Source organism: Suncus etruscus, chromosome 6 (genome assembly GCF_024139225.1).
Source record: "Suncus etruscus isolate mSunEtr1 chromosome 6, mSunEtr1.pri.cur, whole genome shotgun sequence".
NCBI classification, from domain to species: Eukaryota; Metazoa; Chordata; class Mammalia; order Eulipotyphla; family Soricidae; genus Suncus; species Suncus etruscus.
In genome coordinates, this window is record NC_064853.1 from 119,979,602 (window position 1) to 120,089,558 (window position 109,957).

Here is a 109,957-nt window from a genome sequence, read left to right on the forward strand (position 1 = left end):
TTAAACACAAAAATTTGAGATAGGCTCTACAGCCCATGCTCTCTGTATGTACTATTTTTCTCCGTAAGAGACAGGATCCAAGAATCAGTAGTGGGGCTGGAGAAATAGCACAATGGTAGGTATGTACAGCCAATTTCAGAGTATCTGAATCTTAAGTCAGCTAAAATGACATATGTTCAGAGTTTAGGGCCTACTTACAACATATAAATTTTGGGGTTCCTATCCCTAACAGACAGGAACTCCCCTCTCATAAGATACCCACATTTAACTGGGTCTATGCAAAAGGGGAAAAATGATATTGCAGGGCCAAAGCAGTGGCACAAGTGGTAGGGCATCAGCCTTGTTTGCACTAACCTAGGATGGATCGTAGTTTGATCCCCCGGTGTCCCATATGGTACCCAGGCCAGGAGCGATTTCTGAGCGCAAAGCTCAGATCATCTTATCATCACTGGGTGTGGCCCAAAAAACAAAAAACAAAAACAAACAAACAAAAAAAAAACGAATATTGCCACAGGTATTATGGGGCACCAGAGGACTATGGTTAGGTAATAATCTTTCAGATGTCATACTCTATAATCCCTGATACACAGGTATAATAACAACAATGTTCCCCAGGAAATACACAAAATATGCATATTTTCTTTTTTGTGTGTGTGAATAAGTCCAAAGCAATGTTCCTCAATAAAGAAATACATATATTTCCCTTAATCTGTTCAGATCAAGTCCAGGATGGGTAGAATCTGCATTACTGCTTTAGCTAACTAGAATATATTGGTTGAGGTGAGTCAAGGAGGCAGTGGAAGTGTTCTGCAGTTGCTGGGAGGATCCATGGACTGTACAGTGAACCCTTACCCCAACTTCCCCTAACCTCTACTTTTGGTATGTAAAAGCCTACCTGGAATGCAGGACCACTCTCGGGCTCTGGCAGGGTGCCCCTTCCCACCCCACGAGGCTGATGCAAGGGTTGGTAAGGGTCTCTTCCAGTCCATAGTCTTTGAGACCAGACTTGGGAAAAGGAGGGAAGACTGCAAGCCACAAACCACTTGCAGGGAAGTATTGTCAGAGCAATAGGCTTCATTTATTGAAGGTAGGGGCATGGTTTTTAAAGGCAAACTTTAGGCGGGAAACAAAATGTGGGTAACATTGCTTAGGCATCACAGCAACCAGATGGTATTATGAAGACAACAGTCACAAGGTACATGGTATCATTAAATCAGATAGTATGCGAGGATAGTGGTTACAATGCTCATGGCATCATTAAATCAGATAGTATGTAAAGATAGCGGTTGCAATGCATATGGCACTATTAACCGAGATAGTTTGTAAGGACAGTTTATTTTGACCTGGATGACTTTCTCCTCAGTCCATCCTGCACTCAGAACAGCAGGGAACACAAGTCTCTGAACTGAGACATTCTTTTATATTCAAGGCCAGCTTAAAGAAATCCCCTTATTCCCCAGCTTCTTTCCTACAGACCATCCTGGGTAGTGGGGGTCTGGAGAGTAAAGAAAGAACTCTGGCCTTGGGGCTAGAGAGAGAAAGTACATGGCATAGGCAGCACAGGCAGTGAGAGCACAGGACAGATGGAAAAAAGCACATGGAGAAGAAAGGCCATGAGGAATAAAGCAAGCTGACTCCAATGAATACCTTTTCTGACTGCTTGGTGCATTATTTCTCCACAGCTACCCTGCTTCGCCCCACTGAAGGGTCAGAAACACAGCAGCCTCACCCAACTCGTGGGTTATTTTATATTTTTTAATTTTAATTTTGCAATGGGCCAAGATCATTCTGGTTTCAAGTGGCAGTCTATGGTGATGCAGGTTGAAAGGATAGGCAGGGAGGGGCTCAGAGTCAGGTGATAGTGGGGCGGTACTCCAGGGCACAAGGTGTGTTGATTTGTTTGTTTGTTTGTTTGTTTTTGCAGGGGCCACCCCCAACGGTGCTCAGGGGTTTCTCCTGGTTATCAGCTCAGAAATAGCTCCTGGCAGGCATGGGGAATCATATGGGATGCCGGGATTCGAACCAACCACCTTAGGTCCTGGATCGGCTGCTTGCAAGGCAAATGCCGCTGTGCTATCTCTCTGGCCCAGGTGTGTTGATTTGTAGGGATACAGAATTTAATAGGAAAAACAACAAATCTGGGATAGGCAAGCAAAGGGTAATAATATAAAAGGTTTTTGCTAAGAGACAGACAGACATTATGTACAACACATAAATAACAGTTGACTACAAACATAAAGGTGACCACCATACATTCACACATACATGTAGTTGATTGATCAATTTGTTACAGCTGTATAACTGACCCATCAAGGGTGATGCTGTTTTATATATTGAGACTGTTCACATGAGTTGGGAAGGTGATGGTGAGGCCTTTCTTGGTTCAACCCGGTACCTGCAACCCCTATGGCCTGGTGAGTCTGAAGGTTGCAGGGTGAGGCGGAGAAATTCCCAAAGCAGTCAGATGAAGTTCCAGGAGTCAGCCAGCTTTTTTCACAGTCCCTACCGCCATGTACATCTCCTCACATGGCTTCTATGCTAAGCCTTTTCCTAGCAGCTACTGCTCTGCTCCTTCTCTGGCTCTCTTTGGCTCTGTATCCCTTTCAGCTGCTCTCCACACTTCCCTGCTGATTGACTTCCCTTTACTGATTCTCCTTGATTCTCTCTTCTCTCTCTAACTTCCCTTCTTATTCTCTCTCTCCCCCCAAGCAGACTTCTCTTCCCACCCATTCCAGGTGTGGGCAGTTATAATCATTCAGGCGGGAGAAATAAGAAGTTGGGATGGAATCTCCACTTTTTTGTATTATTACAGAAGGACTATTGATAAGTCTAGGAACATCCAAGTTTCTTTTTATAAGCTTCTCTAAATAAAATCACAAGAACTTTTCTGCAGATAATACAATTTAAAAATAAGCTGCTATGTAAGATTGGGAAGCATTCACTAGGATAGCTGAGAACTTTCAAAACTCTAATTTACATTTCCCAGAATTGTGCAAACAAATATTAAAGCACTAAAGTTAAATACAAAATTTTCTGTTTGCAATAGGGCTTAGAATAAAACAAAAGATTCATACAGATAAAACACAATTTAGCCAGCAATATATTCGTGACTGATGAAAATAGGATCAAGAACGAAAAGGAGAAAGAAAAGAAGGAGATGGAGGAGAAGAGGCAGGAGAAACTGACCTTTGGAGAAGCCCTCTTCAATTCTTCACAACTGCTTGCAGATCAGCAATTCTAACCATGTTGTGGATCAGCAGTCTTTAACCCCCTACAGCACCCCACTCCCACCCAGGGGAAGGGTAAAACACTTTCTTGGGGATTGAAGACCAAAGTTCTAGAAGCTTGCTGAATCCTGAATCATGATTGCTGGGTGAAGAAAAAGCTGATCTCATTAGATATTCAAATTACTGACATTCAGAATCCCAAGGCTCACAGTGTTAGATCATATATTTTGAAAACCTGAAAGAAAGAAATGGGAAAGAAAGGAGGAAGGGAGGGAGGAAGATAGAAAGGAAAGAAAGAAGGAAAGAGGGGCCAGAGAGATAGCACAGCAATAGGGCATTTACTTTTACAATGTAACCAACCTGGGGTGGACACAGGTTCAATTCCTGGCATCCCATATGGTTCTTCATCCAAGCCTGCCAGGAATGATTTCTGAGTGCAGAGTCAAGAGTAACCCCTGAGCACTGATGGGTGTGGGTCAAAAAAACAAAGCAAAACAAAACAAAAAAAATGAAAGAAGGAAATAAGGGCCTGGAGATTCAGTGCTCAAGCTTTGTATGTAGTAGGCCTAGTCTCTATCTTAGCACCCTATAGCCCCTCTGTGCTAGGAGTAGCTCCTGAGCACTGTAGGGTGTGGTCCATCAAAACAAGAAAGAGTGGGGGGGATAAAAAAAACAAGAGAGAGAGAGAGAGAGATGCACCTCAGTGCCTTTTTTCTTTTATTTATTTACTTTTTTGGTTTTGGGCCATACCTGGTGGCACTCAGGAGTTACTCCTAGCTCTGTGCTTAGAAATCGCCCCTGGCAGGCATAGGGGACCATATGGGATGCCGGGAATTCAACCGGGTTCTGTCTTGGGTCGGCCTCGTGCAAGGCAAACACCTGACCTCTATGCTATCTCTTTGACCCCTCAGTGCCATTTTTAAACCACCCTCCACAGACACCCCCACAGACACATGGGGGGCAGACACTTCCATTTTTATCAGTCATCTCTTCTGAAATAGCAGTTTTGACAAGCATGGATGAGGCAACTACATGCAGAATTATGTTTTGGAAACTGGGTGCAGGTGAGGGCAGATCCCAGGGTAGAGTTCCTGAGAAAGCAGATGCATGTGGGAGCTCTGGCCCAGGCACCCCTCTCATCCACATACCCACTTGCATAGGGAAGGCCCACTGTCAACATTGGTCTCCTATGAGGCTGGGTGCCTGGCTCAGTCTGTGTGCAGCTGAGTTTGCAGGGAGTATCTCAAGGAACGTCTAGGCTCAGAGAAAGGGGCCTCCTTGTCTGTCAACTCAGGCAAGTCTGTAACCCCTCCCCAAAGCATGCTTTGGTACCCTGGACCCTGCCTTCCTAAGCTGTGGGGTGGTAACCTCATGTTAGGTTATGTAACTTTCTAAAAATTCATTTTTAGAGGCTAGAGCAATAATACAGTGGGGAAAGTGTTTGCCTTGCACAGGTTCAACCTGAGTCTGATCCCCAGCACCCCATAGGGTCCCTCTGAACATGACTAGGAGTGATCCCTGAATGCAGAGCCAGGAGTAGGCCCTGCCATCCACAATTGGGTGTGGCACAAAACAACAAAAGTAAATAAATAAAAATGTGTTTCTAAAATAAGTATATTCCAAGTCAGGATATAGTAGAGTAGGTAGTGGGTAAAGTGCTACATGCCCTAGCTGATTTGATTCCAGGCACCACCTGGGTTGAGCCCCTGAGCAAGATCTCCCAGGCAATATCATCTGAGGAGAAATGGAGGTATCTGCTTGCTCAAGAGAGGCTGATTTGGGGGATATGGCTCCTGGAAACCCATGGTTTCCACCCTTCTGAGCAAGGTGGGGCCTTAGAGAACAGTTGTATCCCCCCATTTATAACTCCCAGATTTGTTTTTCATTTTTGTCCACCCACCCTTAACAGAATTTCTTGGGCCTGCAGCTTGAGTGATAGCACAGAGGATAAAATTCTTGCCTTGCACGTGGCTGACCCAATTTTGATCCCTGGCACCTCATAAGGTCCCCTAAGCCTGCCAGAAATGATCCTGAGCACAGAGCCAGCTATGCCCCTTCTCAAGAACTGGAGGCCAGAGCATAGCACAGTGGGTAGGGTTTACCTTGCATGCAGCTGACCAGGATTTGACCTCCTGCATCCCTTATGATCCCCCAGCCTGCCAGCAGTGATTTCTGAGAGCAGAGCCAGGAGTAACTGAGTGCTGCTGTTTGTGACCCAAAAATCAAACCAAGCCAAACCAAACCCTCCAAAAATATCTGGACTTTTTTGGGGAGGGGGTTTGGGCCACACCTGTCAGCGCTCAAGGGGTTATTCCTAGCTCTGCATTCATAAATAGCCCCTGGTAGGCTGGAGGAGTGGGGTACCATATGGGATGCTGGGGATTTGAACCTTGGTTGACCCTACCCACTGTGCTATCGCTCTAGCCCCACTTCTAGACTTAGCTCAGTTGTGAGCCTGGCTCTACAAATAACAAGCTTTCTGGGCTCCATAGGGCGGCATGCTTGTCTTGGGCATGTCTTGGATCTCAATGAATACCCAGATCCTTTTTTCATGAAAAAAGAGTGCCTTTAAACACCAAATCAAAGCCAACGCCAACTGAATCGATACCCAATCTACAACAAGCTAGACACAGAGGGGACTGCTTATACTAGCAGCCCGGGGGGCAAAGAAGGGGGATATGGGATGCATGCTGGGAACAGGGTTGGAGGGAGGACAACATTGGTCGTGGCAATGCCCTTGATTCAGTGTCACTATGTACCTAAAATATTACTGTGAAAGATTTGTAATCCATTTTGGTCAAAATAAAAATAAATTTTTTTGGTTTTTGGGTCACACATGGCAGCGCTTAGGGTTTACTCCTGGCTCTACGCTCAGCAGTCGCTCCTGGCAGGCTCGGGGGACCCTATGGGATGCCGGGATTCGAACCACCCTCCTTCTGCATGCAAGGCAAACAAACGCCCTACCTCCATGCTATCTCTCCAGGCCCCCAAATAAAAAATTATTTTAAAAAAATAGAAAGAAAAAAGTGCTTTTGCACAAAAAAAGATTGAAAAACACTGGCTTAGAGGAACTAAGAAAGTGCACTTCCCGGGGTGGCCGGCCAGTGTGGCGCTCAGCGAGCGGGCTTGGGCCCTGGACCACTCTCAGGCCGCCGTTCGCCTGGCGAGTCAGGGATACAGGCCGAGGATGCTCGAGCCACGCCCAGGAGCGCCTGGGCCGCAGCCACTTCCGGCTCTTTGTGCGGCGGCGGCGGCGGCTGGGCGGGGCCGGGCGGGGCGAGGCTGGGCGTGACCAGCACCCGGGGCGTGGCTTCCAGTGGGCGTGGCCTGCGCGGGGGCGGGGCTCGGCAGCGGCGGCGGCGGCAGAGCCGAGCGAGCGGAGCCGAGCGCTGCGCCCGGGCCGAGCATCCCGCTCCCCTCCCGGCGCGCGCCCGCCGGGCCTCGCGACCCCTCGAGCCGGGGCTCGGACCTGCTGCCGATCCAGGTAGGCGGAGGAGGCGACGGCATCCAGCAGGCGCGAGGCCGAGGCAGCAGGTGCGCGGCCTGGGCCCGAGGCAGGCCACCCCCGGCGCAGGTGCTGCTTGCTTACCTAAGGCCGCCTCCTCCCGGGAGCCTGCAGCACCGGGGGTGTTTGGGGGATGCTCGCCTGCCCGCCTGCATGAGGAGACGCCTGGGGGGTTCGGGGCTTGCAAGGGAAGGAAGGGGCTCGGAGGAAGGCACTCCCCCAGAGACCCCCCTGGATGGTGAGGGGGCCAGCTTTCACTTCTGCCTGCCTGCCCACCCCGACCCAGCCACCCCTGCCTCCAGGCCAGGCCCCAAGGGGCCACCTCGCAGGTGTCCCTGGCCCTCCCTGGTGGCCTGGTTGGGAGGAGGCTGGGCCGCAAGGGCCTCTGCTCTAGGGAATGGAGCCTTCGTCCCCTTGAGGCCTGAAGCCCAGAATCAGACTGAAGTGGGGGCCCTTGGCAGTCTCCTGAGCACCCCCCCAACACCCCATCTGCACACTGGGCTCCTTTGGGAAAGCATTTCCCCATCACTTAGAGCAGGTGCCCAAGTTAGGCCCAGAGGCAGCCAGACAGAAGGAAACAAAGCTGCAGATAAAATACTGGCCCTCAACTGGTGTGGAGGGGGAAGTTAGGTACTGATTTTGGGGAATGGGTCTCCCCCCAAAAGGACATTCTCTAGCAGCTGTCAGCTGCGTGTGCTGCAAGGGTGGCCTGGCCCTCAGGGTAGAAACCTGAGATGGAGGGAATCGTGTGGTGTTGTGTGTTTGATTAGATGTCGGGTGTGTGTGAGAGAGTGGGGGAGCGTAAAAGGGATGGTGTGTGCAAATGCCTGCTTATGTATCAGTGTGTGTAAATGTGTGGTTATCTGTAAACTGTAAAGTATATGTGTGTATGTGTTTGGGTGTGAGTATATACCTGGGAGTCCACCTGGGACAGGGGGAGCTTTTCAGCATCTCTGGGCCCTGACAACCTTCTGCTGGGCTAGCTTTTCACCGTTAAGAGAGTGTATCCTTGCTTACAAAGCCGGGCCAGTATACCTCTGCTGACCACTCACTAAGCCGCTTTAGGGGCACCCCCCCTCCCCAGCTTGTTCCACCGGTTCAATCAGCATCGACCTTGCCCAGTGCAGTCCTGCTGGGAATGGAAAAGGCCCAGGTCACACTTTGGGCTGGAAGCCAAGATGGGGGTAACTTGGGGGCAGGTTTGAGGCAGGATTGGAGTTTCCTTCTTTCCGTCTGCCAGAACTGGCTAGGGGATGGACACAGCTGTGGGTCTAAAGCCTGGGCAGGAGCCCCCGGAACCCATGTCACAGTCCATAGCCATCTGTGACCCTGCCACCCTCAGGGGTCCCTAATAGGTGATGAGCAGTTGACAAACTGATGATCATGGGGATGGGGCCAGCGGCGGACTGCAGACCCCATGGAAAGGGCCGACCAGCTCTTGTGAACAGTTTTTTTTTTTTTTTTTTTTTTTTTTGACTACTGTTGGCTCCCAGCATCTCACAAAGTGGCCCTTTGTGGCTCCTTAGGCCACTGTGATAATGAGGCTTCTTCTTCCCTGGCACACATTCACGCTGCCCTTCAGCTGGGGGACCAGACTCTGATCACACCTCTGAGTCTGTTTGCAGTGCTTAGTATTGCCCTGAGAATCAAAGCCAAGTCTAGGGTGCAGAGGGCTGATAGGCCTGCAGCAGGGCGAGGTGGTGAAAATGCAGGGGACAATAAGGCCTCCTCCTGGGGAGCATGAAGGGCCCCCTTCTGTCCAGAACTTCTCTTTTCCTTTTTTGTTATTTTTGGGCCACACCTGGCAGTACTCAGGACTTATTCCTGGCTCTGCACTCAGGGATCTTTCTTGGCATGGGTTGGGAAACCATATGAGATGCTGGGGATTGAACCCAGGTTGATTATGTACATCTTCCCTGCTGTTCTCTCTCTCTCTCTCTCTCTCTCTCTCTCTCTCTCTCTCTCTCTCTCTCTCTCTCTCTCTCTCTCTCACTCCCCCCCTCTCTTTCCCCTTCCCTTCCTCCCCACTCCCACCTCAGCCTAGCACTTCTTGATCTTTTCAGTAGTGTGGGGTTCATGCAAGTCCAGCAGGGTGAAAAGACAAATCTTAGTTATGTGGTGCTGGGGATAAAACCTGGGTCCTTATGCATCAAGGCAAGTGCTCTGCAATGAGTTGCATTCCCAGCCTGCCTGTACAGTTCTCGTTATAATGTCAGTGACATATTGAGAATTGATCAGTGAAAATGGCCATTCCCACAGCCCTGACCCCTCAACCCCCTGCTTCTTCTAGTTACTCATTCCTGGGTTCTCTGCAGCAGCAACAAGAGAAGGTGCTGGTACAGATCAGGGAGCAGCAGAGCGGATCTCGGAAGGAAGGTGGGGATCTCAGGTGGTGGGGGAGCATGGGGGGAACCTGCCAGAGTCAAGGTTCATGTTTCAAACTCTCCAGGACCTGGGTGCACCTTCTATTTATTTTGTGTACTCAGCATGTGTGTTGGGGGCATGCACTGCCTGGCTCCCTTCCTGGGCAGCTGAGCGGAGCTCAGGTCACCTCCCAACCTTGCTGTCACCATTGGCCCCCTCCCCACACAGACTTAGGGAGACTAGGCCCAAAGGTGATATTGAAAGGAGAGGGCAGAGGGGAAGTGAAGGAAGCACTTGCTGTTCACGACAAAGGAGGACTTATTAGTGACACGTGAGCGTTACCCGAGGACCAGTGTGTGGCCTCCAGGTTAGTAAGAGGAGCTTCTGACCAGCCTAGCCATACACAGCCCCTTCCAGCCTGGCCCCTGACACCTTGTCCATACAGAGATGCTATAGGAGTCAATGCGGGGCTGGTGGGGGGATGACATCTGGCGGACTCTGTCACTGTTGGGGCTGTGTGGCATGCCTAAAGGGCCACCAGGGAGGCCAGGCTTCTTGCACCCTGACTCAACAGAGCAGAGGGTTGGTGTCACCCTAGGGGCTAAGTTTTTGTTTGCTTTGGAGCCACATTTAGCTAGTGCTCAGGGAGAACTCTTGGCAGGGCTCAGGTGAGCTGGGGATAGAACCTGTGTTGGTGGCCTGAAAGACAAATGCCTTAGTTGCTATGTTAATGTCTTCAGCTCTTGCCAAGTTGTTTTCAGAAGATGGATGGTGACTCCAGCACAGTTATTTCTAGGGTGTACCCTTGAGGAGAAGGGTCCCACCCCAGGACAAGAAGATGTATCTTAGAGATTTGGGGTTCAGCCAAGTTTCCCCCAGAGCCAATCTCAGTTTTGGTGTCATGTGAGACTCATCAATCCAATTGGACAGAGTATCTGTGAGGAAGTTTTGACTTTGTGTGTGTGGATGGGGAGGGACTGTTTTTGGGAAGGACAAATGAGCTTCAGACATGGTTTTATTTTATTTTATTTTATTTTATTTTATTTTATTTTATTTTATTTTGGGCTATCCCTGGCAGTGCTCAGGATCTACTTCTGGCTCTGCACTCAAGAATTACACTCGATGGGGTCAAGGAACCCTGTGGGATCCCAGATAGAGAACCTAGTTTGGCCATGTACAAGGCAAGTACCCTCCCTCTGACCCCATAGCTTTTGTTTTGGACATGGAGACCAGGAGACACAAGCTGGCTGAAAAGACTAGGACAGACTAAAGCTTGTTTTGTTAACCAAGTCATAAGAGTTGGGTATACCAACCATGATGGGAAAGTCTTTACTGTTCCCAGGACACACACAGCTTTGTACTCCTTGCTCGAGCTTATTCCATTACTCCAAATTAGATGACTAGCCCTGTCTGTTTCTTTGGGTTGTGGGCCACATCCGTCTCTGCTCAGACGTTACTCCTGGCTCTACACTCAGGAATTACTCCTGGTGGTGCTCAGGTCACTCTGGAAAACCAGAGATCAGATTCACATAGTCTGCATGCATGACAAACCTCCCCCTCCCTACCCCTAGCTGTCTTTTTGGATGAGCCAAAGAATTCATGGACTCAAAAGCTGTTGTTAGAGGACTGCAGAAAGGACTCTAGGATTCTAAAGCAGCTGATGGAGGGCCCACAGAATCAGGGGGTGGCGATTGCTGAGTCCTCTGCAGAGAACTTGCTTTTGGGGGGATGGTGTCCAGCTCTTTCAGTGGACAGAAATTGAATAAAAGCAGGGATGTATGTTGGCAGGTTTGGGGTGCTGGGATCCACATTGGCCCTATGGTCCTGCAGGCAGCCTTGACCATGGCCTTTTACTTTCAGGGTTAGGCTATGGCTCAGGCTCCGATTCTAGGCATTGTTAAAAAGTTTTTCACATGGACCCAATACAACCACCCTCTGCAATAAGCACCCTCCCCACCTCATCCCATTTCTCTGGTTCTAGCAGAGATGGGCAAGCAGGCAGGTAGGCCAGCATTCTGTCCCCTTGACTAAAGGAGCATATTTGGGCCAGAGGAATAGTACAGCAGGAAGGGTGCTTGCCTTGTATGTGGCTGACCTGAGTTCGATCGCCAGCATCTTATAGGGTACCCTGAGCCCAGCATGAATGATCCCTGAGCACCGCCAGGTATGGCCCCAAAACAGAACAAAACTTGGGACCAGAGCAATAGTACTGCAGTTAGGGTGTTTGCCTTGCATGTTGCCAACATGGGTTCAATCCCATATGATCCCCCAAGCAACATTAGTAGTAATTGATTTGTTGTTGTTGTTGTTATCATTTTATTTGTTTGGGGGCCACACCCAGCGGTGCTCAGGGGTTACTCCTGGCTCTATACTCAGAAATCACTCCTAGCATGCTCGGGGGACCATTTGGGATGCCGGGGATTAAATCCAGGTCCATCCTGGGCCGGCAGTTTGCAAGGCAAATGCTGTACTGCTCTGCTGTCATGCTGGTCCAGTAGTAATTTCTGAATACAGAGCTAGGAGTAACTCCTGAGCATCACTGAGTGTATGGGCCCTCCCTCACCACCACCACCACCCCCCCAGCAAAAAAAACCCCCACAAAACTGTAAACAAAAAATCAAATTATTGCCTCCAGCTTTTAAGAAATAGCTGGGAGGACCTGAGCTATGGTAATGCAGGGAGGGCACTTGCCTTCCCCATAACCAGTTGGTACCATCCTAGTATTCCATATTGAACCTGAGCAGGATCCCTGAGCACAGAACCAGGAATAAGCCCTGAGCATCCTCTGGTGTGGTCCCACTCAATATAAAGAATGTATTTGACATCACTCTGGACTGCCCCAGTATCGTGGGTGGGAACTCCCCACCCCTTCATTGTTGGGGTACACCCCCTTGTTGGGGGGAAACTGAAGCCTGTTTCTTCCCACCAGCTCCCTGGCTCAAAGTTCTCTACTGCCACTGCAGAAATGCTGCCTTTCTTGCTGAGAGTTATTGGGCCTCCAATGACATTACATTAGGGGTTCTCAGCAGGCTGCTTGTGGGGGGGGCAGGATTTGCCCCGCCCAGAAATGGATGGTGCCAACTGCCAGGGCCTGCACCTGACCACAGAGGAAGTGGTTGAACCAAGCACTAAAGGAGGCATCAACGCTTTTCTCTGGGGCCCGTTGGCTATAATTGGAGGGAATTGGGGCTAATCTGGGCTTATCCCCTCTGACGTCAGGCCCTGAAGCCGAGCAAGAGAGGCTGATTTAGCCATGACACCACAGCCCAGAGTGATCCTTGTGTCTGAGTGGTCGGACATGGGGCCCTAGGTGGTTATCTTTGGTTCCGGTTTTTGGAGCCACACAGCAGTGCTGGGGAGGTGATTTCCGGCAGTGCTCAGGGGACCTTGCAGTACTGGATGTGGACACCAGATTTCCTGCCTGTGATGTTTGCGCACCAGTTCACAGATTCAAGCCCTGGCTCTGAGTTGGTCTCAGTTTTGTATTTTATTTTGGGGCCATACCTAGCAGTGCCCAAGGCTGACCTCTGGCTCTGCACTCAGAGCTGCTCTCCTAGGGGTGCTCCAGATCAAACCCAGGTTAGCTGTGTGCAAGACAAACCTCTTCCCTGCTGGATGATAGCTCTGGATTGGGTTGGGGTCTCTGAGAGAATTACAAATGTGTGATCACAACCCAGCATCTCCTGCTAACAGCAGTCAGAAGGGGACGAAAGGCTCGTGAAACATGGCCGCCTCCCACTGATGGTCCTGCCTGTAGTCTGTGCTGTGCTGTGCTGTGCTGAGTGCTGCATGAGAAGCTGTCACTGCTGCCTTCTTTCAGTGTGCTTCCTGCAGCAAGGGAGTGAGATTTCACCCTTTCACACTACTTATTCCATCCTAGAGAGACACTCCCTTTTAACCCGAATAGTGTGGAAAACGCCTACGTTGTTCAGATGTTGCAAATGATGATCATGAGCAATAATGCCCTTTGATCATATTTTCTTTCACACAAGGAGGTATCTGATTGGTGGCCTGATTATCATCTCTCTTTCTTCCTCCCTCCTTCTCTCCCTCCCTCTCCCTCCCTCATCTCTCCCTCTTCCCTCCCCGCCCCCCAAGTTCTACCCTATTACTGTCAACACCACCATTGCCCTCCAGGAAATTCTTAGTTTTATTTTGTTTTGATGTTGGGCTACACCCAGCAGTACTCAGGGTTTACTTCTTGCTTTGCACTCAGGAATCATTCTTGGCAGTGCTTGTGACCATATGGGATGTGTGTGTGGGGTCAAACCTGAGTTTTCTACATGCAAGGAAAGTACCTTACCTACTGGACTATCATTCTTACCCAAGGTTACTCAGTTCTGATTTGAACTAGTCCTCTAAATTTACATCCAACCTTAGTTTCCCTGGGAAAGGACAGTTGGGCAGGAATTGGAGGTCCAGCCTGACCTTCTTGAACCTCAATTTTAGAAATCAGGAAGTGTGGTTTCTCCACCTGTGCTCATTTGCAGACTTCTGGTTTTCTCAGGTGGGTTCCTTTAAGTTCCCCATGAATTTGAACATTAGTTTCTTCTGAGAAGCCAATGTGGGGGTGGAGGAAGAGAGATCTAGAGATGCAGCTCTGAAAATCAATGTATTTATGATTGAATATGGGGCCATACCTCATAGTGCTCAGGCCTTACTAAGGATCACTTCATATGGGTATCAGTGATTAAACCTGGGCTGGCCATATGCCAGGCAAACTCCCTCCAGCCCTACATATCAATTTAGAGCATTATGATCTATGAACAATAAGATTTCTTTTGGTTTGTTTGTTTGTTTTAGGACCATACCCTACAGTGCTCAGGGGATATTCCTGGCTCTGTGCTCAGAAATTGCTCCTGGCATGCTCGGGGGAATATATGATATGATATGCTGGGAATTGAACTGGGTCAATCCCTGGTTGACCATGGGCAAGGCAAATGCCCTACCTGCTGTGCTATGCTCTGGCCCTGAAACATATATATGTATGTTTGTATGTATGTATGTATGTATGTATGTATGTATGTATGTATGTATTTTGGTTTTTGTGTAATACCTGGATTTTCTCAGGGGTTGCTCCTGGCTCTGCACTCAAAAATCACTCCTGGTTCACTAGGGGGACCATATGGGATGCCTGGCATCAAACTCTGGTCAGCCACATGGAAGACAGTTGCCTTACTGCTATACTATTGCTCAATGAACAATTCGATTTTTAAGCCTGCAGAAATGAGAATCTTTTAATTGATTTAGGGTTTTTTCCTTACTGTTTTTTTTTTTTTTTTTTCCTGCAACTATGTCTTCCCAGTTTTCACAGGTTTGGTTTTAGGTCATACCTAGTGGTGCTCAGGAGTTACTCCTGACTCTGCACTTAGAAATTACTTCTGAAGGGGCCGGCGAGGTGGCACTAGAGGTAAGGTGTCTGCCTTGCAAACGCTAGCCAAGGAAGGACTGCAGTTGGTTCCCCCAGCGTCCCATATGGTCCCCCCAAGCCAAGGGCAATTTCTAAGCACTTAGCCAGGAGTAACCCCTGAGCATCAAACAGGTGTGGCCCGAAAACAAACAAACAAACAAACAAAAAAAATTACTTCTGACAATCTTAGGACACAATATGGGATGCTGAGGATAGAACCCGGGTTGACAAGTGCAAGGCAAATGTTCTAATCACTGTGCTATCGCTCCAGCCCCAGGGTTCAGTGTTTATTTACTTACTTATTTATTGCTTTATTTAAAGAAAATGAATCACATGGTTAACCATAATACATTTGTTACCAGATAAATGAGAGCAAAGTTATTTTAAAAAGAATAAAAAGAGGCTTTTTTTAAATCTTTATTTAAGCACCATGATTACCAAAACGTGTTCTGCTCTCTCCTCATGAGATGGCCAGCTTTCTGCTGTGTGACCAGTATACCCATTAGTTTTCATGGCATGGTTTCTATCTCTTTTTGAGAAAAGTGTGAGTCTTTGGAGCTGGCCTGGGGTGAACATGACTGGGTTCGGTGTTTTTATTGATTATTGTTTTATTTCTTAAATTTTTTGGTGAGGGGGCATAGATGGTGATGCTCAGGGCTTTCTCCTATTTCTGTGCTCAGGGATTACTCCTGGCAGGGCTCAGGAGACCCTATGTGGTGCCTGGGAATACACCCAAATCAGCTGAATATAAGGCTCCCCACTGTATTATGCAGCCCTCCCCACTGTATTATAGCTCTGGTCCTGAAATTTATTTCTAAGCATTTTAGGGTTTTTTTTTGTGTGTGTTTGTTTTTGTTTTTGTGTCACACCTGGCAGCGCTCAGGTGTTACTCCTGGCTGTATGCTCAGAAGTCGCTCCTGGCAGGCTCGGGGGACCATATGGGATGCAGGGATTCAAACCACTGTCCTTCTGCATGCAAGGCAAATGCCCTACCCCCATTCTATCTCGCTGGCCCCTACGCATTTTAGTTTTAATGCTGCGAATCCCAGAGCTGACTCCTGCCCCTCTGTTTCTAGACTTACGAATTTACTTCTATTTACATTCATTCTCGTACATCCATAGATGTGTATGTACAAGATACACACTGGTGGGTATTTCACGCAGCAGGAGAACTTAGTATACAGGGAGGTGTATCCGACTCCTGGCATTCCTGCTGTCCCAGAGTGACCGCTACCCAGGAGGATAGGAGGGCAGTGAGAACGGAGGGTGGGTGAAGGAACCTTAACTAGGGTACAGAAGGAGCAATGGCAAGAGGAAAGAGTAGATGGCTTCCTGGCCTTGGCTGTGTGAGTGGATTTGAGGGTTTTCTCTTCTTGGGGACAGAGTGTCCTACTTAGGGAAGCAGCTGCAAGAACCACTGGCTGTGGGCGCTGCAAAGAGCTGGACTGGAGGCACGTCTGAGGGGTGAGAGCTGGTGCATGCTCAGATAATGACCATCCTCCCTTGTAGTGATATTCATCCTGCATCCAATATCAGTGGGGAACCCAACCCAACTTCTAGAAACCTAGTCTGCTGGGTTACTTCACATTCAATAGGGACTCTTTCTCTGGACATTAGTGCTCCCAGTAAATCTAGAGGTGAAAGAGAGGGGCTGTTTATCCTGATCCCCCATAGGCATGATGTCCTGGTGGGAGAATTCCTAGTGTCCAGGACAAGACCTTAGAGCTCAAAGTCCCCCATTGACCTCAACCTGGTTCTCTTTTTTTGAATAAGAACCACTCACCTTTTCCATTTTCTTTCTGAAAGTGCCATTAGAAATACCCAAGCAGAGCCAAAGTGATAGTCCAGTGTGGAGGATGCTTGTCTTACATGCAGACTACCTGGGTTTGATCCCCAGCATCTCAGAGGGTCTCCCAAGCCTGCCAGGAGTGATCTCTGAGCTCAGACAGGAGTAACTGCTGAGTACCACCAAAAAGAAAAGAACAGAAAAAATGTCCAAACGTAGCTCTTGGTTACGGAGACATGGGCTCTAAGGAGGAAAGCGCACCCTGCTCCAGGTTCTTCTGTGCCCTCCCATCTCCCCATCAGCCTCAGGGGTCTCAGATGTGTAAGCTCAGTACTGGTACAGGGCAGGCAGCCACTGGGTGGGGACTAGGCCTGAGTGACTACTGCCTTTGACTCAGCCCTGAATGCCTGCAGCTGTGTCTGGCTCTGGAGGCTCCGCACTGAAATGTCGCCTTCATACCTCCTGCAGAAACAGCCACATTCCGGGCCACAGAGAGAATATAAAGCATCATCTCCTGTGGATGCAAATTCGCTCATTCGTGAGCAAAAGACAGTGAGTGGGTCAGGAAGGACTTGTCTGCTTTTGTTGGTTGGTCCATCTTCCTGATAAGGTGCGAGTCCCCATTGCGGCCTTGACACTGGGTTCTTTCTCCTCTCCAGCTGCAGATCCAACAGAAGGGAGAGGGGCCTTTCTGCAGCCAGTGTGCCTATGTTAATGTCAACACCTTTGCAGGGTCTCATGTGCAGGACTGTTTGGCAAGGCTGAGCTGAGCTGGGGCCCTCTGGGGGAACCCTGGTGATGGGGTTCTCAGGATGTGCCAGTTTGCAGTTTACCAGCCCTATATTTTCTATAAGAATTGAAACCCATACAGAAATCAAGCACACAGAGCTGCACAACATCTCCTAATTTTTCAATGCTGACACCCCAGTGGGAATGCACTGAATTAGAAGCCACCCGAGGTCAACAAATAAAACCATTAACACTGAATGTTCAGCAGCAACAAACAGCTGAGTGAATTTTTCAGACTTAATGACCCCATTGCGAGTTACGACAATTTTCACAAGTTTCCTTTTACTGAAGTTTTTTGCAATAATTCCATTACCATTTAGTTGTAAGAAGCAATATAAGTAAACGTTTCTTTGCCTGCCAAAGGGGCAGCGTGGAAAACTGGAACAGTGGTGGAGGGAATGTTACACAGTTGACAGAATTGTCCTTAGAATCTAGAATGCCAGAAACAACTGTGTTGTGAGCAATTTTGTAAACTACAGTGTTTAAATAAAGTAATAAAATAAATTTGGGGCGTTTCACACCCGGCAGCGCTCAGGGGTTACTCTGGCTCTGTGCTCAAAAATCGCTCCTGGCAGGCACTGGACGGGGTGGGGGTGGGGGGACCACATGGGATGCTGGGATTCGAACCACTATCTGTCCTAGATTGACTGCGTGCAAGGCAAACGCCCTACTTCTGTGCTATCTCTCCAGCCCAATAAAATAAATTTTAAAAAGGAAATCAAGCCCTGGAGTTGGAGCAGTAGTATAGCAGGTAGGGCATTTGCTTTATATGTGGTTGACCCAGATTTGATCCCTTGCACCACATATGGTCCCTCAAACATCATCGATAATTCCTAAATACAGAGCTAAGAGTAAGCCCTGAACACTGCCACACAAAAAAGAAATCAAGCCCTGTTATTTATGGTTATCATCTATCTACAGAGAGTTGTGTACTAAACTGTATGGTGGTGATTACTCTAGTGTTAGAATACATTTGTACATCATCTATCTAATAGAGCATACAGTAAACTAATACTGATTACTCATATTATAACTTTTTTTTTTTTTTGGTTTTTGGGTCACACCCGGCAGCGCTCAGGGGTTACTCCTGGCTCTGCGCTCAGAAATCACTCCTGGCAAGCTCGGGGGTCCATATGGGATGCTGGGATTCGAACCACCGTCCTTCTGCATGCAAGGCAAACACTGTATCTCCATGCCATCTCTCCAGCCCTGTCATAGTATAATTTTTAATTGCCAGTAGGATTATAAAATAATCTGCTCCTGCTTATTAAATCTTTTGTCATTTATACAATTAAAAGTTAACCTCAGGGGGCTGAGATTGTTATGGAGCAAGTGGAAAGACTTCTGGGATGGGTGGCAAAGCTGAATTTCTTATCTAGGTTATAATTTACATGAGTTTGTCTATTTATTTATTTATTTATTTATTTATTTATTTATTCTTTGGATTTGAAGTCAAACACTGATTCTCAGGGTTTACTCCTGCCCCTATGCTCAGGGATCATTCCTGGTAAGCTCAGGGAACCATATGGGATCAAACCACGGTCAGCCATGTGTAAGGCAAGCACCCTTTCTCCCCATTGTCTGCCTTATTAAACTATATATTTTGTATGGTTTTTGGTGCCAATCTCTTAATAAATTGTTTTCATTTATTAAGTTAATAAATAATTTATTTAATAAGTTTTTCAATAAATTGTTTTAGATAAAAAAAAAAACGAAAGAAATCAAGCCCTATACTCAGTGACATGACAGTGACCACTGCTCCATCCTGCATCCCCTTTCATTCCCCACTAGGAAGCAGTCGGGGATTGGAAGCATTGTCGAGGGATAGAACATATGTGAGGCCTTGGGTTTTTGTTTGTTTATTTTGGGGCAGTGCTCTGGGCTTACCCCTGGATCTGTGCTCAGGAATCATTCCTGGCGTTGTGAAAGGCAAACTCCCTATCCAATTTACTATTGCTCTAGCCAGGGTATTATAGGTTCTATGTCTTCCATGTTGTTTTATTTGTTGTTGTTATTGTTTTTGGAAGGCCACACCCACCGGTGCTCAGGGCTGCTTCCTGGTTTGTGTTAAGGGATCACGCCTGGTGACTATTTTTGTTTTGTTTTACTTTTATTGTATGAAGACAAAGATGCAAAGAAAGAGGACAAAGTGAAGTGAAGTTACAGTGGGAAGACGATCACCCATAAACAGAATTCTCAGAAGAAATTCCCTTGCTGACACCTTAATTTTAAAATTTTAGCCAAAAAACATTAATAAAACAAAACACATGCACAATGACTTTGTCCCTCAAGTCCCCAGATTGTAGTACATTATAACATTTCTTAGCAGTACACAAAGCAACCTAATGGTGATTCTAGGGAGACAAGTGACAGGTTCAAACCTGAGCCTGATCAAACCAGTCACAGGGGTCTGAATGATAGTACAGCTCTTGCCTTGCTTGTGGCTGACACAGTCTTGATACCTGGTTGCCTATATGGTCCCTGTGCATCACCAAGAGTAATTCTGAAATACAGAGCCAGGAGTAGGCCCTGAGCATTGCCAGGTGAGCCCTCCTAGCCCCACAAAAATCCTGAATCACATACAAGTGTCTCTGCCTCTGTCCTGTCCCACCAGCCCACATGTTTTTCTATCTTTGTTTTGTTTTGGAGGCCACACCCAATGATGCTTAGGGGTTACTCCTGCTCTGCACTCAGGAATCATTCCTAGCAGTTCTCAGGGGGACTATATGGGGTGCTGGGGATTGAACCTCGGTCATCCGTGTGCAAGTCAAGTGCTCTCTCTGCTATACTGTCTTTTCTGCCTGTTATGTTTATCTTTAGGGAAGATAAGCTGTGTGGTACATCTCTGAAGCTGTATTGTAACTCCACCCTGGATTTAGGTGTACCTCTCTGAGACCCTCCCATTTCGGGGAGTGGTCTTGAAAGGTTATATAAGGCCTTTGACCCAGGGGATTAGGCTTTTTGCCTTTTGGTCTTTGGCCAGCATGGAGGTCAAAGGGAAGATGCTGACAGGAGTTAAGATGCAGGGCTAGTTAAGAATGGCTGAGTGCTTGAAAGGTTATGATACAGGCCACACTTGTGGTGGATAGGGTATGAATAAAGCTGATACTTCCTGATGCCTGTCTCTGGATGAGTTTGATTCCGCCGTTCACCTAAACCTGGGACCCACCAGCTGAATGGGGGTTGCGGAGCCACGTGGCCTGGGATGGGAGAGAAAAATCCCTCCATCCTTCACCATCCACCACCATCATTAATTATTGAATGCAACACTGTATCACCCAGGGTTGAATTCATGGAGGTACTTGTGTCCTTGGTTCCAGGGTGTGCCTGTCACCGTCCAGTATCCAGGCAAGACCCTGCTCTATGTAAGCTGGAGTTAGCATCTAAGATGACCTCTGCAGGAAAATTGGTGCCATCATCATTTTGAGCTCCATCTCCAATCCCCTTCCTGTGTTGTCAACGCAAAATCTCATCCTTGAAATGAGAGAGAACGCTATTTTAAGGACAAGCTTCCAGTGTCTGGGCATGGAGCCTGAGCAGAATCATGAAGAAGCCATGCACATGATTCTTTGCCACCAGAAGGCTAAAAACCCCTCATGTAGAAGGCAGAAACAGTAGGAGGAAGTGCAGATGAAGAGCTGGATATTCATTGATTCCTTCTTACCCTGCATTAGAGTTGGAGCTTCTTCATCTATAGCTTTCTGTAGGGACACCAGTCTGACCCAAACTCCAAGTATGCCGGTATTTGGACTGACATCTTTGGAGTGAATGCAGGCACCCTTTCCCTGCCTTCTTGTACCTCTGGAAGCCCTGGGAGCTGAATGCCCCACAAAAGCCTCAGTATCAGCAATAGTGCTTGGGATTTTTGGATTGCCTGACAATTCCAGTTTTTTTGTTGTTGTTTGTTTTTGTTTTTGGGTTACACCCAGCATTCAGGTGTGTGCACTCAGGGGTTACTCCTGGCTCTGTGCTCAGAAATTGCTCCTGGCTGGGGCCAGAGAGATAGCATGAAGGTAAGGCATGCATATGGTCCCCCGAGCCTGCCAAGAGTGATTTCTGAAGATAGACCCTGAGCGCTGCTGGGTGTGACTCAAAAACCAAAAAAAAAAAAAAAAAAAAAAAAAGAAATTGCTCCTGGAAGGCTCAGGGGACCATATGGGATGTCGGGATTTGAACCACTGTCTCCTGGCCTCATGCAAGGCAAACACCCTACCGCTGTCCTATCTCTCCGACCCCAATTCCAGTTTTTTAAATACAGTCATCCCTGTAGGAACACACCAATTTAGAGCCAATCGGAAGCCACCTAATGTTCAGAAACAAAAGAAGTAACAGAAATGTCAACTAGCAACAAGAGCTGAATAAACTTTCTGACAATGAAATTTTAAAAAATCTAGAGCTTGAGTGGGACTGGAGTGATAGTATAGAAGGCGCCATCTGGTGCTTGGGTAGTTCCAGCTTTGATTTTTTGTTGTTTATTGGGACCACACTGGCAGTGCTCGGAGTTTACTCCTGGCTCTGCACTCAGGAATCATTCCTTGCAGGGCTTCGGGGATTATTGGGATGCCAGGGACTGAACTTGGGTTGGCTGCATGCCAGGCAAGCACCTTCCCCGATGTGCTGTCTCTCCAGCCCCATCTTTGGCTTTCATTTGGGCTTTATTTCTTTGCGTGCTCATCTTAGCCTTCCCCACCTTGCATTTCTGTAGGTAAATATTTTTTTAGTCTGTGGTTCCATACAGATTTCAGTGTGGAAAACGGAGCTCACTCATTTCCAAGCTCTTGTTTTCACCTCTATGCCTTGGAGCTATTTGCTTCATGGTCTTTATAGATTCTAAATATCAACTGTGAAATACCCTTGACTGGGTTTGTTTTGGTGGGGTTGGGGTTGGGTCATAACCAGCAGTGTGAGAGGCTCAGGGGCTACTCTTGGCAGTGCTTGGAGGGGACCATTGCAGTACTGGGGGTGGGGGTAGACGGGGCATGCCACATGCCAGGCAACCATCTTAACTTTTGATACTACTTGATAAGAGGTTGTTTTGTTTTGTTTTTTTGATAAGAGTTTTTACCACTATTGCTAAGAATGTATTTTGGGCTGTGATCCAAATGGTATTTTTCCCCATTTCACACTCTGTGATCAGCGGATGTGACTTTGGGGAGACTGGGGGTGGTGGGGGCTTGTGGAAACTTGGTGGATGGCCCCCATTGCCATCCATCAATCTACATTTTTTTGGTATCTTGTTTGTGGTGCTCAGAGCTTATTCCTGACCCTGCACTCAGGGGTTATTCCAAGTGGTGCTCCTGGGATCAAACCTGGGCTAGCTGTGTGCAAGGCAAGCACCCAGCCCACTGTACTATCTTACCAGACCTCCATCAATCCATCTTGATCAACACTCCGCAATGGGAGCACCCTGTTAACTAGTGCAGTGCACCTCCACCTCACACAAGTCTGGTACCTAGTGGTATCAGGGCTCAGAAATGATATGTGTGCTCTGGGGTCCCTTCCCCAAACTGGGATCAGACTGGTGCATCTGCAGTAAGACTGGGTTTATAGAAGGTGGAACTGAGTTACCATGTGCAGCCTGGAATTCGGCTTTGCACTGATGTCTCAGCATGTACTGCCTGGCCAGTCACTGTTTGAGATTCTTGTATAGAATCGAATGGTGCAAACAGCAGCTGGGGACACTTTGAGACTGCCCCCCCCCCCAGCCTCAGGCAACTGCAGTGGTGGCAGCCTATGTCTGTCCCTCCTCTAAGCCTCATTTTTCCACCAGTCCTTCTGCCTGGTGTGTGTGTGTGTGTGTGTGTGTGTGTGTGTGTGTGTGTGTGTGTGTGTGTGTGTGTGTGTGTGTGTGTATTTTTGTTTTTATTTTTTGGGACGCACCTGGTGACACTTGGGTTACTCTTGGTTCTGCACTCAGAAATCACTCCTGGAAGGTGCTCTAGGAACCATATGGGATGGTGGGGATCAAACCCTGATGGGCCGCTGTTGTATCAAATAATTAACGATGGAGCTGGATGGAAGTGGATGCCATCCCAGGCCACGTGGCTCCGCAACCCCCATCCAGCCGGCCGGTCCCAGGCCCAGGTGAACAGAAGAATCAGACTCATGCAGAGACAGGCATCAGGAAGCATCAGCTTTATTCATGCCCTATTCACCACATGTGTGGCCAATATCATAACCAATTAAGCATTCAGCCATTCTAGGCTACCCTGCATCTTAATTCCTTTCAGCCATCTTCCCTTTGGGCTCCATGCCGCCCAAAGACCAAAAGAGGCCAAGACCCAAAAGCCAGAGAGCCCAGCAGGGCGGACCCTAATCCCCTGGCTCAAAGGCTTATCTACCTTTTTCAAGACCCCTCCCAGGAATGGGCGGGGTCTTGCAGGTAAGGTCATACATAATATCTGGTTCTCAAGACCCCTCCCAGAAATGGGTGGGTCTCAGGTAGCTACACCTAAATCCAGGGTGGAGTTACATTTCCCCCTTCTTTGAAATATAAAAAGAGCCTTTTGTAATTCTGACTCCACCTTTAGCCAAAGGTGGGTTAATATTTTCATGCAGCAACGTAATAAAGTGAAAAATAACATACCAGCCCTTTTCAAAAAACATAACATTTCTGCAAAATATACTATACACCTGTAACTTAAAATTTTCTTAATGCTTTTCTACCAAGCACTATTCCGGAACTTTCATGTTCCTATACTTTTAAACTATATTGGGGGGAACTTTCTGTTCCTATTAACCTTTCCTATACACAAGTACTACAGCATAAATGCATAACATACATTTTAAAAACAGGCTAAGTACATTAAAATACACACAGTAAAACATTTTGCAATTGAAAATATTAACTGGAAAACAAAACATTTAAATTATAAAGAAAATGACTAAAACAAGACAAAGATGCAGGCGGTTAGAAATCAGATCTTTAAATGGGCTAAGCTGTTATTACTACCTTTTTTATTTTATTTTATTTTTTTAAACCATTAACTAAAACTTATTCCATCACCAACTATGAGTAAAATATATGACTACCCATTTAGTCCCTACAGCTAAAATCATAAGTTCAGATGATTAATTTGTCCCACGCTGTTCTCACCACGTGGATTACTTCCATAGTTCCAGGCCCCGCAGATGGTTTACTTGCGCTGCTGTTGACCTTGTGGTCCCAGGTTCCGCAGCCGGATTGTGCTGTTTCACCTTTCTGATTTGGAGGGCGGATCCCAGGCTCGCCTTTTTTTTTGGAGCCGAGCAGAGCCGAGCCACCGCTTTTGGGTTGAATAGGAGCTTTTCGCTGCTTCTTTGCTGCTGGACGGGCTTCACCGCTGCCTTTTCTCCCCTCCGGGCGCACTTTGGAAGCAGCTTCTGGGCCACAGCTTCACAGGACGCTTTGGATGTCCAGAGTTCAAAGTGATTTAAACTAAAAGTTCAGTCCGAAATTTCCAAAGTCGAAATCCAAATTCAAGCCGAAGGTTGTTCTCAGAAAATCAGTCCACTTTAAATACAGTCTTTTTTCTACTCCGTTTCCAATCTAGGCTTTTAATCAGTGTTTGAGGAGGCCAAGGTTTTTGTTTCTTGTAACAAAGTTTCAGTCCTGGGCCTTGGATGGGAGTGATACAAGTTTTCAACTCCCTGGATTTAGGTGTAGCTACCTGAGACCCACCCATTTCTGGGAGGGGTCTTGGGAACCAGATATTATGTATGACCTTACCTGCAAGACCCCGCCCATTCCTGGGAGGGGTTTTGAAAAAGGTAGCTAAGCCTTTGAGCCAGGGGATTAGGGGCTTCTACCCTGCTGGGTGCTCTGGCTTTTGGGTCTTGGCCTCTTTTGGTCTTTGGGCAGCATGGAGCCCAAAGGAAAGATGGCTGAAAGGAATTAATATGCAGGGCTAAGAATAACTAGTGCTTGAAAGATTATGATGTAGGCCACACACATGTGGTGGATAGGGTATGAATAAAGCTGATGCTTCCTAATGCTTGTCTCTGAATAAGTCTGATTCCACCGTTCACCTGGGCCTGGGACCCGCGGATGGATAGGGGTTGCGGAGCCACGTGGCCTGGGACGGCATCCACTTCCATCCAGCCCCATCGTTAATTATTTGATTCAACAGGCCGCATGCAAGGCAAATGCCCTACCTTCTGTTCTATCACTCTGCCCTGTTTGGTCCTGTTTTGGGTTTTTTGGGCATCACATAAGTCAGACAAATGCTCCATCATTGGGGCCAGATGCTTGTCTTGCATGCAGCCAGCCCATCTGGTAACCCACATGGTTTCTCTGAGCACTGCCAGGAGTAATTCAAGAGAGCATCCAGGTGTGACCCCCAAATAAAACATCTTCACAAAAACTCTACCACTGAGGGATTCATATAGGGAATACATATAGGGGTGAAGGTTGGAGGGTGTTCTGTGAGCTGGTTCTCCATCCTGAATCCCCCTGTGGAAGGAATCCCTACTGTCAGAAGAGCACTCACCATCTGCCCCACACCCTGCCCACAGTGAGACCCCACACGCCGCCACCATGACCACCCACGTGACTCTGGAGGATGCTCTGTCCAATGTGGACCTACTTGAGGAACTGCCATTACCCGACCAGCAGCCATGCATCGAGCCACCTCCCTCGTCCATCATGTACCAGGTGAGTATGGGCTGGGACTGGGGAGACAACGGAAGTGGCCATGAACTTTGTTGTTGTTGTTGCTGTTGCTGTTGTTAATTTCTGGTGAGTCAGCTTTAGCAGCACCCACTGGTACCCATGGGCCCCAAATTCCAGAAGGATCCCCTCCACTTGCAGTGCCTTATTGGACTTGACTTTCTGAAGGTTCTTGGAATGTTTGGTGAGACTCAATAGAAGCACAAGAGTTTTGTTTGTTTTTTTGTTTGGGGGCTACACCTGGCTGTGCTCAGCCTCACTCCTAGTGGTGCTCAGGTGACCCTATTGGGTACCAGGGATCAAATACAGGTCACCTGAGTGCAAAGCATGTATTCTACTTGCTGTACTGACTCCTCATGAGATTTTTGTTTTTGTTTGGGGGCAATACCTGGTGATGCTCAAGGATCACTCTTAGCAGTGTTTGAGGGACCATATGAGATGCTGGGGCTAGAACCAGGTTACTGACATGCAAGGCAAACACCTTACCCACTGTACCATCACTCTAACCCCTCCTCATGAGATATTTTTAATTGCATACAGGGGCCAGATTTATTAAGCATATACTGAGTTTAGCTCACAAATGTGATCCAGTCACATTTTTTTAATCCCAGATTGAAAACTTCATTATGTCAGCATCTTTTTTAAGAGCTAACAAGCAGTATAAGAAAATATAATGACTTATTCCCTGAATGACTCATGTACGTATATATGTGTGTTATCTTTCTAATATTTGCTTGTGGATTTATGTATGTATATATTTCTTTATAAATAAAATATGGAACAAAGAAATGGACTAATAAATCAGAGTACTATAATAGATAGTATTCAAGTATAGGTTAAATAATGAATATGTTTTTACAAGAGGTACAGCATATAGACTACACTGCCCCTCTGATTTGACTGTGGCTCTTTTGTTGTAATTGTTTTTTGTTTGGGGGAGGTGGACCCACACCCAGAGGTGTTCAGGTGCTTCTTTTCATTTTGTTTTGAGGGTACTGGGAAAGGGAAGGGAAAGGATAAGAAAGAGCAGCATTCTTAAGAGAGAACATGGGCTTCTTCAAAAGTGAAGAGAGCCCTGGTACACAACCCAGCATGAAAGTAGGAAAGGTAGGAAACTTCACATCTCAAGAGGGGCGCCATGTCCCCAAGGAACACATGTGCAGTGCTCAGGTATTATCCCTGGTTTTGCTCTGAAGGTATCACTTTTTGTGGTTGTTGTTTAGTTTTTTGTTTTGGGGCCACTCCCAGGAGTGCTTGGGTTACTGCTGACTCTGCGTTCAGAAATTACTGCTGACATGCTGTGGGGGATCATAAGGTATGCTAGGGATACCCAGAATGGCCACATGCAAGGAAAATGCCTTACAATTATGCTATTATTTTGGCCCCTCGGATCACTCTTTTTTTGGTTTTTGGATCACACCCGGCAGCACTCGGGTAACTCCTGGCTCTACACTCAGGAATCGCTCCTGGCAGGCTCGGGGAGACCATATGGGATGCCTGGATTCAAACTACAGTCCTTTTGCATGCAAGGCAAATGCCTTACCTCCATGCTATCTCTCCAGCCCCAGGGATCACTCTTGAAGGAGCTCAGGAGACCATATAGTATGCCAAGGGATTGAACTCAACTGTGTGCAAGACCAGTGTTTTCTTGGGACCACTATCTATCTGGTCCCAATTTGACTTTCTTTTAACTTTTGATTTTTGGACTAGATATATAATTGAAAGGACCAGACTGTAGGTTTTGCACGCAGGAGCCCCAGTTTTGATCCCTGGCACTGCATAGCCCCTCAGTTCCATGCCCTGAGCTGGGAATACCTCCTGAGCACTGCCAGGGGTGTCTCCCAAAACAGACATGCTTGAGGCCAGAGAGATGGCACAGTGGGTAAGGCATTTGCCTTGTATGCAGCCAACCCACATTAATCCCTGAAATCCCATAAGGTCCCCCAAGCCTGCTACAAATGAATCCTGATTGTACCAGCCAGGAGTAACCTCTGAGCAAACAAACCAAAACTAAAAACAGACACTCTCAGGTACATTTTTCCCTGTTGAGGCCCTCATCCTGCATTGCTCCGTATGTTTCTCCCCTAGCCCTACCTATGGAGTGGGGTGCACATTAATTTCTTTATTCTTTTTTTTTTTAAATATGGAACGCTTCATGAATTTGCGTGTCATCCTTGCGCAGGGGCCATGCTAATCTCTGTATCGTTCCAATTTTAGTATATGTGCTGCCGAAGCGAGCACTAATTTCTTTATTCTTATTTTTTTGTTTGGGGGCCATATTCAGCTGTGCTCAGGGCTTATTCCTGACTCAGGAGTTCCTGCTCAGGAATCACTTCTGGTCGACCTCAGAGACCCTAGTATCAAACCTGGGTTGGTAGTGTGCATGGCAAGCACCTTCTTGCTGTACTATCTTCCTTACTCACAGTTTATTTTTTTTTTTTTGGTTGGGTTTTTTGGGGAATGGTGGTGGACAGGTTTGGGCTACAGCCAGCTGTGCTCAAGGCTTACTCGTGGCAGTGCTCTGGGGACCATAAGCTTTGCCAAGAATCAAATTCTAATTGGCAGCATGCAAAGCAAAAGTGCCTTACTCTCTGTATTATCTCTCTAGCCCCCATATTCTTTTTGTTTGTTTGCTTCTGTTTTGGGCGTGCAGCCTTTGATTTTCAAGGGCTACTCCTGACTACACTTAAGGGACGATAGGGGATGCTGGGGATCAAACCCCTGGTTGGCTGGCTGCATGCAAAGCAAGTGACCTACCCACTGAATTATCCACTCTGGCTCCAAATTCATTTCTTCAGCCTTTTACTGCTCCCTGTATTGGGCAGTTTTTTTTTTTTGTTTTTTTTTTTTCAGGGCTTTGGGTGGATTCTCAACTTTCCTGTCACTTGATCTCTGAACCTGCAACCTCACATGGGTGCTTTTGCAGTTGGGAGGACATGCACAAAGCAGTTTTCAGCAGTGAGGGAAGCCAGCATGGCCTCATCATCTACTCTCAAGTGACCTTCCAGCTGGGTCACTCTGATTTTCTTGCACAGGAACAGATGAAGTGGGGGGAGGCCCATTGCAATTCAGAGTGAAGTATGTGAGGGAGATGTGGAGAAAGAGGTCCCCGCGTCTCTTCACCTGCAATACCCCCTCTTGCATTCTGCAGGCTAACTTTGACACCAACTTCGAGGACAGGAATGCATTTGTCACTGGCATTGCAAGGTACATTGAACAGGCCACCGTCCACTCCAGCATGGTGAGTGTGTCAGAGGCCCCGTGCCCTGACCTCCAGCTCCTACTCCTACTGCTTCTCCCCTCTCCTAGCTTTGCAAACCCTTTTCACCTCTGCGTCCCACTTTACGTCTGTCACATGTGGGGCGGATCCATATGAGTTTCAGTCTTCTGCGTCTTATGCATTGTTGGTTCTGGGGATTTGGTCTCTTCAGCAAAGATTTTCGTTGTTATGTGCCACACTCAAGAGTGCTCAGGACCTACTCTTGGTTCTGCACTTAGGACCATATGGGTGCCAGGGATTGAACCCAGGTCAGCTGTACGCAAGGCAAGCACCCTCCCTTCTGTGCTATTGCTCCAGTTAACTCTTTGGAGACAAATGACCATGTGTAACTATGTATACAGTCCCATTTCACTCTCCGAGACTTCTGAGGTCACTTCCATCACCATTGTCACCTACCTGGTGACTTGGGGAGCAGTGTGTGATTAGGTGATTTGCTGGAGACCACAAAGCTCCCAGAGCTGGGAGGTGGCCATGAGTCAGCTTTTGCGTTCAGATCCAGCACTGGAGCTGTGGTGGGGCTTGATCATCTGCTGTGGATTATTTTTAAATGTGGGTCTTGATCATTCATCTGCTATTGAGAGAGTGCCATGGGTTCCTCCCAGAAGTAGTGCTCTCTAGTATTGTGTGATTTGCTGAGTGAAAGCCTCTCCTTAGTGAGTCCTGAGCTACTGCCTTGCCCACCAAAATAATATGCCAGCATAGACTGCCATAACCACCATCTTCCTGAGTTCTTTCTTGTGTGGGGGTCACACTGGATGATGCTCAGGGCTGATTCCTGGTGGTGCTCAGGGATCCTTTGGGATGTCAGGGATCGTACTTGAATCAGCTGCCTACATGGCAAGCACTTTCCCTGCTCTACAGTTGCTCCTGTCCTACGATAGTTTCTTGCTACAATGGACAAGGGCAACTTTTGCCTTTGGAGTACACATATTTGACCCTTTTTCTCAGGTAGTTTTCCTATGTGTGGGCACTGTGCCTGGTGAGTGGACAGTGCTGGCCACTGGATTACCTGGTAAGGTTTGTTTTTTTTTCGGGGGTAGATTCAATTGCAGATTATGATTTAAGACCTGGCCATGGAGCCCAGAGCTCCCATTTTATTTATTTATTTTGTATTTTGGTCCATACCTGGTGGTGCTCCAGAGTTACTTTGGGCTTTGCACTCAGAAATCACTCCTGCCAGGCTCAGGGGACCTTATGGGATACGTGGGATTATACCTGGGTCAGCCGTGTGCAAGGAAAATATCCTACCCAATGTACTATCTTTTGGGCCCCCAGAGTCCCCGTTTTATATACCTTCCTCAGTTCTGTGTTTCCAGTTTTGCTTGTCTCCAGACTACATGTGATTTGGGGGTCTGGGTGGGAGTAAGAATTCCTGGTACGAAGTGCTTCTCTTTATAGAACGAGATGCTGGAAGAGGGGCAGGAATATGCGGTGATGCTGTATACCTGGCGGAGCTGCTCCCGGGCCATTCCCCAGGTGAGACTGTCCCCCAGGGGTCCCGTCATCCTCCACCCTGATCCCTAGCCCCAAACTGACTCATCCCATGGTAGAACAGAGAGGAAATGGAAAGTGCATTAGTATGTTCCCTCAAATGACATTCCAAAGTATGATACCACTGATTTTATTCCTGAAACAACAGATACTAAAGCCTCTAAAACACAGTGGAAGGGTATGAAGTCTCTCTCTCTCTCTGTCTCTTCTCTCTCTCTCTCTCTCTCTCTCTCTCTCTCTCTCTCCTTTCTCTCTCTGTCTCTCTCTTCTCTTTCTGTCTCTCTCTCCTCTCTCTTCTTTCTCTCTCTTTCTCTCTCTCTCCCCCTCTTTCTCTCTCTCTCTCCCCTCCCCACCCCATACTTTGGGTCTTTGCCCTGGAACAATGAATGATACTTAGTCCATCCCATCACCACCACCACCACTGTGGTCCCTTCTCTAGGCAGTTCCCACCCAATTTTCTGTCTCATTCCTTGTCGACTCTGTGCATGTCAGCACCCATATACTATTTTTACCATCCTTGTCACTGTCTTGATTCCTTGCTGTCCTTGTACCATGAACCACAGGTGTGTAAACAGGACTGTTTTCTTGGATCTTCTATTTTTTTAATTTTTTAATTTTTATTTTTTGGTTTTTGGGCGACACCTGGTGACACTCAGGAGTTACTCCTGGCTATGCGCTCAGAAATCACTCCTGGCTTGGAGAACCATATGGGACTCTGGGGGATCGAACCTCGGTCCGTCCTAGTTTAGCGAGGGCAAGGCAGACGCCTTACCACCACTTGCACCACCGCTCTGGCCCCTTCCTCGGGTCTTTTAACCCTTGACCCAGAGGTACTAGCTCCTAGAAGTCTGCTGGTCTTGCAGGTTCCCCATGTCTGCACACTGGGTGAGCATACTCACAAAAGTCAATGTTGGGTTTTTTTTCTGTAAACCCCAGCTCCAGAGGATTGTGTTTCACAGCTGTTTGCCTTGAGACATCTGCGAGTCCCATGGAGATATTTCAGGATGAAGCAGTTTCTGGTGCCTTTGGGCTCATGGGCTGTGGGAAGGCGTTCATCTGGTTTCTTTTCAGCTGTTTTAGCCAGGAGAATGGAGAAGAGATGGATTCCCCATTCCTTAACTACCAGCGGGCAAAAAAGCTTTTTGCTGGTGAACTCTTGTGGGCCATTAATGGCTTGCCTGTGTGGCTAGGGCACTTAATGTGAATGAACACTGTTTCTGCTTGGAAATTAGATGTACCTATGCCTGCTTCGAATTTAGGATACCTATGCCTGGCAGGTACAGGTCGAGGTACAGGGCAGCGGTGGGAAAGGGGACCTTCCTGCAGTACATGCCTAGGAAGCACATCCATCTCACCCGGTCCCCACCTTAGAGAGTACAGGTGGGCTAGCGGATGAGAAACAGAACTCAGCACATCTGATCCACTGCAGGTCAAGTGCAATGAGCAGCCCAATCGTGTGGAGATCTATGAGAAAACAGTGGAAGTGCTGGAACCAGAGGTGACCAAGCTCATGAAGTTCATGTACTTCCAGGTGAGGGCATGGCATGGCCTAGACTAGAGGGTGTGGTCTAGGGCAGAACTGGGTAGGACCTGGCTTTGGGCTAAATCCTACTGAAAAGAGGATTTGGCCTCACGCCTTGACAATATACATAGGCTCTGTCTGTCCCCACCACCCCAAGTTCCAGAGCCAGACACCCGCAAGTTACCCACTTCCCATTCAACCCCTTCCTCTCCCGGATTATACCCCATTTTGCACAGGGTCTAAGGATGATTTTAGGTATATTTTTCCAGATCATTATTTGCTGCTCCATCTCCCTGTGTTGGTTGAAGCCATGGGGAAGAACAGTACCCTCAGATTTCCATGTTTGGTTTGGGAAGCCAGTTTCCCAAGTGTACCCCCACCCCCACCCCAGGAGCCAAGGCAGAGTGGTCCCTCCCTGCATATGAGCTTCTCCCTGGGGCTCAGGAAACAGTGGGTGGGTCTGGGCGCAGAGGGTGTTTGCACACTCGCCCCATGGTGCACCCCTCTTGTGGCGGCAGCGCAAGGCCATCGAGCGCTTCTGCAGCGAGGTGAAACGGCTGTGCCATGCGGAGCGCAGAAAGGACTTTGTGTCTGAGGCCTACTTGCTGACGCTGGGCAAGTTCATCAACATGTTTGCAGTGCTAGACGAGCTCAAGAACATGAAGTGCAGCGTGAAGAACGACCATTCGGCCTACAAGAGGTCAGTCTGGGACTCACTTTGCGGCCCGGCTCCCGCATCTCTGTCCTTTCTCCCCAAACTTGTGGGGGATCCTCTACACACATGAGCTGGGACTCCACTTCCTGGGAGCAACTCAGAGGAGGAAGCAAGTGTATATTTAGGGGTTTGGGGGAAGTCTGTCCCAGATGCTTCTCACTTGGGGGTAGGGGTCATGGGGCCCATGGGGATCAGACTCTGCTGAGCTGTACCCCCACCTTGCAGGGCAGCACAGTTCCTGAGGAAGATGGCAGACCCCCAGTCCATTCAGGAGTCCCAGAACCTGTCCATGTTCCTGGCCAACCACAACAGGATCACCCAGGTAATTACCAGCTCCGTGGCCTCGTGTCTGTGCCCACACACTACTCTCCACAGACACCCCGTCTCCGGACACCCCCACTACCTGAGGCCTCATCCATCTCTGCTTTCTGAATACCCTGCCACTCTGATTGCCTCTGTGCTCCCAACAGTCTGGATCCATGTCCCTGATCCTGGGAAGGCCCCAGGAAAGCATGAGTCTCAGATTTTTTGTTTTTATTTTGGTTTTGGGGTCACACCCAGCAGCACTCAGGGGTTACTCCTGACTCTATGCTCAAAAATCGCCCCTGGTAAGCATGGGGGACCATATGGGATGCTGGGATTTGAACCACCGTCCTTCTGCATGCAAGGCAAATGCCTTATCTCCATGCTATCTCTCCAGCCCATGAGCCTCAGTTTTAACCACTGTGAAATGGGTCATTGTGTGTAGGGGCCAGAGGTTGTCACAGCTGCAGTGGCCCTCATCCCCCTGTGTCTGGTGCTGTCTTGCACTCCAGCTCAGCCCACGTAAGTCCTAGCAGGGTCTCCCCTGGCCCCAACCAAACACAAACATCCCCCAAAATTTCAGTCAGGCCCCTGCCCTGCTCAGAGCTTCCCCAGCCTCTAATCTGGAGCAGTTACTCCAGGCGCCTTCCCAGACCTTCTGAGCATGGGGCTCACCCATTCTGCATAAGCACTGGGTCCCACCTTGGTAGGATTCTAGAGATCCTTGTAGAGGTCTGGAAACCCTCGAATTTCTTCCTGCAAAGGAATAGTAGTGGCATTCCCAACCCATAAAAAGAACCCGCCCAATCCTACCTCGATGGAAGGCTAAATTTGTGGCAAGTAGGGAAACCTAAATTCAGCAAATTTCCCTTTGGGGACAGAAGCCTGTCTGTACTGCTGAGTCCTGCCTGAAGGGGTGCTGACCCTCCCTGGATCTTCCCATGGTCCCCTCAGTCCTTCCATGCTGAAGACTCACCCAGATCAGTACTTTCTGGTTTTTTTTTTGTTTGTTTGTTTGTTTGTTTTCATTTGTTTTTGTTTTTGGGTCATACCCCGCAGCGCTCAGGGGTCACTCCTGGCTCTGTGCTCAGAAATCACCCCTGGCAGGCTCAGGGGACCATATGGGATGCCGGGATTTGAACTGTTGTCCTTCCTATGTTGTTTATGTGCAAGGCAAATGCCTTACCACTGTCCCATCACTCAGGCCCCAGATCATCACTTTCTATTCCCACCAAGGTAGCCAGTTTCTGCCCATCTATGGGAGCTAAGTAGGGGTTCTGGGAGGGTTGCTGGGGCACAGGCTGGGGAGGTGAGAGGGCAGTGAGTTGGGCTCACCCAGAGCTCTGGGGTTCAGTGTCTTCATCAGCAACTGGAAGTGATCCCAGGCTATGAGGAGCTGCTGGCTGATATTGTCAACATCTGCGTGGATTACTATGAAAACAAGATGTATCTGACCCCCGGCGAGAAGCATATGCTCCTAAAGGTATGGTACTCACTCCTGCACCCCCTCCCCACCCAACCCACTCCCCACATGGCTTCATTGCTCCCCTCTTCTAGGTCATGGGCTTTGGCCTCTACCTGATGGACGGGAGCGTCAGTAACATTTACAAACTGGACGCCAAGAAGAGAATCAATCTCAGCAAGATTGATAAGTTCTTTAAGGTGAAGTTGGTGCTGGGGGGGGCGGGTCAGGGGGGACAGGAAGGGCAGAAGGGAGTGGTGTGATCTGAGACAGCAAGTGGCATGCTTATGTAGTGATCAAAGCTCTGAAGGGCCATGATGAGGAGGAGGAGGAGGAGGAGGAAGAGGAGGAGGGAGGGAGGAAGGGAGGGGTGCAGCCTTCCCTAGCCTCACCAAGTGTTCCAGCCCCCAGTGCAGCTGGAGACATCCCCTACCCTGCTTCCCTAGATTCCCAATCTCTCCGAGGGAAGAAGGTGGCCAGAAGGTCAAGTCCATCCATTCCTCAGTATCAACCGGAGCTCATAGCAGCAAAAATTGAAGCCAGGTTCAAGTTCATCTCCTCAGCAACCCCATAGTACCTGTCTAGGCACCCTGAGACCCTTGGGCTGCGCCTGTCTTAGGGGAGAGTCTTCCTCCAGTGTTTCTCTGAGGCTCTGCAAAATCCATAATGCAGAATTCATAAAGCCTTGCCATTAATTGCAGCTGAGTTTCCTTCTTCTGTGGGGATGCCTGGGACAGGAAACAGGAAAACCAGGTTCCCTCTACTTTCAAGGGAAACTGGGCTCAGGAGCAGCTCAAAGGTGAGAAGGGACTCAGGTTTGTAGGGCAGAGCCTAGGTTCATGGGGTTAGGCCTTAGGTATGAGGGGGGCCTAGGCCATGGGTAGAGCTTAAATACATGGGGGTGGGGCTTAAGTGTGTGGGGCAGAGCCTGGCAACCTGGGGGAGATGCTTTTGCACCACAAAGGGTGATGCTCAAAGGTTACTCCTGACTCTACATTCAGGAATTACCCTTGGAGGTGCTGAAGGGGTGGGACCATGTAGGATGCTGAGGATCCAAGCAAGGTCAGCTACCTGCAAGGCAAATGCTTTTATCCTAGAGGCATTCTTTGCAAAACTGCAACTTGAGTTTCTCCAGAGCTGCCCTCCAGTGCACACACGTACATGTCCTCCATGAGCCCACCCCCACCCTTCAGCCCAGGAGGGGAATCCCAGAGGATATGACTCTGCCCTTAGCCCAGGGGTCCTCAAACTATAACCTGTGAGACAGATGCTGCCTACTGGATGTTTTTGCCACTGCTGCCTGTCCTGCTTAGCAGCTTGCAGGCTACTTATCAGTAGCCTGCAGTAGTGCGCCACACTTTTCCGATCCTTCTCTGACTCCCTTCCTCTCTGTTTCTCAATGCTTTCCCTCACTCTTGGACAGGAGTTCTCAAACTACAGCCCCATCAGCCACTTTTGTTCATAGTTTTTTTAAAACTATATTCCAGCCCTCCAATGGCCTGAGTGACAGTTAAATGGCTCCCTGCTTAAAAAGTTTGAGGATCCCCCACCTTAGCCCATGAATGTCTAAGCCCTGGAAAGGATCTTCTGGATCCCAAGAGAGACACTAGAGGACGCTCCCCCTGGCAGGAGCTGCTGAAATTTCAATGTTCCTCCTTGGTGATCCAACACCTGGATTCTAGCCCAGTCTGAAGCTGACTTTGGAAGTGAACCGCTGTTCCCCAGGCCCAGCCTCAGTGTCTTCATGTGCAAACAAGGGGGCGCCTGGCATGCCCTCTCCATCCACACTCCCCAGGACTCATGCTGTTCCGCTTCCTTTGCAGCAGCTGCAGGTGGTGCCCCTTTTCGGCGACATGCAGATAGAACTGGCCAGATACATTAAGACCAGTGCTCACTATGAAGAGAACAAGTCCAAGTGAGTGCCTGCCGTAATGTGTCTTGGCCCCGAAAGCAGCGAGCCAAGGAGCGCCCCACCAGGCAGGGGACTGAGGGGCCACTTCAGCCCTTCCCCCTCCCCTGGGGGCCTCTGAGCACTTTGGGACCTGCCCCTTGCTGGGAAGATTCCAGAGCGCGCAGAGCTTGGTGGCGCCCACCTCTTCTGTGTCAGTGCAGAGACTCAGGTCCCAAAGGGTTGTGGACAAGCAGAAAAGGGATCAGAAAAACATGGGTGGCCAGGCCTCAGGGTCAGTGGGCAGTGGGTCCCCAATTCTGGAGGCGGGTTTCTCAAGCTGCTTTGAGGATGTTGGTAGAAGCATCAAGCCAGGTCATCAAAGTGCTGGGTTTCTCAAGCTGCTTTGAGGATGTTGGTAGAAGCATCAAGCCAGGTCATCAAAGTGCTGGGGTCCTGGGAGCTGGGGACACCAGCTCAGACAGTGGCCATGCTGTCATGGGGGTGGAGGCTACCAGAAACTTCCTCTTGTCTTGGCCCAGCCAAGGGCACCTCTTCTTCTTGAGGGAGTTGTCCAGGCTGTCCCCAGATGGACCCCCCCCCAGGAGGCCAGGACACAGGCAGGAGGAGGGAGAGGGGTGTTCTGCATAGGGTGGTGGTACCCCCTGAATGATGACCCGTTTCTACAGTGAGAGTAGTCCAGTTGTCCCTGAGCTGAGTGAAGCCCTAAAGAAGCCCCAAGTGAGGTCCTCCCTGGCCTAGGTGCCAGGGAATTTTGGGAAAAGGGACAATGTCTCCAAGCCCCATCATCTTTGTGTCCCAGCTTCACTGCAGGGACAGGACCAGGAGGGGAGCTTGGGCAGATGACCCTGTGCCATTGTTCCCCAATGGTCAGAGTGTTGGGGCCAGGGGGAACTGAGGTCTGACATCACCCTGAGTGTGGGTCAACCTTATAAAAATAGGATCACCTGAAGGTGGGGTCACCTGAGTATGGAGTCACCAACCATATAGAAATGAGTTCACCCTGAGTGTTCGGACTACTCTTGCTATAGAAATGGGTCATCATTCAAGGGACACCTCCACCCTGTGCAGGACACCCCTCTCCCCACTCCCACCTATGTCCTGCCCCCCCCCAATCAGGTCCTCTAGGGAGGTTCCCTCTTCACGTCATCTGGGTGCAGGCAACTCACAGATTTATGGGACATTCTCCTCCCTGGATATTGAGGTCCCTGGTCGTTGAACCACAGTTCTTTCCAGACCCCATATACATCTACATACATATGCACCCACCCAGCTCCAGCCTTGAAGGCCTATAGCCAGTGTCAGGGTGGCAGTTTCTACCCTGTTGAGCTTGCAGGCATCTCAGTAGTCCTCAACCCGGTATCTGGTAAGTAAAGTAAGAGGACACTGGTGGCTGAAGGAATTTGTGCAGGACAGCCCCCTGGAATCTGGCAAGCCGGGGGTTCCCTGCAGCTGCCCTGGCCTACTCTGACCCCCATCTCTGCCCAGGTGGACGTGCACACAGAGCAGTGCCAGCCCACAGTACAACATCTGCGAGCAGATGGTGCACATCCGCGAGGACCACATCCGCTTCATCTCCGAGCTGGCACGCTACAGCAACAGTGAGGTAAGCCGGCTAGGAGAGCCCCAGTCAGAGGGCAGGGATGGGGGTTCTAGAATATAGGGGAGAACCCTGCAGCTCAGGAGCTGAGAGGAGAGACTGAGGAAGGCATCAAGCATCACAGTGATCTTCACCTTCCTCTGCTCTGGGGGCGCTCATTTGCAAGGGGCAATGGCAATGGCCCAAAGACTGTCCATCTCTGTAAGACTCAGAACAACTCCCCAGTGGAGAGGGAGGAGAAACAGGATTCTGAAGCCCACCTGGGTTCTGAAAGGGTACGATTAAACCATTATAAATAGTCATGCAAGATAGGGGGCAGCAGTTTGCCTTGCAAGCAGTCGATCCAGAACTAAAGGTGGTTGGTTCGAATCCCGGTGTCCCATATGGTCCCCTGTGCCTGCCAGGAGCTATTTCTGAGCAGACAACCAGGAGTAACCCCTGAGCAATGCCAGGTGTGGCCCCAAAACAAAACAAAACAAAACAAGATAGGGGGCAGCAAAGGGGCCTAGAACTTGCCCTGGACCTTGTCTGAATGGTGTGTCCCTAGTGACCTTTCCAGCAAAACAGCACAATGGAGAGGGCATTTGCCATGCATCAGCAGACCATGGTTCAATCTCCAGCATCCTATATGATCCCTAGGACCCACCAGGAATGGTCCCTGAGTAAAAAAGACACAGGAATAAGCCTTGAGCATTGCCGGGTGTAGTTCCAAAATAAAAAGAAGAGGATCGTGAAGTATTTCTAGAGAGTTCACCTGCCCCCTGAGCTGCTTGGGAGTACCCCACTCTGACCTCCACTCCCAAACACACATAGAAAAAAATGGCAGTTGGGGTGGAAGGCAGCCCTGTTAGTGTCCTGAAACCCCATTCCTTTATTTGCTGGTGTTGGATTAAAAAATGAAAACAGAGACTAAGTCATAATACAGTGGAAAGGGCACTTGCCTTGCATGTCGCCATCCTGGGTTCAGTCCCAACATCCCATATGGTCCTCTGATCTCTGCCAGAAGTAATCCCTGAGTGCAGAGCCTCAGGGAGTAAGCCCTAAGCATTGCATGGTGTGCCCACCTACCCCCACAAAAAAGCAAAAAACAATGGGGCCAGAACAATAGCACAGCGGTAGGGCATTTGCCTTGCAGCAGATCCAGGATGGACCTGGTTCAATACCCAGTGTCCCATTTGATCCCCCTAACCAGGAGCGATTTCTGAGCTCATAGTCAGGAGTAATCCCTGAGTGTCACCGGGTGTGTGTCCCCCTCCTCACCCCCAATCACCCAATCACAAAGAACAGAAAAATACAGATGACCCAGAGAAAGCAGGGAAAATAGGTCGAGGAAGACCACCCAGACTGACTCTAGCTAATGCTTGGGTTTGTTTGCTCTTGGGAAGTCTCCATCCCTTTGCTAACATACTTGTTGGCACACCTCAAACCCAGCCTGGATCCAGTGCACCCATTTGCGCCACCATGTGGCCAGAAGCAGAGGTATGTGTTTATCTGCCCCATCCAGTCAAGGGAAGTGACTTTGCTCCCAAGGTACCTATCTACCCATTTGCCTTGAGGAAGGGACAAGCAGACACATTAGCTGTACCCTCTGTAGATTTGCCCCTGCCAGGCCCAAACCTTCCTGGGAGTGATTCAAGTGGAAGGCCTCCTTTCTGCCCCATGTTTCGAGACAATGGAAGAAACTCAAGACTGGCTCCAAGTTATGTTTCAAATAGCCCCTTCCATTGGCTTCTCCATGCACTTAGAATGAACAGGTGAAGAGCCAGGGCACGCTGGGAATACAGCTCCAGGTTTAACTGTCCACAAAACATTTCATCTTGAACTATCAGCCTAGTTGATGGGGGAAGAGGGGTTCCATGGTCCCGTGCACACTGCTTGAGAGCCCCACTTTGGAGACATATTTTGTTTTAAGGTAATTTTTATTTAATTAAAGAACCATGAGACATAAAGTTATCGATAGTTGAGTTTTAGTCAATATTTCAACACTAACCCTACTACCAGTGTCAACTCCCATCACCAGTGCTCCCATACTTTGTCATCCCTACTCCTCTCACTTCCCGCCTACCACCTCGACAGAATCATTACAAAGTTTGATGGTCTCAGCTTAGATCTCATGTTTTCAATGTTGTTTAGTCTGTGCTCTGGATACATAGCTGTATCACTCTCCCACATTACCAGTATATGAAGCCCTGTTCCCCCATTATTTCCCTTTCTCAGAATCTTCCTTCCTGCCTTGTTTTCTTTCCTTCTCTGTCCTCCCTAAGCTCTGAGGTCAAGGGTGATCTAGGCATCCCCCCTTTGCAATATTACATTTCCTCATCTAGTTATCATATATAGCACAGATAAGTGAGATCCTGTGTCTTTCTTATTCTGGCTGACTTCCCTCAACATGATATCTTCTAGTTCCAGACAGGTTGCAGCAAATTACATGATTTTATTCTTCTTTGTACCTGCATAATATTCTGTGTATGTATCAGGTTTTCATAATCCATTTATCTAATATTGGACACCAACAGTAATTCTATGTCTTAGCAATTGTATTCATTACAGCAATGAATAATGGTGTGCATGCATCCTTTTGAATGAATGTTTTCAGTCCTGGGAGTAGATACCCCAAAGTTTAATTTCTGAGTTATAGAAGTTCAATTCTAAGTTTATTGAGAACTCTCCATAGTATTTTGGTTGAACCAGACAATATTTCCACTAGCAGTGGGTGCCCCATTTTTTTTGAAAGAAGGAAGATGTTAGGTGGCAGAATGGATGCTAAGCTTACATCAGTTCCTGGTTTGCTCCCCAGAAAACCCTTTGGAATAGCCCAGTGGCTCCTATACCACTGGCTGGTGTGAGTCCTTGAAAGGACCAAAAGGAAGGCCAGAGTGATAGTACAGCTAGGGAGGGTACTTTCCTAGGAAGCAACCAGCCTGAGTTAGATCTCTGGTACTCCATGGTCCCCTAATAACAAGGAATGTTCCTGAGTACAGTCAGGAGTTAAGCCCTGAGTACCACCAGATATGGCACAAAAATCTGGAAGGAAGGAAGGAAGGAAGGAAGGAAGGAAGGAAGGAAGGAAGGAAGGAAGGAAGGAAGGAAGGAAGGAAGGAAGGAAGGAAGGAAGGAAGGAAGGGAGGGAGGGAGGGAGGGAGGGAGGGAGGGAGGGAGGGAGGGAGGGAGGGAGGGAGGGAGGGAAGAAGGATTAAGTTGTTTTCTTTCTGATGGAGAGCACATCAAGCAGTTCAAATAGATTCCTCCTGACTGCTCAGGGATAACAACTGGAGAGGTGGAGAGGTTTGGGGGATCATATGGAGTGCCTGGGTTTGAATTCCAGGTTAGTTACTGTAAGGCAAAGGCCTCATCTGCTGAGGGGAGTTAAGTTTTGTTGGCCACTCATGGCCATAAGTGATGCTCACCCCCACCCCCTGAATTGGAATTTGCATGATGGACAAGCCATATGTCAGGTTATTGGGGTGGAGGGGTGGAACTGTCATCACAGGCACCCCTGTGTCTTGGGGAAACATACTTGTCTGGCTCACAGACATGAGCATGATGCATTTGTCATCGTTTCATTTTCACCCTCAGGTGGTGACGGGCTCCGGGCTGGACAGTCAGAAGTCGGATGAGGAATACCGGGAGCTGTTTGACCTGGCCCTCCGTGGCCTGCAGCTCCTCTCCAAGTGGAGTGCGCATGTCATGGAAGTGGTGGGTCCCCATCCTTGTCCTCACTGTCTCTCCCTGCCACCGACCAGTCTTCAAGCGGATGACACACTTATTTTTCAATTCTTTTTTTTACTCAGAGTGGAGACTGCCAAACTTTTCTGGTCCCCTGTCCCCTTTTCAGAAAAGAAAAGTGAGGGGCCAGAGAGACAGCATGGAGGCAGGGCATTTGCCTTACATGCAGAAAGATGGTGGTTCAAATCCCAGCATCCCATATGGTCCCCCGAGCCTGCCAGGAGTTATTTCTGAGTGTAGAGCCAGGAGTAACTCCTGAGCATTGTCAGGTGTGACCAAAAATAAAAAGAAAAATGAAAATCACTCAGAGGCTAAGGGGAGAGAGGAGAGGGATTAAGGCACTGGCCTGGGCTGGAGAGATAGCACAGTGGTAGAGCGTGTGCCTTGCACACAGCCGATGAAGGACAGACGGTGGTTTGATCCCCAGCATCCCATATGGTCCCCCGAGCCTGCCAGGAGCGATTTCTGAGCGAAAAGCCAGGAGTAACCCCTGAACACCGCTGGGTATGACCCCCACTCCCCAAAAAAGGCACTGTCCTTGCATGCAGCTGGCCCAGGTCAGTCCCAACACCCCATAGAATCCCCCAACTCCTATAGGAATGATCCTTGAGCTCAGAGCCAGGAGTAAGCCCTGAGCATCACCAGGAGTGGCTGCAAAATAATAACAACATAACTGCCCACTGGAAATCTACCTTCTTTAAGGGAACATGCAGGAGGCATCCGCAGTGACAACACCCCACCTCCCCATCACTCCAGACACACACTTCTCCTCCGGGTTGGTGTGGCCCACTTACAAAAGCCTTGGTTTCCTTAAGAATAGTCAGGGGATAGAGCATAGCACAGTGGGGAGGGTGTTTACCTTGTACACAGCTGATCTGGGTTCAGTCCCTGGCATTTCATATGATCTCCCTAGCTGCACAAGGAGTAGCCACCAAGCATCGTGAAGTGTAACCCAGAACAAAGAAAAATTAGTGCAGAGAGACCTGAAGCACTCCTATCTCTTCCCTGTGTCCCAAAACCCCTTCCTAGGTAGCGGCACCTCTCTCTGGCTCTTCTCACAGTGGGTGGGCTGTGTCTTGCTCCTGGGCACCCCTGATATTCAATTTCTGACGAGGTCACCTCTCTCCCCAGTACTCCTGGAAGCTGGTGCACCCCACAGATAAGTTCTGCAACAAAGACTGCCCGGGCACAGCTGAGGAGTACGAGAGAGCCACGCGCTACAACTACACCAGCGAGGAGAAGTTCGCCTTCGTGGAGGTGGGTTTTCCATACACTCCTGTCTTGCTGCTGCTGGGGCATGGAAGTCATTCTGGTCGTGGGGCGTAGGAATTTCCTTGCTTTCTCCTCCCTCTCCTTTCCCAATTCAACTCCCTCATAGTTCTTATGCTGAGAGGGTTGTAAACTCAGCCTAGGGGCCTGAGCGTTAGTACAGCAGGTTAGGTGTTTGATTTGCACACGACTGGCCCAGATTTGATCCCTGGCATCTCATATGATCCCCATCCTGCCAGGAGTAATTTCTGAGCACAGAGCCAGGAATAACTCGAGTGCCTCCAGGTGTGGCCCAAAAACAAAAACAAAAGAAAATTCATCCTAGGGGCCAAAGCAGGGAGGGTGCTTGTCTTGCATACAGCTGATCCAGCATCTCATCATCCCATATGGTCCCCCAAGCCTGCCAGGAGTGATCCCTGAGTGCAGAGCCAGGAGTAAGCCCTGAGCATTGTCCTCTGGAGTTTTGACCCTCCAAATAAAAAGAAAAAAGAAGGAAGGAAGGAAGGAGGGAGGGAGAGAGGAGGAAGAGAGAGATCAGTTATGCCTAGGGCGCTGCTCATCCATGGCCTTGTGCTAAAGTGGTGGGTTTTCTGAGGTGAGGGTCTACAGCTTTAGAGGAAGCTCTCTCTCTCTCTCTCTCACTCTCTCTCTCTCTCACTCTCTCTCTCTCTCACTCACTCTTTCTCTCTCTCTCACTCTCACTGTCTCAGGATCCTGGGCACTGGCCTGCACCAAAGGGGCATTTTGTGTGGGATTGGTGCTCCCACCATGGATCATAATATAGAGGCTGTGGACAGCAGGTGGGGCAGAAGTCTGAGCCTGGATGAGATGGAAAGAAACACTAGTCCAGTGTTGAAAACAAAAACACAAAAATAAAAATGGGCCAGAACAATAGTACAATGGGGAACCCAGGTACTATTGCATGCAGCCAACCCAGGTTCAATCTCCATCTCTGTATAATGGTTCGAGGACCATCTTTTATGATCCCACCAAGCATTGGCAGGAGTAACTCTGAGCATTGCCAGATGTGGTGAAAAAAACAAATATCAGATTCAAGAGCTGCCTTGAAAATAATCCCAGTAGGACTAGAAAGACAAGGTGGGGTGTTTACCGTGCATGCAGCTGACCTGGGTTTAATCTCCCACATCCTAGATGGTCCCTGAGTTCTGCCTTGAGTGATTCACGAGTGCAGAACTCGGAGTAAATCCTGAGCACTGCCAGATGTCGCCCATATAAATAAAACAAAGCAATCCTGCTTAATAGTTTGAGAGAGGATTCAGAGGCTAAGCAGCTGCTTTGCTTGAAGGAGGTTCTAGTTATATCCCTGGCACCCTGTGGTTCCCTGAACACTCCTGGGATTGAACTACAGCACTGAGTCGCTATAGGAACGGCTCTCAAAACATGTGCAGGGGTCACCCCAAAACCAAAAAGACAAAACAGCCAGTGTATATTAAAAACCAATAATACCTTTTATTTTTGTTCTCATATATGCTCAGGATGGAAGCACACAAACAGATATACCCACTTGATCATGCCTGAAAGACATTTCTTTCTCTTTGGCCTAACCCAGCAGTGTTTAATGCTTACTCCTGGCTCTACACTCAGGAATTACTCCTGGAGGACTTGGGGGACCCTATGGGGTGTCAAGGATCAAAGCTGGGTTGGCTGTGTGCAAGGCAAGCACCACTCTGCTATATCTCTGGCATCAGGCAGACATTTCTGACCTTCTGGTGTTTTCCAAACTGGAGGACATGAAGATATTGCCATTGGCAGAGGTTAGGGGGGCCCCTCAGTGACCCCTGAAGTTTCCAGGTCACACTTGAATTCAAGGCTCCTTCGGGGCTCTGAGCCTTCTTTAAGAAGCTCTATGTGGAAACTGCTGGGCCCGAATCATTTTGAGAGGTGCTTCCCAGGTAGGTGACAGATGGCTGGCTCTGAGGTTCACATTAGCCCCCTGCCTGGGCAAGAACACCACCATGTCCCCTTCTAGTGACAATCTCTTTATTTTTCTGGTTTGTTTCTGGGCCATACCCAACGGTGCTCAGGGTTACTCCTGGCTCTGCACTCAGTAGTCACTTCTTTCATAGTTGGTCCTTATGGGACAGGATCCTGGTTGCTTATGTGGAAAGTAAGTGCCTTATCTGCTGTACTATTGTTCCACCTCCTCTCTGCAGAGGCTCCTTGGGGTCACTGGTTCACCTTCACAAGCAAGAGCTACACAAGGCATAGACCTACTTTGTGGGGTGCTCCTCCAGGCCTCCCTCCCCCCAATCTTTCCAGTGGAAGATTCCACCTGGGTGGAAGCCAGTCAGGGTCTCATTTTGGAGCTTTCTTATCCCTTCTTGCTCTTCCCTGGAAAGTTTTTGTTTAGTGTGTATTTGGCCAGGGGGCGGGGGGAGCACATCCAGCAGAGCCAAGGGATTAGTCCTGGCTCTGCACTCAGGAATCACTACTGGTGGTGCTCAAGATAACATATTAGGATGCTAGGGATCATAGCTGGGTTTGACCGTCTGCAAGGCAAGCACCCTGACCACTGGCTATTCCTCTGGCCCTAGATCTGTCCCTTCTTACTAGAAAGATATGTACAAATTTTGCTTTAAGGAGTACAAGCTGCTGACATTGAGCAACGATAAGGTCACTGAAAAATCAGGGGCTATACCCCCTGCAAATTTAGAATTTGAAGCACCTCATTAAGGTCTTTCTGATGGTGTTGGTTGCTGTTTTAAGCAACATGATTTGGGAGTTTGTTTTTTTGTTTGTTTATTTTAACTTGGCGTTTTTCTATTGATTTCTGACTGGTCATAATTTTTTAATTAAAATTATTTACTTATTTTACATAATTGTTTATCGTTGAGTTTTAGTCATACAATGTCCAACACTCTTCACCTGTGCACTTGCCCTGCTACAACTAGCTTCAGTTTCCCCCTGCCCTCTCCCCTGCCTGACTCTCTGTCTCTCTGTCTCTCTCTCTTTCTCTCTCTTCCCCACCCCAATTATGAAGGGGCATCATGCATATCTCATTCCCAACTTTCATTGTCAGAGTAGTCCCTTTTCTTTTTTATTTCTTTCAGTAAATCTTTATTTAAGCACCACGATTAGAAGCATGTTTGTAGTTGGGTTTCAGTCATAAACAGAATACCTCCCTTCACCAGTGCAACATTCCCACCACCAATGCCCCCCCTCCCCGCCCCTGCCTGTATTCGAGACAAGCATTCTACTTCAAAGTAGTCCCTTTTCTACCATAACTGCACGCCCCTACTCTTTGTGCCAAGCTTCCTATCATGGACTGATCCTCCTGGCCCTTGTCTCTATTGTATCTGAACACTAATATCACTATCATTGTATATCCCACAAATGACCAGATCAGGATTTTTTTGTTTTGTTTTGTTTGTGTTTTGGGGCCACAACCAGCAACGCTCAGGTGTTACTTCTGGCTCTGAGCTCAGAAATTGCTCCTGTCAGGTTCAGGGGATCATATGGAATGCTGAGAATTGAACCCAGGTCTGTCTGTATGCAAGGCAAATGCCCTACCACTGTGCTATCATTCTGGCCCCTGGATCAGTATTTTTTTGAGGGGGGTATATTCTTGGGAGAGAGCCTAAAGATTTAGGATTTAGGTCTCCACCTTCCACCCAATGCACTCACTCCCATTCCCATCATATTTATGCTGAATGAATCACTGCCCCCTGTGATAGCGGTGGCTATTGGTTGCTGAGGCACAAAGGGTCCTGCATTATGAAATTTCTTGTACAACTTATGGACTGGAGCAGTCTATGCATGTGTCTGGCCTGGGTGCAATCGCTAGCCCTGTGTTCCCCTGAGCAACACCAGGAATGATCTCCGAGTGCAGAATCAAGATTTAGCTTTGAGCACTGTCAGATGGTGGCCCAAGGACAAAAACAACAACAAAAAGCAGGAAAAATATTTCTCATACAATTTTGGCCCACTTATAAATAATCACTTATTTTTTGTTGGTTCATTTTTCAATGACTGTTTGATGTTTGCTATTGGCACCGGGACAGGCCTTCGTCTCTGCCAGCACATTTGCACACACCCCTCAACCCACGCAGGTGTTGCCCTCTGAGTTCTGGCTCTGGAAGTGACTCTGGAAGGCCTGGCGGGCAAAGCATCAGGCTGGTTGCAGGGGAAGCTCCCCCCACTTGACTGTCGCCTGAAAACAGCCTGAGTGGACACAGTAACCCCTATTTCCTTGGCAGGAAAAGGCCTGGACTTAAGAGTTGGGGTGACTATAACCCCCAAACAGGTTTAAACGGTGAGCACCAAGGTCAGACCAGGCTCGTTTTGTCTCTAGAGTGGGTTTCTCACAGCATAAGGCAGGGTCAAGAAGGGTCAAGTGGGAGGGCAGAGCATTTCCCCTTCACACCCTCCCAACCCATACGCTAACCCAAGTAGAGTAGAGGGATCCGGGTAGCAAATGATCGAGTTATTTCAAAGGCAACTATTCTAAACATCCTCTGGAAATATTTCAGGGTGAAAAAAAAGCTAAGATCTGTGGGTGCTGATGGAAAGGCTCTCCATTCAGTGCTCCTCGAATGAGGTTACCGCCTGACCCCTTATAGGGACTGTAGGGACTGCAAGGAACTGTAACCAGACTGGCTTGGCTTGAGAGGTGCTGTATGCTGGTGTCTGTACCCTGAACCTATCCTTGGTGGGTAGGGGGCTCCTCAATGGACTCAGGTGTCAACCTGACTGCCCCCCCCCACAGGTGATTGCCATGATCAAGGGCCTGCAGGTGCTCATGGGCCGGATGGAGAGTGTGTTCAACCAGGCCATCAGGAACACCATCTACGCTGCACTGCAGGACTTCGCCCAGATCACGCTGCGGGAGCCACTGAGGCAGGCTGTGCGCAAGAAGAAGAACGTGCTTATCAGGTGGGCCTCACTGCCTTGGGTAAGCAGGGGTCATCTGTACCACAAGGTGGGCAGGGGAGCAGCAGGAATCAGGGATGCACAAGAAATCGAGGTGTGGGGGCCAGAGAGATAGCATGGAGGTAAAGCGTTTGCCTTGCATGCAGGAGGACGATGGTCCCAGCATCCCATACAGCCAGAGCCTGCCAGGAGCGATTTCTGAGCATAGAGCCAGGAGGAACCCCTGAGCTGCTGGGTGTGACCCAAAAAAAAACAAAACAAAACAAAAAACAATGAGATGAGATAGTATAGTTTATTTGTCTTATACATGTCTGGTTTAGGTTTGGTCCCTACCACCACATATGGTCCCCTGAGCACTGTTGACGTGACCCAAAAACAAATGAAGAGAAATTGAAGTATATCAGAAATCAGGATGCACCTTAAAGCAGAGTACATAAATTTGGGATCCATGAGAAATCAGGGACATGCAAAAATAAGAGGGTATACCAGAAATCATGGGCGTATCAAAACTCAGAACTGCACCTGAAATTAGAGGTACACAAGAAATTGGAGTGATCAGAATGTGGTACACAGAAACTAGGAGGCGTCAAATATTAAGGGCTCCTGAGTTGGCTTCTGTGCGAGTGTCTCACTCCATTCACTTTCTAGAAACACACAGACCCTTCCAGCAACTTCCAGAAACTTCTAAGAGGCCTACTTAGGAGTATGAACACTTAGGGCGGTGGACGCAGCCTAGTTCTCCCAGCTTGGAGCCCATGCCCAAATTTCTGTCCAGTCATGTGAAATAGCTCACCTCCCTCACCTGTGCCTCAGTTTCCCTCCCTTGCACAGCATATGTGTGAGGGAGCTGAGGCGTGGAAGAAGGGAATGAGCTACCCACTGAGAGGGCTTGAGCACATAGTAGCTGCCTGAGTTAGGTCTTCATTTACCACCCAGGCAATGAACTTCTGCTCCGATGCTCTACAAGCCAGCAGGAAGGCTGCCAAACCTCAGTCACGTGGTCCTAGGCACTGGTTCCACACAGGTTTCAGGCTGGCCCCCACATCGATTATCCCAGCCCATCCAGGAAAGCAGTTGGGGAGCAAGCATGTTCCCCAAGCCCCCAAGTTCACAGGCCTGCAAGTTCTCAGGGCTCTCCAGACAGTCTTGGTTCGTCCTGGTTGCTGAATCAGTCCTTGAGTTTCACTCTTCTTCCCAGTGTCCTGCAGGCCATTCGGAAAACCATCTGTGACTGGGAGGGTGGCCGGGAGCCCCCCAATGATCCGTGCTTGAGAGGGGAGAAGGACCCCAAGGGGGGCTTCGACATCAAGGTGCCCCGGCGCGCTGTGGGACCTTCCAGTACACAGGTAAGCACCTCTGGGTGGTAGAATGGTTTCCCAACTGGGCCCCTGGGGTGGATGGAGGCAGAGGATGGAGACAGAGCCAAGTAGCTCATCTTGCTTTGATAGAGAAGCAAGTGCACTAAGGATTCAGGAGATGGAACCAGAGCAATAATACCACTAGGGGTGGGGGGGAATGGTGTTTGCCTTGCACATGGCTGACCCGGGTTCTATCCCCAGCAGTCCATATGGTCTTCCCAAGCCACCAGGAGTGATCTCAGAGCATCACTAGGTGTGGCTGACAATCCAAAAACAATTAGAGATTTCACAAAACCTGGATTTTATAGCATCTTCCCTCCACCATCCTGGGCACATTCAGTCACATGTCCATGTACCTTGGCTATATTTGAGAGCTCTGGGCATCCTCTGCCAGACTCTCTGAGCCCTGCACTCATTTCTCCAAAGCATGGGGAAGTTTAAAGTGGAAACTTTAAAATGAACCCCACGCTCACCCTAGCTTAAGAATTCCCCAGACCAGCCCTGACTTGCTGTGTGATCTTGGGCCAGCATCTCCACCCCTCTGATCACTGGTGCTGTTTGTAAAAATGAAAGGTCTATTCTCTGCAACCCCACTTCTCTCCCGTCAATCAATACAGAAACCCCTTGGCCCTTAGAGCAAGTCTAGGAAATACAGACATTCAAAGTTGCCAGTGGGATTTCTGAACAAGAAAGAGGTTGGGGGGCGGGGGGCTGATCCAAAGCTGTCCTAGAGCTTTGGGGAAGCTAAGGACCCCAGCTTGTGCCGCATATCCTGGCCACCACCTTCAGGGCATAAAAGATTTGGGGAGAGTTCTGATGTCTTGGGAGCTAATTTTGCAGATTGCTGCTTTTAAACAACCCCAGGTTCACTGGAGCCATTTTCCGAGATCATATCTGTGACTCACTGCTGCCTCCTGCATATTTGTGTCTGTGTGCGTTGAGTGTGGCAAGGGGCATATCAGGGACCTCTGGCCTTGATCATGGTGTTTTGGGGGCATGTCCATGGTGGTCTGCGTTGTCTCTTCCCTTCCCCTGGTGTCCCTGCTGGGACAAGAGTTTTCCCTATTCTTTTGGGGCATGACCTTGGATGTGATGGGGTGTGGACACAGTGGTCTGTGCTCTGCCCTCCCTTCCCTCGGCCTCACTTTCATCCTACCTGCCTCCTCTTACAGACTGTCATCCCGGATGTCCCTCAGCCCAGGATATGCGAGCTCTGACACTGTCTCTGACTGAGATCTGAGCCACCAAGAAAGAGGAAACAGATGAGGCCAGAGAGAAACGGGGTCGCGGGTGTGGGAAGCACTAGGCAGGGAGAAGAAAAGGAGATTTCCCCCCACATACATGTCCACCATGCAGTAGGGACAGTTGTCAAAACAAACCCGGACTCTCCCTTCCCCCTTGAACACTCGGGGACACGAAGTACAAAGAGCAGAGTGACCTTTGTAAGTCATGGGGTGGCAGCGGGGGAGACCCAGGTCTGCTGGCCCCTTCTGGGGCCGCTACCTCCAGAATGCTGCCTACCCAGGGGAAACTGAGGCCCTATGAAGGCAAGAGGGAGGGGAGCCCCACGGAGAGGGTCAGTGGAGTCCTAAGGAGAGCAGGACCAGAGCCAACACACCCCCATTTCCAGAGGACCCCTGGGATCTGCAGAGGGTTAGGGGTGGGGAGGGGAGGGACTGGCCTATGGCGCACTCTGCAGGGGGCACCAGGCATGGTAGTGCCAGCTCCTGCCTCTTTCCTGGGTGCCGGGTTTCGGGGTGGCCAGTGGTTCCAGCAGACTTCTCTGTTTCCCCGCCGTGTACAATAGCTGTCGCTTTTCTCTCTCTTCTCTCTCTTTCTCTTTCTTTCCCTCCTCCCTGTCTCTCCTGCCCTCCCACTCCTCCCCCCGTCTGTCCTAGGCCTGCCAGTGGTCCCCGCGGGCTATGTTTCACCCCACTGGTGGCACGCAAGGCCGAAGAGGCTGCCGATCCCTGGTATAACTCTGCCTGCTGGGCTGGGCTGGGCACCATCCCCCAGAGAGCCAGGAACGCACTAGCCTTCCGGCCCTCGCAGACAGAAAGGTTCTAGGTTAGCTCTCAGGACCTCGCACATGAGCTCGTGGGGCTCTGCAGCTTGTGGTTCATGCTGGAGGCAGGGACTGACTTGAGAGAAAGGTCTGGTTCTTCTCAGACATCTACTTCCCTTTCCCCGTGTGTCAGCAGACCCTTGGAAACAGGCCCCGAGTGGGCTCTGCTCTCCAAGGTCACATAGGAAGTCCCAGTCCCCAGGAAAGGGGCCAGGGACTGGGGTGATCCCAGGCCAGCACCTCTGTGCAGGCTGGTGGTGGACCAGCAACTTGTTCCCTCTTCCGCCCCAAACTCAATGCTGCTTCTAAGTAGTGTCTTGTCAGAGCAGACGCTGCTACAGGAAGGGGGAGACCACCCCCTACCCGGCTCCAGGCCAAGCACACCCCCTGACCCTCTCCCCGCCCTTCCCTCTCCAGCTATACATGGTGCGTACCATGTTAGAGTCGCTCATCGCGGACAAGAGCGGCTCCAAAAAGACCCTCCGCAGCAGCCTGGATGGGCCCATCGTCCTGGCCATTGAGGATTTCCACAAACAGTCCTTCTTCTTCACACACCTGCTCAATATCAGCGGTGAGCGGGGACAGGGACAGAGGGGATGGCAAAGCCTAAGACAGATGCACAGATAGAGTACACAGAGACACAGACATATACATACATACAGAGATATACAATACACACAGACACAGAGATGAACATAAATATATGCACACATAGACATATAATATATAAATATAGACATACAGATATATAGAAATACACAACACACAAATATACACACAGATACACATATGCATGTAGAGATAGATAACAGATAAAATAGATACACATAACATAAATATACACATAACATATATGTACACATCTATAGATACAAACACACAGGTATATATGCAAATGTACATACATACACACACAGATACATATGTGCCACAAATACAAACATGCAGCTTGACCAGCAGTGATAGGGGTGGTGCCAGGATGGAACTTGGGGTACACAAGCCCTTTGAGCCTCTCCTTCCTCTATCTGGGCATGTGCTTGTAACGGGAGCTCGTGACTGCAGCTAGACTCTAGACCCCAAGGCCCTGTCCAGACCTTTACTGTCCCCTCTATTATGGTGATGGGGAGCATGCAAGGCAGTGCTTTACTTCAGGGGTGCAGAGTCAGTGTTGGAGCCAAAAGCACAGGCAGAGGGTGGGTCAGGTCAGGGGACCTGGAGCCACCCAGTCTGGCTGCAAGTCTGCACTCGGGGATCTGCCTGGCCACCATGTGGTTTAGCTGCTTTACTTTTGTGTTCTTATTTGGGGTCCACATCCAGCAGTGCTCAGAAGATGCTCGGGCTGCCAATACAGAACAGGGGCACTCAGCCTGTTGAGTTTGCTCCTCAGCTTCTTGAACAGGGCACATCTGCTTTCTTTTGGGGGGTGGGGCACACCTGGAGGTGCTCAGGAACCATTCCTAGTGCACTTGGGACCATACAGGATGCTGGAGTTTGAACCTAGGTTGGCTGCACGCAGAGGAAGCATCCTCCCTGCTGTGCTCTTGCTCCGGCCCTGGTACTCATGCTTTTCACTCCTGATTTGAGTATTCTCAGGAACGTGTTGTCTGGGGGATGAGCGTCTCAGCCTACCATCACTCTGGGGACAGGCCATGCATATGGGAGCCAGGGACCTCCTCAGTGACGGGTCCCTGTCCTCCCGTGCCCAGAAGCCCTGCAGCAGTGCTGCGATCTCTCCCAGCTCTGGTTCCGAGAGTTCTTCCTGGAGCTGACCATGGGCCGGCGGATCCAGTTCCCCATCGAGATGTCCATGCCCTGGATCCTCACTGATCACATCCTGGAGACCAAGGAGCCATCCATGATGGAGTGAGGGTCGGGTGTGGGGAGACTGGGCCCAGGCAGGGGTTGGGGGATTTGGGTCAGCCACATGACTGTCTGACCTGCACATTCTGAGGCACCCGTGAACCCCAACAGCTCAACCCTTCCCCAGTTATAGCCCCCACCGACATCTGGGTATCCTGGGCCTTGGGGACTGTCTGTTCCTGGGAATGGCCAGTATGTCCTGCAAATCCCAAGGGGCTGGCAGGGTTCCCCAACAGTGTGCCATCCACCTCCCCTCCAGTCCCCCAGCCAGGCAGGCCCATATCTTCCTCACAGGTGATCTACCTTCCCCAGAGAAGGCTGTGACTGTGTGTCCCCTCCCCCCCAGATATGTGCTATACCCACTGGACCTGTACAACGACAGCGCCTACTATGCCCTCACCAAGTTCAAGAAACAGTTCCTCTATGATGAGATTGAGGCCGAGGTAAGTGGCACCTATGTCCATCTGTCTGTCCATTTTTTATCTACCTATTTGTCTTTCCATTCATGGACATATGTCTATTCATCCACCCATCCCATTCACCCATTTGTCTCTACCTTTTCAATCATCTGTCCTTCCATCTATCCAAACATCTGTACATCATCTATCTAGTGATTTCTCCATCTGTCTGTCCATATGTCTTTCCATCTCTCAATTTATCCATCTGCCTGCTTGTTCTGTCTGTCCATCCATCAACGCCACTCTTGCACATCCTGTGACTTTGGTGGGGCAGAAACAGGGAAATGGGCTGCTTACAACTCAGTAGCCTGCCTGTGATCTCCAGGCAAAGCCCAGTGCCAGTCCCCCAAACACCTCTAGGAGGGACCCCTGAGCACAGAGCCAAGGATACCCTGACCACACAGTTCTACCAACAAGACACAAGGCTGGGCCCTGTGGAGCTGAGGGTCAGTTGAGGCACTCTCTTTCTTCCCATCCCCTGTGTGCAGGAAGCCAGGCTTCATCCACCTTCTGCCTGGGGACAGAAGCCTCTTACCAAAGCCTGGACCAGTGCGGTGTACTCAGGCCATGGCTGTCCACTGCTGGCTGAGCACAGAGGCCACAAAGGCCTGCCAGATGGGCCTGGAATAGTCAGGTAGGTCCCCAGAGGTCTGAGTGGACCCTGGGGCCTACCTGTGTTGTCTTTGGCTGCTGAGGACCCTATGTTCAGCTTAGAGGCCAGAGCTCTATACTCAGCAATCCTGGCTCATTCCCAATGTCCCATGTTGTCCCTCGAGCCAGCCAGAAATGATCCCTGAGTGCAGAGCCTGGAGTAAGTCCTGAGCACTGCTGGTGGCTCAAAACACACTAAAAATGACCAATACTGGAGCCATAATACAGCAGGAAGGGTATTTGCCTTGTATATGACAGATCCTACAGACCTGGGTTTGATCCCCTGCATCTCATATGCCCCATCGCATCCCTACCCTGAACTAGCCAGGAGAAACTTTTGAGTGCAGAGCTAGGAGTAAGCCATGAGCATTGCTGGGTATGCCATGCTCCCCCCAAAAAAGTGGGGCTGGAGCTATAATACAGTGAGGAAGGAAGGGCATTACCTTGCACACAGCAAACCCAGGCTCAATCCTGGGCATTCCATATGGTTCCATGATCCCTACCAGGAATAATTCCTGAGTGCCAAGGCGGCAGAAGTAAGCTCTGAGCACTATTAAATGTAGCCCCAAAACAAAAACATACCCAAAGACAATGAGAGCTCTGGGTAAAATGGAGTCTGTTAGGCAAAAAGTTGGGAGAATGAGAAATAGGAGTCCAGTCCTTCTCTATAGAGCCACCCCTACCATCAGCCTGTTTGGTCTTTCACATGCTTGATGCCACTGTTTCGGTTCCCTGGGCATCACCTGCAGCTGCTACTGCCTGGGGTGCAGCAGATCTCAAGCTACAAGATAGTGTAGTTTAATAAATAGTTTCTTTTTGTTTGTTTGTTTTTTGGGGCTACACCCAGTGACACTCAGGGGTTACTCCTGGCTATGTGCTCAGAAATTGCTCCTGGCTTGGGAGACCATATGGGACGCTAGGGGATCGAACTGTGGTCTGTCCTGCCGGACAGGACTGCTCCGCACCACAGCTCTGGCCCCTGATAAACAGTTTCTAAACCAAAGTCATTGAGGTTCTTACATTTGCTATTTGCAGGGGTCAGTGAAGACAGGGCGGGTAGGCCAGGAGGGGCTGGAGAGGGCCTGAGGAGTGGGAGCCCTGCTGTTATTAAAGCACCATCCCTTCCTGGCACCCCCTGAGGTATGTCCCCATGTCTCCATGGAGGATCCACAAGACTTTCATGAACTTGGCATTAGCCAGTGACTGACTCCTCATATAGTAAGTTGCAGGGCCCCTTGGCTGTGCTTCCAACGACACAGTCCATAATCTACACAGCCTGTCCAACACAGCCGCCCAGACTGACCATTCTCTACTGTTTTACAGGTGAACCTGTGCTTTGACCAGTTCGTCTACAAGCTGGCAGACCAGATCTTTGCTTACTACAAGGCCATGGCAGGCAGGTAGGAGAGCCATGGCAGAGTGTCCCAGGGTCTGGAGGGGTACAGGGGCTCAAAGGTGGGACAGGGAAGCAGGTTACTGTTGGTCATGTAGGCAGAAAGATTCTAGGACAAAGGGACAGTGTGGGGAGACAGGTGCTGTCATTTGCTCCCTACCAGGGGTGCATTCAAAGCCACAATTTTATATTTGGTCTTGGGGTGGGATTGGAAGAGGCAGCTTTGGGGGGGGGGTTGGCATAGTGGTAGTACAGAGGGTAGGGGACTTGCCTTGCATGTAGCTGAACTGATTTGAAATCCAGCATCCTTTATGGTTCCCTGAACACCGCCATGAGTCATCTCTAAGTGCAGAGCCAAGAGAAACCCTGAAAACCACTGGATTTGGCCCCAAAATAAAATCAAACTCAAAAAGCAGCTTTGTGGTTCTATTGGTGCTGGAGTTAGGTGTACAGTGGTGGTACAGGAGAAGGTGGAATATTGACATTGTCCTTCTTAGCAAAGATCCAAATGCCCGAGTTAACTTTGAGGCTTGTCCCAAGCTTGGTGGATTTGCTCCCAGAGGAAGACAGGCTGGGCTTACTTGTTGTGGTCACACAGGGGCTAAAGGTCTCAAGAGCAGTGATGGAAGAATGTGATGGAAGGTGTGCCCAGCCTGTCCCTGGGACATGCCATGTGCAGTCTCGCTGCCCAGTGCTTGTGGGTGCTCAGGCTGGGGCAGCTGGGGAGAGGTTTCCAGGTCACACACACTATACTAGCAAACTCGCTGTGACGGAGACACACCAGAACTGTCACCTGGCCATACCACGTCCAGTTTTTTTCTATGACCTCCTGCAATATGATCCCCTGTTGCCTTCTCCAGCAGGTATCTGCGGGTTTTGGTTACATGTGGCAGCGAGCTGGAGGCTGGGCAAAAGCATAGAGGGAGAACCATATAGGTCAGCCCTGCCTATGGGAAGAGACTACATGGAGCCTGTCTTGGAAAACACTGTTGCTGCTTTATATTTGGGGTGGGGGGGGGAATTGGGCCACTCCTGGCGGCACTCAGTGATTTTTCCTGGATCTGCACTCAGAAATCAAACCTGGCAGGCTCTGGGACCTTATGAGATGCCGGGGATTGAACCCGGGTCTGTCCCAGGTTGGCTGAGTGCGAGGCAAATGCCCTACCACTGTGCTATCGCTCCAGCCCCTGTTGCCACCTTGATTAAACAATAGGAAGAGATTAACTGGTAGAATGAAGGTTAATAGGTTTTACTTTGCACTTTACTTTGCACTGAAATAGCACTTGAGCACATGAGCAGTATATAAGTGACTGAACAGCCATCTTCATGGAAATCCCTAAATCTTCAAAATCTTGTGTGCTAGAAACTAAAGCCCATACCCTCACTTCAGACACTCTGGTAGCTCTAGTGGCCACTGTGTGGAACATTCTAGAATGTCCTACATTTGTTGTTCTGGGCGTTTCTGCAACTTTCTATCATAGAGAAATGATGTGCCCTCTTATTGGGGCTTCCTGGGCTGTGCTAAGTCTGGGCACCCTGGACTCACTTTGCCATTTATTTTTGCTGTTCTTCAGAACCCCTTCCTTCCTCCTTCTCTGGGGGGTCATGTTCAAAGCCCCCAGACCATCTGCCTTTACTCTAGCAAGCAGAGACAATAGTGCCTGAAAAAAAACCATTTCCACTGTCAGCCCCTAGGTTGTTCTAAGAACCTTTTCAGTGGGACTTTCCTCTCACCCACTCAACCCACAAAATCCTGTTTATGCCCATCAGAGCCATTATTGCTGTCTGTTCCCTGGCCTCACCATGAAAGATTGTAATTGTTCACCTGAGCCATAGGGCTTCTGGGAGCTTAGACCCACTTTTGCAGATGTGTTGCATATATGTGCATAGGGATGCATGTGTGTGCATGTATGAGCACCTATGTGTGTGCAGGTGTGGATGTCTATGCTTGTATGTGTACACACAAATTTGTATGTGAATACACATGTGCTTGTATGCACATCTGAACACACATGTGTTTGTGTGTGAGCATGCTAATTTTGTATGTAGGCGAGTGCATGTGTGTACATGCATTTGTGTGCTTTCATGTATGCATGTATGAATACTTGTGTGTTGTGTGTGTACAAGCGAGTATACATATGTTTGCATGCATAGGAACATGTACACATCTCCCTCGCAGCAATTAAATGCTTCTGTTCTCCACTTGTCCAGCCTCCCTCACTAGGGCATATATATATGCCCAGCAGGGACAGGACTTTTCCTGCCCAGGGCTGAGAATGTCCCTGGGGCTGACTCAAGAAGATGCTTGACTCAAAGGTGCTTCTTTGGTCAAGTGCTCTTTCCCTCTTTTACTGAGAAAACTGGTTCTGTATAGTGAGTTTCTAGGGTGAAATAGAATGCGAAAAACTTGGCTTAGGAGTCAAGAAAAGTTAGGCATGGGCCGGGCGGTGGCGCTAGAGGTAAGGTGCCTGCCTTACCTGCGCTAGCCTACAATGGACCACAGTTTGATCCCCCGGCATCCCATATGGTCCCCCAAGCCAGGAGTGACTTCTGAGCGCATAGCCAGGAGTAACCCCTGAGTGTTAACGGGTGTGGCCCAAAAACCAAAAAAAAAAAAAGAAATATAGATATAAACGCTGGTGCTGGGTGGGTGGATGTATGGCCTGCAGCTGCATAAGTGGCTACCACATTCTTCTACTGTGTTGGTCAGTGCCACACTGTTGTTGTTTTTTTCTTTTTTGGGTTTTTGGGCCATACCCAGTGACACTCAGGGGTTACTCCTGGCTATGCACTCAGAAGTCGCCCCTGGCTTGGGGGACCATATGGGACGCTGGGGGATCGAACCGCATTTCGTCCTAGGCTAGTGCTGGCAAGGCTAGCACCACCGTGCCGGCCCCACACTGTTGTGTTAATAGAAAATAAAGTGTCATGGCTGCCATGGCCTGAAGCTATATGAATGGGTGCCAAGGCCTGCAGTAGGTACAGCCGGCTGAGTGACCCCCCCAAATTCCTTCCTGTCACATTCACTATCCTTGTTTTGCTGTGATTTCACCAGTGTCCTATTGGACAAGCGTTTTCGAGCTGAGTGTAAGAACTACGGGGTCATCATTCCCTACCCACCGTCCAATCGCTATGAGACGCTGTTGAAGCAAAGACACGTGCAGGTAAGTGGGGTCCTGTGAGGGGGTGGGCGGAACAGGGGGGTGGCCCAGGGTTCACTTTAAGCCCTGATGAGCATGGGGTAACCATGCTCTGGAGGCCTGGAACCTCAGCCCTTCAGTAACTGTGCTCTGGCCAGCATTGCACCCCAAGCCTCTCTGTCTTCATGGACACAGGACAGCCATCAGAATGGATGTTTGTTTCAATGGATGCTGAGTTATGAACAGATCCAGGCTGGGGGGTGGGAGCGGCTGCTTTAGTGCCTGTAGTTTCTGTTAACTTTCTGCCCAGTTTTGGGGTACATATCTGCAGCAGTGCTCAGGACCACTCAGCAGTGCTGTGGGGGGAAGGGATTGAGTTTAGTACCTCACACATGCTCAGCAGGCACCATTCCAGCCATATGAGCCATCTCCTCCCCCTCTATTCACCTGTGACCCGGAAGCAAAGGAGATGTTACTGGGACACCTCCTCTGCTCTAAAGTGGGAGCATGAGCTGGGCAGACAAAGTCAGGATCCTGCAAAATTTTTCCCTGCTTCTGGACTATGGTGCTTACTCCATGGGGGAGAAACTTGAGTGTAGGGATAGGACCATGCTGGGCATAGAGGAGGGGTGACCTGGGACCCCTTACCCCTAAGCTCAGTGTGCCCATCTTCCACCTGTCAACATTGAGGTCCTGAGCTTTTCCTCCCATATTCAAGAAGCTTCCTTCTGGGAGGGGAGTGTCTTAGGGGACAACTGGTTCATTGGTAGGAAGTTATCCCGTGAGTAGACAAAATGAAGCATTTTGTTTTGTTTTGTTTTGTTTTGTTTTGGGACCACACCTGGAGGTGCTCAGGGTTTACTCCTAGCTCTGCATTTAGGGATTCATTCCTGGCAGTGCTTGGGGGACCATATGGGATGCCAGGATCAAAACTGGATTGGGGGGCTGGAGAGATAGCATGGAGGTAAAGCGTTTGCCTTGCATGCAGAAGGTCGGTGGTTCGAATCCCAGCATCCCATATGGTCCCCTGAGCCTGCCAGGAGCGATTTCTGAGCATGGAGCCAGGAGTAACCCCTGAGCACTGCCGGGTGTGGCCCCCCCCCAAAAAAAATAAACAAAAAAAAAAACCTGAATTGCCCGCATGCAAGCCCAGTGATCTAACCTCTCTGCTACTGCTCTGGCCCCAAAACGAAGTGTTTTAAGAGTCATTCTTGATGCACAACTCAGTACATACAGCAGGTGCTCAGCTAGTGTTTGTTATAACCTGCAAGTTGATATTCCTTTCACCTTGTTTGTGTTCCTCTGGGTAGGGCCCAGATTGGATGCCACCAATCTCCCTCTTTTAAATTTCTGCCTGCAAAGGGAAACAGTAGGTAATCAATCTTGCTAACGGAATAGTGCAGCCTAGTGGTCAAACGAGGGCCAAATTTCTGCACCCTCTATTGCCACCCTTTCTCTCCAGTGTATGGGTCAATAGGTCTCTTGACTCCTGCTATTTCAGATCTGCAGGATGATTCAGACATCTATCCCACTTTCATCGCCAAGCCATTGCTTTCTCCAATATTCTTTCCTATCCACAGACCCATGCCGATACCACAACCAGTGATGCTCACAGAGCACACACAGCATATTCATAAGCATTCTTCATCTGTCATGCTGAAATGTACACGTTTAATACAGATACATTTGGGGGAACTGGTGATAATACAGCTGGTAGGGTGCTTGCCTTGCATGCAGCAGACCTAGATTCAATTCCTGATATGTCATGCAGTTCCCGGAGTCCACCAAGTATGATTCCTGAGCACAGAGACAGGAGTACGCCCTGAGCATTGCTGAGTGGGGCCCCAAAACAAACACTAAAACAGCCTTTTTCAAACTCTGCTGTGTTTCTTACCTGAGAGTGAGTGCAAGTACTCTGCTTCCCTTTCCCCTCGCCCTCTTCAACCTCAGCACAGACCCCCTATGACATAAATGTACCCTCCTGAAGAAAAGAGATAAAGAAAAGAGAAAGCATTTGCTTTGCATGCAGCCAACTGGGGTTCAATCTTCAGTATTCCATATGGTCCCTTGAGCACTACTAGGAGTGATTCCTGAGCACCACTGGGTGTGGCCCCAAAACAAAAACAAAGCATTGCTATCCAGAGACACTGTGTGTCTGGAGTGTGTCTGGGCTTTGGTGCCCAGTCTCCAGTCAGGATTGACCCAGGAGACCCTTCACCCCAGTGCTCCTTCTCCATGTTCATGTAGCTTCTGGGCAGATCCATCGACCTGAATAGGCTCATCACACAGCGCATCTCGGCGGCCATGTATAAATCCCTGGACCAAGCCATCAGCCGTTTTGAGAGCGAGGACCTCACGTCTATTGTGGTGAGGAGTGACCCAGGGAGGACACCCATGATCACTCACGGTGGGATCCTTGATGGTGGGCATAGAGGGGGGGATGGGTATGAAAAATCCTGAGGGACAAAGCTGTGTGCCAGGTAGTGGACACTGGGCTCGGAACTCTGCAGAGGGGCCCAATGGCTACTGAACCACCTTACTGGGATTCCCTCTGCTCACTTATACCATTGGGGTTGACTGAGGCAGCCCCCCCCCAAAAAAAAAAAAAACAGCCCCAGGAAGCTGGTTTTCCCAAACATGCTGTGGCCAGCATGAAGTTGTGGTCCCTTTTCCCAAAAGCTTCATCTCCGATGAGCCGGCCCCCGAGGCAGCTGTGGGTATTGAGTGACCTCTGCCCCTGCTTACTGAGCCTGTACCAGGGATGCTGTCATTTTTCACTGGGGTGCTGTAGGGTTTCCCTCTCAGCAGGGACCACCCTTCGGCAGGAGAGAGAGGAGCAGTCAGGAAGTGCATGTTTACCTGTGCAAAGGGATAAACTGCCGCACATGTGCTTGTGCTCGTGTGGGCCTGAGCTCACCCTGGCTTCCCCGAACCCCGGGCAGGAGCTTGAGTGGTTGCTCGAGGTGAACCGCCTGACCCACCGGCTTCTGTGCAAGCACCTCACACTGGACAGCTTCGATGCCATGTTCCGCGAAGCCAACCACAATGTGTCTGCACCCTACGGCCGCATCACCCTCCATGTCTTCTGGGAGCTCAACTTTGACTTCCTGCCCAACTATTGCTACAATGGCTCCACCAACCGGTAAGGGGGGAACTGTGCAGACTGGGGGCCCAGGTGCAGCCACCCCGCTGCATTTCCCTTCCTCTCTGCACTCATCCACCGACCCACCACCCTGCCTTTGTCTCCATGGAGACACTCGCACCAGCTTCCTGTTCCAAACTAGGGATACAGAGGCCGGAGAGATAGCATGGAGGTAGGGCATTTGCCTTGCATGCTGAAGGACGGTGATTCGAATCCCACCATTCCATATGGTCCCCGGAGCGATTTCTGAGCATAGAGCCAGGAGTAACCCCTGAGCGCTGCCAGATGTGGCCCCCCCACCAAAAAAAAAAAAAAACTAGGGATACGGAGCTGCAGGAGAGAATAATGGCACCTAGAAAGTTTCCCTTCTGTGCTGGGGCTCAGGCAGGAGGAAAAGGTCTAGAAGAGGGACCTGAGTAATGAGAGTACAGTGTATGGCGTTTGCTTTGCATGTGGCTAACCTGGGTTTGATCCCCGAGCCTGTCAGGAGTAATTTCTGAGTGCAGGAACGTGAATTGCCCCTGAGTACTGCCAGGTGTGGCCCAGCCCCTTCACCCCCCCCCAAAAAAAAGAAGAAAAGGAACAGAGGGAAAGGCTCAAGTGTTTGGAAATTTCTTTGGGGGCAGGCTGGAGGGCACACACCTAATGATATATTCCAAGTTAACTCCTGGCTTTGCACTCACGATTCACTCATGGATGTGCTCAGAGGTTACTCCTGGCTCTGTGCTCAGGAACCATATGGGATGCTGGAGGTTGAACATGGGTTGGGCATGTGCAAGGGAAGTGCCCTCCTACACGAATTCACTCTAACACCAGAGAAGAATTTTGAATGGGCGATGCAGGAAATGGTTTTGAAATGTATATTATGACTCTATAGCGAGCCTTTTGTTCCCATTCGTGATGCTTTGATGCTTTGAAGCAGGAATAACGCTGCTCAGTAAAGACCAATCTGGACCATGGTAGATGGAGGGCACCCTGGTCACCCCTTGCCTTGAAATCACCCAGAAGCCCCAAGGGTCCCTGTTTGCAGGAAGAAAACATGAGTTAAGGGGAGAGTGTGTGCAAAGCATGAGAAAGCAGCAGTGGATGGGCTGCCATGCCACTTGCCCTGAAGAGAAGTAGGTGACCCCACTAACTCCTGCCTGTCTGTCTTGTCCTAGTTTTGTGCGAACAGCCATTCCCTTTACCCAGGAACCACAGAGGGACAAACCAGCCAATGTACAGCCTTACTACTTATACGGGTCCAAGGTAGGTGTGTGGCACGGGTGGAAGGCAGGTGTGTTAGGGACCGATAAAGGCACAAGCAAGACTCTTTCATCCACCTTTGTTGGGTCACTTCATTGCCGAATCGGGCAGGAAGTTTGGGGGGTGCTTGACTGAGGGGAGCAGGGCAGAGGGGCTTGGGGATTTGATACTTGTCAAGGTTGTCCTTCTGTTTCTTGCCTAGGCCACCTGCTTGCACAGGTACAAGCCTGTGCATGGATGGAGTGAGATGGGGGTATTTCCAGGCAGAAGCTGTTGTATGTGGTGATGGGGCTTTGTTCTAGCTGCCCATCCATAAGTGGGGATGGAAAGGAGGGTCCCAGAGACCCCCAGCCCTATACTGTGTGTGGAAGACCTTCTGGGCAGTGGGGCAATAGGGCAAATAAAAAGTGACCTTACAATAAGGTGGGTCCTTTGATACTGTGTTCACCAAAATGGCAGGTCAATCCTGGAATAAGGCATCTCATACTTTCGGGGGGGGAGGGGGGAAAGGCCTCTATCTTAACTCAGAGTCCTTCTTTATTTAACACCCCACCTCCCAAATCCCTGCCAGGGATCATGGTGTAAATCACACACCCCCTTTTCCCTTTCCACACCAGAACCAATTTATTGAGATTGAAGTTGTCATTTTATTATTTTGAATTTTTTTCTGAGAGGTTCATACCTGGTAGTGCTTATTCCTGACAATACATTTAGAAATCACTCCTGGTAGTGTTTGGAGGAGCCTATTGGGTGCTAGGGGTTGAACTTGGATCGGCTACTTGCAACACAAGTTTCTTCCCTGCTGTACTATCACTCTGGTGCCTGAAATCATGATTTAATCTTGATCTGGGTCCGGGGACAGTCTTCCTTCAAACACCAAAGTTTGGAGGCATCTCCAGCTGAAAAGCTTGGCGGGGAACATGCTATACCCAGCCTGGTGGGTGCCCAAAAGTAGAGTCACTTGCAGGAGACAGATATGGGGGTAGGAGTGTCCACACTTGTTTTTAAAGAAGCTCTAGAGGAAGCGGGGTGCTTTCGAAACATGAAGCAGCTGCCAGGTCCCCCTTCTACCCCTTTATCACTAGCCCAAATGAAACAAAATGGCCAATGGCCCTCACTCTTCACTTGCTAAGGCTTCTGCATTGGAAGCCTCTTGGTCCACCCCAGTTTCTTCCTCTGCCTTGGCTGCCACTGTGGGACCCATCTCCACCAAGGGCAGACCCTGTGGCTCCTCCTCCTGCTGATCCAGCGCTGGCACCTCCTCAGGCAACTGTACCAGCCCATTAGCTTCCTCCCTGTGGCCAGCCCGGTAGGACCAGCGTGGCTCGTGGCAGCGGATGCACCAGAACTGCAGGCAAATGAAGGCCAAGACGGCAATGAAGCAGGCCAATAGGATGGCCATGAGCACCCAGAGCGAGAGCTCGGACTCCACCAGGGTGCTCCTGGGTACCAGTGGTGTCTTATACAGGATATGGAACATAGTGCAGTGGTGGCCCAAGTGGACAGCTGCCCACTGGACAGCTGACTCACAGGAAGTAGAGTGTGGCTGGTACCAGATGCTGCAGCAGCAGAGAGCGGATGGTACGAGGCACCTTCTTGTCCTGGAAGCTGAAGTGCAGGAATCTCAAGAAGATGCTCTTTCAAGAAGGACTGTAGGCCACGTGGTAGAAATCTGCCAGTCACAGTTTGGATGGAGACCAGGAGATGACAGTCCCTGTGAATGACACGTTCCCCACCTCAAGATTTATCCTGGTCCTGGAACCAGAGTTGGAACCATATTCTTGCTCACAGCCCTCTAGCCCCTGCTCAGCCAGCGTGCAGGTGGGGACCAGTGAGCCCACCCTGCACCCTCCATTTGATTGACCGGCCTATAGAACTTTCTAGCAAGAAACAGCAAAGCATGGTTCTGGAGTGACAATACAGCAGGTAAAGAACCTGCCTTGCAGACCACCAACCCAGGTTCCATCCCTGGCATCCCGGAGTATTATGGATATAGTCTCCCCCACCAACAAAAAGCAGAACAGAAGCCCCCATTGGGATAACTCAGGCCAACACCAGTACCTTTGGGTCTCAAGAAGAGCCCCCCACAGTCTCCTTCACGGGTTCAGAGCCTTTTAATGCAGCATCAAAAAATAAAGAAGGGGCCGGAGAGATAGCACAGCGGCATTTGCCTTGCAAGCAGCCAATCCAGCACCTAAGGTGGTTGGTTCGAATCCCGGCGTCCCATATGGTCCCCTGTGCCTGCCAGGAGCTATTTCTGAGCAGATAGCCAGGAGTAATCCCTGAGCGCCACCGGGTGTGGCCCAAAAACCAAAAAATAAAATAAAAGGAAAATGAAAGAGGGTGTTCAGCCTCATCTTCCCCTCAAAACCCCCAGGTCTGTGGCCTTCAAGTCAAGCTTTAGTTTTACCTAGAATTGCTCTCTGGACCTTCTGTCTGAGCAAAGGCTCTTGGCTTCTAGATTTGGTTTGCCACACATAAGCTACTTGATTTCTCCTAGGAACAACCCCATCACCACCACCATGCTTGTGTTCTGTTGGTATTTTCAGAACTCAAGGTGCCCAGAAAAGGCATGTCCTGGGTCATGCCAGTGGGCAAGCACCCAGCTCAGCATATTTCCACTCAGACCAGTAGTCTTGCCCTGGAGGAGAATGAGGCTGGGAGTCAGCGATTATTAGCTGTGTGGCAGGCCTGCACAAGACATGACCCACAGCCCTTTATCTCCCTTCGCTGTCCCCTCGCCCTGCAAGCTAGAGAAGCATCTGGTAGAAGAGCAGTGCAAGATCATTGAGCTATGAAGAGAAGGAGGCAGGGAAACCTTCAGTTGGAGGTTTCCAGAGGCAAGACTTGAGGGGGGCTTAGAAATCCAGTAGGCATAGCACAAAGCAGGGGCAAGAACCACTTTTGGGGGGCCATACTTGGCAATACTCAGGGGTTATTCCTGACTCTTTGCTCAGGGATCACTCTTGGGTGGGGCTCAGGGGACCCTATAAGAGTCTGGGGATTGAACCCAGGTTGACCTTGTGCAAGGAAAACACCCTCCCTGCTGAACCATCACTCTGGCCCCAAGAACCCACATCTCTTTTCGTTGGCAACTTTGGTTTAGGAGGCCACACCTCGTGGTTGGCTCAGAGGGCCATATGGGTGTCAAAGATCAAACGTGCCTGCAAGACAAGTCCCCTGCTGTACTGTTTTTTCGTCCGCCTCCCACTACAGCTGTCTTCTATGTGCTCGATAGCACCCTCTGTTGGAGACCTCGTCTCTTAAACCCATTTATATTGGGGATCAGCAGTGTCCACTGTGCAGACTGGTTTTTCCTCCTGTGGGCACCTTTTTGGTTCTTCTTGTGTTATATGAGCACCCCACCAGGAGTTATCTCCAAGTGCAGAATCAGAATACCTGAGCACTTCCAGGTATGGTCAACCCACCCCCAACCCCCACGGAAAACAAACCCAAAACTCCTATTTGTAGATTGGCGACTTGGATGCTGAGCCCAGCCAGCTGACATCTGTCTATCTGACCCATGATGAGGGACAGGGCTTGCTCCCCAGAGTTCTTGCATTGCAGGGAGGTTCCTGGACAATGCAGAGAGATTTTTTTTAATAATATCTTTATTTAAGCATCATGATCACAGACATGATTGTAGTTGGTTTTGTTCATAAAAATAACACTCCTCTTTACCAGTGCAACCTTCCCACCATCAATGCCCCCCATATCCCTCTTCCCCCACTCCCTGCCTGTATTCAAGACAGGCATTCTACTTCTGCAGAAAGATTTTTTTTTACTCCTTGTTTTTCTAAGGCTGAACTACAAAGGGTAAGAAGGGGGGCTGGTTCCTTTGCTTTTAAAGCCCTCCAGAAAAACAGGTGAGAGAAGGGACAGGATGAGGGTTTAATTGTCACATGAGTGTCCCCACGCCATCCCATGGGTTCTTTTATGTGCCCCACTCTGCATCCCACACACCCCAGACAGACACTCCCCACTGCCAGCACTGAGTTTCTTTCATTGTTCACGTCTAGCACACCACATATACACACATTCTAGTCAGAATCTTCCACCAAGAATAGGGGGTCCATTTTCCCCATGAACCCTTCTTCCCATCAACCCCTTTAGCAGTTGGTACATTTGAGGACTCCCAGCTTTCTGGATGTGCAGTGGGAACCATTTTCTGCCTCAGATGTGCCCCTTTGCCCGTGCCTTTGTGCCCCTGTCTTTAGGCTGCTCCTCTGAGGAAGGAGAAGCCATTGGCATGTCCAGGGGACAGTCACTGAGATGCCTTACCTGCTGGCAGCTGTGTTTCCTCAGAGGGTTAGAGCCCCAGGTGGGCAGCCAGCTCCAACCAGCTGCTCTGTCCCTGCTCCTGCTCTGTCCGTGTCCCTCTCTGAGTAATCCACAGTCGCCCTCCAGCACTCATTATTCACGGCTCCAAAGCAGCATCGTTCACCATGGCAACCAGTAGGCATTGTATGCCTTGCACGAGGATATCGGGGATCCACAGGGAGGGCCCTGCCTGTTGCTTTTGCCTAAAAAGAAAAAAATGCAAAGCTAGCCTCAGCATGTGGATATGTGGAGTTCTTAGTGGCGTCCACATTCTTCCCCTTTGGGGTCCCTTCTGCAGCTGACTGGCACAATGGTGCCAGCATCAGCTCTTCCAGCCCCCTTTCTCCACCTCTGCAGCTGATCCCTAGCTTCTGGCACCTGTATCTCTCTCAGTTTACTGAACCCGGTCTCCATAGTGCCCATACCTCTGGGCCAGAGTTCTGTGGTCAGAGAAACCAAGGAGGGTGGAACCCGGAGCTGAAGCTCACTAGACCCCCCTGTAGACCTTATTCGGGGTCAATCTAAAAATCCTTCCTCAGATTCAGCTGCAGCTTGAGCCTTCAATCGAAGCCTGCTTCTCAAGGCAGGTCTTTGTAGACTGGAGCTTTGATCAGTGATGGAGGAGTGCCCTCAGATGCATGGTAGGTGTCTTGGAAAGAAGAGAAGTGACAGTATGCAAGAGGACTAAGATGGATGCAGAGAATGGTATGAGACTGCCATTACCTGGGCCAAGAGCTAGACAGATGAAGAACCTTCTAAGATTCCCAGTACTTTTTTTGGGTGGGGGGGGGGGGGGAGGATGGTGGGAATGTAGGACCACACCAGGCTCAGTGCTCAGAGTTTGGTCCGCATGGTGGTATTGAGGACTATGCAGTGTGGGAAATTGAACTTGGGGCACCATGTGTCTTAGCTGCTCTGTTATTACCCTGGTCCATACATTTCTAGGTTTCAAGCCTCCATGTTTGTAGCACTATCATGCATGGCTAAATATGTCAGTCCACAATGAGTGTGTGGGCCATGGGGCTCTCTAGAGACTGTCTCCCCAGTTCAGGTGTGCCACAGTTTGATCATGATAGTAAAACTCCAAAAACTCAGACCTCACCATGGAGAACATTTGGACATGTTCTTTTTTTGTTTTGTTTTGGGGTCTCAAACCTGGCGGCATTTAGGCTCCTAGCTCTATGCTCAGAAATCGCTCCTCGCAGGCTTGGGGGACTATATGGGATGCCGGGATTCCAACCACCACTATCCTTCTGCATGCAAGGCAAATGCCCTACCTCCAATATTTGGACATGTTCTGCATCTGTAGTCTCATTTTAGCCACTCTGCAACTCTTAGTGATAGGCCATATGAGTGTGTGCAAAGGAAGAAACTGAGGCTAGGAGCGGTTAAATATTAGTGTCCAAGCATTTACATTGTGTCGCAAAGTGATGATCACTGACCTGTGACCTAAACCCAAGTCTATTGGTCCGACCATGGGCTCCTGACCCTTTGATGCTCTGAGCCTCTGTGTATTCCCTAGTCCCACCAATCTTATCCAGTGACAGCCAACAGAAGCCATACATGCCAATTATAGTCAACTGCTGTCAGTCATAGTAAGCCACAGCTAGCCAGTCAATAACTGCCAACCACAGTCATTAATACTCATCAGTAATGAATAGTCATTGCCCTGTATTTGACATCTCTGGAGAGTTGGAGAATGAACTTCATAACCTAATGGATTCCAGACTGGTGGGGATAGGCCAGAAAGTAATAAGCTACAGATAGAAGACTGTCACCTATTGAGAGTAGCCAAGAGTCATGGGGGAAATCCCCTGTTCATATGGGGAAACTCAGATGACCAGAGCTTCAGCTTCTAGAGCCTGGAGTCCAAGTTTGCAGCCCATGGGAACTCAACAGCAACTTGGCCACCAACACCAATGTTGGTATCCCAGCTTTACTTACTTCGTTTTGGGGCTCTACATAGCAGTGTTTAGGGCTCACTCCTGACTCTGTGTTTAGGGGACAACCTGGGGTGCAAACCTGCCATATAAGGCAAGAAGCATATTAGTTCATATAAGGCAGCTCCCTCCCCTCTGTACTATTTCTCAGCATTAGTTGTCCCAGCTTAAAAGATATATTCTAGGGCTCTTCCCCCTCATTACTGGTATCAGCAACTTCACCCCAATGCCTATGATTTCACTTCCAGTCCCACCATATCTTGTGGCCCCCAGGCCAGAAGTATCTGCTTGTTCCTCTTTCAGTTCCCCAGAGATGCATTTTCTCATTGGGATTTCCTTCTGCTGCTGGGAGACTTCCCTGCCTGGAATTGTGGCCCATCAGGCCCATCATGCAATATGAATGTGCTCCTTTCTCTGCAAGTGACATAGAGAAGGCTAGAAACACAGAGCCCTGGATGGTCAGGCTGGATCTCAGAGACATTACGGTCAGTGTTTGTGAAAGGACCAGGCTCATCTTGGTAGACATCTGCTGATAGAGGCACCATAGCCTCCATCACATGTGCAGGAGCCCCCAAAAGCTGGAAGAGTGGGGGCAGAAAAATTCGTCCCCAGTGCCTCTGGAAGTGGGGGTGGTCACTGTCACTGTGTCCAGGGACACTTTGGATGATGGTGTCTGGAACTAGGAGAGAATCAGTGTCTCTAGTTTGGGAGCACCCATGGGTGATATTTTGGTACAATGGCCACAGAAAATCAGTGAACGCAGATGGCCTTCCAGGAGAAAGGAGTCAGATGGCAGCAGTGGATGGGACACTGCATGTGCCATCTAGGAGCAGATGGAACAGGTGCCTTAAAGACGGAAGACATAGCTCATCAGGTGGGCTTGGCTTTGCCAGCAGAAGCCCGCTTGGTCCCCTGAGAACCGCCAAAAAAATAAAGAAGCAAGAAGGCTGGTTTCCTCCCCAAACTTGTGCATGGCCAAGAAATGCAGTGTGGTCCTCAATATACCTACACTGCATTGAATGCAGCAGCTCAAGATTGATCTACCTCCAAGCCCACAAGACCTCACATAAAGGAAGTTTGAGGTGCCAGCCCCTACAGCGCTCGCCACTATGACCCAGGGACCATCTCAGTCATGCCTTGGTCATGCCCCGGAGCCGGCAGTGCAGCACAGTCACTCTGGACATCTAGTCTGCTTTCTGCAGAGTTTACACCTGCCTCTCGAGTGTGATCCTGGGCTGGTGGGACTCAGATAGCTGCCAGGCACATCAGAGAAAGGGGGTGAACTATGAGGAATGAGAAACGTATTTTGCTACTCTGGGGACATTCTAAAATAGTCTTATCCGAGAAGCAGAAAGAACTGCTTGCAAAGTCTGTTTGCCTAATCAGTTGGTCTCCAGGTTCAGAGCCTCATCTAAATACTAATAAATCAAACAGTATCCCCAGCAGCAGATAGTAGTCTTTGGACTCAGCAGTGGTTAAAACCAAAAATGTATAAGTTATGTATATTTAGTGACAATTTATTTTAAATTCCATATTTAGGACCAGAGAGATAATACAGTGGGGAGGCACTTGCCTGGCAAGTGGCTATCCCAGGTTTGATCTCTGGCATCCTACATGGTCTCCAGAACTCTGCCAGGACTGATCTCTGAGCACCAAGACCAAGTCCTGAGTTTGTTGGATGTGGCCCCCAAAAAGCTCTATTTAAAGAGTCACCATCGGATTTGTGGGAATTGCCAGCTCAAATTTACCCTATTTCCCTTTATAAAGGTCTGTTTTGACTTTTAAAATATGAATTTATATGTGTGTTTATCTATCTATCTATCTATCTATCTATCTATCTATCTATCTATCTATCTATCTATCTATCTATACAGATAGACAGAGTGAGCTCTATTTCCAAAAATGTATGTCACACATTATTAGAGCTCTAATTCCTGAAACTAGGTATTTTTCTTTTTGTGGGGTCACAAAATAGTTTGTTTAGTGTAGTATGGGTTGAATCAAACGGGGTTTTGGGGAGTCACCCAGAAGTGCTCAGGACTTACTCCTGGCAGGTTTGGAGGATAGAAATTGGGCCAGCTGTGTGCCAAACAGGCATCCTATCCACTCTACTATTGCTCTGGCCCTTTGTTATTTTGTTTCGGAGTCACACTCATATGGACTGCCATAGGGTGACTGTGTGCAAGGTATCTTACTCTCTGGTTTGGTTTTGGTTTTTAAGTAAATAAGCCTTGCTGTGCTCAGGGCTTATTTCTGTCTATGTGCTCAGGGTTCTCACCCAGTGGGCTCTTGGGATCACATGGGGTGCCGGGGATTGAACCCAGCAAGTGCCCTGACCATTCTGACCCCCCCCCCAACCTGAGTTTTAACTCAGCCATCCTAAACTAGATTGTTATAGGTATTAAGGGTTGCTGATATTTTTACATGAAAATCTATGTGTAACTTTTGATCTCCCTGAAACTTTAGGATAATCTGCTCTCACACAGGAATTCTGACCTGTAGTAAGCACCCACACCCTTGTAAGCTGTGTAAGATATCCATATTATATGCAGTATTCTTATAATAAAGCTATATTAACAAAACCATAGGGGCTAGAAAGATAGTACCAGAGTTAAAGTACTTGACTTGCATGCCACTGACCAGGATTCAATCCCTGGATATTCCCAATCCCGGCCAGCAATGATCCCCTGAGCACAAGCCAGGAAGAAACCCTGAGCAACTACAGAGTATGGTCCAAAAATCAGGGGGAAAAAGTTAGGATGCATGCATCCATTTAGGAGCTGCATTGTTGAGATTTTATTTTATTTTGTTTGGTTTTGGGGTCACACCTGGCAGTGCTCAGGGGTTACTCCTGGCTCTACCCTTAGAAATCACTCCTGGAAGACTGAGGGGACCATATGGGATGCTGGGATTCTACCACCTTCTTTCTGCGTGCAAGGCAAACACCCTACCTCCATGCTATCTCTCTGACCCCAAGATTTTTAATTTAATTTTTTTTGACAGTTTTGTATCCATGTATTTTTTAAAAGACAATCAGCTGAGGAAAAGTAGCCAAGGTGTTAGTTCCCTATGGAGGGAACATTCTCATGGAGTTACTGTAAGGCTAGGTCTGTCCACTTCATTTCTTGTTCTTTAACTGATTCTGTGGTGCCACCGTTGTCCTGTTCAGGTTAAGGAAGCTCATTCAGTGGTATTGCAACATCTTCATAAGGTAGTTTATCTTCTCGCCAAGCATCATCAATCAAATCCAAGATCCTTCCATCTCTCTGAACCTCACTGTCCATTCTCCTGTAGCTTTGGTTGTGTCAACTTGGGACCCAGCTGGAGTGGGCTCCCTTTTAATTTTATTTTTAACAAGATGACCTGTTGCCCTGTCCCTCAGTACAAGGTCAGCTGTGGTTTCTATGGTCCTAGGTAGCTGTTGTGGCATTGTCCAAGCTGGTCTGCAGGGCCAGAGCGATAGCATAGCAGGGAGGACATTTGCCTTGCATGCAGCTGACCTGGATTCCATCCCACATCCCATTTGGTCCCCTAAGCACTACCATGGTAATTCCTGAGTGCAGAGCCAGGAGGAAGCCCTGATCACTGCCAGGTGTGACCCCCAAACAAAAGCTGGTCAGCAGGGCTGACTGGACCCTGACACAGCTGGCAGATGGTCACCCCATATCTGAGACCCTCTTGCTTTCTTTTTTGTCTCTGCCAACCCTCAGAAAGTGCCCCGGCTCCCCTACTCCCACATTTTCTCCATAGGGCCCAGCCTGGTGCTGAGCCAGCAGGTTAGAGGAGTGCCCTTCGGGGGTGCGTGTGTGCCTGCCCCCCACTGCATGTGTGTGTTCACTCCTGCATGGGTGTGGTGGACTGGGGAGCGTGTGTATTGATGAACATTTGGATTTTCTGGGGTACTTTTTTTCCCCTGCTCTGGTCCTTGCTCCACATCTGAATTGGTCCAGCACCCCTTGTGGGGGTCAGTCTATCCATCTGCCTGGCCTCCTGCCAGGCTATTCCCCTGGGCAGGATCCTGTTGGGCTTCCTGGCCTGGCAACTTCTTGGGGAACAAGGGAGACTCTGAGGAATGGGGGGGGGTTCTTTTTACCTGGAGCTCCTGGTAGTGCAATTCCTGTAGCCACGTGGTCCATTTCCAGAAGAGGCAAAATGTGGAACGGCACATGTCTTGGGTACTTGTGGGGGCCAGACCACAGGGCAGAGGCTGTACTTGGTGGACAGAGCCCACCTATGTGTCCTCTTTTTTCACAAATGGACTGAGCAACAGGATAGATGTCTAGGTGGTACTACCACCATAAGTGCCAGACCCAGGTGTATCCTGTCCCAATCATTTATCCTCTTGAGGCAGCTTTGTTTCCCCTGAAAGAGCTCCACATTCTGGTGCAATAGCACATCAAGAGGCCTGGGCTTGAGCTCAGGCCCAGAACTCTGGTCTGGGGTTTCAGACTGAGACAGAGTGAGGATATAGCCTGGCTTGGAAATGGGGAGATGATGGAGTCCCCTCAACCCCTGTCAGCAGTGGGAGCTGGGAATTCCCAATGCACCAAGATCTTACTTATAGGCCCTTTGAAAGGGGGCACAGGAGAAAGTATTTGGCAGCAATGATGCCCCCACCATGCCCACTTGGGGCTGATACCTTTTGAACCCTTATTATTCAGGGGTCCCCAAATTGAATATTGTGAGTTTTCCCTTTACAATAAGGTCCTCTGATTGGAGCCCTCAGAACAGTGTCATGTTCAGAGCAGGTCATGTTTCACATTCGGCCTGGTCTGGCTTGATTTTACCTTCCTTTAAGGGCACCAAAGGGGCTTGGTACCTCCAGTCCTCTAGAACCACTTTCCATCACCCACCATGCCCCCAGGAATTTCTTTTATTGAACAGGGCAATGCACTTGATAGCCTAAACTCTCTTTGTCCCTTGAAAGGGTTTTTGTTTGTTTGTTTGTTTGTTTGTTTTTGAGTCACTAAGGAAGACTTTGTGCTGAGGGGACATCATCACACCCAATGTTTGAGATAGTTCAAGACTTAGGAGGGGAAATGACACTTAGAATTCAGAACTGGGGCCGAAGAGATAGAACAGGGATCAGCGCTGCCTGCTTTGCATGCACAAGACCTGGAATTCAGTCTCTTTCTGACTCAGTGCCATTCTAGTGGTCTACTAAGAATCATCATTAGTGGCCCCAAAAGTATCCCTGAACATTGCATGGAGACACCACCACAAAAATAGAGCGAAGGTTTGAGGTGAAGTTTTTCTGCCCCTGTGGAGAACGGAATCCTCTCTGCAGCCCATGGTTCCAGCGATTAGGTTTGAGCGAGGCTCAGCTGCCTACAAACTGCATGGCCTGGATACAAGGTCTCAGGTCTGTTTCCTCGTCCCTCAGTGGGGTGCAAATGCTTCTGTGGGTGAAAGGGGGAGATAAGAAGCTTGAAGGTAGTCCTGTGTTCCCCAAGATTTTAGAAGTTGCCAACTTCATGAGGGTGCCTGGGAAGGGGATGTTGAAGGAACCCAGGGGTTCCCCAGCAGCACCCTGAGCTCTACTCTGTTTACTCCACACCCTCAATTCCAACACGCCTACTTTTGGCCCTCTGCCCTCAACATAAGGGGCCCTGAGTCAGGGCGACCCTCTTATCTCATAGGCCCTTCAGCCTTAGAGGCCCCCTCAGGTCCTCACGGTCTCCTGACTCCCTCATAGTCTACTTTTTCAGAGATGGAAAAAATTCGGAGTGGAGGAATGGAAGTAAGAGGTACCAGAGATGGTATCTGAACCACTGGGAATAAACTTTTGTTTCCCTGCACCTTGTGAAAGACCTGGGACAGTAGTGGGGGTAAGAGTCTGTTATGGGGCCACGTTTTTGGACTCTCAGGCCCTCCTCAAAGAGTTCTCTTCCCATACCTGCTGCCTGCTTCCTGCTGAACCTCCCACATCACTGTGCCTGACTTTTGTCTTCCAGCCCCTCAACATTGCCTACAGCCACATCTATAGCTCCTACCGGAATTTTGTGGGGCCCCCACATTTCAAGACCATCTGCAGACTCTTGGGGTACCAGGGCATCGCTGTGGTCATGGAGGAGTTGCTCAAGATCGTCAAGAGCCTGGTAGGGAAGGGTGCCCCCACTGTTGACCCACCCAGGGCACACTCACGGGGACCCCATCTCTCACCACCCACCAACAGCCCCAAGAGCTGCTCTATCTGGAGGGTCCCTCTGACCAACACAGTTGTATTTCAGGGGATCCCTCTGGCCCCCAGCATTTCAGTTGTTTTCTGAGCCTGAACTCATCCTGTCTTTGAACTTGAGGCCCAGTCGGGGCCTGTGTCAGCACTTATCCAGCGTTGCACTTCTGGGGAAAAGCGGGGCCCCTGGCTGTTAACTCCCTGCCTCCTCCTGGGGTCACAGTAGACATTGGTCATCAATTTCCTTCCCCACACCCTTATGACCCCAGTTGCAGGCAGCTTTAGCCTGTTCCTTCCATCACAGATCCTTTGAACATCTCCCCCTGCACCCACTTTCACATACTAATCATAGCTGGTGCAAATCAATGACATTTATTGTTTTGCTTTGTTTTTGGCAACATCCACCAGTTCTCAGGGGTTACCCCTGGTTTTGGACTCAGGGATCACTCCTGATAGAGCTCAGGGAATTCTATGGGATGCCAAGGATGAACCCTGGTGGACCATGTGAAATTAGTACCCTCGCCAGTATACTGTTGCTCCAGCTCCAGTTCTTGTTTTTATTTTTTGTTTCTTAGTCTTTTGGTTCACCCCTAGTGATGCTCAAGGGTCACTCCTATCTCTGTATTCAGGAGTCACTCCTGGCCATGCTCAAGGGACCCTATCGGCTGCCAGGGATTGGGTTAATCTGCACAAGGGAAGTGCCTCACCCCTCTGGCTCCAAGCTGCTGTATTTCAACAAAATTCCCCAAGAAACATATGGGCAAGAGAAGGGGCAGGAGCCCTTGATGAGGGTCCCTCTCACCATTCCAGCCATGTGAGGTAGGGGTGGGGTCCTGGTGGCAGCTTAGTCCAGCATTCACGGGGAATGTGGCTGCTTATGAGCCATGGGCTGGCTGTGGCCAGTGACTCTTGCCCAGATTTCTTTTGGCTTTTAGTCTGGGTCTCCACAAGAAGCAGCCATGGGGAGACTCCTGGTGGTCTTGGGAGTAAGGTTTTTGTCTTTGCAGCCTCGGGGCAGCTCAGGCTGCTGAAACAAATGTCTCATATGTGGGGACAAAGGTCTGTTGACTCTGAAGGCTCAAAGTTGGGGATCAGAGTGTCTGTGTGGCCATTTTCTGTAGCAAATCCACTTTTTTTTTTTGCTTTTGCTTTTTTTGGGACCTCGTATCTGGTGATGCTCAAGTCTTACTTCTGGCTTTACACTCAGGAATTACTCCTGGTGAGGTTGAGAGGACCACATGGGTCCTGGCTTGCAGCCAGAGCCTGTGTTCTGATGAGGCTACAGTCACCTCTTCAAGCTTTCTGTCACTGTTAGGGATCACACAAGGTAGTGCTCTTGGGGTCACTCCCACCAGTGCTTGGAAGACCATGTCATACCCAGGTTTGAATGCAGGGTTATCACATGAAGTCCATGCCCCAGCCAGCAGGGTTATCTCCCCAGCTCTTGGGAGGTTGGGAGATCATCACTGAAGGACCCAACACTTCCCAGAAGATTGTGTCTGCTCACCTCCCAAGACCATGCCTCCAGAGAGCCTTATGGTGGGGACAACAGTGCTATAGAACAGGGTAGAGGGTTGCCTTGCACGTGGCCAACCCACATTCAATCTCTGGCATCCCATTTGGTCCCGAGCCCACCCAGAATTATTTCTGAGTACAGAGGCAGGAGTAAGGCCTGAGCATTGCCAATGTGTCCCCCTCTCCCTGCTCCTAAAATGATTTAGCTAGAGCTGAATTCAGTAGGGAGGGTATTTGACTCAGGTTTGCTCTCCAGTACCCCATATGGTCTCCCAAGCCCTAAAGTACAGATCCAGGAGTAACCCTGACTACTTCCCTCATACACAAAAATACAAAGACAAAACCTTCAAAAAATAGCAAAAAGGCCTTACAAGCAGCAAATCCAGGACCAAAGGTGGTTTGTTCGAATCCCAGTGTCCCATATGGTCCCCCATACCTGCTAGGAGCTATTTCTGAGCAGACAGCCAGGAGTAACCCCTGAGCATCACTAGTGTGGCCCAAAAACCAAAAAAAAAAAAAAAAAAAAAGCAAAAAGAGACAGATAATCTGCTGGGTGAGTGGGGTATGAGGATACAGGATTGAGTATATGACATCTTGACAACCACATGGCCCCAGGTGGACTGCAGCCTCACTCCTGCTTTCTGCCCTCAGCTGCAGGGAACCATCCTCCAGTATGTGAAAACGCTCATCGAGGTCATGCCCAAGATCTGCCGTCTGCCCCGGCACGAGTATGGATCTCCAGGTGGGTGGTGGGTGCCCTCAGGCCTGTGGATACTGCTCCAGCTTTGCACCTCTGGCCACAGCATGCACCATGAAGATGGTCCCAGGCTACAAGCAGCTGGGGCAGTGAGAGGGCACAAGGCATGCCAAGAGGCCTGGCTATGTCCACATGCGGGAGGCTCTGGGGGTGATAGGCAGACAGCAACAGTTTCATGGTGAGACAGAAAGGATTCCAGTGCATGAAGCTCCAGACAGAGAAATGGCCCTTTCATTCCTCAAAGGGATGGCTCTGGGTTGTGGCAAGGAGGCCAGGATGGGCCAGGTGCTGCCCCAGTGTGCACAAAAGGCGAGCATGGACAGTGTTTCCACTGCTGTCCACTCAGTGGCTCCTTGCACAGGCCTTTCACTCTTTTTTGTTTGTTTGTTTGTTTGTTTTGATTTTGGGTCACATTCGGCAGTGCTCGGGTTTCTCCTGGTTTTATGCTTAGAAATCACTCCTGGCAGGCTCGGGGGACCCTGTGGGATACTGGGATTCGAACCACTGTCCTTCTGCATGCAAGGCAAACCCCCTTCCTCCATGCTATCTCTCCAGCCCCCAAGGCCTTTCACTCTTGAATAAGCTGGCGTGGATACTGGAGTCAGCGTCTACTTTGTCTGGAACATTTGTCTGTCCACTGGTAGCCAGGAATCCAGGCCATGTTTTGTGAAGTCAGGGAGAGAAACAGACACACATGGCCATGGTCTGTGTGTTCATGCATGTTTGTGCATGCGCAAGAGATGCCAAGTGGTGGGAAGAAACGGACACTTGAGGATATAGTATTGGAACACTAAGCATGAAACCCGATCGTTAAGAATAACAAAACACAATTTTATGCTAAGTAAGTGAAATCACACACCATGCTATTTATAATTCCATTGCCATGAAATGTCCATATGGGAAAATTCTTAGAATTGGTAGATTAATGGGTTCTGGGGACAAGGGAGAGAAAGGAAGTTACTATTAATGGGGATGAGAGTTTCTTTTATTGGGGTTTTGCATATCGGTCATTGCTCAGGGGTTACTCCTGGCTCTGTGCTTGGGAATCACTCCTGGTGGCATTCAGAGGGGACCATATGGGATTCTGGGGATGGAATCCAGATCAGCTGAGTGCCAGGCGGGCACCCTATCCCCTGTACTATCCGTCCAGCCCAAGGTTTATTTTTTTTATTATTTTAGTTTTTGGGTCACACCCCCCAGTGCTCAGGGGTTCCTCCTGGCTCTATGTTCAGAAATTGCTCCTGGCAGGCTCGGGGGACCATATGGGATGCCGGGATTCGAACCACCAACCCTGCATGAAAGGCAAACGCCTTACCTCCATGCTGTCTCCCCACCCCACCCCCAGGTTTATTTTTTAAAGGTGATGAAAATGTTCTGGAATGAGGCAGTGATGATTGTACAATATTGTAAATATACCAAACTGCACAATTATAAACCCTTAAAGGGTATAAAAAAAGGGGGGGGGGCACCAAGCTGTGGTAAATGTGAGTCTATGTGTGTGTCTTTGCAAGAGATACCACACTGTAGTATGTGCATACGTGAATGTATGTGCGTGAGATGCTAGGCTCTTATGTCAGGTGTGTCATGCACCTGTGTTTGCGAGAGTGCATGTATATATTTGCATGTGTATGTATGAGTATGGTGCTTTGCTTCTGACCCAGACGGGAGCCACCCCTGGCATACCTTCCTATACTGAGCTCGAGAAGCAGCTATGCTGCACCCTGGCTCTATGCTGACTTCCTGGTCCCACTCACAGGGATCCTGGAGTTCTTCCACCACCAGCTGAAGGACATCATCGAGTATGCGGAGCTCAAGACAGACGTGTTTCAGAGCCTTCGGGAGGTGGGCAATGCCATCCTGTTCTGTCTGCTCATAGAACAGGCGCTGGTAAGTCTGGCGCCTCTCCTGCCTTACCAGGGTGGGTCCCCATTTTCCATCCACTTGGATGTAGGGGCCAGTACCATGCTGGAGGCAGGCAGAGGGCCTGGCCTGGTACCCTGTTCCACAGAGGGTACCCACACATGTTTGTAGTCAGAGTGCCTGTTGAAGTGCTCCAGGTGGGAGTTGGGGGTTCAGGGACATGACCAGAAGGGTATCCAGGAGGATAGACCTGCAGAAGGGAGAGTCGGGATCTGCCCACGAAGGAGCAGGTGTGTTCTGGCCTCAGAGCAGTAGCTGTGGTCCACTGGTGTTGCAAGGGAACTGTCCTTGCCTGCAAGATGGCTCAGAGGGTAGAAGGAAAGTGCACAGGCATGTATGAACATGCACTATATAACTGCTGTCAGGGTTTTTTCTACCCAAGTTCATCATAACTCAGTGAGATCACCAGACTAGAAGGGAAAAGAGACGATCACAAACAATATTATAATATTTGGGGCCGGAAAGATAACATGGAGGTAAGCATTTGCCTTTTATGCAGAAGAATGGTGGTTCGAATCCTGGCATCTCATATGGTCTCCTGAGCCTGCCAGGAGCGATTTCTGAGTGTAGAGCCAGGAGGAACCCCTGATCTCTGCCGGGTGTGACCCAAAAGCCAAAACAAAACAAAACAAAACAAAAAAAAAGATTAAACAAAGGCTGCATTATCTGTTGAGTTTTTTGTTTTGTTATACTTTTGTTTGTTTGGGGGGGCCACATCCAGCAGTGATCAGGGGTTACTCCTTGCTCTGCACTCAGGAATCATTCCAGGGACCCTGTATAGTGCTAAGGATCAAACCCAGATTGGCCACAAGTGTCCTCCTCTCTGTACTATTACTCTGGCCCATTGTCTAGTTAGAACATTTTATCGTATATGCTGGTGAAATTCAGCGAACAGGACATACTTACAGACAGTTAAGTGGGTAGTGGTCTCTACATGGCTCAGGAGTAGAATATGCATTTCCTATTTAGCTCAGAGCTTTGTGCTCAGCAGTGATAACCCCCACATGAAGTGAACCATACCTAGGGTAAACATCTCCTATCATTTAGAGCTACAAGCCATTCATAGCATGAATTTGAAGCCTGAAAATGTAAGAGATTTTAACTGGCCCAGCTAGCAGCATGTGAATGTCATCTTCATCCGATCTAAGTCACACAAATGGGCACAGAATACTGGTGGAAGGTGCAGCCCTTGGTCTGCCCTCTAAACAAGACCACTGGGTCTGCTGCCCTTTCATGGGCCATTAAGAAAATCAGGGTTTCAAGCAGAGGCCGCTGGCTGGGGCTTGGGTTCTCAGCCATGGAACATGGATTTCCATGAATTCCATGTTCTCATGGATTCTGTGAGGATCCAGACATACTTAGGGGCTCCCTATCATTGTTGCAGAAGGAAGGAGTGTGGGCTCTAGGCACGTGATTTACTCGTGCATCCTGACATGGTCCAAAGTTGCCTGGACGGATTCTGGGTTTCCATAAACCAACAGGAGATGGAAGGAAGGAGGGGAGGGTGGAGACCAGACTGCTTCAAGGTCTTCAGAGTTCAGAGGTGAAGAGGCTGAGTCAGACCCACAGGCCAAAGATGCTGCATCTTTTACATCTTGTGTTCACACATCCAGGATTCCCTCAGGCAAGGCAAGACACTTATGATTCTCTCCAGCCTCAAGCAGATGAAGGAGTCGCTCCCAATCCTTTCCCCCAGGCTTCCCTCTGCCCATTTCTATTCCCCAAAGTGTGCTGAGTTGGCAGGGGAGGAGCTAGAGATGGGGCTGCTTGGGGTGCTGGCCTGAGAAGACCCCTTCTGATATTCCCCCAGACACTGGGGTACCTGGGATGGTAGATGGATAGTGAATGAGACATCACTCAGAAGGGACCCACAAGTGGAATGGAACTCTGGGTGCTTGGGGGGAATGCAGACAAGGGCATGCAGTGCCTGGAGGATGGAGCCATGGCCCTGAGTCAGAGGGCCCTGGGGTACAGTTGAGGAAACGAGCAGAGGAACAGGATGGGGGGCAGTGACTGGCACCTGGCTGTAGGTGAGCCCAGGTTGGGGCCCTGGATATGTGACATGGAGCTGTGACTTGGACACATTGAAACATAGAGACTGAGACAGGCTTGACGGCGTGGTGCTGGAGATACCTGGGCCACCCAGCATGCTTGGGGTTCTCTGGGGTGTGGAAGACTGTGTGCCAGGCATGCGCCTTCCCTGCTGGACAGCCTTGGTTGAGGCCCATAGGCTGTGTAGAAGCCACAGGAAAGAGCACTGGGCAGAGGTAAGGCCACTGTGGCTGTGTCCAGAATCAGGGGCAGGGTGCAGCGAGGAGCAGAGTCAAACTGGGCAGGAGGTGCTTATGTTTGGTTGAGGGTAACCCTTCTCCCCTAGATGCATGCCTTGCCAAGATGTTATGGCGCTCTGTACTCTATGAAGGGACTGGAGAAGCCAAATGTCCCTTTTCATGGAAATAGGAGTCCACCTGCTCCCAGGACAGACCAGCTCCAGTTAGTCTAAGGAGGGGCCCCCTCAATGCTGTTTGAACAGCACACCTCCACCATACAGAACTCCCAAGATGCCCTGGGGCAGTATTGTTTCTTCGGGCACCCCTGTCTGCAGTCACCTTTCTGTGTCATTGGACACGGAACACGCAGGCCCACAGGCCTTCAGCCCAGAGATGCCACCCCTTTTTGACAGTGCTCAGGGATCACTCCTGGTGAGCTCTGGGGACTCTGGGATGCTGGGGATCGACCCCACATCAGCTATGTGCAAGGCAAGTGCCTTTCCTACTGTACGATTAGTCCTGCCCAACAATGGCCCCTTCTATTTCTCAGCAAAGACCTGAGGAACTTGCCTGGAGTCACAGGGCAGAGACTGGCAGAGGAGACACAAGTGATGATGGAGGTCCTGGGGCCTGGAGCAGAGCCCTCTAAAAGGCACCCTCTACTTTCTACTCCCCAGCCCCCTCACTCCAGAAAGCAGAAGTGAGAGAGCCTTTGTTCCCCCTTGTACTGGGGTGTCACACCCAGCACTGTTCGGGGCTTATTTCTGGCAATGCACACAGGAATAACTCCTGGCCGAGCTCAGGAGACCCTATGGGGTCCTGAGGATTGAACCTGGGTCAGCCAATTGCAAAGCAAAACACCTACCCACTTGCTGTACTGTATCACTCTGATCCCAGCACAATAGTTTAATAAAAACTAAATAAGAACTAAAAGTGCTTAGAAAGATGTGAGAGAAGAGAAAGAGGAAATTTGTGTTCAATAGAGAATCAGGCTTCTCCAGGTGGAAAAAGCAAAGAGAAAGAAGCAAGCACCTTTAAGGCAAGTGTCTTCCCCATTGTGCTATCACTCCAGACCCAAGAAAATAGAATTAAGGGCCTGGAGAGATAGCACAGCGGCGTTTGCCTTGCAAGCAGCCGATCCAGGACCAAAGGTGGTTAGTTCGAATCCCGGTGTCCCATATGGTCCCTGCCAGGAGCTATTTCTGAGCAGACAGCCAGGAGTAACCCCTGAGCACCTTTGGGTGTGGCCCAAAAATAAAAATAAATAAATAAATAAATAAACCCAAAACCTGCCATTTTGCACTGGTGAAGGGGGGTGTTCTTTACATGACTGTAATCATACAACTATAATCATGTTTGTAATCATGGTGTTTAAATAAAGATAATTATAAAAAAAATAGAATTAAAAGCAAAACAAACAGAACAAAACAACAACAACAAAACCCACAAAAATACTTCTTCTTGTCCATAAGTAAATATTGAAGAGAAAAACGTCCCAATTCTGAGAGCTAAAAGGATATCAAGGTCTGTGGCAGAGGACTCCAAAGAGGGAGCATGTCTTGAGGAAGGCTTGTGGGATCCAGTGGGGGGGCTTTATAATGCTGCTCAGCAGAATGCTACTGCCATCTGCCTGCAGGAGGTACCAGCAGGGGGTGCTGGAGTCCATGCAAACCACTATGGGGCTGGAGGCCTGCAAGACAGACTTGCAAGATGCACCAAAGGACAGAACCCAAGAGATGGGTGGCGGGTGGGGGGTGGGTAAGGTCCCAGGTCCCTCTCTGGTAGGATGGCACTGGCACTCAGATCTGAAAGGAGATGAGATGAGGAATGAAGGATTTGGGGAAAACACCCCACCTAGTCAGGGCTCCACAGATAGCAGGGAATGTACAAGGGCAGAACGGGGCTGTTAGGATGAATAGAACTGACAGCCACATGGAAAGAAGTGGCCACAGAAAAGACTTGGAAACCACTTTGGGATGCCTAGGAGATCCATTTCTCTTGCTGCTACAGTCTCAACTCTAAAATGCTGCACACACAGCGCCCTCAAAAGAGGTTGTAGGGACTGAAAGGGAGAGAGGGCAAGTGGGCCAGCCACTAGCATCTTTAGCAAGGCTTCTCTGGGTCTGGGCAACCTGGACCCCTCTGTTTGTCCTCCCCTTCCAGAGACTTCCTGAGGTGGAGAACATTCTTCCTGAAGAATGTGGAGTTTGCAGGTAGAGTGGTTTGTAGGTAGAGTGGTTGTACAGAGTGGTAGTGGTAGGGGTTGTAGGTACAGAGTGAAAGGCATGTTCTTAACTTCTCTCAGTTGGGGTAAAGCTTGTGCAGTGGGACAGGACTGAGCAGCCACTGTCCCCTTCCCCCATCTCTCCAGGGGACCCCACAGACGACTCAGCAAAGCCCATATTGGACATTCTTCCCATGAAATGGCAGAGGCAAGGGCTCTGCATGGAGTTGTAGGTCCCATGCGCAGACCCAAGCAAAGCTCCTCCTGTTCCTTATACAGAGCCAAGACTTCATTCCCAGTCCACGAGTCTCTCCTCAGTCCCATATCATCCCTCAGTGCCAGCAGGGCCTCTGTGCTACCTCCAGGAACTGCTCTAGTTCAGTTTCTTTTTTTTTTTTTTTTTTTGGTTTTTGACGCTCAGGGGTTACTCCTGGCTATGTGCTCAGAAATCGCCCCTGGCTTGAGGGGACCATATGGGACGCCGGGGGATCGAACCGTGGTCCGTTCCTTGGCTAGCGCTTGTAAGGCAGACACCTTACCTCTAGCGCCACCTTCCCGGCCCCTTTAGTTCAGTTTCTGCACTGCCCCAGGGCCTTTGCACAGGAGTCCTCCCATCTCTGTGCTGCAGACTGGCTACCTGAGCTCTTGCATTCTTGACTCAGAATCCCTCCTGTTCTGGAGGACGTTCCCCTTCCCCCTCTAACACGTTTCTCCCCAGCCTATGCCTTCTGGTATTGCCTCACTCACTGAAGTTGCCGGCTGATTTCGGCCATCTCTTTGATCTCTGTGAAGGGGAATGTAAACTCCACAAGCTTAAAGTTCTGGTCTAACTTGTTAACACCCAGGCAGGAGCGTTATAACTGGGCTGGGGAGCTTGTCTTGCATGCGACCTGGGTTCTTTTTTTTTTTTTTTTGGTTTTTGGGTCACACCCGGCAGTGCTCATGGGTTACTCCTGGCTCTGGACTTAGAAGTCCCTCCTAGCAGGCTCGGGGGACCATATGGGATGCCGGGATTTGAACCACCGTCCTTCCGCAAGGCAAATGCCCTACCTCCATGCTATCTCTCCGGCCCCATAACCCAGGTTCAATCCCTGGCACCCCAAGCAGCACCAGGAATAATTTCTGGGTACAGAACCATGAGCATCAGTGGGTGTGGCCCCAGAATGAAAATAAATAACTTACTCATCACCTTCTCCACCCTGAGAATATTGGGGTGCTGGGGGCATACAGAGGACCTATTAAAGGATGAATGCCGATCCCTACAGAATCCAACCCTGAGGAATTCAGGTCACTGTTGGCTCAGAAACCAAGGGGAGAGCCAGCCCTGCTGAGTAACGCACGTTGGAATCTGTGGTGTCCCTGGCACCTGAATTTCTGAGAGAGCTCCTGTGGCATCAGATTCTCCACATGCTTGGGATCCAAGAGCTGCCTGAAGCCTGGGTTCCCTAGTCCTGATCCCCAGCAGAGAGAGGAGCTGAGATGCCCGCCAATGGGGCAGTTCTCCGGCTGCCTTTCCATTCTCAGTTCTGAGATCCAGTAGTTCTCTGCCCAGTCCTCACCTCTGGTTTCTGTCTTTGTCGGGTTCTTGGAGCACTTCATTCTGAGATCATCGTACCAGAAGCTTCTACATTCTCAAGTCATCCTCACCACCATCCAGGACAATAATGGCTGCTTTCAGCTTTCATTCTCATTTCACTGCTAAATAAGTAGGCTCAGAGAGGTGGAACAACCTGCCTAAAAACAGACAGCAAGGAAGCAGCAGAGCCCGGCCAGCCACTCACGTTTGGATGACTCCTACACCAGCACAAAACCGTTCATTCAAAAGACAGGCACACTTGTGTCCAGGGCAGTGATAGAGAAACAGAAACACCCCAGATGTCCAACAATGAATGAATAAAGAAGCCGTATACAATGGAATAGTATATGCCTATAAAAAATGAAACCAGGGCCGGAGAAATAACATGGAGGTAGTGTGTTTACCTTGCATGCAGAAGAACGGTGGTTCAAATCCCGGCATTACATATGGTCCCCTGAGCCTACCAGGAGTGATTTCTGGTTGTGACCCAAAAAACTAAATAATGAAACCTTGGGGCTGGAGAGATGGCACAGTGGTAGGGTGTTTGTCTTGCAATTGGCCAACCCAGGAGCGGCGTTGGTTCGAATTCCAGCATCTCATGTGGTCCCTCGTGCCTGCTAGGAGTGATTTCTGAGCACAGAGCCAGGAGTAACCCCTGAGTGCCGCTGGGTGTGAGCCAAACCAAATAATAATAATAATAATAATAATAATGATGATGATGATGATGAAAGCTTGCAATTTGTTGAAACATGGATGGACTGAAGGGTTTCATGTTAGGCAACACAAGTGAGAGGCAGGAGGACAAGAATGGGTGCAGGATCTTCCCTGTAGTGCACAGAGCAGCAAATCATGAGAACAGGTAATGTGGACCCATGGCAAAGCCTAGGCCTTGGATTTCAAAGCTCAGATCCACAAGTGCTGGGGGAGGAGAGAATAGAGAGCAGGAAGTGGTGAGCTAGAGGGGACATGAGGATAGTGAGGTGGTTTTTAGGTCTTTGGCCTATAAACCACATTATCTAAATGACAAGATGCCAAGGCAGCATTGAGATTTGTGTTTCTTGCCATCTGGCAGCATGAAATAAACCCCCTTTCTTTCCATACTTATAAATTAAGATTGGTTTAATCTAAATTAATTTTAAATTATCAGTCAACTAATTTTTAACCCTATGGCTGTGTTTTTTTTTTTTTTTTTTTTTTTTTCGGAGCATCTGGCGATACTCCAGGGACCATCTGGAATCCCCATGATGGAGCCCGGGTCGGTTGTGTACAACGCAAGCGCCCTTCCCACTGTACTATTTATTGCTCTCTCCCCACCTTTTGCTGTTGTTGTTGTTGTTGTTTTGTTTTGTTTGGGCCACACCTGGTGGTGCTCAGGGCTTATTCCTGGCTCTGTGCTCAGAATTCATTCCTGGTAGGATCAGGGAACCATATGGGTTGTGGGGATCCCAGGTCAGCCACGTGCAAGGCAAACACTGTACCTACTGTGCTATCACTCCAGCCCCTGTCCCCTCCTTTTTGTATTTTTCTATTTGCCAAACCAAATTAGTATACATATTTGCTTGAGACTGCCTCTCTGATATGACATCATAATGTGAGCCACCCATGGCACATGGCTGAGTCTATATGGTATTATATAGCCTTTATGTTACATTGTTTTGGTTTGGGGGGTCTTACCCCCTAAACAACAGCCTTTTTATCTCCACTCTGCCCCTGTTTGCAGTCCCAGGAAGAAGTATGTGATTTGCTCCATGCAGCGCCATTCCAGAACATTCTACCTAGAGTGTACATCAAAGGTAAGTAAGTGCCTCTCCCCAACCCGAGTGGCTGTCTGGACCCCTGTCCCATCAACCCCTAATCTTGTTTTCATCCTCTGTGTCCCGGGAGGAGCTGAAGACCCTGTAATGTGGCCAGTGCTATGGCAGTTCAGAGGCAGTATCGCAGATTTCCTCATGGCATGTTCCAATTACATATTACAAACTCAAAGAGAATAGTCTCACATGGTCCCCTTCAGGCTGGGGCCCACAGTTTCATGCAGGGAGTATATTCCCTGAAGTATGCCCACATCTTACACTCCCTTTGCTTTTATTGCAGAGGGAGAGCGACTGGAACTAAGGATGAAACGCCTGGAAGCCAAATATGCCCCACTTCATCTGGTGCCCCTGATTGAGCGGCTGGGAACCCCCCAGGTAGGACCAACTCTGAGAGCTGGTAGTGGGGAAACTGAGGCCTGGGAGACAAAGGGCCCATGATGAGCTGGCTGTTCCTTGTTGGATGTCCAGAAGCTACTCTGTCCCCATGGGGAGTTGTGCCAAGAATGAAAACCCCACGCCCCGCAGCTGCGTTAATCTATATTAGCTGAAGGGGAAAATCCTTGAGGCTCAGAAACTGTTTACTATGGCATTGTTGGTTAAAGTAGAACCCTGCTGTCAATCACTAGGCACAAATCCTTTTCTGTTTGGTTTTTTGTTTGTTTTCTTGGTTTGGGGTTTTGTTTGGTTTGGTTTGGTTTGGTTTTTGGGTCTCATGCGGTGACACTCAGGGGCTACTTGGCTATGCACTCAGAAATCACTCCTGGCTTGGGGGACCATATAGGACGACAGGGGATCGAACCGTGGTCCATCCTAGGCTAATGCACGCAAGGCAAATGCCCTACTGCTTGCACCACCGCTCCGGCCCTCTGAATTAATCTATATTAACTGAAAGGGAAAATCCCTGATGCTCAGAAGCTGTTTACTGTGGTATTGTTGGTTAAAGTAGAACCCTGCTATCAATCATTTCTGTTTGTTTTTTTGATTTGGGGCCATATCTGGCCATGCTCAGGGCTTACTCCTGGATCTCAGGAACCATATGGAATGCCAGGGATTGAACAATGGTCAGATGCGTGCAAAGCAAGTAATCTTCCCACTGTACTATTGTTCCAGCCCCTAATGGTGGACTGAAGGGACCATAGGTGGTGCCAGGGATTGAACCCAAAGCAAGTGCTTTACACACTATCACGGCTGCCCAGCATTTCTGTTTTTTTGTGTTTGTGGGTCAACTATGTACAAGGCAAGGGCCCTCCTTTTCCCTCCTTTCTACCTCCCCTCTCAACTCCAAGGCAGCAGTGAGTGCCTTCTGAGTGTTGAGTCCTTGGCCATGGAGGAAAAGGAAAGGAAATAGGACCCAGATACTAAGAGGCAGCAAGGCCCAGACCTGGGGCAGGCTATCTCTTGTCAGGCAGCACTGCCATTTCTCTAGGAAGAGGCAGTGTGCAGTTTCCTGTTTAGCTTCTGTGCTCCTCATGCCTGCTCAGTTCCAGGGCCAGTCCTGCTGAGACTTGGTCCGAGATAGGCCTGAGTGTGGGGCATCAGAACTATACCCAGTGGCACTGAGATTGCTTGGGGCTTTGCATGTACTGGGCCTATATTTATCACTCTGAGCCACATCCTGTGTCATTTAAAATTTTTTTCTTTGTTTCTGGTGTGGACACCACACCCGTGGTATTTGAGGCTTTCTTCTGGCTCTGAGCTCAGGGTCACTCCTGGTGGGGTTCAGAGCACCAATGAGATGAAACCCAGGTTTCACATAAACTCAGGTTACACATAAGGGCAGTACTCGCCCTTCCCATTGCACTATCACTCAGCCCTGACATTGTTTTTATTGTTGAGTCTTGTTGTTGTTGTTGTTGTTGTTTTGGGATGCATCTAGTGATGCTCAGGGGTTACTCCTGGCTATGCACTCAGAAATCACTGCTGGCTTGGGGTACCATATGGGACGCCTGGGGATCAAACCGCAGTTCGTCCTAGGCTAGCGCCGGCAAGGCAGATGCCTTACCACTCCGCGCCACTGCTCTGACCCCCCTGACATTGTTTTAAACACACACTTTACATAAAGTCTCCGCTTCAAAGTGTTCAGGCACCATTTGTCAGCAGCCTGCAGAGAGCAGAGATGGTGGGAATGGGGATCAAGGAGGATTTAGACGTGACCTTGGATTCAATCTGTAGTAGCACAGACTATCTTGCCCAGTGCTACAGTTTTTGCCTGAAGTCAGTGAGCTTCAGTGAGCACGCCATGGGGGTGCTGGAAAGAAGACAACCCCCACCCCCGCCAGCACATGTTCTCTCTTCACGAGCTGATTTAAAGCCCCATATGAGATCAGGGGAGTCTTCGGAGTGAGGGAGAAAGGTGGGTGCCCATATCCCCATAGCCACCCTAGTTTGCAGCTCACCACTAGGGACTGAGACTGAGTCTGAATTTCCCAGCAGCCTCTTATCTAGCCCAGATATATTCAGGATTTGGGGGTGTACAACAGTCTCTGTCTGCCTGGGGGACATGGTTAACACCCCACTTCCTCCAAAACACAAGCACAAAGCTTGGGGGTGAGGGGTGCCAGGAACTTTCATTCCTGCCTTTGTAGGGGTTGGGCCACCAAAGATTGCCTTTTAGGGAGAAATCCCCCCAGCCGGCAGCTCCTTAGTCTCATCCCCAAAGAATCTGGCCTTTCGCACCCAGGCTCTGGCATATGTTTCCACTTAAAAGACAAGTGAATTTCTCACTGCTCTGGCCAACACCATTTCCGCAGGGCCTGGTTGAAGTCCAGTTTGTCCATGGTGGGCATTCAGCACACAAAAGCCCAGATGAAAGGTTGCTTTTGTGAATCTCCCTCACAGAGGGGTCCAGAGCACTGGCTTCTAAAGGCCCTGGGGTAGTTGACCAAGCTGGAGTCTGCAGAACACCAGGCCCCAGAGCATGGTAAGGAGAGGCCATGGGATTTCTGCCTTCACATCTGGAACCAATGATGGAAGCTGGCCATGGGGAGGGCAAGGACCCTCTGGCAGAGGTGTCTGAGATGAATCATTTCCCTGTGTCACAGGGATTGCTGCCTCTCACTTGTCCCGTTGGGACTTCTCCTCTTTCTACCTGGCTTTCAAATGGGCCACAAGCTGCTTGGTCTCCTGAGCTGAGATGTCTCTCAGGATAGTTAAAAGTAGGGGGGAGGCTGCTCAGGATTGCACTGCCTGCATGGCAGTACTCCGGGGTCACTCCTGGGCCGGTGCTTGGCTGGTGCTTGACACTGTTTGCAGTGTCAGAATTTGAAACCTGGTCAGCCACAAGCAAAACAGTGTCTTTCCCCACTATATACCTTTGGTCCCAAGGCACAGCTTCTAGCTGTTTCTTCATCACCTTGCCAATCTGAATGAGTTTGGAGGGAAGAGACAGCAATAATGCTTTGCACATCTGAGCAATGCCAGGTCATGATCTTCAGCTGCACTTCTTTGGAAAGGCCCCTTCTCTCCCTTCTCCCCCAAAAGAGCCATACCAGGAGAAGAAAGTATGTAAAAGGGGCTGGACAGATAGTACAGTGGATAAGGTCAGAACCTTGCACATGGTTGACCTGAGTTTGATCCCCAATGCCCCATCTGGTCCCCTGAGCCCCTCCAGAAGTGATCACTGGATACAAAGCCAGGAGTAACCCCTGAGCATCACTAAGTGTGACCCCCAAACAAAAGAGCTGCACATACCTCTGGTTGTACATTGGACTACATGGATGCTGCTTTTGCAGTAATCATGGGGAAAGCCTCCAAATCTGAGCCCCATTGCCCCCCTTTAAAGTGAGCCCCAACCCCCAGCCCTGTCAAGTGTTTTCTGTCAAGGAACTTTGTGCCAAAGCTCAGCCCAGCTTCACGCATCCCTGAAGATCTGAGCCGTTGGGCCGTGCTGGCTCCCCTACTGCCTCTGGACAGTGGTTCCCCCTCTCCCTGTCTACAAGATGGGCCTAAAATGGGGCTCAGGCATTCTGGGAACATGTGAACTGGTGGTCCCCCTGGGTACATGGGGCTGCTCCCAGGAACCCCATACTGGCAGCTCTTTCTCAAGTCTTACACACCATGAGTCTGCTGATACCATTTGGAAGGTGTCAGTGGGATATGGATGCTTACCCTTGGGAGAGGGGGACTGTGTGTGTGTGTGTGTGTGTGTGTGTGTGTGTGTGTGTGTGTGTGTGTGTGTGTGTGTGTGTGTGTGTGTGATAGAGAGAAAGAAAGAGAGAGTGGGAGGAGGAGGGAGGGAGGGAGGGAAGGATGAAGGAAGGAAGGAAGGAAGGAAGGAAGGAAGGAAGGAAGGAAGGAAGGAAGGGAGGGAGGGAGGGAGGAGGGAGGGAGGGAGGGAGGAAGGAGGGAGGGAGGAAGGGAGGGAGGGAGGAGGGAGGGAGGAAGGAAGGGAGGAAGGAAGGAAGGAAGGAAGGAAGGAAGGAAGGAAGGAAGGGGGGAGGGAGGGGGGAGGGAGGAAGGAAGGAAGGAAGGAAGGAAGGGAGGGAGGGAGGGAGGAAGGAAGGAAGGAAGGAAGGAAGGAAGGAAGGAAGGAAGGAAGGAAAAAGTAATGAAAGTAATGGTTAGGGACTATTAGCTTAACCAAAGGAATCAGTTTTGTGGGGGAAAAAAAAAACAGGTGTGAGCCATGCAGAGGAAAGCTCACATTAGTCTCTCTGCAGCAAATTGCCATTGCCCGTGAGGGGGACCTACTGACCAAGGAGCGTCTGTGCTGCGGGCTGTCCATGTTCGAGGTCATCCTTACCCGCATCCGTAGCTACCTGCAGGACCCCATCTGGCGCGGACCCCCGCCCACCAATGGTGTTATGCACGTGGATGAGTGTGTGGAGTTCCATCGGCTCTGGAGCGCCATGCAGTTTGTCTACTGCATCCCCGTCGGTACCAATGAGTTCACAGCTGAGTGAGTGTGTTTCCCATGGGGGAGGTCTCCCCAATGCATGGCCTAGCAAAGTCCTTAGGCCCCCAGAGCTCAGTGAGGATTGTGGCTGGGGCTGTCTGAGGAACCCAGGCAGGCACGGCTTGTGAAGTACTTCTCAGAGGTTGTGATTGCGGAATTAGGGAGAGACGTGGGTCTTCAGAGAGAGAGACTCCATTTCTGGTATTCTCAACTCAATGCATCATGGGGCTCAAGGCTAGGACTTGAGTTTACAGTGCTGCCTGGACAGTACAGAGCTGGGGACTGCCAAGGCCATGAGTATGCACTGGAAGGGCTCCAGGGGATCTAGCTAGGGACCTAACCCCTGCACCATCTCCCTGGCACCTCAGAGATGGATGATATTATTTTTTGGTGGATTTTGGGCCACATTTGGCAAATACTCAGAGGTTACTCCTGGCTCTGCACTTAGGAATCACTCCTGGAGGTGCTCAGGGGTCCCTATGGGGTGTCAAGGATTGAACCCAGGTCCACCATATGCAAGGCTAGTGCCTGCTGTACTATCTCCCCACTTTTTTTTTTAAAGCAAAAAGTTCTTTTTCAAAATTTATTATTTGCTTTGGGTCACTGCATTACTAACCAGGGGTTACTCCTGGCACAGTGCTTGAGTTCCTGGCAGTAGCTGGGGGACTATATGGTACTAGGGTTGGAACCTGGGCACCTTGCATACAAAGCTCGTGCTCCAGAACTTTGAGCTTCCATCCCAGCCAGAAAGTATGTTTGAACTTCGATCTGCACAATGCTGCACCCCCAACCAGGTAATGTTAGAACATGAATGACTTTATTAGCCCCCAACCCCCCTCCAAAGAGCTGAGTGTTGTACTTGGTAGTGATACTGGCTCTGCCATGGTTCCCTGATCCCATGCTGGGTCCTCAACAGATAGCAGGACTGAACAGAAGGTCCCTGGCCTCTAGGAATTTGGGGCCTGTGGGGAGACAGGCATGAAATGACACCACCTCACAGCCATGGTGGTGGGCACATGCCCAAGGACTGAGGCTGTGGGTTCTCAGAGCTTCATGGGAAAGTGCCCTCCTGTCCCCCAGTCTTCTACCCAGTTTGCATGTGGGTGGTTTCCAGAACATGAAGTGGCAGTGGGACAGGCCTGGCTGGAACACATCAGAGCATATCTGAGCTTTGGGGGCTCATCCCCTGAGACAAGAGGCTGGGCTAACTGAAGGGGTGGAGGGAGCTCAGGTTGGCCTTTGGCCCTCACTGTCCATCCTGATGCCACTCCAATCCTAGAGTTCTGGACAGGGCAGTGCCTACCAAGTGGAAGTGAGGCTCTACTTGCTGGTGGGAGCATAGATTGTGAGGTTCCCTTCCCCCAAATAACAGGTTCCTTAGATTTCCCTCAGAGAGAGATGCCTGCACCCCATTTTTCACTCTGGAGGATTTGGACCAACCCTGCCCTCTGCCCTCCAGCACGAACTGTGAGGCTGAGGCTGGGAGACCCTGACAAGCTGTATCAGGATGAGAGCGAGGGAAGCCCTGGATGGGCTGACTCCCCCAGAGCTCTCCACAAACCTACCGTCCCAGAAAATGCTGCATCCCACCCCACCCCAGCCAGCCCCATGGAGAACTGGCCAGGCTGCCCCTGCAACACCCTCACCCCATGCTGTCGCCCATCCCCACAGGCAGTGTTTTGGAGACGGCCTGAATTGGGCCGGCTGCTCCATCATCGTGCTGCTGGGCCAGCAGCGGCGCTTCGACCTCTTTGACTTCTGCTACCACCTGCTCAAGGTGCAGCGGCAGGACGGCAAGGACGAGGTCATCAAGAATGTGGTGAGCCATCGGGCAGGCCAGGGGACAGGGCTTCTTCGAGTGTGATGATGGCATGAGACCCAAGAAGAGCTTGTGGTGGGGTTCCCTGAGGGTGATCTGTGCCAGGCTGGGAACAGAGGGAGCCCAAGAATGCTACCCACGGGACATCATGGGCTGAGCCCAGAAGGAACAGCAGCAGGTGGGGAGATGCAGAGATGTGGCAGAAGATGGGCTGGGCCCTGGGAGCTGTGGTGGTGAAGAGGAAGAGGAGGAAGAGGAAAAGGAAGAGCAGGGAGAAGAGCTGGGAGAGGAGGAGAAGAGGGAGAAAAGGGGAGAAAAGAAGGAAGAGGAAGGGGGGAAGGAAGAGGAGTTGAAGCAGAAGTTAGGAGCTGGTTCAGGGGTGCTTCCTCTGTGAGGTCATGCTGGCTTGAAGGGTCACTCTACCGCTACACCTTGGTGTGGCATCCCAGGCTCAGAGATCCTAAAGGCGCTGGTGGCCTCCATTGCCAATGACCATTGAAAGAACATTTTATCCTCCAGGTGGAACTCTGTACCCCAAACCTTAGCTCCTGTCCCAGGAGCTTGGTCACCCTCCTACTCCCTGCCAGGGGCTCTCAGCTACTTGGATTTCTTGGTCCTGTGCCTTTGATGACTGGCTATGTTTTTAGGTCACCAAGCAAGCCAAGGAATAATTGGTTCTAAACATGCCTCTTGGGCTTCCCAACTTGTGCACCAGCTTGATGCCCCTAGCACTGTGATGGGGGTGCAGATGTGTCTGCTCATTTCTTTTTTTTTTTTTTTTTTTTTTTTGATTTTTGGTACACACCCGGCAGTGCTCAGGGGTTTCTCCTAGCTCTATGCTCAGAAATTGCTCCTGGCAGGCTCAGGGGATATATGGGATGCCAGGATTCAAACCACCATCCTTCTGAATGCAAGGCAAACACCCTGCCTCCATGCTATCTCTCTGGCCCCTCATTTCTGTTCTCATTTCTTTCCTGTGGGGGAAGCCAAACTGAGAGACTGAGTGCCTTGCCCACTGCTGGTCTATTTTTCAGTCTGCCTGGCCCCTCCATTCCTTCACCTGTGCTCCCTTCTCTCCACCTGCCCACTTAAACATGCTGTTCTCTAGATTAGGGGGTTCAGATGGGGAATAACCATTCTAATGGATACTAAGTGGGTCTCCATTGTGGTTTTGGTTTGATTTCTTCATGTCCTCTTTTGAGGGACCTCTTTTGCTGCGTTTGTGGATCATCAAACTTTTATGCTTACCTTTTTTTCCTATTTGTTTGGACTTTGAGGCCATACCTGTGCTCAGGGCTTCCTTCTGGCTCTGCACTCAGGAATTATTCCTGATGGATTTAGGGATACATAGGGATACATATGGGGTACCAGGAATAGAACTCTGGTTGGCCGCATGCAAGGCAAGCACCCTACCCACTTTACTATCTCTCTAACCCATGGATATACATCTCGTTTGTCAGACAAATAATCTGGAGGCATTTCAGTCCTTTTGCTCTGCTGATTGTGTCTTTGAACTGAGACGACCTCCCCCACCCATCTCAGTATAATTCCATTTATTTTTCTTTTTATATTACTGATGTCATATCCAACAGGCTGTCACCAGATACCATGACATGAAATTTTCTGTTTTCTTCAAAGGGTTCTTCATAGGTTGTTTTTGAGGTTCAAGTCTCTCTTGGTTCATTTTGAACTGATTTCTTGAGTTCATTGGTTGCCAGTGTCCTGTGTCATGAAAAGAACATTTCTTTCCCCATTAAATGTTCTCACTTCATGAAAATACTTTGATGTGGATTTTTATATGAGACAGTTTCTCTTGGGCTCATGAGTTCTTTGTTAAATGCCTATGTTGGTGCATAGCAGGTAGAGCACTTGCTTGCTCTTTTTTTTTTTTTTTTTTTTTTGGAGGGAGGGTCATTTGCCTTGTATACAGTTTACCTAGGTTTGATTCCCATCATACAGTCCCCTGACCTGCCAGGAGTGATTCCTGAGTGCAGAACCACACTCCTGAGTACCACTGGGTGTGGCCCCAAAACAAAACAAACAAAAAAACCAGCCTGTCTTTATTACACCAGCACCACACCATTTGGATCATTTGGGGGGGACACACTTGGCAGTGCTTAGGGGATTACCCCTGGCTCTGCACTCAGAAATTGTTCCTGGCAGGCTTGGAGGACCATATGGGATACCGGGGATCAAACCCAGGGCTGTTCCGAGTTGTCCACATGCAAGACAAAAGCCCTACCACTGTGCTATCTATCACTCTGACCCTTGGATCATCTTTTTTGGAGGAGGGCCACACCCAGTGATGCTCAGGGGTTACTCCTGGCTTTGCACTCAGAAATCGCTCCTGGCTCGGGGGACCATATGGGACACCAGGGATTGAACCCAGGTCTGTCCTGGGCCAGCTGCATGCAAGGCAAATTCCCTATCGCTGTGCTATCGCTCTGGCCTCTGGATCATCTTTCTTTGCAATAGATTTATGTTATTGATTTACTTTTGGTCCATACCCGCTGGTACTCAGGACTCCTGCTCTGCTCTCAGGGATCACTCCTGGTGGGGCTCAGGTGGACCTTATGGGATGCCGGGGCAAGTAGCCTTTGCCACTGAATTTTGTGATAGGATTTAAGAGCCACAAAAATAGTTCAGGACCATGTTAACATTTGATTGTCAACTCTGGCAAACTGGAGCCAACTTTTAAATGAGTGTCATGACCACTATGGCATTGAGGAGGCCCCAAAATGCAAGGTCTCTTCAGTCTTCCCTTGCCTTTTCTGTCTCTGGGTCTTCTCTACCAACCCCTAACCTACACCATCCCTGTCCCTTGCAGCCCCTGAAGAAGATGGCAGATCGGATCCGCAAGTACCAGATCTTGAACAATGAGGTCTTTGCCATCCTGAACAAGTACATGAAGTCGGTGGAGACTGACAGCTCCACGGTGGAGCATGTGCGCTGCTTCCAGCCACCCATCCACCAGTCTCTGGCCACCACCTGTTAGCCACTATGCCCATCAGACCCTGACATGGAGGGAGGATAAAGAGGAGCTGGAGAGCGGCAGCCAGCCTGCTCCGGGATCCAGCGCAGCAGCTGGAAGAACTGGAAGAGAACAGGAAATTTCCCAGCACGTGTCCACCAATCCGAGGGCTGGGCCCGTGCATGCTCACCCACAGCATCTCATGGTTTTTCCATAGTGTCAATGAGAAACAAAAAACAAGCAATGATGCGGGGCAGTGTGTGCTTTTTTTTTTTTTTGTTACCCCCCCCCCCCCATTCCCAATCCATACTCAGAGCTCCACAACTGAATACCTCCTTCCTCCTACCCACCAACCCTGCCTCTTATTACTTCCCACAACCTCCCTGGCCAGTTCCTCTGGGTGTCACAGGTTGCCGTGCCCCTGTTTCAGCCTGATAACAACTTGGCATGACAGATAATGCCTCCATTCACTGACTTTCTCTACTCCCAGCCCACAGCCCACACATCCAGAGACCACTCCTCTGACTCTGGCCACCAGGCCTTCTGCGCCCATCCCAAATCACTGTTCTGGGCAGAGAACACAGTTCCTGGGGTGTGTACTATGAGGTTTGACTCTACTGGCCTTCCAGAGACCTACCTTCTACCCCAACCCTATTCCTAATATCTCAGGAACCCACTAGAAAAAAAACCTCAGAAACACACCCATAGAAGTGCCCCCTGTATCAAGTCGATGGTTGTAACTTACCTGTCACAGTTGTTGCACAATCCAGAATGGAACCCATTAGGGTTTTCATGTCCTAATGCACCAAATTGCCCAGGTCAGTCACGTACAGCCCACAGCTTGGTTACCAAGGTGAGAACTGCTTCTGTGTGGATGCAACTGGGAGGACAAAACAAAGGACACACATCCAACAGACACAGAAGAAATATAGTGGGGCCAGGTTTGTGAGGGGTAGAAATAGTACTTGAGGATGAACTTTGGGGGCATTACTGAAATCACCCCCCAAAAAGGGAGTCCCATTTTAGCAACTCAGGACTAACATTCTCAGAAGCTGAGAGAATATTCTTAAAGTATATTCTTGGAATACTGTCCCTGTGGCTTCTCCCATGGTGCCCCCCTCATCCGAATTTCCAATTAATTCCCTAGCTAGAGGTTGGTATTGGGTATGCCTACTTCCATTTCCCATACCAAACCGAAATTCCTTGCAGAATCTCCCACCCAGTGGGGAACAATGTGGACAGGAAAGAACCCCTTAAGAAGGGATTGTCTTATTACCTAGACCCTGGTCTTCCAGGGGACTGAGTCCCTGGGTAGGGAAATTTGAAGGGAGCTTGTGGACATTTGCACTTTACCTAGGGATTTAAAAGATGGATGGTGAGTGGGTAGGTAGGTGGACGAACATATGGATGGTTGGATGGATAGGCATGAGGATGGGAAAATGGATGGTTGGATAGATGCATAAATGAATGGGCAGAAGAATGGATAAATGGGAGATGATGGGTCAATGGATGGATGGATGAGTAGATAGGTAAGTGGGTCAATATGTGGTGGGTAGATTAATGATGAATGGCTGGATGGTAGATGGATGAATGGGTGAATGGATAGATGGGTGGGTGGATAGATGGATGGGTAAGTGAATAAGTGGAAAGGTGGATGAATGTATGGGTAAATGGGTTGATGGGTGGGTGGGTGGAGAGTAAGTGGGTCTGTAGATGGATGATGGATGGATGGTCGACATCACCATACCTCAGATGGCTGAAGATTAGCATGCCAAAAACAAAGCCTTATCCTTACAAGTGACACGCTTATTGCAGGAGAGAGGTGGGTCAAGCTGGAGAATCTGAGGTGCCAGTTCTGGATGTTCCTTAGCTATGTCACTCTCAAGCCCCAGGAACCTGCCACCTTTCCTGCTACATTTCCACAAAGAAGCTGACACATTTTGTGTACTGGCAAGCCCCCTGCTGTATAGGCATCTATACTTCTGGCCCTGACCATAAGCTTCAGAAAATGTGTTAAGAATGTAGGTGTGGGTGGGGGCTTGCCACTCTTGTGCCACTACCTGTTGTGTCCCCAGGATCAAGGGTGGGGGGAAAGTGATTAAGAACATGTAGTTCCTATAGAACATTAAGCCCCCCTCCATGTTTAGCCTCTGTCCTCCCAGGACTGGGTATCCACCAAGTAAGACCAAGGATTGGGAGTAAACCTCAAAGTGATGCCATTTGATTTTCCTTCCTCTGACCCCCCACTCCTATAACCCTTGAGTTACATAACCCAAGGGGTTATAGGGCCCATTATCCTCTAGAGACTCAATCCCCTCAATGAGGAAATCACCTTCAGGAGTTTACTGGGGGCTTCACCTCCCCAGTTCTCCCAAAATTAATTTATGAGCCCCAAAAGGACCCACTGCTCCCAATTCCCATTGATGTGTATGTCTTAAAACTAGGGGAAAAACAACTTAGGTTTTTAGATGTTTTTTAAAAAAATTCTGTTTAAGAAGTGATCATATCTGTATTAAGAAGTGGTCATATTTGTTGGGGGGGGGTTCAAGGGACTCACATTTCTGGTGTCTTAAAAGCTTGTGATCAAACTGCTGTTATGTTCAGAAATTATCTTTGCTCTGCAGATGAGGAACTTACTTTGCATTGTATTAGGGGTCAGGGGAGGCTGTGTTGAGTTGATAAACTCCAAACTCCATTAAAACTGATTCCAAACCAGTGACCCTGGGTCTCAATCTCCATACTTGGTCCTGTCAAGGTGCTCAGGAAGTGGCTACCTCAGAACTGTGGAGTCAAAGCCATAGTTTAGTAGGATGTTTGTCTTGTATGTAGCCATCGTAGGTTCAATCCTTGGCACTCCATAGGGTTCCCCAAACACTGCCAGGGGTAATATCCCTCAGCACCAAACTGGAAATAGTCACAGCACTATTGGATGTGACCCCAAGCAAAATCAAACAAAACTTTTCCTGACCATTCCCTTATCAGTAAAATTTCTTCAAGTGAACAGCTAAATTCCAGTGACTGATTTGGTATAATTGATAATAGAATATGATTTATGTTAAAAAAAAAGATTATAGGGCAGAGAGTAGACTTACAAAGGGCTGAGCATAGAATTTACATGAAGAAGCCCTGGATCTAACCCCTGGCACCAGATGGTCCCCAAACATGGCCAAAATAAACCTGTAAAGGTAGATCATAAATGTGCACACACATATACACACTGTAGGGGAGAAAATATGAATCACCTTGATTGTGGGGGTCGTTTCAAAGTAGCTACCACGAGCATCTCCTTGTCCCCGTCATGAACAAAATTGGTCTTGGTCAACGACCCTCCGTTATTCCAGGTAGGAGGAACTGTTATTGGTTACAGTGGTATAATAATGTCAAGAGAAACAAAACATGAAATCTGTGTGTGTGTGTGTGTGTGTACCCAAACATCACTGGTCCTCCAGTAGAATAGACAGCTACAGGACAGGTACTCTAAGCTCCTGGTTGTTCCCTCAGAGGTCTGCTAATGCCTGAGTCACGGTTCACATCTGATTCACTGTGCTGTGAAGGTTAGTGTGGCAGGACCAGCTTAAAGACCTGATTTGGGAGTTATAGCCCAGCGGGGAGGTTATTCACCTTACATGCATAATTTCTGAGCGCAGAGCCAAGAGTAACCCCCGAGTACCATCGGTTGTTGCCCCCAAACAAACACAACAAACAAATCTTGATTTGATGGACTAGAGCAATAGTGCAGTGGGTGCATGTGGCTGACATGGGTTCAATCCCTGATGTCCCATTTTGGTCCCCTAAATACCATCAAGAGTGAACCCTGAGTATAATCAGGACTCAGCCCTGAGCACCACCAGGAGTGATCTCTGAATGCAGTCTAAGGAGTAATTCCTGAACATTGCTGGATGTGATAGGAGGAGGAGGAGGAGGAGGAAGTAGAAAAGAGGAGGAGGAAAAGGAGGACAATTAGGTGGAGGAGAGAAGAAGGAGGAGAAAGAGAAGGAAGAACTACAAGAAAAACCTGATTTGTCTAAGAAGCAGACAGTATAGTGGGTAGAGCATTTGCCTTGCTCGCAACTGACCCGGGTTCAATTCTCTAGCTCCAAGCCCTTCAGAGTCTTGGAGGGTCACTCTGTGAACCCCTAAAGAGAATAGAGTCTATGGGAAGCATGGACACCCTGCCCCCATCTAGCTCCACTTCCTGGAATCCTCTATTCCCTGCCTCTCCCCTTAGTTCCCAGATGCAGCTCTGGCCCAGCTTCCGGCAGGATGGCAATGGGGAGAGTTTCCCTGGGAAAATATGCTGGGAGATGTGATCAGGGCTAAAAATAGGCAGCCACATGCTCCACCTTCACGGGTGGAAATAAAACCCAGATTTTCTGTCTACTCCCACTCTGGACCAATGGGAAAAGGGAATCAAAGAAACCTACTGTGCGACTTCTTTGTCTTTTTCCTTTTAGGCCCACACCCCAGCAACAATCAGGGCTTACTCCTGGCTTTCTGCTCAAGGATCATTCCTGGTGTGCTCAGGCAACCCTATGGAATGCTGAGGATTGAACCTGGGTGGACTGTGTACATAACAAGTCTCTTACTCCTGTCCTATCTCTTCAGCCTCCATATTTTTGTTTTGGGGCACGCCTGGTGTTGCTCAAGGCTTACTCCTGGCTCTGTGTTCAGAAATTACTTCTCCCTCCTTCCTTCCTTCCTTCCTTCCTTCCTTCCTTCCTTCCTTCCTTCCTTCCTTCCTTCCTTCCTTCCTTCCTTCCTTCCTTCCTTCCTTCCTTCCTTCCTTCCTTCCTTTCTTTCTTTCTTTCTTTCCTTCCTTCCTTCCTTCCTCCCTTCCTCCCTTCCTCCCTCCCTTCCTTCCTCCCTTCTTTCCTCCCTCCCTCCCTCCTCCCCTCCTTCCCTTCCTCCATCCCTCCATCCTTCTCTTCCTCCCTCCATCTCTCCCCTCTTTCTTTATCCCTCCCTCCTTCCCTCTTCCCCATCTTGTGCAATAGGAAAAAAAAATAACTTCTGTGAAGATCAGGGGACCATAAAGGATGCTGAAGTCAAGTCGAGGTTGACCCTGTGCAAGGCAAATGCCCTCCAGATCTTTGTTTTAAAACAGCAAATAAACATGACAGAGCAGGAAGCCTCAGGGACTTCACTTCCTTTACTAGTCCCCATGGTGGACCAAAAGACAGAGGCACCAAAAACAAAGGAAACAAAACAGGCTTTCCAGTCTGTGTTCCAGTCCGTGTCCACACTGGGCTGACCCCCACAGCTCCGCTTCCTGTTTCTCATCAGAAGGTGTGCTCCAGGCTCTGGGAAAGTCCATTAAATATGTTAGGATGATCTGGGGCTAGAGTGGTGGTGTAAGCAGTAAGGCTTTGCCTGCACTAGCCTAGGACAGACCGCAGTTCGATCCCCTGGTGTCGCATATGGTTCAATAAGCCAGGAGCGATTTCTGAGCACAGAGCCAGGAGTAACCCCTGAGTGTCACTGGGTGTTGCCTCCCCAAAAAAAGTGTTAGGATGAGATGTAGAAGTCACTAGATCGTGTTCTGGAAGGGATTTGCGATTCCTAAAAGTGAAACCCCAGTTGTAAAGCCTAAGCCCAAAATGGGGAGGATTGGACTCCCCACCCCAAGGGCTTCCCACCCCCTCTGCCTACCAAACTTCCTAAGTAGGAAGGGACTGAGCCACAAGCATGCCTTGGCCCCCAAGCACAGCACAGCTGGGGACCATCATCTGTTTATCTTCACTGCCACGAGAAGCCTCTGCTGGGCACTGGCCCAGGGCCAGTGAGAGGAGGGGAGCCTGTTGAAGTCTCACCCCCCACCCCAATGCCCATTTCCTGGTCATTTCCATGCTCACCACATCCCATCCTCACCCCATATTCACTCCCAATGTCCACCATACCCCACCCTGATCATCTCCATGTTCACCTAATCCCACCCCATTCCTTCCCCTATCCTCATCCCCAACCCCCACCCACCCCCATCCCTTCCCTATCCCATTTGCATCTTTACCCCTGGCCCCCCTTCCTATCCCTTGGTCATCTCCTTGCCCACCCATCTCTACTCCCATCCCTCCATCTCTTCTCCATGTCATCTCTATGTCCAGACCCCACCGTGGGACCGAGCTGGACACCCCCTGCCCCACTGAACAAGCCACAAAGAACCCTTAACCCACGTTCTGGATTCTTCTGGCATCACTCATTCTTCCTCCCAGCAAACCAGATTTTCTGGTGTGACTATGTCAGCAGGAATGACTGAGCAGCCTGGGGCTTAGGCGGGTTGCCACAGATGGCGTTGGGTGCTAAATCTGCATGCCTGGGACTCAGCCCCCTGTGGGAGGTGGGAATCTAGAAACAGTCACTCAGGCCCTCCATCAGGAGCTGTCTGGCGACGCTCCTAGGAAGTGAGCCAGGCTCGATGCCACATGGAAACTTTCCGAGTCACGCAGCTGAGGGTGAAACGGAGAAAAGATCACCTGGTGTGGCTTCTTGGTGGCTGTGTGGAACCAGGTCTGCTGCTTGTCCTCTGTGCGTCTGTGAATGTCCCTTATGATAAAAGACATAGCACCTACCCTAAACTCTGCCATGCAGCCACTAAATCAGTCTCAGACAAAAACCTGGATTCTTACTGAGCTCCAACAGGCCATGAGTCCAACCCAAGGAGTATACTGTTTCCTGGTGGTCTGTCCAGGAAGCTATGGCCACACTATTTCTAGAACCTTCCCAGCACTCCCAAAGGAAGCCCCACACCTATTTCAGTCACACTCTGCTTCCCCTTTCTAAGCCTCCCAAAACCTTCAACCCAGTTTTTTTTTGTTTTTTTGTTTTTTTGGTTTTTTTTTTGGGGGGGGGGGGTTTCTGAGTCACACCTGGCATCGCTCAGGAGTTACTCCTGGCTCTATGCTCAGAAATTGCTCCTGGCAGGCTCAGGGGACCATATGGGATGCTGGGATGTGAACCACTGTCCTTCTGCATGCAAGGCAAATGCCTTACCTCCATGCTATCTCTCTGGCCCCAACCCAGATTTTAATTCTATGGAATTGCTTCTCCTGGATGGGGCTCTGAGGATCTACTAAAATGCCAGTCACTTGGCTCAGACCTCTAGCAGGACACAGACCTCAGGATCCCACTGTCCCCAAATGTGCTAGGACAGAAAGAAGCAGCCTGAATTAGGAGTACCTGTAATAGTCCCCCCAACTTCAATCTATTTTCTCCAGTTGGTGTTGAAACACTACTGATGGTTCAGGGGACCACAAGATAGTTCAAAGGGCTACAACATAAGCTTTGCCTATGAAAACCCAAGGTTTGGGCCCCCATAACACATAGTTCCCTCTTGAGCAACACTGAATCAACTCCAGGCATCAAACACTACTGTGAGTGACCTTTAAACAAAAACCAAGGTGCGGGTTTCTGCTCCATCAGTTGAGGTGCTTGCAGCTTCTCTGAACACCTTGCCAAAATCAAGTGCTTGACCATCACCCCAAAAATCTTTTAACACATACTGCCCACCCCAACACACTCATTCTCCTCCAGGAATGTCCTGCCAGGCTCCAGGAAACCCAGCTCCAAGCAGATCAACAATACGGAACAAAACCAGATCCTTGATGATATCCTCTTAAACTTGTCAGGAATTTTCTCAACAGTTCACAGTGGAACTGGTGGGTGGGAAACTTGACCTGTCTGCAGTGGGGTTCCCACTAGGAGTCATGGGGAAGAGGCTACAGTCTCCACTGGATTTCATCCAGGCCTGTCTGAGCTTTCCAAAGGCCCTTATCGCTATACCAGGAATTAGGGGTCAGAGTGATGATAGTACAGCAGGGAAGTTGCTTGTCTTGCCAGCAGCTGACCCAAGTTCGATCCCTGCCATTCCATATGGATCCTTGAACCCCATTAGAGTGATTCCTGTGTGCAGAGCCAGGAGTAATCCCTGAGCATAGAAACCACGAATTCCAGCAAGTAAACCTTCAGCTCCTAAGAAACAGCAAGCTCTGTGGGAAATCCAGAAATGCAAGTGAGCATTTTTCCTGAAAATCTGAGTATTTAATAGGAACAGATGATACCTGGTGGTGGGATTAGATGGTCTAAACACCAATCTAATATGCTATATTCAAAGATGTTTCCAACCAAAGTGTAACAAGGCATATCCTGAGTAGGATGGAATCCAATTAATCCCATAGCCCATCCCCCCAAAACAAACAACAAATAAGCAAAATAGAAGAGGAATCATCACACCGAACTCATCCCCTTATTCTGAGGAAGGGAGAAATGTCTGAATTCAGGGAACTGGCTCATCCTCAAAGGCAATCCCTGGGCTCCATGATGGCTTAGGGACCAGAGGTGCTTGGCTGTGTCACAGCTGTGAATTCTGATAAAACCCTGGACAGGGGCCCGGAGAGATAGCACAGCGGCATTTGCCTTGCAAGCAGCCGATCCAGGACCAACGTGGCTGGTTCAAATCCCGGTGTCCCATATGGTCCCCTGTGCCTGCCAGGAGCTATTTCTGAGCAGACAGCCAGGAGTAACCCCTGAGCACCGCTGGGTGTGGCCCAAAAACCAAAAAAAAAAAAAAAAAAAAAAAAACCTGGACAGTTGGCTATTGCTCTAGCACTACTGGGTGTGGCCCAAAACAAAACAAAACAACTAACCAAAATGCTAACTTCAGAATGCAAGAGGCCCAAATTCAAAACACCTTCTCCCTTCCCACTACAAGGTCCCCACAGACAGCCAGGAGTGACCCTTGAGGCCCAAGAGAAGCCTTGAGCAACACTGGACTTACTCAAGCCTCACATTAGTCCCCTAAAAATACCAGATGAGGCCTGAACAAAACTCAGAAAAGCAGATGGATCAGGAGTCCAGGGCTCTGCATGACTTCATGACTGGGCTGCCAATGGACAGAATCATACTGAGCATGGGCTTCCGACTCTCCAGGCCTCAGTTTTCCTACATGCAGGCCCAGGCAGATGAGAATTCTAGCTCTCATCTGTGTGAAAAGCGGCCTGGCCTCAAAGAATTTTTCCAGGGACCCCAAGTCTGAGGGGGTTCAGCAACCAGACTAGGTTGAGTCCCTGTTGATTCCTCTTTAATGAAGCAGGACAAATAGGGTGTCCCCAGAGTGGCTGGTATTCCTGAGATCCCCTGCCACGTGTTGGAGGTTCAGCATGGAGCCCCAGGGTGTGGGGGCTTGGGGTCACCTGACCACCCCACATCGCTCAGAGTCTCTGTGTTTGGGGGGTGGGGAGCCATGGTGCCAAGGATCAAGTTGCCCCATGCGCCCAAACCCTGCCCTGTTTCTCCAGCCCAGGTTTATCTGTCATGTCTGTTCATGGTTGTCACTCTCTCCTTATTCGCCTATTAAACTCAGTGTGTGTGCCGGAGCTATAGTACAGTGGGTAGGGTGTTTGCCTTGCACATGGCAGACCCAGGTTTGATCCCCTGCATTTCACATGGTTCCCTGAGACTACCAGGAGTGATTTCTGAGTGCAGAGCCAGGAGTAACCCCTGAGAGCCACCTAGTGTGGCCCCCAAACCAATAAAATACCTAATAAATAAATAAGCTCATTGTGTGTGTGAAACAAGAGTCTACTGAAATCTCAGCTGTAAAAATACAGAGCATGTGCTTCCATAATAATTTTGGGGCACCATTTTCAGTAATACTCAAGTCAGCCTGTGCAGCTCAATGTGAGAATCCAAGCACGCTTCCAAGAGCTTCTTAGGCTTTGGAGTACTGGGGACCACCAGCGCCCTCCAACCCCATCCTGGCAGTGCTCAGGGGCCCCTGTGGACATACAGGACAGTGAGTGCCTGGGAGGGTGTCATGTGGTACTGGGTTCCAGTTCAAGGCTGGCATATGCAAGGCATGTATGTGCTTCTGATGGCTATTTCCTGGTCTCTAAGTCAATGATCACAGAAATGAAGAGCAAGAAAACTGGCCCTTAGTAAGAAATTTGTGACAGTGGGTGAGAAGGGCTAGGACAGGGGAGGGACCATTTGGACAATGATGGGGGAGTGATCACCCTGGAAGAGAACTGGGTGCTGAAAAGAGGGAAAGTGACCTGCATGGTTCCCCATCACAGTGTCTAAACAAACAAAAAGAAAGTGTCTGCCATAGAGGCATACTGAAGGGCAGAGAGATACTGGTGACACTAGTGGGGGGAAGAGAACACGGATGAAGGGATCAATGCTCAAACATTACACAACTAAAACTCATGAATAACTCTAATTCATAGTGATTTAATTAGCGATAATCCTAATTGGGCCCAAGCAACAGTATACCAGGTAGGGCATTTGCCTTACATGCATCCAACGTAAGTTTGATCCCCAGCATCCCATATCATTTCCTGAGTCCCACCAGCTTTCTTCCTGAGCACAGTGCCCAAAGAAAGCCCTGACTATTGCCAGATGTGGCCTAAACCCTCACTCTCAAATCATAATAATGGCCATTGGTGGAAATGACCATTGGTAGAGTTAGTTTGGGTGCTACCAGTGTCAGTTCTCTGCCAGCCAGCTGGATTCTCAGGATACTAGGTCAGCCACGAGGTGGCAGCCCCATGATTTCCCCGCCCTGCTCAGAAGACCAGCCAACCCAGTTCAAAAATCCCATTTCACCTGGATACCAGCTGAGCTGCTAGGAGATGACATCATGCCCAAGCTAAGCCCTGAACTCTGAGCATCTGGGTAGGACCGGAATCTTGGTTCCGACCAACAAGCTGAGCTTCCTGGTCTGGGAGATGCTGATGATAATGAACCTGCTCCCCCACGTTGTTGCAAAAATCAAAGATACATATATGCGAGTCACACGTGTGTCAAGCCCCATGTGCGTGGCATAGCTGTGACTCATCTCGCTTGCAGCCTCCAGTGGGATCTGGCCACGCTGCCCCAAGATCTCAGCACCCTGTACTCTCCTAATCACACATTCATCTTGACTTATTACAATGATGTCCATTGCCTTCTCCTCAGAACTTTCCATGCACCATCTTTTTCTTTTCATGCACAGAATTTAGGTAAAGGGGCTGTGCTTTGTTGTTGTTGTTGTTGTTGTTGTTGTTGTTGTTGTTTGTTTGGTCTGGTTTTGGTCCACACCAATGCTCAGGGGTTTATCCGTGGCTCTGCCCTCAAGAATTACTCCTGTTGGAATTGGGGAACCCTTTGGGATACCGGGAATTGGACCTAGGTCAGCCATATGCAAGTCAACCACCCTACCCACTGCCTTATCACTCTGGCCCAAGGAGCCACATGGTACTAGGGTTCAAACTCGGACCTCACACATACCAGCCATGGGTCCTCTCACTTAAGCTACACTGACCTATGGGATCTACAGTGGTTGGAGGATCGTTTTATAGCGGAAAAGAGAAAGAGGAAATACTGGGAGATCTTTCACAAGATCCTTCTTGGTTTTCCTTATGAGCCTTTGCAATTCTGGTGGTTTACAGCCCAGGGACGCAGGCCTGAATATAGGGTTGGCACAGAAAAGGGTGTCTGTGGATGCTAATGGCTTCTGGCTGTGACTGACATGTTGTAGCGCACAGGACAGACCCCCACAGGCCTGGATGTCCCCTGGGGGGCAATGCCTGTCATGTGATGCTCACCTATCCTGTGTTCTCTGGTGCAGCACCTGAGCTTAGCAAAGCCAGAGCTTCAGGACTTCAGGAAGGGTTTTCTCCCAAAGAGGAGGCTGGTGGGCGTGGCTGGGGGGCTGAGCACAGAGACTGTCTGTCCATGGCTGCTGGCCTGCCCAGCCCCCAGGCCTGGCCTGGAGCCCCAGGGGCCACACTGAGCCCTGTTCTTCTCTGGGAAGCCGCTGCTGGGGCCCTACTACCTGCCTCACAGGCCTATTGTACTCAGAGAAAAGGCTTTTGTCAGAGGGAGGAGGGGCCTGAATCTCAACGGGCGCTTTGTGTCTGCACCCACTGCAGTGCCTGGGGGTCCCACTTCCTCCCCAAACAAATGAGGGGCTGGAGAAAGTGCAAGGGACTGCAGTCCACCCCTGCTACCCCCGCAGACCCCCTGCAGGACACTTCTCATCAGCCTCCTCATGAAGGCACTCTCCAGACCCTGGGAAGTGAGGGGTGCACGTGGGCGGGACTTGCACACTGAAATGTAATGGCCTCATAAATCCCATACACATGAATAATTGCATGAAAGCGCGCTGTGTGTGTGTGTGTGTGTGTGTGTGTGTGTGAGAGAGAGAGAGAGAGAGAGAGAGAGAGAGAGAGAGAGAGAGAGAGAGAGAGAGAGAGAGAGAGAGAGAGAGAGAGAGAGAGAGAGAGAGAGAGAGAGAGAGAGAGGGGGGGAGAGAAATCTGGACTCAATTTAATCTAAACATTTGCTTAGGACCTTTCAAAGGGCCAGGCTGGAGGCAAACACGGAGCTCTCATCCAAGCTCCAAGGCCTTGGATCATGGCCAGGGTCCTGGACACTGTGGGACAGATGGCACAAGTAGCAGAAATGCTCAGTGAGCAGAGGCCTGATTTCTCCTGCACGACTGTCCTCGAAAGCCACAGTTCTGGCTCACACTCCTCCCCAAAGTCCTTTCCTCTGGGACCCTGGAGCTATACAGACACCCCT

At 49.6% G+C, this 109,957-nt stretch overlaps 2 protein-coding genes, 1 non-coding gene and 1 pseudogene across 6 annotated transcripts; 1 reads left to right on the top strand and 3 right to left on the bottom strand.

The window, feature by feature from the left end:
• Positions 1-6,632: 6,632 nt before the first annotated feature.
• On the top strand, positions 6,633-97,639 carry CYFIP2 (cytoplasmic FMR1 interacting protein 2). Of its 4 annotated transcripts, none has more exons than XM_049775687.1 (32): positions 6,633-6,711; positions 25,575-25,713; positions 28,880-28,969; positions 30,407-30,484; positions 31,929-32,030; positions 32,540-32,721; positions 32,962-33,058; positions 34,394-34,522; positions 34,597-34,701; positions 36,325-36,416; positions 37,899-38,016; positions 41,587-41,706; positions 42,868-42,993; positions 47,732-47,898; positions 49,094-49,241; positions 51,152-51,226; positions 51,736-51,889; positions 53,025-53,181; positions 53,525-53,621; positions 55,611-55,687; positions 58,736-58,844; positions 61,068-61,187; positions 61,763-61,962; positions 63,123-63,210; positions 75,422-75,565; positions 77,809-77,899; positions 79,671-79,801; positions 87,625-87,697; positions 87,996-88,090; positions 92,374-92,612; positions 94,281-94,428; positions 97,256-97,639. In XM_049775687.1, the coding sequence occupies exons 2-32, from the start codon at positions 25,597-25,599 to the stop codon at positions 97,421-97,423; spliced, it is 3,837 nt and encodes a 1,278-aa protein (XP_049631644.1). In that variant the 5' UTR covers positions 6,633-6,711; positions 25,575-25,596; the 3' UTR covers positions 97,424-97,639. The 4 variants fall into 4 exon arrangements, with proteins under 4 accessions (XP_049631644.1, XP_049631646.1, XP_049631647.1 ...); XM_049775689.1 differs by having other exon boundaries at positions 36,328-36,416; XM_049775690.1 differs by lacking the exon at positions 51,152-51,226.
• On the bottom strand, positions 27,866-27,969 carry LOC126013087 (U6 spliceosomal RNA). Its single transcript, XR_007497420.1, has one exon. It is a non-coding gene; the product is annotated as a U6 spliceosomal RNA (small nuclear RNA).
• FNDC9 (fibronectin type III domain containing 9) lies at positions 64,262-67,654 on the bottom strand. Its single transcript, XM_049774499.1, is given in 3 exon segments — positions 64,262-64,723; positions 64,725-64,962; positions 67,629-67,654. Coding segments are annotated over 3 exon segments (666 nt in total). The 3' UTR covers positions 64,262-64,321.
• On the bottom strand, positions 72,485-72,788 carry LOC126012007 (anaphase-promoting complex subunit 13-like; annotated as a pseudogene).
• Positions 97,640-109,957: the final 12,318 nt, after the last annotated feature.

What these genes read in the sequence shown, in the direction of transcription:
- CYFIP2 (XM_049775687.1), top strand. Translation starts at nt 25,597, where the DNA reads ATGACCACCCACGTGACTCTGGAGGATGCTCTGTCCAATGTGGACCTA. An exon ending in CACGCTACAGCAACAGTGAG is followed by an intron (nt 38,017 to 41,586) that starts GTAAGCCGGCTA and finishes TTTCACCCTCAG; the next exon opens with GTGGTGACGGGCTCCGGGCT. An exon ending in GAAGAGGCTGCCGATCCCTG is followed by an intron (nt 51,227 to 51,735) that starts GTATAACTCTGC and finishes TTCCCTCTCCAG; the next exon opens with CTATACATGGTGCGTACCAT.